The sequence below is a fragment of the Manduca sexta genome, chromosome 12, assembly GCF_014839805.1.
Source record: "Manduca sexta isolate Smith_Timp_Sample1 chromosome 12, JHU_Msex_v1.0, whole genome shotgun sequence".
Classification (NCBI taxonomy): domain Eukaryota; kingdom Metazoa; phylum Arthropoda; class Insecta; order Lepidoptera; family Sphingidae; genus Manduca; species Manduca sexta.
Window position 1 is genome coordinate 10,595,251 of NC_051126.1, and position 144,179 is coordinate 10,739,429.

Genomic DNA, 144,179 nt, shown 5'->3' on the forward strand with positions numbered 1-144,179 from the left:
ACTGATATTTTTGCTGCCCGAAAGTTACGGCATAAGGTTTACATGCTCTAGATTTTACTGTATCCAAGAATGACTTTGTAATACATTTCTTTGTTAATTAAACGTTTCTGAATTATCAAGCACAAGACGCAGTTTATAATAGTTTTTGTAAATGCAAAGAAATGTAGAAATAAAAGTGACCTGGAAGAAAATATACGACAACATAAAATCTACAAATACTACATACGGTACTAGAAAAATAATACATTTTCCAATATAACAAAGCAAAATGTCTTCATAAATCTTTGTATTTTTTGAATACGCTAATATAAAAGATAGGAAAATGGAATTCGAATAGCACTAACTCTTTGATAAAACTTAAACTATTCAGACAATAAAAAACAATAAGGTCGCAGCGAATAAATCTGAACACATTTTTTCCTTTGCCCAGTGTTCTGACATTTGGGCGCCATTAATCAAGATAACATTTTTTACTAATTCATGACGGTAAACCGTGCTTTAAATTTTGAAATGTTTTATTTCACTCAGTTTCCTCTTAGTAGCCAGGACAGAGACTTGGTACCATTTTATTTTTATTTCTTTGTCACAGTTTGTTTCCTTAATTGTTTTACTGTTGCGCAATTTGTCTTTTCGCCTCCACTGCTCTTTGTCGTACAAGAATTTAAAAATCTCTTGTAATTTGAAGACCTTTATTTATGTTCTTGACCGTGTCTGTATCAATTTCCTCTTTACTATCAACTATGTCGTGTTTCAATGATACCTATTTTATGTAACACCGTATATAAAACATCATGCTCAGTGCATCTTTAAGAGGTGTTTGTTACACGATTGGATATAAGGGAAATCCTTAGTTTTTTCATATTCTATTTAAATAGATCTTGAACATAGCTTTACAATAAAAAATAATAATATTATGATGTATTTTAGTTTTTGTTTAGGACAATAATATTATGTGTGGCTTTGGTGTATAGTGCATTCATAAATGAACTTGCAAATCATAATATTTTTTAACCAAAGAACTGATATTTTACTATAAATTGAGTCGTTATTATACACTGTAGGTCTAGTCGAAGTTATATATATACCATATTGAATTGATGTTTATTTAGTAAAAGTAATTCCTACATGATTAATATTTCATAAAGAACACCGATAAATTAATTTGGCTATGGAAATCTCAAGCGTCTATAAATTTCATAATTATATGAATAAATAATTTTCTTAGAACTTTTGGTAATATGCTAAAAGTGAATGTAAGCCCGAATATTTTTTTTTATATTTATTCTATTTTAGTCCATTAAGTGTTTTTTTTTAAATTAATGCATTAATAGACTTCTAATCATTATTGGATTATAATTATTCTTAATTGTAGAAATTGTTTATACCACTTATAAGGTTTTGAGTGTTTTAAGAATACATACGTAATTGAATCTTTAGTTGATAATCAATTAATCAGCATATCGCCGTCCACTGCTGAGCACCATCCCAGTCTTGAGCAGCCCGCATCCATCCGTTAGCCGCCATCTTTTTCAAGTTATCGGTACATGGTGCAGAAGGTTTAAATGACCTCTAAAACTTCAAAGTAGACATTTTTCCAGGCTCCCAACAATAGTAGACCGTAGACAAACTTGTACAAGGATTTAAATTCTATACTTTAAAATATTTTTTGTTTATAGAGATACAAAAATATACCAACAGGATATCGTATGGCAAATCATCATCGTTTTTTTACCTATCCCCTAAAGTTATCTCCTTGAGCAAAGAGTTAGTTTCTATCAAGTCTAGCTTTAGATGCCATGTTATTAAGCATCAAGATATTATTTAACTCAATATGTTTTCTGTTACTTCATTAGTACTTTGTCGAAGTGACTTGACTTACAAGTGGCTTTAAAGATTTATTACTGTTCTTTAAAGTTTTATCTACCTTCGAAAATATCAATATGGCAACATTTGCCGCCCCCAGAATTACACAATCCTTGTATTGCAAATATTTAATTGTAAGCACACACACACTTGCGCAGCTATTTAAGTGCACGTGCGTAGTTGTGCGGGAATGCTGTGTCACACCATGCCTCCCATATGAAACCGACGTGCGTTTGTTAATTCAGGGCCCTTATTCTGTATGATAGTGTAAACGCGCAACGCGGGCGTGTCATGTCATCTTCGAGAAATGTGCGTGGAATGGTATTCTGTAAGCCAAATTTCTATAGTCCTAAACATGATGCGTTGTGTTACGTGCTTGTTACGCACTGTTAAAATAACGTGCGGGATAGAGAATAAGGCCCCAGTACGTCCAGTAAATTGTTACTATTACCACCTAAGTACTCATACACATGAACACGATACGATGTCGTATCGTGGCAATCTACGACGAGCAACGTAAAAAATTCAGAACGACATCGCAACGCGCCCTGATGCACAGCGCGACATCGTAGAAACTCACGGTGCACTTCTTCGCCGGTGCCGCGTTTATTTGTTATCACCGTATCGACGTCGCCAAGCCGTTTTTTACGTTGCTCGTCATAGATTTCCACGATACGTCGATCGTTGTCCTACGATGCGACGTCGTATCGTGTTTATGTGTATGAGCCTTAAGTACGTTGTGTATTATCGTATTATGGAATTTTGGAAATACATACTTACTCAGTGCCATCCTTGAGTTTAATTTACATACGCTAGGGTTGTGACTCCCACTACAAAACCAAACCTACATTAATGTTGATTGAAATTGGGTAAATAAAATTCATTGAACTGTGCATTTACTTTAATACTAAATCGATGTACCACATAAAAAGTTATCTGTACATAGACGTCCTTAATTAATTATAAAATACCATACAAACGAACATTATATCGGATAGACTTATAGTCAGTCATCTTGACTTTGAATTACTCGATTACATGCAAATCGTATGCTACTATAAAAATAAACACGCCTTTACCCCGAAGTGGTAGGCAGAGGTACAAGGGCACCCACTTCTTGCCAAGTGTGTTCCATTCCATAATGTGATTGGGGGGAGCCTATCGCCATATTAGGTACAAATTTTGGGCTCCGGGCTGATATTGAGCAGAAAAACGCAAAAATATTTTTTATTTGATCCGGGATTCCAACTAGGGACTTCAGGGCAGTGGTTGCACCGCGCGCGCATTACAACTACACCACCGAGGTAATCTATAAAAATTAATCTTTGGCTAAATCTTTGGGATATTTCCTGCGAAATCACATAAAAGAGCAGCATAAACTTGTTAAAAATAAATATTGGTTATAATCTAATCATTTTTCTATTTTCTTTTAAACAAAAAAAATTATAGTCTGTTTTATGTTTATTTTATGTAAATCGAGTAATTTCACAATCGTTATTAAAATCAAATCTATAACATTGAGATTCAACCCATTTATAAAATCATTTACTATACAATTGTATAAATATTTCATGACTGATAGACACAGCTTGATTGCAGTTTCATTATTTGTTCAAATAAAATGATATGAAATATTATGGTAGGTGTAATTTCGGATCAGGGGAAGATCGTTAGTTTAAAATTATTGCTAAACCCGAAAAATAATATGGCCCGAAGTGGCATTTCGTATTGTTTGCACAATCTAGCAGGCACATAGTTTTAGTTCGTCTTTAGCTGTTTTTAAAGAGTTTTCGCCCTGATTCGACCTTACCCAAAAATCTAAATGCTTCGGAATACTCTGTATACATAACAAATGCTTCCTACAGAAATTAAATTGATTTGTAATGCTCGTCAAACAATTTCTATTTACTGTATTTGGTCAAAATATTTCCACATACATCAATTTCAAACATTATTTCCTCAAAGTTATGATAATGTGCGGGTTGAATGCTTATTATTCAGTTAAATAAGACCCAAGCTCACCAAATAGTATTCGAACCGGCACTAATAAGTGTAAAATAAATATCTGCAATACATTTTAGCGAATACATCACGTAACAATGAGGCATTACTGCCAATGTGTCTATCATCACAAAACCAGTTTTCAGTAGAATAGGAAAGTTTCCAATTAATATCACAGTTTCCGTATTTTAAAAGTAGGACAATACAAACCTTCGCTAACTATATTGAACTATGTACACTTTTCTACACTTTAATTAGAAACAGTAGGTCCTAGACACGTCCGAGCATTGGCCCTTCTCTTGCTGTCACCCAAAATAATACTGCGCGTTGGAGTAGCGATACAAACTCCTCGAGTTGGGGTCGGTGTCCACCGGCATTTGAACTCTGGGCAGGGTTTTGACCGCAACGCCTCGACCTAGCGTGCCGTGCGGCATAGTTCGAAGAGGCATTTCTATTGGGAATTCAGCGACCTGACCATACATGTTGGCACTGACGTGTGGGTACGTATTTGGCACAGGACGACCGACGTATCTGTTGATTTTTGGACTTACTGCTACATTTGTGAATTGAACTTCTTGTTTGAGGCTGGAGTCGACCGAGTCGACGGGGCCAGAGAGGCTGGTTATGTTGATGTCGTTGTCGACTTCTGATATGCTGTCGTTGAAACCGTTGGGGATCTCTGTGGTGGCGGACACGTCTGGACCTTTGGGCTGATCTGTGTTCTGCTTCGTCATGACGCATCTTATTATGCCGAGAATACCGGAGAGGAGCACCACCACAGCAACACCAGCGATTATGTACACGTAGGTGATGTCAAATGGATCTGTGGAAAATAATAATCATTAATACAAGGCCAAGGTGATATAAGGCTATTCAACTGGTAAGGTTCAATATCAGGATCCCCATGGGAATAACAGAGTTATTGGCATAAGCTTTGAAGGATGTTAGTGTCTAATTGAATTTGATCCTTGTAAAGCTATTGCCCATAATTACCTAGTTATCGTATAATTTTAGTATAATCTAGTGCCTTTTATTATCAAGGTTATAAGTTAAGTAGATTAGAAAACACGTTAGTTCTTTTACAGAATATAATAATATAATATAATATTATCAGCCCTGTATTATATACTGTCCCACTGTTGGACACGAACCTCCTCTACTACTGAGAGACCTTAGGCCTTAGTCCACCACGCTGGCCTAGTGCGGATTGGTAGACTTCACACACACTCGAAATTCCCATAGAAAACTTCTCAGGTATGGAGTTTTCCTCACGATGTTTTCCTTCACCGTTAAAACAAGCGATAATTTACAAAAAAAAAACACACATAATTTTTAAAAAAAATCAGAAGTGTGTGCCCTTGGGATTTGAACCTGCAGACATTCGTCTCGGCAGTCCGGTCCACACTCAACTAGGCTGTCGCCGCCTGTATAGAATAACAAATGCAAATATGAAGCCACCACACTATATACCTAAGAGATTGCAATATTCAATTCTGAATTTGTTATAGATATTTATAATAGTGTGCAGTAAAAATATTGGGTTCGCCATATTGCGTTCTAACGTAGTATAAAATAGCTTATACGTTTTTTTTCCGATCTGGATTTTATCGTAGAGGAAGATATCTTGTTGTCAAAGATTAAAAAGTGGCATAAAATTTGGTGAAAAGAGTTAGATACGAAAATAACTGAACAATTTTTAAATAATTTTCTATGTTTTTTTCTACACTGAAATAAACTACAATGGTTCGATTTATTTTAAATAATTTCTGGAAAAGTTTTTATCTAAACTAAACATGCAGGTATGGTTGACTTAAAAATCTGAATATGTTTTTAGGTATTTTGTTTATAACCGTACAATGAGTCACAAAGTAGCTCAACAAATTCAAAAGTATAAATCGCCTTTAAAATTTTGTGTCCGTATCCACAATAGATTTTTCTTTTATATTTTAGATAAAGAAAGAATAATATTTCGATTGTAATTGTTCCGAAAGTATTCGGTGCAGTGCGTACCTAAGTAATTTATACACTATTTCAGGTCTGAAGGAAACTCAATTGTTAAACAAACATTAATATCAGCCCTAAGGCCTCACTAGTCACTCAATATCTGTTATAACCAGATGGACGGCCTAGCTATTGCATTTCCTGAAGCTTCAATCAATTCTTGACAGATTCGCTTTGCTTGAAGTCAAGGTATACATATAACTATAGGTAAATAGGCACTATTAAAATTATTACATACAAAAAAAATATTTATAAAATTTCCAAGTTATTTTCGAAACCCTAATAAGATAATATTTAATATAACTCAATATTTCATACCATAAAACTTCTTTTAAAATTGGTTACAACGCAATACACATACTCTTTCAGTATAGCCTGTCGATTAAATGTGTTTACATGACATTTTTAGTAAATTTTTGAAATCGGATACTGGCAACACTCTTATCTGTAGAATGTGTCGTCGTTATGACTGGTTTGTAGTTTAACTAAAAGATTTTGATACTTACACTTTTTTATACTAGTATAATACTGTATATTTAATATAAATATATCTTTTAGGTCTATCTCGTGTAACCACAACAAAGAACAAAAAGGAAGGTGAGAAAAAAATGAGTCATTCACAGTTTGTGGCATGATTTCCAAATATTAAATATAAATAATCTCCAGATCAAGTACTAAGATTTCTCACTGGTACTATACACTTTTGACGGTGTTGCCAAGAGGGTTTTTAAAAGTCCTTATTATTCTCTCATTTAAACAAATTTAATCGACAAACTATAACAAAATTACCACAGTTTCAATAAAGGTCTTCGAAATAACTTATTGTATACAAGAGCTATAAATTAGACTGCTCTCAGTACTAACAGATATTATAAATTAGGCTACCGGCCTTAAACTTCTTGAATGATATATGGCACATACCTAAAATTCTCGCTAGTAACTGGTGTGCAACCGTGCCAATTTGAATTCGCTATTACATACATTGTAAATTAGGTGGTTTCATGGGAAGGTACACAAGCAAATTTTGACTATGATACTTGCCAAGTAATAGGGGGCGAGGCTATTGCTATTTCTATCTCTCTCCTTAATAATTATCCACGCGCCATGGTGGTGGGATCTGCTATCTAAACCTTTTCTTCCACTTTGCTATATCTATGACGTCTTCAAAAACATTACATTTTAACATATCACGTGGAACACAATTATCCATGTATTTTTGGTTCCTGATAGTGTTTCTCCAGGTATGGATAGTTCTAGGACCTGGTTAGTAACGTAAGTTGTCATCTTTTTCTGTGTCCTTACCAGCCTATTGCTATTTACGGAGCACAATTACAAGACTCCAGAATGAGTCCTAAATTATCTACTGAACAGAATATTAGACCAACCATCATGTACCGCGTACTTACGCAATACAAATATGATGCACAGGCACTTTAATAATTCTAAGAAACTAGTTAAATTAAATAACTTCTCAAATGTTGGTCATTTAATAAAAGTTCTCGTTTGTTTGGTTGACTTAAAACTTCAACATTCACTTATAGAAATAACCAGCGAAACTTTCTTAATGTCCGTTCCTACACGTAATAACTACTTTAAAGAATTTAATTATATTTTCATAGTTTCACTTGTAACAGTTTCAATACGATACTTATGTCGGAGTTATTTAATACAATATTACATTTTTATCAAAAGGTTGGTCACATCTTTGGTGAATGATTATTTTCGTTTATAAACACCCACGCAGTTAGGGGCATGTGGGTGTTCAGATTTTAAGAAGAAAAAAGGAAATGGAATGCATATTTATAGCCCCTGAAAATTTTACCCTGTGTTCCTACACAGAGTGAAATCAGTTTCAGCATCTTACACTGCTGGATCCATGTGAGAATGATATATCAAAATGCACAGACGCTTAAAAGTACACCACGTCAAACAATAAGGTCATAAACCTCTTGAGTGACCTCCTCTAGTCATAAGCATAAACAATTCCAATATAATCATGTATGCGCTGCTGGTTTTAAGAAAAGGAATAGAGATTAAGGAAGGGTAGGAAGTTATTTGGGTTTTTGAATATCCCACATGGTAAAAAACGTAACAACACGCTGCAATCCCACTTTGCATCTATTCTTATTTCAGCTGGGAATCGTCCACTGCTGGAAATAGGCCTCCCCCATTGAGCGCCATAAGGACTGGTTTTGGGCCGCCCTCATCCATCGGGCTCCGGCGACCCACAACAGGTCGTCCTATCTCGTGGGGGGCCTGCCTGTGCTACGTCATTGGCTAGTTCGCTGGTTCTCTATGTAACAGTAGTATTGCCGCTGTCGGACCCCATTGTTCTTGCAGACGAATGTTTTTAGTGTGGTTTTACTTCGTGCCAAGTTTCATCACAGAAAGTTAACCTTACCTTCTTTAGGCAGATGATGTCTCGGCGGTGATGGTGCATGGTCATCTCTGTTGATGGTGGACACGTTGAGGCTTGTGGATACTGATGGTCTTTGCGGGGGGACTGCAGCTACCGCCGGCGCGGGGGGCACGGCCGATTCGCCCCACCACCGGTCGTTGGACTCATCTGTAATAGTAAATACTTGTAGACATATTCACACCTTTTATCCTTGAAGGGGTAGGCAGTGGCGCAACTAGTGCACCCACTATTCAATAGGCTAGTCCCCACTTACACTAAATTGTATTTTTTTTTTTGTGAAATGTGTAAAATAAGGTAAAGGATAGTTTGAAACGCTGGACGATTCTTAATATTATCTGGGAAAATTGAGCATTTTATTGTTTACGTATTATTAAAATAAAATTAAATACGATAATTAAGCTTTGTCGTTTAATCATTGTCAATATCCTTGATAAAGTACTTTCATTCCATACGGGCTAAGTGCGGGAGAAGGAACCTACAACAAACCAATCAATGATACGTTCCAGTCCCATTAATAATAACGTTATTCAATTTTTTAAACAGGATCCAATAATTCCACTCACTATAACGTGCTAACTGCTAAGATATTCTTAATTCCGTCCGTCAGAGAATACTTATTTTAAATAATCAAGCGAGGCGTTAAAGCAGACTTTGCAGATCCTTTATCTAATTATCTAAAGAAAAAAATATCTCGTAACAAATTGCTACTTTCGCAAATTTATCCTAAGAGGTCTCTGTGGAATTTTCGTTTCTTTTCTCCACTATCTGACTAAGATGAATCTTGTGCTATGATAGTACATTTCGCGAATATAAAAGACGTACTACCCTTGAAAGGTTTTTATTATGACATTGAATCCTTTAGAACGGGAGAGGAAATCTGCGATATTGGGAAACAGTGGATCGAGTTGGGTCGTGAAAAATGAATAGTGTAAAAGCACGTTTCATACATTTCCTGTACGTGCCCGCGCGCGTTCCGATAGCGATAAAGATATGCGTGGCGTGACGCCCAGAATATGTTTGGTCAAAAATAACAACCAAAACTCAAAAGGATTTTTAACAATAAAACTTTTTGGCGATACTAATTGAAAAACCTTTCAAGGTTTCGCTCGTAGGTACATGAGTGTACTAGAATGGCCTCTAACAGACAGAAACGGCGACCTCTTAAGGCGCTCTGCATCTACCCCGGTAAAGACTACGGTACGACCACGACCATTTTGTCAAGAGTTTAACGACCAAGAAGAACTCTTAGTGGAAAATTGTAAACAGTTTAATATTAATCTGCTGTGTATCTGTGATTAAGTCTTCATAGAAGTCTAGTGAAGGGTGTAGACGTGTCAATTTAATTATGGCAATCATCCAGAAATGCAACCTCTTTATTGATACTATAACATAGAACTACATAGTATTTACACTCCTTCTCCTTGCAGAATATGCGCATTGACATGTGAAGCAACAGCTCGACAACTAAATCCATCACGGCCCGAATCAATAGCTTCACCAACTATTTTCTTTGCCGCACCATCGGCAGGCCGTGTCCCTCCTTCCTATAGTCCTGGGTCATCCCACCGTGAACAAGCATCTCAGTAGGCCAGCCATGATTGTGTCGAATGGTATGAGATAGCCATCTGTTTCCATTCGATACTCTATCTGGACGGCATCACACATACCATCAAGTTCAGTGCAATCACTTTGTTGTGCTTGAATAGAAAAGAAACTTGCCCATGACAAAGTGAACATGAAAAAGCCATTGGAAATTAACATCAATTACAACTTTCATAGAAACTGTAAAGCCGACATACCCACAAAAGTAATTATTACGTAGACTTTAATATCTGTATACATAACACCTATATATACATTTTTATATCGATCACCTTATTTTGCATATTACATGACCCATTATACATATACGTAATCCAATCACGGATCGCTTAATGCGTTAGCCCTATAATCAAATACATGCGCATACGATACAAATCGTTCAATTAAATGTAACACCTACGTGCGTCGGTCAATTAATTGCACCCGATTGGAATTTAAAGCAGTTCGGTTATGTGAACTTTCTGACATATAGCAGAATATATAAATTGAATGTTATTTTCGTTTGAGTGACGTTGAATAATTCGCTTTTGATTGTAGTGGCCTCATTCGGCTCAAGAATTATTTTTTCATTTTGATTAAATTTTTATTCCGTACTGGAAGAACATCATGGCGCTGTTAAATTGAAGTGATTTTTATTAGGGTAGGACTATTATTTTTATATGGGCACAGGAAAGGGAACTGATGGTAAGCGGAGTGGGGTTCATATAGAATGTTAACTGACGAGAGATGATTACCTTGTAGTGTGTGTACAGTCGGCAGTCGGCATAATTACGCCGGCCCGTTCGAACCGGATATACACAGACTGATCCCGGAACGCAACACCTTAGTAAGCCATTATGGTAGGTTTGAACACCTTGTGTTCGGTGATCGCTCTCGGAGTGAAAACCCAATATATTCTATCACCAGCATAAATATTCGTGAAGTCGATGCTTTTACTACTTTAATAACTATGTTGTATAGTAAAAAAAATGTGCAAAGGGAATAATGATTGTGCTCTGTGCTATGCTTGTTGTAAATAAAAAAGAATAATAATAATCCAATAATTGTATTAATGAGGACTCATAGCCATTGGATACTAATAGAATCAAAAATCATCGGTTTCTGCAGATGAGTAAAATTCAGATCATATTTTTGAGTTTTTTTTAGATATTAAAATGTATAAAAAAGGTATCCGAAATGTCCAAAATGTCCGAATGCCCATATCAAAAACTAAAACAGTATCAAGCGGATACAACCCGTATTTATATTGCCACATAAAAGCATTCGGAATGGATGTAGATGCATAAACAGATTGATGTCTATTCGCTAACAAAAAAAAAAGTTTTAACGTATATACTAGTGAAATACAGCTCTCTTTCGGCCGTTTTGGGAAGATATAAAAACCCTAGAGAACTATTCATTCTAAATATAGAACAGGGGTAACTACAACGGCTCTAAACATAATGGACATTATATTAGGAAATAAGTAATTTAATATATAAATGTTTATATTTAACAATTCATAATACAGATTACCAACGTAGCCTATAATGAAATACTTTACCCTCCAAACTTGAAAATAAACACTAGACAAAGACGTAAAGCTAATTATTATATTGTGTCTAATTGCCGAATAATCCGCTTAGGATCTAATATCTCCCTAGGCATTAAAGAAATAAGATTAAATAAATTACTTCTCTACATCTAAAATAAATATCAAATATTCATAAACTGTATATTGAAAATTTATTGGACTGGCAATAATATTTACGTTCGAAAAGTTGAAAACAAATATAAAATGACTTAAGTTAAACGTTACAAAACAAATATTCACTAAGAATACTGAAGGTCCTTTGTTAGTGCACGAATTGCATACTTGCATATTTATTTGAGTTCAAGGAATCGGATGAAAGGGGTTTTAGCGAACAACTATGTTCACTCCACGCCTCGTGTTTTAGAATCAATACACTGCAATGAGGCTTGATTGTTTTATGTTTAAAATATTTTTGAGTAGTTGTTATGTTTGATTCATTATTGGCTTTGAAGATTAATCATTTAAGAAAATAATCATAATACTCCACAATTTATTATAAATAATTTGGATTATTTCACTATTTAAATACAAAGTAAGCATGGGATTCTATTTTTAGTAATTCCTTATTTTTATTTAATTTTTCTTATTTCAGATAGTTACGTGAATAAAATTCAGGCAACGTTACTTAACTTTCCTTATGAATAATAATTGAGTAGAACTTCCGCGCACTTTATTTTATCTTAGTGTAATAAAATAAGGCTTCTAAAGTAGTAACCCGATCCTCTCCCACCTATATAATAAACAGAGTATCCAAGTTCCGCCTTTATACTTAATTTTCTTCACTCCATCCATTCAATATTCCGAGGGTGGATCATGGACTCTTCTTATAAACTCAATATTAACAAGCAAGCATAAAATATAAGAATAAACAAGTTGAAAGCTAATTTAAATAAAACAGACAACACATAAAATATCAAGACACAGAAATTATAACTTGTAGAAGTTAAATTAATGTATGCAAAACAAATTACGCTACAAAATATTTGGCACCTCGATATTACAAAATTAAACAGAGAAGCGACTGACGGTTCGTTTTCATCAAGATTCTGCTATGGCAATAGGGAAACGTGTTTCAAACATGAAAATACAGATACTCATAACTACAGTAATAGAGTTAGGATATTATGAGTAGTCATGAATTCCTTCAAAGAGATCTTTTATCCTATAATCCTTTTTTACACTGACAACGCAAAGAACCGTACTGACACGGAGCCAAACAAATCCTCGCAGATTGCAGAGACCAAATTAAGAGAGGATTAAGCAAATTTCTTCGCTTGTGTCTACAGGACTCTTTGATACAGACACGAAATAATTTTAATTTTGGGATTACTTGATATTTTTATGAGAGGTGAAATTAGCGAATGTTTATCAAATTTAAATTGCGCTCGCCGGGTTTCTAATATTTTTTTATGGATTTTTTTCTACAGATTTTCTTTTTAATCAGTCAGGAAACATCTGCCAGGAATTAAATGTTTTTATCCCTTACAGGTGGAATAGCAATGGAATTTCTTAAGACCGTCCACTTATTTAACATTAAATCTGTCTGGGGATCTTACAACTAGGCAAATTAAATTAGAAAAATCAACACAAATGGTAATCCGACTGCGGAATCGAACCCAGAATCTCCTAGTCCACGGACATTATGCGCTTCATCATACACCGTATCATATGACTTTCATAAGTCTGCAAATTCGTTGCGTTAATGTTTATTTTACCGTGGGTGAAGGCGTCAGATCTTTTTAACACTACACTTGTTCTACAAGTCTAGGAATGAAATAAGACACCTGAAACTAAAGCCGTGTCGTACTAAAAACTACATACAGTACGTAACAAAGTTTAAAACACATTTTTCATTTTAACGCCGAGTTTTGGCTCCGGTCCGAGTATTGTACAAGAAGTGCTCCCATTGTGGCGAACAATTTGTCATGTCCCGAGCAGGGCACTCTTGAAATAGGACAATATTAAACAGAACAGAGCTGTTTGGATGGATGTCTTCTTGGTATTTTTTATTAAATATTTGAATGAGACTTTCGATAATGGTATAATAAAGTTAGTTTCTTATTACTTAAGTTAACGATGTTTAAACATTATGATTACTAAAAAATACTGCAACCCTAACAATTCGAATTATCTTGGTCTATCTGACTGGATGCCTACTTGACTGCGGTACGTTCCTCGTCGAACGAAACTGTTGTTGCGATATTTTGACTACGTGATTGGTATCCAATCGAGTACGCAATGTATTCACTAACCTGATGAAATATTTTGGATTGCTTCGTTATATCAAAGCTTAAGGATGGATTTATAAGGTTTTGTAAGATTATGAATTATTTTCATATTATGTACTTCATGGTTGTTTAATTGATATTTTATTTTATTTATTTACACTTTTTAAACATGGTATATAGGCGGCCAAAAGCCATGGGCATTCTCTCCTAGTCAACCTTGGCGTGATGTAGAGAGGACGGAGGTAGGTGCATAATAAAAAAAAAGTGAAAAACATAATAAGAGTAATAATAAACAAATGTATGACATATTTTTGGTACTGCGCAATCACTAGCAATTGTTAAACCAGTTTCCCCTAAATTGATAAAATAACCAATCACTATAGAATTTCGTTCTGATAAATCACGTATTATTGTAATTCAGTGTATAAAATAAACCAGAATGACTATTGAGGGATGTAAGCACGCTAGTCCACATAAAACTTCCACTAACATGGCACTAGGTTCAGTGTAATTAAATTGAATTTAAAAAACATTCCAACACACCCATATATTAAACAAAATGCATCTGATAATTGCTCCCTGAAGTGCTAAAGATTTCCGCGGATACGTGACAGATGACCTGAGTTTTTGCGATGCGGGTCGCGCGATCAGTACGAGCGAAATTCTCGCCTTCTGAATGAAAAAGACGTGTTTATCTTATTTCCCTCAGGAACCTCGCACTTCACGGGAATGAAAGATGATTCGAGCGTCTTGCTGCTGAATAAAAAGTGAACAAGTTATGATCACGGTTACTTTACACTGGAGTTGTTGGGCGACTGTGAATTTTGAGAGGCACGTCAACTTTTTTTTCTTTTGTGATTATTTCTATGTTTACAAGTACAACTAAATTATAAGAGCTGATTATACGGAGTATAACACTGCATAGTAATGCACTAACCTATTATGTCATGTTTATAATAGCGATTGATTAGACTGACTACAATTTCTCTCAATACTTGTCATGACTGCCAATCCAAATTTCATAAACATGGTGGACACAGGCCTAAACTCAATTGATTAAAGTGATAAAACATATAACAATAGACCAATAACAATTTAATAAATCAATCAAAAACCTACAATAACTATCAGTCTTACGTATGACACAATAAAATTCTTTTTTATTAACACGTTTCAATTTACAATTCAATTTACACCATTCATTCTCACCCGCGTGATCCACACTCCTCGGATTAAAGTACTGTCAAAAATTAACAATCAAAATGGAAAGGTTAGAACAATGCATCGCGATCAATTATGCATGGTGATTGCTGTCAACCCGCTCCCGTGTTTCCTGAAAGCCATGCCAATATATTTGGCGTTTAAAAATGCCGAGGAGAGCACTCCAGTAAAAACAAACTGCGTTATCTTTTCATTCCCTAATTGTCGTCGAGCTGCGGTAGTGCAATGAATAAGGCATTGTCTTGTTCAAGTACTAATGGCTTTCTTGAAACTTAGTATACAATGCGCATGTACGCCAAGAAAGCAATATATAAATGGCTTATAAATTCTGTATGATATTGCAGTTGTTTAGATGCAATGTTTTCGTCTGGTTGTTATGAATGATTCGTTTATGTATGATTTTTTTTTATATTCATGACGACGTAATTGATAACAGCATTCTACTTAGCACCTCAAGATTCTATTGCTGTTGAGTATGTTCTGTTATGATTTATAGTGTTTTATAATTTATAATATTATCTTTGGGGTTTACTAAAGTATTTTATTCGTTTTTATAGCAACGAGTGCTTGTGCATACAAAAATCGCTGGCTAATTAGTTTATTTTTATTTATGTTGCCAAAATGAGATTTAAAAAGTAGAAAAGACAATTATAATTAACAGTACCCTCTTTCTTTATCTTCCGCTATTATTGGAAATTGACACTGAAAAACACCTAAATTCATGCATATATATAATACAATTTGCATATCCAAACATATAACCTTGTCATAGTGAGCCAATGAAATATTGCAAACTTGGAATTTTAGTAAATTACATGTTCCTATTAGCATCTACGAGGAAATGTATTCTGGAGGCAGTTAATCCAAAATAATAACTGTCGGACCAAGCTTAACATTTGCCAACACGACCAAATACTGAGATTACAGTTATATTCCTCTGTAATGGTAACACGAGAACTGAACATAATTTATTTTATATCGCAGCACAATACACCGAAACCATTTACAGCAAAACATTTATTTCACGCTCATTCTGACTTCTACGATATTCGCCGAATACACAGTGTACACAAGTTTCCTGTCTCAAATGTGAAGTGTCGCTTAGCACCTGAGCAAATGTGTCGAGGATTGCTCCGAAATGTTATTCCGAGAGTAATGTTTTGGGAGATGCATGTTTCAGGTTACTGGACCCCAGATGTGGAAATGGCGGGACAAACTCGCGTCAGAACAATGGGGAATGTGTCTCGCTGCTCTAATTGTCGCGTTGTGTGAAGCGAAATGTCGCCGGGGATGCGGACTCGGAAATAAGACCGGGGACTGGAGGACGTTGAAAATGCATGCATATTTTTGGCACCGACATCCTCGAACAGCTGTTAATTTGTTGCCAAGATAGTGTTTTACATGGCCGTGGAGATGGAATGTATTATTATTTTATGTTTTGCTTTAAATGAAGTAATTAAACTGCTTCGGTAGAGGTCTCGGGTTTAATTTCAAAGCAAAGTGATATTGTGTTTTTCTACTCAGTATCAGCCCGGAGTGCGAAATTTGTACCCGATATGGCAATAGGCTCGCCTCCTATCACATCATGGGACGGAAAGCACATGCCGGCGTGTGCATGTCTCTCTCTCTGTATTAGTATGTATGTTCTTGTTGTACGTACCTATTACACATTTTGCTAGAGTGGGATGGAAGATCAATAAAATACTTAGAGCATTTACCACTCGATACTAATATTCAGACCATATTTCATAACGTAGATCAAATCGAAACAAGAGCCCGAGACAACAATCGATATTCGATTTAAAATTTAATTACAAAATTCTGCATATTTCACAACGAATGTCGAGTATATTCGTTGAGTCAATATTTTGAAAATTCGTTCAGAGGCGTCAAGAGCTCCGACCATCAGCGGATTGAGAGTTCGTTTCCAGTGTCACTTAAAACGGATTCACCGAAACTGTTTTATTTCTGCTGATTGGCAGCGAACGGAAAACAATTAACAGAGAAGTGGCTCTTCTGGTTAAGCAACAACCACGATTTTATTCGAAATTGTCCATCTACCGCACACTAACGTTTTAACGTTTCTTTAACTACCCGAACCGTTTCGTGTGTATTAAAAATATTTTTCATCAAGCTAAAATTTTAAACTAATTCAACTCTATTTCCAATATTGTTACGCGTGAAAATGGCCAGTAATGAATAGGGCGCGGCTTAATTTTAGTCTCACGTACCCTGGCGAAGCATACCTAGCTTTAGCCGTCGAACGATATTATCGGTAGAATCATAGAATGCGATACATAAATCATTTCTGGACATATTATGGACTATAAAATCACAGCAGAATTTGTCAGTGGCTCTCAAAAAGAGATGTGAATGTAATAACTGCTAAAGAGTGTAATATAAGGGTTTATAATAGAACGTCGACAAATGAGCAACTCCGCAAAAGCAATAAAAATATTGAGTCGCGACTTACATACATACCTATACTGTAACGTTGTGATTATTTATTAAAAGGTTTATTTGAAAAATCAGTAAGCGGTATTTAGTATTCGAGATTCGAATGAACATGCAAACATAAATTCATAAACCTAATGCAACTTAGCGCATACATACACACCAGTTCAGATAATCATAAACCCTAGTATGATCTTCAATTTCATCGTACTAAAACAATCACTTAACGAAGTAAAAACACAAGTGTATTTACAAGAAATGTTGACATCACCAAACGGATTTGCTTTATAAACTTTATTGCGAGCAGAATACCTTTATAGCATAGCCATAAAACTGTTCGACCCGAGGCAATTCATGAGATTGCAAACACTGGTTTTATACCTCCGCTGGGTTGTTCCTAACTTATACTTTCTTCCTGAAAGCTTGTTTCCAAGTAATCACCATTGCTACTTGACTTCAGATGTTTAGTTTAAGCTAGTTGGGGCTATACTCCGGGAACACTTTTACACACTTTGTGAAGTTTGAAAATGTCTACGGTTTTGCCAACATTTGATTTTTGGAGTTGTGTTTTATATTTAAGAGTAGATGATCTGGGTAAGAGTTATTAATTGTTACAATGAAAATCATAAAAATGTTAATGTATACTTATAAATAATAATAATTAAAAGCTATAGTTTATGTAGGGATTTATTTCATTTTGGTTGTTTTTTCTCGGACTCGGGTTTTTAATTGCATAACTTTTAAGGTTCATTTAGATGCCGTTAATCAAGTTTCTTGTACTTAATTACAAAACCGGATTTCCAGGAAAACTATAGACAACATTAGTTTATAATAAAAATACAAGTATAGGTCCAATTACTGTAGACATGTACGAAAACCAATTTAACTGAAAATGAAACGGTAATTTTTTGTAGACAATGACACCTTGAAGAACTATAAAAAAAAACACAAATGAATTTTTACATCATCATCATCATCTCAGCCACAGGAAGTCCACTGCTGAACATAGACCTCCCCCAAGGATCTCCACGTCGACCTGTTGGAAGCGGCCTGCATTCAGCATTTTTACATACCAAGTCTAAAACAATCGCTTGAAGATGCCAATTGTATTTCCATCAGTAAGCGTTTTATCTCTAAATTTTTTGTAACATCCTTACACTCGGCATTTGTTTAAAAAAATTAAGTTCTACTTACCGACATCATCGTGCTCAAGATCGGATACATCATGGGCCACCTCATCCTCTTCAGGGGCACTTTCGTATCGCTCCTTCAGAACTGTCCGCGGCACTGCAAACAAACATGCACTTTAAATATACCACAGTAAAGCTCATTCCACAATGATGTCATCTCAAGTGGTTTCATTAAGGGGATGTTAATTTTAGATTTTTTAGGGTGCATCGCGTTTTAAGTGTATTTTTGTGTTTTGAAGTGAGGCAGACGCTCTCTTTATGTGAATTTGGAGTGGTTGAAATGAGCGAAGCGTGTTTTTATTTTTTTAAATCCAAATTTATTCCGGACTTTGTTTATACATTCCCATAAATATCTTGATGAGAGTTGACAATCCCGGTATTTATTTTAACGATGTTAGTGCTAATCATTTCTATGTGTGGAATTCCTTCAATTTACTTAATTTTAGTTTTAGATATTTCAAAAATCTTTTCGCCTTTGACATACATTTCCACACTTTATTAGAATTTTCAGATTCTTTGAATGTAAAAATTTCTACGTGATATACGCCGCAGACTGTATTTGCCTGCCCTAGATTCTAGTTCCTCAAGCTTATCAATTCGATAATCTTAGGTTTTATGGGACGATGATGATTACTCAGAATTTGAGTTGACCAGCTATAAATTATATTTAAGTTGATTTCAGGACTGCATGTCTAAAAAAGGAATTTCATTCAATTCCCATCTTTTCTCTTATAAAACTGACAACAAGGCATGCGGGAGATCGCCTATAAAAATACCTCATCTACTCTCCAATGCAGGAACGATGGAATTGTGTGTGCTATGGCATCTCTTAACTTTATAGCGGTACTAAATGAAACACAATAATATACCTATTATATTTATATAGTGTGGGCAAACAAATAATGTTTTAATTTCACCATGATATATTATGTGGTAAGGACTAAAATGGGATGTTATTTCCATCACATGTGATTCATTGAATTCAAGTTCACTGTTATTCGAATAAAGACTAGCTACAGATTTTTTACCATCTGCTGCGCGAAATCAAACTGTAGGATCTTTAGTATAAAGTGCAAGATGCATTTCCACTGCATTATGTAGATCTGATTGTGATCAATCAACTTCGTTATTGTGAATAGTGTATTGGTCAATTTGCAAAACTTGTCCCATAGATAGGACCGCTAACGAAGCAATTACTGTTTGAAAATAATTGGATCTGATGTTACAAAGTGATATCCACGCTGCGAGCGCATGGAGTTCAACTATATTTGGTTATTTTATGAGGAATATTGGGTTTTGGTAGTTCTTTTTAAATATAACATAAAGATCATTTCTAAAACAGTGACGTGATATGGATAACAATCACTAAAGCGACAACAAGCAAAACAAAATAAGACACATAATATAGGCATTCAATGGATTTTCAAATTAATTGAATATAACAAAGAATAATAGTTTAAAATACTGTAAAACTTTACTGGTGCATTTTAACACCGGGATAGCAATAGACAATCACAGTTCTATTGTTGGAATCCCAACAAATATCCAAATCCAAAAGCGTGGAAGAGTTTTAGAGATATTTTCCGTTATTGACGGTCGAAGAAGCAGTCTGAATCGTAACTTAAATGGGCAATATTGGACTATTGAATGCAAATTATTTCAACACAAAGCCGAGTCCAAATTGCGAGAAAATAGGCTTCATTGCGTTCACAACCGGTCCAAACTAGCAACTATAAATTGAGAGAACTAACAAATTCAACAAAATTGTCAAATGAAATGATAGTGATGAAACTAAAATGGAGTAGCCTTTCCCGAAATATGAGTTCTATTTTAAAAGAAATTCTAATATCAACGATACTTTAGAAGTTTGGAGAGAAAACAATGAAAATATAAACATTTTTAAATTATTTGATAACGGTTATAAAAATTAAGTTCTAAACATTAAGAAAGACTTTAATATAAGGTAAATAGATTAATTAACCAAAAAAAAAATGCGTACGTTTAAATTTCGAATTTAAAAACAAAATAATCTTGCGTAACCAGTTCTTAAAAAGTTTTATCATAATTCGAAAATAGAATAAATAGCGAGCATCAAACAATGCTAACAAATAAATTTCAATCTGAACGTATTGCGATGAATAAAACATCACAGTATACTGCAGCAACTTATCTTGAAAAGACAAATACGGAAGCATAACAAAACACTCACATCTCATTATACGACAAAGAAACATCAAAGGCCGATTACAGTACCTTGCCTAATGGAAAAAAAACTTTGGCGTTATAGAAACGAGATTTTTTCTCGAGTAAAGCATCGCTCGGAGGCATCCACTATTTTGCTAGATAATAAAATAAAGATGGAAGGAGTTTCGACTGTCCGTAGCTAGTCCCGCATTTTTATATCTCGGATTTATTACGGACGCCAGTCAGACTGGAAATTATGGAAGTTTAGCTAGATGTGCCATATCGAAAATATTCTGTTTTATGCGTAGGCGTATTGTGTCGTCTCTTTTCTAGTCGAGAAACTATAAATAAAACAGTATGCTAACGCAAACTGAATTTGATACCTTCGTAGAATATGTTATTACGTCCTGCCCTATGTTGCTTATATTTTTATTTATATTTCTTCCATATGATTATAAAATTAATTAATTCGAAGACAGTCATGAAACTTCTGATGTTTATAAAAGTTATGCAGTTTCGTGTAACATAACCAGTTCCAAATTTAAATGTTCTTCAACTACACTAGTCTCTACAGTGTAATAAAATTAGATTTAAATTGCTGTTTTAAAGTACCAAGAGTTAAAGAAGAACACTCATGAAATCCACAAATGTGACATGTTTTATTAAAATGAGTCAAGCACTTGCATTTTAACATAATTTGCAAGACAGAAACGTAACAGCTTTACGACAAATAAAACACTTTAGTGACACTTTTGTGAATTTATGTCTCACTGTACTAGATCTTTGAATACATAATGAGAAACTGCGTAAACTGGAACGTAAACAGGGGTAAGTATGGTCGTCATACGCGCGTTGTAAATCACAAATGGCCACACCAAAAGAAATAAAGTAAATTAGTTAAAATAAGTTAAACTACTGAAGTCAAATATGTTTATTTAAATTTAGAGGTTTATGTAAGTGTAGTGAATAACAATTTAAATTCTGATTACATGGTAATTTTGACATTGCGTTAATAAGTTAAACCGTATACTCGTCTTTACCTCTACTAACATTATACCAAAATTCCTCGATTAATAACGAATATTTTCATCAAAAATCTCTTAATTTTCTGTTTTTTTTTTTTTGTAAATTTTTAGTTTATGTTGCAGCGAATGTGGCCTATGCTTGAATGTATTTCTGAGTCGAAATGTGATGTTTCCTGCAACGAATTCTTTTAGAATAGTACGAGTGATATTTGGGCGTATAAAATCAAAATAACTTTTTATTGATATTTATTTTATTCGAAACACATATTATTATTTCTCATTTTCGGTTCGAGTAACTTATTTCAATAGGTTATTTTTAAGAAGATAATATGGTTTTATTTAGTAGCGCAATGTCAAAATTATCCTGTATACATACAGTCATTTTTTACTTATTATAACCATGATTTTATGCAATAACCATATAGGATAAAAAAGGCTAAAATAGACGTCCTGAATAGCTTCAATGTATTTTATTGCGTTCAAACAATTAATTAGACGAAGTTACCAGGCTAACCACTACAGTTCTGCTAAAGTGTGTCGGCAAACACGAGAGCAACACTACAGCACTTCAGTAGAAGCGTTAAGAGCTAGTTAAACAATATTACCTATAGGCGATGCACTTGTAATGTCGTGAGTATCGAAATAAGAGTATAAATTCTGAACAAATTGCGGACATTTGCTTCTATGAATTAAAACTGTTGGGAATTTTACATTATGTATAGTAAATTAAGGGTATGCTAAGGTGGTTTGGGCATTTGGAGAGGATGGATGATAAGAGACTAACAAAGAGGGTTTATTAGGCGAATGTGGATGGAAGAGCCGGTAGGGGTCGACCGCACCGAACCTTCGAATGTCGGATATCTGACATTCTGAGTAAAGGCCAGGTCAAAAGTACCCGGAACCGGAGGGAATGCATGAAAAGATTAGTGAAGGTGGAGGAAGCGCGAGAAGTATGTCAGGATCGTATAAAGTGGCAATCCATATTCTGCCTACTATGGGATAAAGGCGTGATACTATGTATGTATGTATGTCAACCCAGTCACCATTATTTTCAAATCAATATTACAATAAAATCTTCATCGCAGATGTGAAAAAATCTTTTATACATTTCCGATTAATACAAGCGATTTTTGTTCAATAAAGCGATATACCGTTTTTATCCATCGAACGTTAGTTCAGTCTTACAGCCAGTCTCCCGAGCGGGAGAGGTCTTATTAAACAGCGAAAATGGGAGCATCACAGCTAAAATTGTGTTATTTCGTCGTTACTTTCAACTTTTAATAGAACATACTTTATAAAACATTTTAAACAATTACATTGTGTGGGTGGTTTTAAATAATTTCAAGAATGAATGCGGTACCTATGTTTAACAATTAATATGACATTACATAAATACGCCATAATAAATTTAACGGCTCATTGATTCGTAATAGTACAGATAATAAATATTGTTTCAAATTTGTACTTCTAATATTATAATTGGATCCGTCCGCCTGCCCGCAACAGGATTAAGCTAGGTTACGGTCCAATGCACCTGCTTTAAAAATCTAGCCTAGAAATAGAGTCGAGAGGAGCGCAACGTTTCAAATATAAAAGTAAAAATGTAAGATGTTTAACTCATGTATTTATTTTTTTTGATAGAACCACATTGTTGGCGTGTTTGTTTAGATTACGAATAGTTTTCGAACATCATAATATTAATATTCAAAGAAAATCGATCCGGAATTATGGATGTCCCTTTGTGTCGTATGATTTTGATATTTCTAGCCTTCATATATTCCCTCTTTCGTTTATATTTCTTTCGTTTATAGCCCCTGCCTTTTTTCCTTCTTGTACTGGTGGTAGGTCTTTCGTATGAATTGAGCCGTCTGGGTAGATATTACTCCAATGCCCATTTCTACTGTTAAGTAGCAGTGCACACGTACTCTTGTATTTCCGTCTACCGGACATAGTAGCCAGAATAATTACTTACATTATGAGACTTAACATCTTATGTCTCAGAATTTTGTTATTCTAAATTCTGTATGGTATTGACTCTGTTTATGGGCAGCCGTATCGCTTACTATTAGGCGAGCGGCATGCTCGTCTCTTCATTCAATTTTAATAAAAATGTCATGTTTGTACTTGACAGCGAATTGTCAGAGTTTTTAGAAACAAAGGAGATAACCTCTCGTGCACCAGCTCGTCTCTTGTTTCATGCATTAAAAAAAAACTTACGGAATCAAAAATTTTCCGTTACAAGTTATTTTTTTTGTTTGGCATTTACAAATCTTTGACGAAACATTACGAAATTTTGCAATAAACTGTAAACAAGATTCCTGTAAAATACTGTGACCAACTTTTTAACAGCAAACAAAACATCTTAACGATCGCTCAATAAATTTCCAACAAGGAAAAATTGCGTAAAAAACAAAATAATTGCTAAAACAAACAAATAAAAGTTTCCGAACGATCGGTGAAAAAAAAAACAAGTTATTCAAAAGTAGAAAAAAATATTTCTTATAAAGTTCACACGAAATTCGATTGTTGCTTAATGAAATTCGAAATCGTAAGCTTATTTACTTAACAAACTATTTAATAAGTAGCGAACGCTACACCAATTTATTAGATGGGGCTTTTCAAATGAAATAATGCCGGCAGACGCTCATAAATATGAAAAGGTAGCTCTCGCTTGCGGCGTGGTCTATAAATGATGCCTATTTCATTTCTGTATAGCTACGTTTAATATCTTCAGTCGTATCTTACTTTATCATCGAAAGGGGCTACACGAGGATTTTACCAAGATCATGAGAAAATTGAAATACATTTTAAACTTAAACGCTTACGTTGTGTTTATAATTCCTTAAGTAAATAGTACCAAGTCAATGGTTTCCTTTGTAAATTAGCTGGTCTTTGTGTTTTGAATGATTCAAATTTTCCACATATGCGTCTTTGTACTAAACGATGTTTGTTTTAATCACACACTGCTTAGGAATGATTGCTATGATTTACATTTCCTATTAAAGCCACGCATGCACAATGAAATGGAGATAGCTACAGAAGATAATCTATATCTATACTATTATATAAACCTGGAGAATTTGTTTATTGGAACGCACTAATTTAAGGCACTATGATTTAAATTGAAAAAATCTTTTAGTGATGGATAGCCCATTTATTGACGTATGGCTATATAACATCATGCTACGATCAATAGGAACGGAATCAATGGAAAATGATGCAAAACGGGGATCTTTTTTCCTTTTGAGAGCTTCGGTTGCGTAAACGATTAAAGTTTAAACGAATAAAGGGACATTTATTCCGGGTAACTCTTTCACACGAAACCGCGAGCAAAAGCTTGTATAACTAAAAAAACGTATGAATAACATTTCTAACGTCAAGTGTTTGAACCACAGAATGGCACAATGAAAGTTTATATCACCTTTTATTAATTATAAATACTTACTAACTGCCTCGGTTTCATAGTTGTATTACAGTCCGATTACAGTCCTAAGGTCTCGGTTTCGATCCCCCGGACGGGCAAAGTGATATTCAGTTTTTCTATTAGCATTAGACTGGAGTTTAGAATTTGTGTCCGATATTCTCCTCCTACGCAACAGGCTCGCCTCTTCATAAGACGGAACACACAGACGAAAAGTGGCTACACTTGTAGCACCTCTGCCTACCCCTTCGGGGATAAAAGAAGCGAAAGTGTGTATAAATACTTAATATAGATTTTACCAAATATTTGGTGTTCATAAATAAATTATATACTTACTTGAATGTAACGTCGTGAATACGTAAAATACTTTGAATAGAAAATTATTTCCAACATTAGAAGCATTTAAAACATCACGAATGGCAACTAGTTATCCCTAACGTTTCCATATATGAACTACATAAAATATATGTCAGTAACTTCAGACTTTATCGAGTTAAACCTGTTCGTGAATATAGACAAAAGAACTTTATAAAGGATTCGACCTGGAAATCTAGCTCCGAGCCTTGCCAATTGCAGACTCTTGGTGGCATGATGACATGCAGAGATAAAACGCTTTGTAAAATTACATTAAATATGAACACACTGAAAACTCCGAACCTTTTTTACATACGTCGTACTGTATTGAATTAATAGTGGCTTATAAAATAGGTTTTATTGTGGTATTTTTAACGACTCGCTTAAGTATTTACCGATTCATTTAAATATTTATATAAATTGGTAGGTAGGTAGGTTGTTGATCGCAAATTATTGGTGGCACGTTGAAGGTGCACAGATAAAACCCTTTGTATAATAACGTAAATAGGGTACCGGACTCATTTTTTTCTTAACAATTATCAAATATTTACACAATATAAATTATAACACAGAAGAAATTATTAAAATACGGTGAAAAATCAACAAGTTATGTCTTTGAATTTCGGTGGAAGGGGTAATTAACAAGAAACAGAAAAGAGACAAAATACCCACATGTGACGTCATCGGTAATTACGACGCGTGCAAAAGAAAGAGATGAAGCGATATCCCCACATCGCGCCCACTTCTGTACATTACAATATTTTAAATATGAATTACTCGCTCATTTTGTAACCTATTTTTATGCTATTTTCAGAAGTGCTTCTTTTTCGTATTAAAAGCCATTACATATAGAATAATGTACAAAATCAAGCATAGGCCGGTCCCCTATTATGTCTATACCGGGTGGTCGAATTTCCATCAATCTGATGAATGATAAAGCCACAATAGTTAGTCAGAGGTGCAACTAACACTTTGGCAGTTAATATCACTTTTGGGTACACATGCCAAACTTGAGCAGCTCGGGGGCCGTTCAAGTATTACGTAACGCAATTTGGAGGGGAGCAATAACAAAGGTATTTTGGTGATTTTCCGGTACCTTGTGAAAAAAAAGGAATTTCACGGCGAACGTTACGGCGCTTTACATTGGGGGGGTGAGGAGGTCAAAAATCTTCAAAAATTGCGTTAAGTAATACTTGAACGGCCTCTCAGATAAATTTCCTTATCTCCTTTACTTTAAAATAAACATTCAAAGTGCCTGTATAAACGTAGTGTACATCAAAGCCAGTACTCACCGCAAGTGTAAACGACTTTGAGGTAAGTCCTGCTGCCAGGCCGACAAGGCTTCCCGAACATGTTGCTGTCTGCAGATAGCACGCAGCGCCGCTTGCCGTGACACTCTCGCATCGCAGTCTCTGTGGCGTACGGCTCCAAGCACGCTAAAAACGATGTTATTTTTAGACTATTATGGTATTGTTTTACGATCAATGTGGCTTTCAATTATTTAGAAAGAGAAGGATTTATTTCGTTTATATTGGTGATTTTTTTAGCTTTCAAAAACTGTGTTGTTATAAGTTACTATGGCATATATTTCAAATTAATCATAGTTTTGTATCGCTGTAACTATCATCATCATCAGTCGCAGGATGTCCAATGCTGAACAAGGGCCTAGCCTAAAAATTTCCATTCAGCGATCTTCTGCGACTTTTATTAGACCCTCTGTCCACCTCGTGGGTAACTATATTCGACTCTAAATTAATTTATACTTTGGTTTTGCGTGTGTCTAAATAGACTGTTGCTACTATTTATGGGCGGTCGTATCGCTTACCATCGCGAGCATCTGCTCTTCTCGTCCTTCAACTGCCGTAAAACATATAAGAATTCAAAAACATCACAGCAAACAAAATTCCAAAAAAGATACAACATGTACGCTTACTCTCTTCCTTCATTCCTCGCGGCTGGGGACACTGTATCGAGTCGTATTCAGTGCGGCCGTACTGCGCGGAGTAAATGGCGACCCTTGAGTGCGGGTTGCAACTTAAATGCAGCACGTCGTTCTCACAACCAACTTTGCTTCGGAACTCATCTGTTGAATAATTAATGTTATTTAATGCCGCATTGGAGAATGGACTTATGGTTTGGCAATGGTTACCAGATTGTTAGGAGTTTGTGATGGATAAATTAAAGAAACTTGTATTTTCGGGTAAGGTAAACCCTTTTCCGTCTACGAGGGCAAATCCGTCTTTTTGCAACTAAGGGCATTCAAATAGACGAACAACTTTCATAGATGGTTTAGGTTTGTAGGGGATCTTTCGTCATTTTTATCTATACGGCTATCAAAGTTGTCCTTTGATTAGAACTCCCGTAATTGCAAAAAGAAGGATTTCTCCCCATAGACGGGGAGAAATCTTTGAGCTTACATACAGAACTTTAATCTTCAAAGATTATATTAATTCGCCCATTATTTTATTAACTAGATTTTTTAAAGACAAAAAGTTAATTTGTTGATTTGAGCGTTCTTTTTACGGCTCGGAATCATTCATTTTAATGTACCATAACCTGTTTTAGATCTAAATATTTCAAAGAAGCAAAATGTTCGATGTTACAAACATATTTGGTAGCCATTTTACCAATTCCGTAGAACAAAGCCAGAAAGTTAAATACGCGAGGGCAAATGAAACAGTAAAGAGTAACTTAATGTTATTGTAGACGTGAAACTAAGGATAAAAATTGTTCAGCACAAAAACTATTTTGAATTGTGAAATTGTCTGAGAATTTAAAAATTGAACAAACTTTGTCATATTTCGACTTAACTTGGCTGGGTAACCTCATTATTGTCGTTATTTCATACTTGGCAATGATCTCGACATTATTTATTATACAATTCGCTGCACATTTAAATTTTCTTTAGCAGTAAAAGGAAATTTTATTACGTCTTATTATAACTTTATAGAAATGTAAGATATTGTTTTGAATTTAAAAAAAATAAAACAGCAAAATGATGTCATCAATAATCTACATTTATGGGTACAAAGATAATATGTAATATACTGAAATATATTCATCCGATTTCAGTAATTTTTTATCATGTAGACAGACATTTATCTAAAAGGACTTCTCATAACATACATCCTAATATAATTATTTATTAATTAAAACTTCAAATCAACTTGTTAAAAACATTCGTAAAGTTAAGTGAGTTTGTGTTATTACCTAAAACTTTAATTAAACACACAAAACCTCTTTGAAATTACTTTGGGTAGTAAGTAAATAGAAACTCAGCATAAAGGAGGCTCAAGGACATAAGCTACCTCCGCATCATTTACATCCTTATGTGTTATATCAAACGTTAGTGAAGCTTGTGTTGAGGATTGTGTTTGTGATATTGAAAAGCAGTTTAATTTAGGAAACGAAAATATTACGATAGTAAAGCCATCTAGTTGATCATAATAGTTTATCATAACAAACTTAAATTAAATTTAAAAATAAACAAGATCTTCGATACTAACATATAACTTTTTAATGAATATCAGATATAAATCGTAAAAAATCCAATGGTATAAACAAAAGTTAGACCAACAGAAAATATCAACAAAAGACGGAGCTACGCAAATGGCCGTAAGATGTTTAAAACTTACAGGGACGGCACTTATACGCGACTTCGACGAAACGCCTCGACCCAGGACAGGGGTCGACCCCAAACGCCTTGGGGTTCGTGTGGAATTTGCACTGCCTCTTCTTCTGGCACGCCTCGACGACTGTCTGTAACAACGAATACTATCCAAATTAATTAGCATGCCTGCTCTTTAACTGTTCCTTTGTGTTTGATATTCACAACGAACGGAATAATTGAGCGAGGCGAGAATATTCCTTAATAATATCAGCCCTCTATTATATACTGTCCTAATACTAAGTTTGGACCTCTACTAATGGGATGGTTTTGGCGTTATTCCACTACGTTGTGTCACTTACGCCTAGCGCGGTTTGGAAAAAAACTACTTACTACTTCTACTACTACTTTACTACTACTACTACTTTAGTTTAAAATAGCCAGTGGTTTTTTTTACCATAGACCGGCATAGGATCAAATATGACTCTTAAAGTGACTTCAGATGAACTATAATTTAGCCATAAGTTTAATGATATGTGCGGAAACAATACGAAAACGAATATAAATGCGCTGCCAGCCTTCATGATGAATTCACTTTAGGATGGGAACGACGTCTTTGAAAACTTTAATATTCAACAAACGAAACGCAATACCAAGACCTTTTCGGCCCAACAGTGTTATTACCGAGTCTATTATATGTACACCGATCTACAGCTTAATGCTACCAGTTTTACCTTCCATGTTAATATAATTGCCTAAACCTTGTGTTTTTGTATAAAAAATGTAAAAAAGATTTTCTTTTTATACATTCATCGATATATATGTACTACGTACTAGATTTGGCCTTCCGAACATTCACTGTGTTCAACTGAATTGAACTGCAATCCATTCAAACTGACATAAGTGTGGTCAATATTGACAGCTTGTGGTTGTGGACGGAGTATCGTTCATAATATAAAAACGCGAGTCTAAGTGTAAATCTGGATTTGAATTAAAAATATTAGTCAAATAAGTAAAATTATTTGTTGTTCAAGTGAATAAATAGGTTATAACAGTGACGTTTTGGTTGCCATTTTAGTTCAGATTTTGAACAAATAATTTATATGGACGTTCGCGTCTATAGAATATACGTCAATGTATATAGCGTATTTTTTACATAATATGAAGTCATTAGTGACGTAAGTACTTCATATGGCAATGATGCGCCTTTGAATCTCAGATGAAGTGAAACCACCTTTTGTAAGTAAGATCTCAAGTTGGACGGACACACATTTCAGTTCCATTTCATTTCACAGTCAAAGTATTTTACTTAGGACTAATACCTAGACTGTTCGATAAGCTAGTTGGGAATGAAACGCTCTGCTGACTTGGATATTCGCAAGTTCAACACCTAAGGAACACACCCTTGAATTTTTCAAGTTATGTGTGTAAATTCTCAATTATAGTGATGGAAAATATTGTGAGTAAGCATACATATCTAAAAATTCTCATAAATGTATAGGAATGTATATGTAGTCTACCGTCGTAATGGACTAAGGCCTAAACTAACTAAATAGCAGAGATCCGTTCTCAGAAGTAAAGGAATAAACCATATTAATAGAAGAATAAATCTTTTATTAACAGTAGGTAGTATATAATACAGGGCTAGTATTATTAGTACCTTAGTAGATTTTGACAGAATTTTACGCTGTAGAAGTCCATCTTCGGGTAGACCGTACGAAACCCTGTTAATTCTTACCTTGATTTACGAATAAGGACATGAATTCTATAACGTAAAGAGGCTAGCCAGAATAAGAAGAAAGAAAAAAAGAAAAAATACTCCTTTTTACTCGTAGTATTTTAGAACTTTCACCCCCTTATTCATAGACGTTATATATCAAGGACGGATTATCGCTATGATAACAAGTCTGTTTCTCAGTGCTGACGGCATGGCAGCCTTCGCAGTGCGTAGACATAGGGCCGTTGTGATTGACTAATATTGAGATACAACTTGAATCTAGTTGGCTGTCAGATAAACAAACCTGAACAAACAGCAAGCTGTCAGATAAACAAAGCTGAGAAACAGGCTTGTTATCACAGCAATACTCCGTCCTTAGATAAATAACTTCTATGAATAAGGGGGTAAGTTTTGAACGGATAAAAAGGCGATTAATTATTTTGCTTTCTAAAAGAGACGCCTTATCGGCTTTGCCTCGTCGTACTATACACGGTTTCCAGAAGTTCCTAGAGCCAGGTTAAGTAAAACTTTGATGGATGTAAGTGGAAAGGAAGCCTAAAAAATTGTAATGGATCGCATACTTCATTCTACATCAACACATTACTTAGTTAAGCATTATATCACGATAAGGAAAAATGTTCCCAAAAACTTTCTTAATCCTAAATTAATTTAATAAAGTTAACTTCCAGTTTCCGAAAATACGGCTTATAAAAGGTATTTTCCGCAGTTTGTCTTCGCTTAATAAGCTTTTAATGAATACAAATATTTGATCAGGTGTTTTAAATTTCTTAAATAAGTTAATGATGTTTAAGTTCGTTTATACCGATTTATGTCATTTGGGACATTTCATAATTAATGATTCTCTTATAAAAACCTGATATAATTAATAGAATAAATAATTCGTCGATAAATAAACAAAAACACGAATTACTTTTCTTATAACTATGCGATATTATTTGTTTTAATTTTCGATTATTAAATCAGTAAATAACATGCTATTTACAGTGAACACACAAACAACACGCGGGCGATCGCGCGCACACACACGATCATCTTTTAGCGCAACTTTTCGTCGTGTGTATTCCGTCCTATTAAAGGATTTGCGTTGAACCTACTGCCACATTGAGTACAAATTCATCAAACCCCAGACCTCAACACTGCAGTCGTGCCGCAATGCTACGCTACTGAGCCATGTCGATATAATATTGTTCAGTAACTAGGTACTCGTTAACAACAATCGTAAAAGCCTAGAATTGAATTATTAAGCCGTCATAAAATATAATGCTACAGTCGTAAATGTAACAAGTTGTTGAAACTTTTAACAAATCATAATCCAATTTAAGAACTTTGCACAATCAATTACAGTTGTTGATTGGTGTAAAATTATTTAATTAGAACCTATTTATAATCCTTTGTGCTATGAAAATATTTGTAATATTCCATTCCGAAAATTACTTTTCGTTGTTAGGTAATTATTTGCCAATTTTATCGAGTCCATTTTCAAAGGGTTAATTAACGTTCCGAACAAATAAGGAAGAATAGTTTAAATAACTCTGGAGGGTCGTTTTTAATATTTTTGTACACACAATCACGGAAACTTTGAGTTTAATTAAGAACTGCTTACACATTTATAATGTAGACGTTGGATTAGTTAATATAATATTTATCTATAAAAACCAACAGACGTAATATATACAAATATTTCTATAGAAATAGATTTAAATCGGGTGACAAAGCTTGATGAAATAATAAATATTTTACTACTATTTCAAAATCATTCACGCATACCGGAATCACCCCTGGAAGGAAGACTAGGAAGGTGATCCCACGACTAGTTAATTAAATACTCCTTTGACATCTGCGTTCACATGTTCCTCTATTTTGGTATGCTTTGTATGTCCTGATCAGGACGCATTAATCATTTAATTAGTCAGAATTCTTTTCATGCTTTTATTCTCTACCTTAATAACATTGAAATAAAACCTTTTTTCGGATTTTATCAATTATACAAATTTGTCATGCCTTAACTTTCCGGACGACCAACACCTCACCCTGTGACCATGAATGCTGCAAAGTCTTCGAAAACATCGAGAGAAAATCTTAATATAAGAAACCGCGATAAAATCCCAAATTTAGTTTTATTTCGCTGTCCAACATTCGTGTAAACTTAACAAATTATTCTTTCTTAATAATTAAACAAAATAGAGCTAATATAAATTATATTTATATTTCACAGAATAGCATAATATATTACTGATCATTTTACTCTATAAACCGAAGCTTTACTACAAATTAATATTATCAATATTGTTAATTTATCTGCAACAACAGACCATAAACATTAGTAAATGAAAATAAAAACCACGAAAACCATAAACTTACTTTTAATGCCAATCCCAATGTCTCTGAATAGTTAAATAGGAAAAAACTAAACGGTATAATAATAGTTCGAAGAAATCGTCGATCTTTATTGGGTCACAACCGCACTATCGGCATCTGGCCATAAAACCTCCATATTGCGTAAACATTTCACAAAATGAGTCGTAAAAGGCGATGCTTCGAACAACGATAGACAGAAACATGTTACAGGGGAATTACTCAATCGGCATTCTACATCCCGTGACTGAGGATGCAAGTAGATATTGTGAATATTTTAATGTTAGCAAACAAACAGATAATGCACAATATGCTTGAATAATATATTTTAATGCACTCATTTATAAACATCCCTGAGTGAGTATGTATAGGTACCAAGGTAACCACTTATCGCCAAGTGCATTCCGTCCCATGATGTGATAGGGGGCAAGCCTATCGGGCGACAAATTCTTGACTCCAGACTAATACTTACTGAATAAACCCACTATGACTTACGCATATGCTTTATTTTTAATGTTGTAGATTAAAATTTTGATGTATTTGATTTGTCGGAATATTGAAAAGTGTCGAAAGAGCAATTTCGAAGCCTTTTTTTTTAATTGTAACTTTTCGAATGATCAATTCTTCTTCATACATAAAATATCCTAGGGTAAGAACTATACCATATTCTAGAGTATAGGAGATAAATATATCTATAAAAGGACAGCAGATATGTGGTATAATAAATTATTCACACCTACATAACAGTTGTTGTCGAAACTACTTAGTAAACAGATGTTATAATCATTAATGTATTATGTAACTAGCAAATAACTAAGAGGAGATAACTAAACCATCAAGGACGGAGCTCTTGAAGAAGTGATATACTATAGATAACAAAAAAAGATACCACATAAATTCAAAGACGCTCTTTTAAGACTGTTACAAAATAAATGAGTTGCAATCTTTAAAAAAAAATGTATTGTAATTGAAAATATATTTTTTTTTAAATATGACTTGTTATAATCCATTATCCCCATTTAGTTGCAACTTAAAGGATTAAAACACATACAAACACACACATCGCGCATTTACCCCCCAAAGGGTAGGCAGAGGTGCAACCAGGGCACCCACTTCTCATCTATGTGTTCCGCCCCATGATTCAATACGTGAACGCTTATTGCCATATTGATCACAATATCCAGATTCCAGGCTGATATTGAATAGGAAAATCCGATAATACTGCCCGACCCGAGATTCGCACCTAGGAGTTCAGAGCGGTATCGTACCGCGGACGCAGTACATCTACGCCACCGAGGTAGTCGGCACTAAAGTTAATATATACCTTTCGGTCAACAAGTTATTTTTGTAGAGAATAAGTACTAAGATTTCAAGTATTCCTACATGAAAGCCAGAAGGAATATAACTCTTTAAGGGAATGCATTTCCAAAAAATCCTATATCAAAGCCCAGTGCTCATTATTTAATGAACTGGTTTGCAAATTTTCACGCTTTTAATATACAGACACCGATTTAAGCTGCCTTTTGTCTGTCATTCAGTCAGTTGTGAGAATTTTATTAAGTACATATTTACATTGATCTTCAAACGGTTTCCGAAAACTCCAAACGTTCAAGCACAACAAAAGTAAGACTCGACAAGATGCCGGCCAAATCAATCTTATAAGATAAATATTTGCACGACAATGTGTTTCTCTTGGAACAATAATAGTTCATGTTTTCACAATTCCACATTTGAAATTTAAATCTGCTCTGAAATATTACAATCTATGCAAAGTGATTGGTCTACAATATCTTCGGATATTGTTTCAATATTGCATCTTTGTTAACAAAGTTGTTGTAATTTATATAAATGGACTATGAATGAGGGTGAATCGTGAGGGTCACCGGAGTCCGATGGATGAGGGCGGCCCAGAACCGGTCCCTGTGGCGCTCAATGTGGGAGGCCTATGTCCAGTAGTGGACGATTCCCGGCTGAAATGATGATGATGATGATGATGGTGGTGGACTATAAATTTTGTTAAAACTTCAACGATTTCATATTGCATTATTTTAGCAGTTGTATATTCGATATAAATTATTCAAAGGCGAGTTATTTTATAATAATTGAATCTACTTACCGTATCACCTCGCGCCAGTACGCAACTACGTGATCAATGACTGGAACGTTCATTTCATACATATGTTAAACAGTATGGATAATGTGGTTACTGATTTGAACAATCGTCATTTGTATAAAATGATCGTAGATATTGTATTTACTTACTGTTTCAAAATAATGCATCAAACTGAGACGAAAACAATTCATATTAGAACACAATAAATAAGAGCTATCAGTGGCGAAAAGTCTATATTACCCGATTCCTGTTCGTAACTTATGTAAAAGTTAATTATTTTTCATTGGAACGTTTTGCAAACCGCATTTATGCATATTAATAGTATATATATGTTGTGTCGGGTTTCCATTAAGAAAATGTCACCCTATTTGTCAAATATGTGTTGAATATCACTGATGGCGTATACAGTACTATATATTCCTTAGTTCATGGTCGTATATTAGAAAAATTAGTGTTGAAATTGATGGCACCGATGATGTAGCAACTAAAATTTGCTCAAAAATAGCAACAAGCCATAAATAGTAAGAAACATTTATCACCTGCAAAGCACTAGGCCATACACACGATGTGTCTCCAACAACTTCAACTGCTACAGGCTGGTACTCAGCAAGTTCTGGGGCACACGAGTTCTGTGTGGTGGACGCGCCATACTGCGCCACTTGGATGCTGATGGTGGTCCCTCGTGGACAAACAAGGGTCACCATCTCTTCGTCACACGCCGCCTTTTGATGTGTTCTTAGTGTTCCGAGAAGAAGTTCTGGGGAAGAAATAATATATTTAATTTGTTATTTATAGTATATTTATTTTAATTAGTGTCCAATTAATAGGTGTCCAATCAGCAGATCGAGAAGAAATAAGTATATTTCTGTTGAAATTTCAACCATTCTCCATTCTGTTTAGCCACTGGCTTATTCTCTTGGTTACTCTAATGTGTATAAAAAGAACATAGCAAGTTTATATCATAATATATTAAGTTTTTTTACATAGATTTAGATTACCTACCTCCTAAACTAAAACCAAAACACTTAAACGAAATAAATAGGAAATTCTGTAAATATGTTAAATAAAAAGGTCGAAGTACTTAAAATACCCATAAATCTCGAAGGTAAAAATAATTCTAAATACTTCTAAAGTTTCGCTGAAAAAATTAGTTATGCAAAAATATACCGTTGTGTTAACCTGAGTTTTTGGAGAAAATTACAAGATTCAAAAAGTTGTTTTATCACTTCTACAGGAAAAATACCCTTAAAGCCACCAAATACATGCAAAATGTGTTTCTTTGTTAATTCGTCTTTCATATATTACTATAGAGATCATTTTTATACATGTGTCGAAGTTAAATATATGTACGTAACTTTAAATTTCGGAAAAATGCACGCTTAGTCAGAATATGGCCACAGAGATGTCCAACATAAAATTCATATCACATTCAACAAAAATGTTCTAACAAGGTCAAAGGAATTTAACTCTTTGTTCTCATTTGGGAGTTTTTACTGTAAACTTATTACAATAAACGTTTTTAATAGGGCCGGACTTAAAAAACGTTGTGCAATGTTGCTGCTAGTGCTCTGGCCACGTAATATCGCGCTCCAAACATTGCCTGCATCCAATATGTACCAGCAATGCATGCCCATGCACGGGGGATATCTGTGGCGACCCTAGGCACACAGTTAACTGTATACTTCATGATAGCTAATTCACACAGAGATCTATAAGGAATCGCGAACATTTTCTGGCCTTCTTCCCTCCTCCCCCTAAGAGATTCCTCTGTGCTTTCCCCACACTTCCTAGCTATCTCCTTCCAACTTTCCTCCAGGTCCCTGCAATCAAAAGCGATGGGATTCCAGTATTCCACGGGTTTTCCATGGTATTGAATGCTAGGTCCCATACTCCAAAATATGTACCAGCATAATATTGATTGGAAGGGCACATCATCTCAGTCAATATTATTAATCTGAACTGAACAACATAGCACTTTGTCGTGTGAGGTTAAAACTTCGTGACTTGAGTTCAGCAAACCGACTTACGGAATTCCATATGGAACAGAAAGTGTTGTTTAATTTTAAGAAATTGTAAAACATCGCGCTTCTAAGTGTTATAGCGATATAACAGAAACCATTAGTGGCAATTACACTGTGAGCGCACATTCAAGGCATTATGATATTATTCCTAATGGCGAGTATATTGTTAGTGTACAATTTGAGTCTGTTTAATGGAATAAGGGGGTAATAGCTTTGTAAAATATCAAATACTAAGTTTCCTCGCGGGTCCTCTCGCGTGATAATTCTTTCCCGCTCCAAAAGACTTTAAAGCGCTGTACGATGCTAGCGCCATCTATTTTTGAGACAATATTAATCAGTCCATTATTTTCGATTATAGCAAATTACCGTGATAAAAACTATTCCATGTGTTAATCCAGGGCATAGTCTACCCGTGTGCCAAGTTTCATCAAAATTCGTTTAGTTGTTTCAGTGTTTACTTCTAACAAACATTTTCATAAGCTTTCGTATTTGTAACATTAGTGAGATAAGATAAGATGTCTTAGGGACAATGTTATCTGTTAATGAAATATATTAGACACCCAGTGTAGGTCTAATAATTAATTATTTCGGATCATAGTTAACAGCGTGACTTTCAATTCAGTATAATAATACGAGCGATATACGTATTATCAGCGATAGCCTACTTGGGTTTGAAACCGACTGCCGCCCGAGACGAATGTCCGCCGGTTCCAAGGGCACATACCTCTGACTTTTCTTAAATTATGTGTTTATTTTTTGAGAATTATCGCTTGCTTTCACGGTAAAGGGAAACATCGTAAGGAACTTTTTAGCCTGAGATGTTCTCTATAGGAATTTTGAGGGTGTGTGAAGTCTACCAATTCGCACTAAGCCAGCATTGTAGAGTAAAGCCTAAACCATTCCAGTAGTAGAGAAGGTCTGAGCCCAGCAGTGCGAAAGTAATATAATATAAGACTGATATTACTATTATACGTATTACAAACAATCGGAATACATGAACACTTTAAATGAATTACATAAACATGAATTTCCCACCGCGGATCCAATAAAACCGATTTGTTCCACCATTACGCAATAAAACGTTATGAATCATAACACCGACACTGTATTATCCACTTATCCCTATTACGATTTATAATGGTCTATAAATCTCAAGTGCAGTTTGTTTACATTATAAAATTTAACTCGCGTTATCGGGCCACACACTCGCACGTGGGTAAAAGCGTTCAAATAAAAATATTTATAACGGACGACTTAAGTACTATGACTAAAACAAGGGGTCATTAAGGGTATGTCCTATATATAGCAAGATCGTATTTCATAGCTGACGAGAGGCGTAATAGGGAACACGTGGGGAACATTGTGTTTATTGGCTCGTGATGGATAGGCTATACTGGGGGCGGGTGGTTTTTGGTAGCCGCGAGTTCATTCACGTGTATAGTTAGTTCAATTTTGTAAAAAAAATGGCGTTCTAGTACGGTGTGTGATGCGAAGGTGATATATTTTTATCGTTTTTTATTTTTACGTTAAACAACTTAAAGTGTTTTATTTATTACTAGCGACCCGTACCGGCTTCGCACGGGTGCAATATTTCTCCACTATTTAATGGATGTTATTATACATATAAACCTTCCTCTTGAATCACTATTTAAAAAAACGCATCAAAATCCGTTGCGTAGTTTCAAAGATTTAAGCATACAAAGGTAGGGACAGAGAAAGCGACTTTGTTTTATACTATGTAGTGATTTTTTTATAATAGTTTATTTAGAAAAAAAACATTATATTCACTAGAGGTAGGATATATTTTAGATCCACCCGGATAGCGGCCACCATACACGAGGAGTTTCAACCCGCCATAGTGGTCCACGTAAGTGTGTCGTGTTTCGGGACCACCCTGTGTATATCCAGTTCTAACAGGCCGGCATAATTGTTTCGACTGTCGAGGAGTAATCATCTCTCGTCAGTCGACATTCTGTTGGACCTCACTCCACTTACCATCAGGTGCAGTGAGGTCACATTACCGTAGTCGTATGGAAAATACCAAATACGTAACATTCAGAACTTTAAAAATACCAATCCACCTAAAAACAATACATTTTAACACAATACGTTTCCACATCTAAAAATATATTGTACCAAACGGCGAGCATCTGTTCTTAGGTGGTTAACATGCAACGTACTTAGGGGAAGTTCACAATATAATGAGTGTTGAACTTGATGAACACACGCTTAACGGCTCATCTGTCTCTGTCACATAAATGGAGCATTCTGGTGTCGCTATCGGTGTCGGTAATTTCGTACAGAAACTTCTGTAATTAAGAAATACATTTACGGGGTACTTTTGACCTGGCTTTTATTAAGAATATATCTGACATTCGAAGGTTCGATGCGGTCGAACACTACTGGCTCTTCCATCCACATTTGGCTTATATATCCTCTTTGTTAGGCCCCTATCAACCATCCTCTCCAATGCCCGAACCACCTTAGAACCGCTTCTACCGGCGTAATTCATAAAAAAATTGATGAGGGTGGAGGAAGCGAGAGAATTATGCGAGAATCGTGCAAAGTGGCAATCCATAGTCTGAGCCTACCCCTATGAGATAGAGTCGTGATACACTATATATATGTACATTTACCGGTAAGTTTGGTATTATTAAGTTTGTATTTGAAATTAATTTGGTTTTGCTCGGCATTGTTATTGTATCTTAACATCAAGTGCTGTGAAGCTAGTTTCCTGTGCCAAATATATTCGAATACACTAAAAGCTTATACGCAATTAAATATGAAGGAAGTCATATTTCGCACAACTAGGATATTTAAAAAAAAGGAATTCAAAAAAAGAATTTTCAACGGATAAAGTTTCATAAATGCAACGGTCTTTAGTACTAAACCACAGAGCAAAGCCGTCGACGACGCTAAGTATTACGGCTCTCAATTGTTTTTGCTAAAACCCCGCAATGAAAGACGAAGCCCTACGCTATATAGTAAGAATAAAAATTACGTACTGGAAAAAATGGTCGTGACGAGATGAAAGGTGGTTTTGCATAAAAGGCATAAACTTCGCTGGAGAACATAAAGTCAAAGGATAAAACGAGAGAAAAGAAAAAGCAGCAACAGAATTAATTAAGGGACACCTTAACGTTATTGTTACTTTGCCCGAATTTATTGGGAGACCTTTAGGGGTAGCCACCGGTCATATTTAACGATTAAACGCACTTTGCCAGATTTGCTAGTAAACATTTTTTGCGCTCCGAGAACTCCGGGACAGATTTTGTAATTGATTTTCTTGGTCTGTTTTCTGTATAATGTCTTGTTATTCTATTTCCGTTGACTATGTAGCATGAAGTGAATGTCGGTGTATTTTCAAGGTAACAGCTTGTTTTCTTTTCATTAGACCAAATTATGGTCTACATTTACAACGCAAAATTTGGTGTAACCTCTGCCTAAAGTTTCTTACTTGAATGCTTGTTCTATAATTTTCTAATGGTCTGCCTTTGATGCTACAGATTTCCAATCAAATATACATAGCATGGCTATTGAGCAAAACCATACAGGACGTATCAATTAACTCGGAATGTAATATTCCTATATTGGACTGATTAATTCCAAGCTTCCATCTATAAGTATAATAGAGAAGCGCATACGCCACTTGAAAAATGATGGTTTATTTTTGTGTTTCGAACGATAAATCTTTATTCGAAAGCGCAATGAAGGGGACGTTCCATACATTTCTGATTTCCAGCTTTGAATGTCATAAGGTTTATTACTATTTCGTCGATATTAAATCGGTTTCGATATTAAATGGATATTTGCATTTAAATAAAGTGAATGTGTAGAATTTCAATCATGACTATATTGATGATTGACAGGAGAAATATGTTTCGATGAAATAATGAGGACCAAAATAATTTCACTGATTAAATCTATATTGAATTGTTCATGGACTTTAAAGTCTGATCCTATTGAATTATAGTAGTCAGGGTTAACGACCTAAAAATAACCTAGCGTTGTATACGTATCTTATACTTGGATGATCAAAGCAAAATATTTAATTCATAACTTTGTCACTGTATAAAAATTGTACTTTACATTTTATAAAGTACGAGCCATTGTGTGCTTTATTTACACCAACACTATATGTGGTATTATATTTTGGTACATAGCGTACTGAAAGTGATTGAATGGTCCCCTTTGTGAGTCTTGAGTACTCCCTTTAAATTCTTTTTTTCATTCAGAGTCTCAACCCTATCATGTTACAATATCAAAGCGGGTACTTGTGGTGTTGTTGTTAAGATCGCTTTTAAAACGCCGCAGAAGTTTCCCGGCAATAGATACGAGACTTCCAGTTTCAAGTCATTGACCGTCGATGCCGAATTTTCGGGCAAACTTCTTGGATACTTCAGTATGATGTTTTGAATTAAAGATTTTGCAAAGTAGTTAGATGCTGCACAGTTCTGCTCTCATTCAAATAAGTAACTCAATAGTTACTTATTGGAATGATATATTTCAGATATGATATTATTAATAAAAAGATTTGATATAATGTTTTTTAGATAGCTAGTAATCTTGTATCTACTTACCAGATTCTATTTTCATATATAGTTAAAAGAAGATACAGCGCAAGTAAAGATAGTGTTTTAAAACACTTGATCAAAAACAAGGGGAGATTATTCCAATTTTATATTACGGCAGTACGCATGTGATATGAATAGATTATATTTTTAAGAAACAGCAATACCCATAAACTCTATTCCATTTTTGATTGGCTGAAATGGAATCTGATATACTCAATATTGAATGAAAAAACATTCAAAGAAACTGGATCGTTTCTTTTACAACGTTTACAGGCAAATGAAATGAAACCACCGTTTAATTTGTTTTTTAATTTACTTTGTTTCTATGTTTATGAATGAAAGAAAACATTCCTCAACGGATCGTTATTGCTTCGTGAACAGCTCGTGAAAGTTTTGGTACAATTTAACTAAAATTTGGTACAAATTGGGTATATTTGGATTCTAGTGTATATTTATTTTAAGTTGCATGAATAGTTTGTTATGGGGTCATGATTTATGATTGTATTATGTCGTAACTCCTTTATAGAGTAGTAACTGGATTCTTGCTGTTGGTAATGAGATCGCATCCTCTGACTCCAAGACAATATGTCTTTGTATGTTTCTTTCTTGCAGAAACAATGATTTATTGTTTATCTTTAGACCGAACATTGCTATATAATAAGCTTATAAAGATCATAAAATGAAAGAATCTCAAGAATAATTAATAAAACGCTTTTTTAAAATTATAATTTTAATTATTTTTATTTATTTAAACTTATAATTATAAGTATTATCCATTTTAATAACGCAAAGGAAAAGGGCGTTGCTACATACATTTTGATATGGAAAGAAACATGTTAGAATTGTCTTTCTTTAATGATTACGAATATTTACTTAATTTAGCTTTGAATTAATTCTTCGAAGGTCGGACCTTCAACCGTTAAAAGAAATATTTTGTATAATTGTAAAATGTAGGTAGATATTGAAACTTGGACTTGCAGTCGACCAACACCTCACATCCACCTTTTGACCATGAAGGCCGCAAAGTCTTCGAAACGTCGGTATAAAATTATAATAATAGTAATAACTAATAATAGTTTTATTTCAATATCTAAAATTCGCGTAAGTATAAGAAATCATTACTAAATAACCTATCGCACTCTTACTAAAATAATGACTTATTTCAAACTTGTTAATTTTTGGCAGTCGTCGGAAAACTAATTTTTGTTTGCTACCTTTTTTTTGAAGTTGCTATAAAATTAAGCTTATTAAAGATAGGTAAAAAATGAAACCTATAGCATGAAAAAAAGGGAAAAAACTGAAAGGTCGCAAACAGAAATTGATTGTTTGACGATTCCCACGAATCGACAATTTTGGAATGGGTCATTATTTTATTAAGAGTGCACTATGTGTAAAATGCATACACCCATTTTTATACATTCGAAAGGTGCTTTGTCTGTTAGGTTCGAAGTCGAACGAGTTTGTACACTATGAGGTTCTTGAAATGAAACGTGAAGAAGCAATTAAGCAGAGCGTCTGTAGAGTTCCTGACGCCTCTTGACGGCGGACATTTTCTTAAGTTTTCGCTGCTTTTATTATCGGTGGTGCAGCATTTACTTGTTTTAAAAGCTATTCATGGAACATATGAGTAAGGTTTCTGTATGCAGTGTAATTCTTGATTATTAATTCGTGTTGAACATAGCTACGAGATGACAACTATTCTCAATAATAGTACCTTAACGCTTATTGTACAGATGATGTACCTCACTTCAGACCAAATATATTAAGGCTAACATCAATTTAAAATATTCTTAATTTTCATAGCGCAACTGGAGGGTTATACCAATAATTTGGTATCGCATTCTTCGAGATAGTAGCATATTAAAAAGGGAATTTTAAAATATATTGGGTATAAAATTCGACACACAAAACTATAAGTAATAATAGATTCATATATATGTACGCAATCGTGAAATCAATAGAACACTATCATGAACCTATAGTATATTTTGTTTAGTAAATTGTAAATGAATGTGCTTGTTATGTATCATTTAAATTCTTGCTGGGAATTATTCACTAGAATTTCGTCAAGCAACAATAACTGTATGAATTAATACACAACAAAAAAATTTAATTAAAACCCCATACGGGATATTTGTAACATTTTATGCTACTTCCCAGGTATGGTGCGCACTACGAAATTTTAATTAAATTTTTCGCAGTGGTTATGACGGTTTTTTACAGCCATGAATGGAGTTTCCAGCTACTAAATATTCGCAACTCGCTGTATTCAATCATTTCAAATCCCTTAAACGTTTTAACAATATAACACAAAATCTCAGACACTCTTGTTTTTGTAATAAATAAAACATTAAAAAGAATTTAAGCATATTCGAATATTATAAAGATTCGTGATTTTATTTTCCGTCATCTATTTAATATCATTTTATCATTAACATGTTTGACTCAGCTGATTGGCCTCTAAGATGGAACAAAAATATGACAGCGTGCATGCTGTCCCTTTTTTATTCGTTTTATGAGCGTTTGGTGCTTGTCATGAACGAAGAAAAATAACAGGGGCGTAGGCAAGACATCTTACTACAATCGTTATCGCTAATAGAATACAAAAAACAATGGGTAGGTATGTTATTCCTGTGGCGATAGCTAAGATGGGTGTGGAACGGACTGCCGAGACAAATAACTGCAGGTTCAAATCCCAAGGGCACACATCTCTGGCTTTTTTAAAATTATTCTTTGTGAATTAACGCTTGTTTTAACGGTAAAGGAAAACATCGTGAGGAAATCTATATACCTGAGAAGTTCTTTATAGGAATTTTGAGGGTATGTGAAGTCTATTAATCCTCACAAGGCTTGCGTGATGGACTAAGGTCTAACCACTCTCAGTAGTAGAGGAGGCCCGTGCCCAACAGTGAGACAGTATATAATACAGGGCTGATATTATTATTATATTATTATGTCAATCCCATACATTGTTTGTTTTCTATTTGCGTTAACAATTGTAAAAAAACTACGATCGTAGATATCATATCCGTAGCACTTTCGATTTTGAACAAACTATTTTCAGATTTTACTTTATTTTATTGACACATATATTGATATACTTGGTAATCAAAATACCAACTGCATAATTAGTCTGCGTGACTTTCAACCCTTATTGATAAAAACAACGGTTTCTACTTTTTTGGCTATCCTTCAATGTTTAGCCACGTATCCAATCAATTAATTACACAAACTTGAGGAATTACTTTAGGTTTAGTTCGATTCTACGTGCTCTGTGCCTAATTCAACACATATCAAAAAGTTACTGCGTGAATATAATAAATTACTGTTACTCTTGTTAGTAAGATTTCTTTTAAATAATAAAACAAAAACAAAATCCTGGGTGTGTTTTAGAAAACATCCTACTATTATTATTAATGCGAAAGTTTGTGAGGATAAATGTATGTTTGTTCCTTTTTCACGAAAAAGCTACTGAACGGATTTGGATGAAACTTTACTGAATAATTGGTTATATATCAGAATAACACATAGGCTGCAATTTATAATGACGTTGTGTTATTTTGTCATATTAACAAACAATACATATCAAGTAAGTCGGAAAAAAGAATTATCCTGGAATACTTCTAAGCCAGTATTGTTATAATTTTAAAAAATATTATGTGCTCAACATTGCAAAATGTTATGTAGTGTATTCCCTAAGGATAAGAGCTTGTTTTAAAATGTTAGAATATTTTTTTGAGATTGTGAATCGCACTAGTAGAATAAAGCTTAGTAGACAACAAAGTTTTTTGACATATCACCATGTTTATCAAAAATCTTCAGAAATAAGTACCAATTTCAACTCAAATACTATAACTATTTAACAGTAAATTGAACCTGCAATTTACCAAGTTCTCTGAGAGCGATATAGATACTAACCATGATCACTTTAAACACGATATCTGAACACGTCTCAAGACACTGTCGCTTGCTTCAAATACTGAACTATGTATCTCTCCACTAGTGTTGCTAACTATAAACTATTTCCGTTAATTAAATTTGAACTAAAAGAGAGTATTCAATTTTCATAGATTCTTTCCTAGATAGTAAAGCAGATATTATATGGAAACTGACGGTGTATAGACTGTCGCCCGTATTCATAAACGTTATTTATCTAAGGACAGAGCATTGCTGTGGTAATAAGTCTGTTTCTCAGCTTTGTTTATATGACAGCTTGCTGTTTGTTCAGCTTTGTTTATCTGACAATCAACTAGGTTTAAGTTGTATCTTAATATTAGCTAATTGCAACGGCCCTATGTCTACGTACTGCGAAGGCTGCCATGCCGTCATCACTGAGAAATAGTCTTGTTATCACAGCAATGCTCCGTCCTTAGATAAATAAAATTTATGAATACGGGCGTGTAGGTGTATTTAAGTCGCAATGTAATGTCGACTTATTAGAGAAATTACGACTTAACAGACGCCATCATGAAAGGAAACCCTATTTGGATGATATAGATCTATTTAGATCCTAGTTCTTATTTTTGTTTCGTAAATGTAAACGACTGCAATAGAGGTAAAATAAAGTTTATTTATAATGAAATTGTCTAAATGATTAAATGGCAAGGACAATGAAGTTACATGAATTGGTTGATCATCAAAGGTGAAATGATTGGTTAAATTAATACACCAAATACGTGTGGCTAAAAGCCCTGATTGCCTATATCGTATAAATAAAAAAAAATCTGCGCCTTACTTAAATAAGGACCCAATCCCAAAGTAAAGATTGATGTTTATTGTAAATAATACTAATAACAACATAAACAAATACTTCACAACATCAAAGTCCCAAACGCGAAACAATTACAGTCTTTTGAAGTCAAGTGTACGCTTGTATAATTTATATTCTGAGAAATCACTCAAAGAGATCGTTTTATGTGAAAAAAACTGACACTGCTAAGGGATGGCAAGACATAAATGTGTCTGGAATGTATTGCCCATACGTTTCGTTTTACGATTGCGAGGGTTGCCAGTTTAAATACACGAATTCCGGGATATCCCGAATTTATCGCGTGGCTGAGTTTTATTTGTAATTTTGGGACTGTTTTAAAGCTGCAATGTAGTACAATATACTATTACAAATACTTCTGGAATACTCTAGTTTATAAACGTATAAATTGACGTCGCAATGTTTTACAAATACCTGGAAAGGTAACTTCTAATCGATCACATACCTAAACTTAATTAACATAAAGGACAATATTCTAAAATATATATTAATATGGAAACAATATTTGCATTCTACTTCAGCATAATGCTATGTAGCCTTTGTCAGTTATTATGTTAATGCGTTAAACATTTGTATTTTAGCTACTTGTCCGAAAATGCACCATTATAATACATTAATTTTATCCGAACAATACGTGTGTCAAGTCAGCATGTTTGACAAACCGCATATAACAATATCAAAAACATACAGTATAACCCAGAATAATGTAGTAAATCAATATAAATTATTTATGTCCAAAAGTCACAAGATATAGTCGCTTAATTCTAGAACATTTTTTTGTTGAATTTTGTATAATTATGAATGACATCTTTATGATAACATACTTGTGTTCCTTTGCCATTGCTGTGAAATATTTTTTTATAAGTTTTATGAAACAATAAACAATAAACAGTGCATATTGATAAAGTTTGCTTAAGTTTTGAAGTTGTACACCTCCAGATTAGAATGGATATCAATGCAGCAAACTGCGGGTTCTCAAAATAAGAATAATATCCTTTTCCTAACCTGTCAGCGATAATGGGTTGAATTTATATGTAATGTTAATATAAATCTATGCTGAATTTCAGTACCAAAACTAATACTTTATGGTTCTGAAATTCATTTCAGTTATCTCGACTCAAATAATACATCAATTTGTATAATCCTCAAATAACTTCGTGCATTTATTACTTACTTATAGTCCATTTTAATGGCGCGGATAGGTCATCTCGCTGTAATAAAGGACGAAACAAAAATAAAACTACATATTATATTTTATTTGCAACTCGGACCATAACTCTGCTTAATTTCAACATATTTCGTTAACTGTTTCCCGCAGCTTTGCCCGTGTAAAATACTTCACAATAAACAAACACTGTGTACTTTTCAAACTAAATATAACTCTCTGTATTAATACCCGTTGTCTACCAAACTAAATATTACTTGTATTATATTAGATAGCATGATGTAGGGGTGTATAAAATTCCATGCAAATCTAACCAGCAGTTACAGCTTTCATTTCTAACAAACAGTCAAACCTTGAAACATCTTTAAAAACTTTCTTATTTTTTTAATAAAAAGTAAGGTTTTCATTTTAGAATTTATTGGCAACCCTAAATTGTAAGTGGTCAAATAGAATGAGTCCAAACGACTGATTTACGTCCATTCCGGTGAAAAACATAAAGTATACAGCTGCAGACGTATTTACCGGTTAATGGGACATTTGACTTTTATAATGTTGGCTAAACATGTTTTAATGTCCCTAGGGTGTGTTGGATTTTCGGATTATCGTTGTGGTTTAAAAATGCAACGGCTAATTGTCTGTAGGTTAACTATTGGGGGAAATGAGGCGATTTGTTGCAACAGCGGAATTTTAGTAACTGCTGGTTGGACAAGTAAAACTGGGAGTTAAAAAGTGTTGCTATACTTCAGGTCTTTAGTTAGAAAGAAAGATTATTAGATATTATTGGGACAATAACATTTTAAACATATAATTTAACAAAAAGATATAAGTATTTATATAATTATTTAGCTCCGTTCGGTAGTACGGGTTAACTAATACTGCAGCGATGATTGTCAATCAAAGACATAGAGGTGTGTACGTAGTACATATTAACTCCATGCATAGACCACACACCTTTATTATAATGATGATGTAATTAATTAACTTTATAAAAATATGCAGACATTAAAAAAAATAAGTTGCAGACAATAATGTTACCTAGTTTTTAAATTATTGCAAATTAAAACGAAGAAATGCGCTGTATAATACAATTAACGTAAATTAAAATCTGAAAATAAAGGCTCGCACATACTATACCCGCGACAAACCGCAACGCGTCGCATTCCAAAATTACGCCACTCCGCACCGCAAGGCAATAATTGAATCAGTCAACCGTTGGCAGACCAAAGCAATGGACAATTTTGATGAACAAATATATTTTAACTAAAGTAGGCTGGGGCAGGCCGCATCGCATAATAGCGCCACAAAAATACGCCTAGATAGCAATCTGCATGTCGCGATTCGGCCCGATGCCCCCTGTAGTGTGCAATATTTCATATACTTAAAATGTAAGAAAGTGATTTATCAAGATATATATGCGTATGAAACACTTGTTTTCGTAGCATTTGTTTGGATATGCCATGGCGTGTACCGTTACGCTGAAATGTGTACATTAATAGCGAAATGTGACTTCGCATTGTATAATCTCTAGCTAATGACTTTAGGCTACATAAAATGCATTTGCGTTAAGCCAAAAATACATCCTGAGAACAATACGCTGGGTTAATTTCAACACTTGGTAAGTATGTTTCCCAACATCGTATACAAGTAATGCTGCAATAAATTTTATCATTAACAAACTAAATGGGTACTTGTGGCGGTTAACCGCGGAGCCTTTGTGGCATCTTGTCGTTTAAGTAAACCACGTACATAACCGCTATACAGTACGGTTATGACACGATATAATTGCTATCGTCATTAAACAAATGCTTTTTGATTATATTTACCGAGTAATACGATTTCAAAGTGAAATTTATAATAAAACAAGCCCTGGATTATAAAGATAAGTACTAAGATAGTTCAGGGGATTAATATAAATACTTGAACAAGTATGAAATATAAATTGGTTTGAAAAAGTTATATCTATTAATGATGAAAATTTGTTTATTAGTAAATATATAGGAATCCGAATCCCTCCTAGCCGAATTTCGGCCACGGCGGCCAATCTCAACGGAGATCAGCCAGGTACGCAGGAGATATTATAGTGCACAAGTGTGTGCGCAATACACAGGTGCACTCTCTGTTCCTTCACTCTCATAGTTCGGTGAGACGGCAATCCGACATGACCGGAGAGAGATCAGGCGCAGGACCAACGGCTTTACGTGCTTTCCGAGGCACGGGGGTATCACACCGCCAACTTCCTGACTCCGAGCTGCGACTGAGTAATTTTTAAGATGGAAAAACCCAGTCACAATTATTTTGGCCCGACCCGGGATTCGAACCCAGGACCTCAGCGCGGCAGTCGTACTTGTACCGTGTACACTTACAACTACTTCACCGAGGCAGTCAAAAATCTGAATCTGAAATATATAGGAACCAGTAGCCAAAGGTGAAATTTTCCGAAAGAGAAACCGACGCAACATATTTTATGTATCTGCAAATAGTTCTATTGATAATTAGTTTCTACATAAATACTACATACAGGGAAGCCGGTAGAAATCGGATTATATGGACCTTTGGCCACTGCTCCGCGAGGATAGATGCCCAATCACTAGAACAACGACAAGTCCGACCCCACGTTAGGGTAGTATGCACCCCTGCATCAGAGCATGCTAACTAGCAGACGGGATGAGATGGCCTCAGAGGCATTCATGAAAAAAAATCGTGAATGTCAATGTCAAACTGTATATCGTCTGTTATGGTCTGTGTCAACCCACACACACGCGTGCGCACATACATACAAGAATGCGAGCGCGACCACACACACACCCACACTCACACCTCTTAGGGCCTGCTTTATTTATTCAGTGTATATGCTACTCGTTTAAGCCAAACAAATTCAAAAGTCACACTCCAATTTATGCGCACAAAAATAATAAAATTAAATGAGTACTATCTACTGATTACTAACACGATAACTGTAAATCTCTAATCCATCTATTATAAATTAGTTTTATTAGTTTGATCCCTATATAAGTTATAATAAAGGCGACTGGTACTTTGATCTTCCCTTTGTTGCATTAACGACGGCCAAGCCTCAGATCTAGGGCCCGATAGATCAAATAAGATCAAATAGAGCATCACCCGTCTAGACCTTTGAAATTTAATAGGTATTTATTCGTGCCAATACATCGTTAGTAAGGTGTAGGAGTTGATTAAAATCAGTTATCTCAGCTGTTTATGAAGGGCTCTTAAAAACTACGATAGAAATAGCGGATTATGTTTTACTCATGAAATGTATTAAGCCGTTGTTTAATAGTCGTGCTTGAGCTTCTTTTGTTTGTGAAGTGCAAGAAAACATCATTATAACTACGATATTTAATTTGTATCGTTGATAAGATACAAAAAACAAGAAAGTTACCACGATATTTTTCGAGACTTATCAATTAACATTACATAGTATTACTATTTAATACTAACTATGACAGATTTGAATGAATGAATGCTGCCGTTATCAATAAACGATCCCAATCTCAATCTTCAATCCTATTTCGAGAATGAACCAATCAAATTACCTCGTTTGTAAGCACGTCAAAAAACTTTGGCCTGATTGGTCCTTTTTTTCGATATGTCAAAAAAGCAACCGTTTATTGAAAATGGCGGTTATTAACTAAATATGTCATGGAACAATTCTATAGTTAACTGAATCGAAGTTTAAAAATCTATCATAAATAAATCATTAATAGCGTATTAAAGCTTCTATAAACAATCATTATAATGCAAAAGTCGTAACAAAAAGCCGACTAACTTAAAACAACGTACGACTTCTGTTTGCTAAGAAGGCGAACGTATTGTTTTCAAATGAAATCAAGTTGGGAAGTTGGTCTCAATCACACGTTACGAAAGGTTCATTAAAAGCCCGCGCAGTACTCTCTGTGCAAATTGAGTTCGCCGGTCGATCATTAAGCTCTAAAAATCAATGTTACGTTGTGAATGTAGGAGAGTTAGATCAATTTGGTTTGCGATTTTAGTACATTTTTATCTTGTGTGTTTGTTTATTTAAGATCTTTTGGAGTTTGTTTAATATTAGACACCTTATTTTGTGAAGTTACTTTTAAATTACCTTATAATAAAAACGTTAGTAAATATAATTACGCATAATTGGAATACATCTCTGACTTACTATGATAAGGTTCTGTTATATTTGATGAGTAAATTGGAAAAAAATACATGATTCTAAACTTTTATCCGTTAATATTTCCTAAAAGTTAAATAAAGGAGTATTATTGTCTACCCTAATTTTAGCAAGCTGAAAATTCTTAATTCTTTTTTTAACATAAGTAAAAATTAACATAAGGCCTTGTAATATTGGGCCAGCGATATAATGAAAAAAAATCTGTGTAATCTTTGCCCCATAATATCTCTCAAGCAAGACTTGGCACACGGCGACGACGTTTACGAATATATATGTATATAAATAAAATTTATTCGGATTTAAAGCATTGTCAAGTAACTTCATCCAGAGTTGGTTTTAAGACGCTACGTACGACCATTTTACATAAGACAATTTACGCAAAGTTGTTTAATCCAATAACATAAATGAATACAAAAAGACTTCGTGCGCAGAATACACGATAACATTTGGTATTCAAAACCGTATCGCATTAAACAAGTCGTCCAGTTTATTGTAAACGTCGGCATATTGGACTAAGATTTTTTTACGTTGGACTAGAGTTGCCATCCGTCCGGAATTCCCCGGATTTGTCCTAGTTCGAAGGGTTTTTAAAAAGTGGATGAGTATAACCCGGACACTTTTATTGTTAGGGAAAATCCACTTTTTTATAGATAAGCGATAAATTGAAATAAGTCTTAGTTGAAAATTCATTCATAATTACTCGCGTGTATAAATAAATAAAAATTAAAAAATATAACAATGTTTCTATTTTTGTTCCAATAAATATTTTTTTCAGAGGTGTCCGGGGGAAAGCTCATATTTCGCCCAAATGTTTGATTTTTGCCGCGTTTATCCGACGTCGGCAATTTAGCTGATGGCAGCCCTACGTTGGACGACCGCCACGAATCCCGGGTGACCATATGGCAGGCCGGAATTCGCATGCATTTTACACCACTCTAACCATCCGGGCTGAGCACTTTTTTGCATAAGCGCTGATGGCCACATAAAAAATATTTATAACTGCAATTTCCGAGCTGGTGGTGAGTTTAACAGTTGGACTGACAAACGCAAAGCCCTAAAGGGTTTCGAAACGTTTTTGCGAAGTTATTTTTATTTTTTCCGAGAGGAACAATGGTCCGGTCGCCGGTACTGCGTTACACTACAGAGATATCTTTTTATGTATGAGTAAGTTAGAATGCAGCGAGGATTTTGCATTTGGATTTTGGATGCTGCTACTTTAAATTCTTTATTGTGTGTACTATCAAATATTTTCGATAGCTTTGCACGTTATATTTTTTGGAATATACTTTCTTCTAGGTTTGTGCCTTATTTTTTATTGCAGTAGGTACCTAATTGAAGAATTGAATGAGTAATAAGTAAGTTATTACCACCAACTGATATTATGTTGCCGAACTTTTACAAAGTGTTAGGATCGAATTTATCGGGCCTATGACAATGTAACTAACCATATGAAATTCAAATGCAAATCCGCTACTTCATCGCCTATTATTTGTTATTTATTTTTTATTTTTTTTTATTACTCCAATACGGACTGCATTAGCATGCTCCAGACCAATCTATCAGCATAAGTTTATTTTAATGTTCATTATTGCATTAAATATAATTATGTGTCCGCCTAAATTCATTTCTAATTTTATAACCTTACGATTCAATTTTCAAACTCGCCACGAATAGAACACGGTTTAATCATCGATCCGCAACATATTACGCTACGTGGTTACCCTATACGACCCAGTTATCCATTACGCTAGTCCGCATTTCCTATGACCTGTGGGTTTTAGAGTGTAACTAGAGACCACTGATAAATTCTGTATTACTTAATATCGTGGCCACGCAATTTTGAGTCGTAACTCTACGAAAAAGAGCAATAAAAATGTAAAAAGGTCGAGTAACATTCATGGAGTGTGAATTGGAAAAAGAGCTTTATTTGATAATAAGGTGTTAAGCTTAACTGAAACAATAGTTTTGATGAATGACGCAATTTTATCTTTAGTAAGTAAGATCCAAGATTGTATTCATTGATCGCACATAAAATTAGGTATCACTACTTTTTGTCAGAGTAAACATAAGTTTTATAGTTAAAAAAATACAGCTAAAGTACAAAATATTTCTGCAGTATTTAATGAAGGAATAAAGTCAATATAGATGTTTTATATGTATAGTACCAAGCAACTTAATATTATATTTAACAATATGTAGTGGCAGCCTGTATATAAGACAGCACTGCAGTAGATAGATATTGATTCGTATATTAATAAAATTATTTCATTGAAGTGTATGTGTCGTTGGTAGTCCTATTAAAAATAAAAACATGATAACAGAAATTGACAAAAACATACGATTCAAATACAAGCTTAATATAAATTCGTCTTTGACAGTACTAACAATGACGTGATCTTTTCAACAGCACACTTTTAATTTGACGTGAACTTCGCGGTTTTTAAGGCATAAACCGGCGTACAATTCTACCCCAACCAGTAGCAAAACGTCATACACATGACGCCACACCGCTGTGTGTTCAGAACAGCTCTTTATACAAAAGCCATTCGATCAGTAAAGACTGACAATATCTATTCATATATGTAATGCCTCGCGGTTGCGAATTGCGGCTTAATCTAGTTTCGGAAAATGGCGTACGCTTGCCGTTAACTTTCAACACTGCAGTAATTCCGACTTAAACTTTTTGCACCACGTTTCTGATTTACTGAGTTAAAAGATTAAACTTTCCCGTGTCAATTGCCGGTCTCGCGTTCAAAGATGACAAAATAGGGATATCTTTTTAAATTTAATTATAAAATGATAATAAAATCAAATGAAATTTGTTTGTTTATCTTTTAATCCCAATAATCATTGATTATTATGTACTTGCTAATTTCAGCGGTTTTTATATAAATCTGCTAACACTTCTATATCCATTGTTTGTTTAATCTGGAACCGGAAAGTCGAATCAAATTCCCAAGTGATTCAATCTATCTATCAGCTGTTATCCTGTGATGTATTTAAGTTTGGCATTCGGAAATCTATCAATTATGACGGAAAGCCACAGTAGCCTCCTCAACGTGATTTAATATACTTTTTTTCTGTTTGAGATGTTTGATTACATCGGACTTTAAATTACCTTCGCAAATAGCCCCATAATTCTTATACACACACACACATCACGCATTTATCCCCGGAGGGGTAGGCAGAGGCGCAACCAGGGTACCCACTTTTCGCCAAGTGTGTTCCGTCCTATGTTACGATAGAGGGCGAACCTATCGCTATATCGAACATAAATTCCAGACTCCGGGCTGATACTGAGAGGAAAAACCCAAATATCACTGCCCGACCCGGGACTTGAACCCCGAACCTCAGAGCGTATCGTACCGCGCATGCAGTACAACTACAATTTTATAATTCCTAATTTATTCCTTAAAGTACGATGATGGTTCTTACGGAGAGAAAAAATTAAAAAAATGCCTAAAAAAGTCTAAAAACATCACTTTTCTATATTTCCATACAAAAGATTCGTAATAATACTTAAAAGTCAATTTGAACTTTAATGCCATACCATAAAGTTTAAGTGTTAGTGGAGGAGTTCCGGCAAAATAATTGAGTGACGTTAGTATCGTATAAATATTAATGTCAATCCGTCGACTGTTAGGCGGTACGAAGTTCGCAGGGTCAGCTAGTATTCTTATATAAATTTCTTCTTTCAGTAATAAAACGTGCCCAAGTAGACAACGAAGGACTTCTCCCGACACCTGCAAACGACGCGACGTTAATGCGGACAAGGATAGAAAGTATAACTAGAATGCCTTCTCTAATCTGACAATTCAATAATTTCTTTTCAACGTAACTGACAATTTCATCCGACGAGCGGTGATAGGAAAATAAAGGCTCCGTTCAGTTTATTACTTTAGTATTGTTTTGTCTAGAAGATTGCTCTTGGTAATAGTTTATTTATAACGGCGATAGCCTAGTTGGGAGTGGAACGTGCTGTCAAAACGAATGTCTGCAGGTTCAAACCCCTTTGGGTTTTGAACCTGCAGACATTCGTTTCGCGCCTCTGGGTTTTTTAAAGTTATGTGTATTCTTTGTGAATTGGTGATTGCTTTAACGATGAAGAAAAACATCGTAAGGTGACCCGCGTGCTTGAGAAATTCTCCAAGAATTTTGAGGGTATGTGAAATCTGCCGATCCGCACTAGGGCAGTGTGATGGAACTAACGCCTAATCCCTCTTGATACTAGAGAAGGCCCGTGCCCAGCAGTAGGACAGTATATACTATAGAGCTGATGTTAATAGTTTATAAATAGTTCTAAAAGATTGTAAATTAATATTATTGTGTTATGTGACAGCATAATTAGACTTTCTCACATAGAAATTCCAGAAACGGTAATATAACGCGACCACAGTATCGCTTTAAGACATTTTGTCAAGATAAAACTACGCCTATCTAGGCTTAATTAAGGTTCTAAGGTAAGATTTTACAGCATTAAATTAATAGTTAAGTCTATAAATTAAGGCGTTCGAGCAACCAAACAGAAACTTTAGCTTTATACATAGTCATTTTGACATTGCGTTAATAACATTAAAATAACTTATTATACGTATACCTGATTCTTGCCGGCTTCCCTTTGTGTAGAATTTATGTAGAATATAATTAGCTTTAGATCGATTTGTAGACCGCATTCATTCATATTATTCCCTCTCAGTAGTAGAGGAGGCCCGAGCCCAACTGTGGGACAGTATATAATACATGGCTGATATTATTCATGCATATTAGTACCTATATATGTTGTGTCGAGTTCCTCTACAAAAAATTTCACCTTTCGCCACTGATGCGTATTTATTTTATTCCAAACACTTACTTTTTATTTTACATCGACGGTTTGAGAAACTTATTGTAATGTTATTTTCCAGAAAACAAGTATGTAGTTTCTTTTAGTAGAGCGAAATCAAAATGACCCATATAAACTCACTTAAACACAAAAATGCTTACAGTTTATGACAATGTTAAACTGTTAATCAGTTTACCCTTATTCCCTTTTATCCGGTACCTACTAACCAGTCAGATTTAGACCCGTATAGTAATGAAAATGACAGTATCAGAGTTATAATTTTAAATGAAACCTCTTTTCGACTTTTGCTGTGACGAAAACGTCTTTAAAACTCAGGAGACATGTAAATCAAATTTAATTTTGATTATATCTATATTGCAGTAAATATTGAAATTGAGTATAAAATATGATAGAATATATTATTATGATATTGCAGTACTTAATATCTCATCTATATCGATAACTATAAATATTATTATGTCCTTCAAACGGCATATATTAATTAATTATGATACGTTTAATTTAGCACTGTACTTTTCACTATTAATAAAAATATAGCATATTTTAAAAATTATTTATTTATATATACGCACATGAAAAAATAGAAGGTAAGTATAATTTCTAGTAGAGAGCAAATTTTATTATAAAATGGATTTTATTTTGCTACAATACCAACGGCACTGTCGATATTAACTCAGTTAATGATACTGTTGAAATAACCACTAATTATCTTACCATGTATTACCAGTTTTTGGGGAAACTTTCAGCATTCCAGAGCGTCAGGCGTCATGCATATTTCCGCAATCCAAAATAAAACAAGAATAAACACATCACGCCTTTATCCACGAAGGAGTGGAGAGAGATGTAACTAGAACACCCACTTATCGCCATGTGCGTTCCGTCTCATGATTTGATAGGGGGCGAGCACATCGCTAGACTAGGCACAAACTCCACACTTCTAATACTGAGCGAAAAAACCTATGAAATAATTTCTAAAATCCATAGACAGACATGACGTGTTAGACAGCACGAGGCAAAATTTTAAATGTGTTACCTTATTGTAACATTTTATACTAAATCAATTAAAAATATAAGCCAGGCCAGCGTGGTGGACTAAGGCCTAATCCCTCTCAGTAGTAGAGGAGGCCCGTGCTCAGCAGTGGGCAAGTGTATAATACAGGGCATATACTATTATTATAATTAAAACTATGAAACCCATGCCTACACACATATCCTAATGATTATGTCTCGCCTTTATTGAAATAGATACTTGTAGACTACAGATTATTTGATTCTAAGTATAATTTTGGTACCATTAAGAGATTATATGGACGCAAATAGAATTATAATATATGGAAAATATGGACGTCTTTCTTGCATTTAAATCACAAGTCACTATCGTGCCATGATGAACAAAAGTAAACGAATATATGTATAAAATAAGTATGTGCTTCGCCTAATTTTCATAGTAATAACAATAGCTAATAATATTGCCTACAGGATTCGAGTAATTTAAAAAAGATAGTACCTGGATACTCAAATTACACACTGGACAGAGACTGGTTTGATTTTAGTAGAAAAAAGCCAATATTCGTTACCACAGAAATGTTAAATTAACAAGTTTTCCACGGAATGGAGATATCGAATGAATTACAAAATTAAGTATTTTATCATTCAAATTTATTTTTTGAAATACTATATCGGACAAAACCCGCCTATAGAATAACTTTGTACTATGGACGGAATTTATAAAATCTGCATTTGATATTAATATTCAGAAATGTTTCCATTTTATGCGATAAACGTATGACAAAATGATTTTAGTATTAATTACCCTACCGCATAATGAATTATGCTGTACTAATCTAACATAATTTGTGCTAAAGTATTAATTTGTGTATGACACAATCCATTATTATTTAAACTGTTAATTAATTGTTGCTTTGTAATTATCTATTTAGTAGTTCATTTATCAACCCAACAATTATATATACGGCAAATTTTAGAGTACCTAATAGGCACATATTTTACAATGTTGTGTACTATTGTATAATGACTAATACATAATTTACAACGCTACTAGTTTTATTACCATTAGGATATTTTTAAGTTTATATTTGAAAGAAAATTGTAAACAATCTTTATCAAACTAAACAATGTACATATACCTAGAAATTTAATGTAAGAAAGAGTACATTTATGTCAAAAATAAAACCATCAAGCTAAAATACAATCCAAATAGTCCTACTCTCTAGGAAATTCATATTTTATTAATGACCATTATCAGTATATTACGTTAATTACATGCATACAGACTTGATGCAGGCAGTTCAAGACCGTTTGGGATGGAGAATCACTGTGGATGCCCACTGCTTCATTTAGGGGATAGGACCTGAATGAATGAATGATGAAATACACTTATCTTTATAGTAGTAAATAGAGCTGTGACCTACATTTCGCCAGACATGCTATAATATGGGTCTGATATTCTAACACAGAGTTGCTCTGTCGCTATTTATCGGGAGCAATTGAAAATCAAATTTTATTATTCAACTCTCACAACTCGATAAATAAAACGTAACATTTTACTTCTTATCTTATCTTACTTATATAAATGGGAAAGATTTCAAAAATGTTTAGATGTTTGTTAGAAGTAAACAGGAAACAACTGAACGGATTTGGATGAAATTTGGCATACGGGTAGAGAATCATTTTTTTTTTTATACGGGCAATGAAATTCACCTGATGGTAATTGAAGTGGGGTCCAATAGAATGTCAACTGACGAGCGATGATTACCCCACGGCAGTTGACACAATCATGCCGGCCTGTTGGAACCGCATAAGCACAGGCTGATCCCGGAACGCGATACACTTACGTGGGCCACTATGCCGGGTATTAACACCTTGTGTACGGTGGTCGCTATCCGGGCGGATATAAGATATATCCTATCATGAGCAAAACGCATAGGTTACTTTTTATTCCAGAATTTACTCTCATGGGAAATATTTTTTTAATCTGATCTTTAAATAGGGTACCGGACTCGTTTTTGTTCTTTACTATTATCAAATATTTACGTTATATAAATTATAACACCAAAGGAATTATTAAAATCCGGTAAAATATCAAGTTATAAATCTTTGAATGTCAGTGCTTCTTTTTCATGTTATTAACCATTACATATAGAATAATAAACAAAATCAAACATAGACCGATTACCTATTGATCGCGATGGCGTCGTGCAGTGTTTTACGGACTTTTGTAGCGCGAAAGAGTTTTCACGTAAGCGAAGCGGCTAGTAACACCTAGTTTGATATTTCAACATAGAAAAAATAAGAATCTGAATTGACGGCTTAGCTAAAAGGGTTTAATCACGCTACGAGCATGGCGTGTGGAAAATCGTTTGATCAGGCGATTCTTGCTTAACTCTGCAGTACGAATAGGCAATAAACTACATCGTAATCCTTGAATTGAACATGAAAATATATTTTTTATACTGACAAACTGATAATCGTGTTGTAGTTGCTTTATCGGTACTAACTACCTATTTAAACTAACAGTTCGATTTCTTTTCAACGACTTTTTTTTTCTAATATTTTGGACTAGGTTAAAAATACCGAGAAAAATGTGCTGATTCTAAGTACACATTATAAAACTCAGTGTTGCAATTAAATGTCGCTAAGTCAATTAGTCCTTTTTTTTTTTGAACAAAATCCTCTTGAATCCCCTTCGCCTGAACATCGATATACATACCTTTTTATTATTAAGATTTAAGAGTGGTGACATTAAATATACATTATATAAAGTAAATTATATAATGTGTACTACCTCGGTGCTGTAGTTGTACTGTATTTGCAGTACGGCAACGCTCTGAGGTCCTGGGTTCGAATCTCGGGTCAGGCAAAGTGATATTTGGGTTTTTCTGCTCAGTCAGCCCGGAGTCTGGAATTTGTGCTTGATATGGCGATAGGCTCGCCCCCTATCATATCATGCGATGGAACATACTCAGCGAAAAGTGGGTAGGTACCCTGGTTGCGCCAGTGCATACCCAGAGATAAATGCGTGACGCGTATGTATAAAATAATTAATACCTTCAAGGTAGTAAGGTTTAACACTATGAATACGTAGATACATTATGTTGATTATGAAGCCAATGCTTATTCCTAGATCGATATTTGTATGGCCCGCACCATCACCTCTCACACATTTCCGACCGCATTCTCTATAGGTACAACTAGATTTGTAACTCACAAAAAAAGTGTTCTAGATTTCTTTCATTTATTCTCTTCTCGAACAAAATTTCCTCTTTCGTTCTTATTTATTTCCATGTTTTTCTTACACTGTACCGTTATTCGTTTTCATTTCTTTTAGAGTGTGTTTACTCTTCATGCCGTTTTTCTTACTTTGGGGAAATCTTTAGGTAAAAGTTCTTTTATAATTTCAATATTGTATAATTAGCTAAGGCAAAATAAGTGTTAATAAAACAGTTTAAGTTCTGCTTTCCAATCGCTTTAAGGAACCAAGTTTAAAGGCCTTTTGACAGTACATTTAAAAAAAATTACTCATACGATGAGAGAATAATATATTTATTTTAGTTTATATTTATTGAAGTGATTTAAAAAAATATATCTTATTTACTGAGACCACTTATTTCTTACTCTCGAAAATATCAGACTTATTGAATTGTACCTAGGCAGTTGATGCTGTAACAAGATTAGTATCAACTACTTATTTGTCCACGCAGTTAGGTCTAAATATAAAAGGACTAGGGTAAAATTGTAAAGAAATACCTAATACATCTACGCGTTTTTACACTGTATTTGGCTAAAATTAATTACAAGCCTTTTTTCTTTTAAGATATTACATAAAACAATTAAGAGTAAAAAAAAGATTGGAAATTTTTTTTCTTCTTTATGTGTAAAATCAAACTCTGTATAATTAGAAACAATTCACATTATATAAAAGTCCTCTCCCAAGCAAATGCTCTTGAACACTCGTTCCATACTTTTACTACGCTGAGTTACAAAAGGGAAATTGCAAAGATTTTCGAATATTTAAAAAACATATTTTTTTTCTAAATTTCAAACTATACAAAATTCTCTAATTGAAATAGTAAATTTGCATTTTATAAAATAACTACAATTTATATTAGTTTCAACTCAAATGGCAGCAGTCTATGATAAATTACGAGATGATGCAAAATTTGTTACTTATTAGTAAACTTTTAGTCAATATAGCGTCATTCTTTTCCCTAACATAGTTTCTACCTATACACATAACTGCTACAAATACCAATTGATGAAAAATTCAACTACCCTCATGTGAAATTGCTCAATGTAAATTTTGTAAGCCAATATCGTACATTCCAGACGTACGCAACTTTTTAAAAATTTTAGCCTCAAATGTAATTCACAAAAGCATGTTCAAACGAAGTTAATTCGAAATGAATTCTAATGAAAATATTTCTATTTTTAACAGAGGTTCAACCATAAGGTTATATTTTTTTTAACTTCTATATACTCAATTCGTAACACCTTTGACTCTAGAGTAGAGATTGTACTTTTGATCAAGAAAATTCCTAAAATATAACAAAGTCACAATCTTTGCAAGCCAATGACGAACGAATACGCACGTCACGATAATAAATGATGCAATTAAAAAGTTAGCCTTATCGTGAATGCTACAAAGCATAAAATAAAACGTGACGTTAATTTAATACTTTTATAGCTTGGTCTATTTAAATTCTTTGTTCATTCGAAATTGCTCGAACACATAAACGCGTGCACGAAAATATGTTTAATTAGAAAACATAATAAAAAATTACGAAAAACTGTTCGAGTATTTTGATTTACTACGGCCGCTTAAAACTTATGAAACACTAACATTTTTTCTTCACAATAGACTTTTATCGAATTTGTATTATGGCCAAAATCCAACAAATTTTGATGTAATGATTTTGTCTCAGCGCTGAGACATATGCAATAAACATGAATCAATTTCTATTTAACCACAACTACACTCATCAGAGCGTAAAAATGCAAAAAAGAACTCCATTCCTAAATAAATTATAAAATAAGATGACACACAAATGTTTCTTGTATGATTGCGGTCACCTCTATCTTCGATATTTAACATTCAGAACATTGCAAGGGCGTCACTCTATCATATTATCTTGATCATAAGTTTTTACCCTTTATGGATGTGTGGCGCAGGTGTATTTGGCTCGCAATCACCACAATATATCTGAACTTTAACAAAATTAATTACATAAAAACAATTTTTCATCGCAATCATGCGTGACTCGTGTTTTAATCAAATATTATTTTTAATTAAATAAGATTAGTGCAATTTAGTTTATAATTGGCAGCCTCTGTGGTGCAGCGAGCGATGGAATAACTGTGAAAGTTTGAGTTTAAATCTTGCACTTAGAAAATGTTTGCGTGGTCACAAATATTGTAGGATCTATGTTTTGTTGGACCATTCCTTTACATTTTTGAATCAAACACACTACTGAAAGGTAAGCATATTTATTTCTAAACAAGAAAATTCTTTTAGCCAAATTTTTCGAGATAAAAGTGGTACAATATGGTGATATTTTCAATTGTAAGCGGCTTATTTTATACTAGCCTTTGCTTACGATTCCGCCAGCGTGAAAGAGTTTTTCCGGGATGAAAGTCCCGCTGTATATAGGTAATAATTACTTTATGTCCTTTCCAGGGTCTCTAACTACCCATGTCAAAGTTCATTTAAATCTGCCCAGTGGTTCAGCCAAGCGTAACATACAAACAGATAGACAGTTATTTTCGGATTTATACATATAGATAGATTTAATATAATAGACATCAGAAAATCACGCTAATTGACAAATCTTCAAATCCAAACAATTTCAAGTACTGTCGACATTACTGTACAAATCCTATTTTTCTCTTAAAGTTTAAAGTCTTGGTGTTCAGTGCCCCGTGTTGAAGGTAAGAGTGCTCGAAGGCGGGTGTGTCGGGCTCGTTACGGCGCCGTCTCCGTCACGGATCAGTGAGCAGTTCTTTGTCACTTCATTCGATGCAGGTGTACTAAGGAGTCTATTTATAAGAACGAGAGAAGAACCTATTATTCAGACTTTGCGAACTTTCCGTTCTATCGGGATTAACGATACTTTTTTGCCCCTAAAAGTGAGATACCGTTTGTAGTTTATTTTAGGAAATTAAAGATACTTTCCATTGAAATGCTTCTATAAAAACTATTCTAATAGTATAATAAATATTCTATGAAAAATAACTTTTTCGATTATTCATTTGGGAGGTCGACATTTGCAGCGATGCAGTATGCCGCTACAAACAGCATCAAAATGTATAAAGTATGGTTGAACGAATACTTTAGCTTTTAATTTTATAACTGACGCGGCTGGACCTTTCGTGAGAAAATAAAAAAAAATCCTAAAATAGGTTATTGAACATCGAAACAAAACTATCTGATTATAATATATCAGATTTATTTTCCATTCCGCTTCCGTAAATTTGATAAATCGAATGTACAAATCATTGAGAAAAGCGATAAAAATACGTACTGTAATTCTAAAAAAAAACATTCTCATAACTTACTAAAATACTTCTAATAAATAAGCACGAAGTTTTTTCTTAAGAATTTATTTTAGAGCGTCTAGACGTGAAATAAACAAAATAATAAACGCCTATAAATTTTCTTAAAGTTCTAAACAAAAATCCATTGTGTCAGATTTGCAAATTGAAATATTATGCAAACATTATTGGGTTTATAAATTTTAAGAAAGTCATTCCTCATACACAGCATAATGTTCAAATAATGCATCTACGTACTTATAATTTTAATATGTTAAGAAATTGGAACAATTGTTAAATAAATTAAAAGCATACTTTATTATTCACGATGAAATAACTGTCGCAGATTGAATCCAGGCAACACTATGGATTTATTTGAAGTATTCCTATGACTACAACTGTATTTTTATAGTAAAAGACTGACACATTCACAATCTTTGGCGTTTTTTATGGATTAAAATAAATATAGAAATGAACAGCTAAGTCAGACATAAAACTACATTTCAATAATAAAAGTTGAGTTCATCCCGTAATCACGAAAGCTGTAAAGTCTTCAAAACGTCGGAAAATAATAACGTAAAAAACCGCGATAAAAATCGGAAAATTGTTTTATTTTAATAGAAGTTAAGTTTGTAACTTACGTTAATGTCTTTATATTGGTTTATAAGCATTGGCTTCGGCAGTACATATATACTAAAATTGGAATGGTATAGAGAAGATTAGGATAACCCCGTATGTAATGATACCACGCAAAATCGTGAAGCGTTCCACATTTTATTTTTCTACTTGACATGCACAAAATCATCGTCTGACAACGATGGAGCCAGTCTCAAAATTGAAATTACATCATAAATCGAAAATTCAAAAATAGAATTAAAATAAAATCATAATAAAACAGTACGTGCCTCTAGTGAAAATATGAGGCCTTTGAAATATGTTCGAGCATTAAAAAAACAATTTCCGGTGGCAAAAGCCGCTTACACGTACAAAATCACATTTATCTTAGACCAAGAATGAATCCGAACTACCTGATTGCCCATAAAAAATAAATAATGGGCTGTATGATAGCCCTGTCGACTCCTTACTACAAAATTCCATGTAAAAATTGATTCATATTAGATATTATGGGGAGATTCTGAAGAAATTTTCCTGGGCCTAAAAGTACTTATAATCAATTTGGAATTTCAATAGGCTTTGGTAATTCATATTCAGTACTTACAACAAATTAATTTACATAAATATTCCCAATGTTTCTAACAAGATTTATAAAAACCGATAATTTTATAATACTTTTTGATAATGTAATAAAATGTTGCAATATTTATAAACGGATTTGTCTTTTCTTGCATGTGTTAAAATACGCTTCCGATAGTGTAACTTGTGAATTTTGAATGGGTACATCACCGACCTTTTACGCTTTTACTAACATACGTATAATACACATATTACTGAATTGCGAATATCTTAATAAAATAAGAGTCCTTTAATATCCACGCCGTTCCGCCTCTATACAGTTTCGCCTTCCTACGGTTTCGCGTTCGCACTGCTCAATATATAAGACCTCGGTTGTGTGTGAGACTATGAAGGCAGCGCAGTAGTGCTTCATTCTATACTTTAATTTTTTATAGGGTTAATCTAGGCAGCAGATCCGAAGCATACTTCCATGTTCCAAAGTTATTACTAATGGAAAGACTTGTCGTTAACCATCAGGCGAGCAGCTTGCTTCGTTTCCCACTAATTAGTATAAAAATTAGGTTACAATATAATTTCCGTAGTTGTATTCGACTTTTCTGTACTAATCAAAAACAGACCCTCACATACCAGTAATATGATTGATAATATAGTTGTATCTTAATCTATTACCCTTTCACGGATTCCGCTCAATCATATCAAATAGTAACACAAACTCACTTAAGCCATATAAGCCATCAAGCCATATAGTTCATCTCGTCTCAAAGCGATCTCAATGAGTTAATATGACACCAAGGATAGTTTGCTCTCCTTATTCCCAATATTGAATTCCAATCTCCATATTTGAGTTATAGGATATACCATCCAAATATAGATTTAACGTCTAATGGCTTTTATACGATGTAATAATATAAGATGTTTTTTCTCAAAAGTTTGAAAATTTTTCTTTACGGTAATGAGGGATATGCAAAACTTCCTCATTCTAATTCTTCCGATTTGATCAGTAAAGCCCATATTTATGGAGGTAAGATATTTTATACATATTCAAAATAAATAATTTTAAATATATCATTAAAAATGATTCTAAACATTACAAAAAAATACTTTTCTCAAAAAAAATTGTTGTTTAACCTATGAACTAAATCGTCATAATTCCCGCCAAATGGCAAGCTCACGTAATTTGTGATGAAGCAATTATGCCGGTCGGCATTTCTTTAGGCTTCGTTTCGCTTAGCATCAGGTGCAGCGACATCATTCTACCGAGCCCCGGTAAAAGTAAAAAATAAGTAATCAAATGAACCTAATCTAATAAAGCAAATTTTTCTTTTATATGTATGACTATTAAAAAAATGATTACCTAATGATTATTAATAAACTAGTAAATTTCTGTGAAATGGTTATTTGTTCTATTAATATAAAGAAGGGAAAGCATTGTATCAACATTATGTTGCAATTCATAGTTACCCATATTACTTTGTTAGCTTGGCGTAATTTGGATTTCTATATAGAATCTCTTATGTAAACCGAAAAAAGATGCTTCACCTCTGGTTAAGAGTATTTAGGTTTCTGCTATTTTATGCCCATTGTTCGCCAACTTAGGTGGTTATTGTGGAAACTTTCCATGGGAATCGTTATTGCCACTGAAAACTATTTTTATAATAATTAAAATTAATGACTTTGTATAACACAATGCCTTGCAAAATATTTAACTTATACTTTTAAAACAAACTTGTGTATAAAGGAAGCTCGGGATGTACAGCCACATTCAGACATGTATGTAATTATTACACATATGTTTTCAATTATTTAAAAATAGAATGGTTTATCGGTAGCGTATTATTGATACATTGCAAAATTAATTTCGAAAAACATTTTCTACGTTAAACAAAATCAACAAGGCGTACATTTATTAACTACGAACGTATTTTAATTAAATAATTTACATATTATAAATATTAAACTAACACATTTGATGGAACGATGTAAAATGTTGTTTTTCCTTTTTGTGAATTATGAACATTTTAATTAGGTTTCAGTAACAGCAATCCGTAATGTATTATCTATTGAAATGTCACTCTCGCATAATCAGCAGTACTAAAACCATTGTTTACCAGTTTAATGTTAGTTTGTCGGTTAGCCAATAATGAGCCACTGGTAGTTGTTAACAAACCAACAATTTTGTTTATTAATCCTATAAATCGGCTTTAACAGTGAGCAAAATACAATACCACAGCTTATCAAAGAACACGACTAGATAAAACCGAACAAGTCCGAGTATTGTTCGCGTATACATACAAACTAGCGTTTTTTAAATAAAAATTCAAGTTCTCCTTTACATACGCTCTAAGACATGATTTATTTGCCAAATGTCATGACTCTAGGCGAACGGGCACTACCCAATAGGTTTTGATTCTTAACAATTCGCAAAATATGCGACATAATACTAAGGTCGCGTTGACTTCACAAGTTTGATTTTTCACAGCTGAAAGCGATCGGAGACCCAAGTATTTCATATAAATTCAACTTGATACCGTTGTACGTTCCTAAAAAAAGGGTTTTGACAGATCTAGTTCGACAGATTGACGCCTTTATAGGCGGACAACTTTGTAATCCTATAAGGGTTCCTTTTGAGGTATGGAACCCTAAAAAGTTAAAAAAATATATTTTATTTTACGTTATATACAATTCGAAAGTCTGAAACCATTAATTTAGTTCCATTAAAAGGTTGATAATTACGATGGGTAAACGCACCCTTAAAGCGTTTAGAACATAATATTAATATCCCTGCGAGCGAACATAAGGACTGCAATTATTGCAATTATGGGAAGTTTGGAAAGCGTCTGCCGGTAAGGACGCCATTAATAACTCACTGCGTTTTTAATGGAGCATAGTTTTATTAAAAGGCTACTTATTACCACACACTATTATTACACTGATTGAATTGTATAGGTATAGGCCACAAAATTAGCCGAACGCGTTGAGTTTAATACCTTTTTCTTTAAAGTAAAGATAATGGTATTTAACTAAAAAGGTAGTAAAGTAAACAAACATCTTTTATTTTTTAAAGAAAATAAATTTTGTATGAATACAAAGTGTATGCAGTTTGAAGTTTTTGAATAACGTTTTTTATGTTTACGCAAATGTTAGACAGTGACATTGATTATCGCGGTTTGTAAGATGATCATTCTTTCCCAACATTTCGAAGACTTGACTTGACTTTTCAGGACCAACACATCAGTCCGCTCCGTGATCACAAAGGCTATAAAGTCTTAAACGTCAGGAGAAAATGATATATAAAACCGCGATAAAATTCGTAAAAAAAGTTTTGAATTTGACTCATGACTATATTGCTCCCGTTTATTAGCGGAAATATACGAAGTCCCATAATATTCTTTGTTCACAGGTATTTCCGAAACATCACTCCTGTTATATACTAATATCAGCACCACTACCGTTCCTGGTTTCCAGCAATAACAAGGATAGTCCCTTAATCCTCTATGACAAAGGATGTTAATCTAACACAACAGTAAAGCTTGGTTCACTCAAGTGCGGATTAGAATAGTTATTACCTAACAGAGTCATAAACTAAGGCTTCTGCGTAGTTTAAAAAAAAATGAATACGTTTATACAATACATACATTATATACACTTCAATACGTGTACCGTCATTCAAGTACCCGTATTATACACCCACACACTCGCAGACTAAAATTAATAAAATCTTGCATTGATGTTTCGCACTTTATTTTATTATGATATGTAACGCTGTATGTAAATCGGTCGTCTATGATACAGGCCGCGCCTACTATGAAACTGAGGTATAGTTTTTGTCCTATGATTTCAATTTAATTTTATTAATATGTTACCTAAGACTTATTTGTCTTAATTCATAAGGAAAATTGTATTTTTGGTAAATTTGATAAATAAATAAATAAAGTATATTTTGCACAAGTTCAGCGTTCAATCGCAAATCGATTAAACCTATATAAGTGTAAATTAAACTTACGTTCACTCTTATTTTAATTTAGACCTATTCAACATGTATTTGAAACGATGTGTATACGCCCTTACAATACTAAGGGCAAGTACACAACGTAATAAGAAAGCAATGTGTTAGAAACATTCCATGGTGCACTAATCTCCGCTTCATATCTTCACTGCAATATTTATAGCAGCTTTTTAAACCGGTTCACTCATCTAGCGCAGTCAGCCGGGATAACGGTTCGCTTCGCAGCTGAAAGTCTAGCACACGACCCCATAAGTTGAAATACTTGGTTACTGACACCGAAAGATAGCGACTGTAGTCTCTAAAGAACTGGACATGGTCCAATTTAACGTTTGATGTACTTTAGGTCACGTGATACAAAATATTACTTTAGTAATGTAGGATCGTGGGAAGTGCAAAACATCAAATACTTGAACTGCTTTTATTTTCTTCACAAACACACACAAATGCAACATTATCGTCTTATTAAATGTTGTTACATCGAAATACGTAACATTCGTGCGTCTTTTTTTACTTACTTCGCCATCTTAGATTACTTTCACTCTATCTCTTTCACTCCACAGTTAACATTCCGTTTAACTCAAAATCTTTCCTTACTCTCTGACAGTAATATGCTTTTCAAATATATTATTGGATCACTTCACTTAATTTATAAATACTCGTCTCGAAATACGAAAACTATTATGTCGTTTGAAATCGACATGTCTAATTGTTGTCTATATATCAATATTGTCGAAAGCAAAAAATATTTCCACGAATACATTCAACAATATATCAAGTGATATTGCAAAAAATAATTTTATTTAATTGACAGCATCTGAAATTAAAAATGTTTGTTCAGAAATAAACTAAAATGTTTGATAACAATGTTTCAATAATAACATTCCCTCGTTAAAGCACGTTGAACATTCGACTCGGTTAAATTAAATAATTTCGCAACAGTTTGTTATATACGTGTCGTAGTTTTGGTGAAATATATTAAAATTTATTGGGAATGTTATATGCCTTCTGTAACTTTTAATAAAACGATCAGTCTGATTATGCCTACAATTCATAATCTGCATTATGTTTCCTACCTACTTATTCATAAAACTTTCATGGAAAATAGATATTTAAGAATACTAAACGAGATTTTTTCATTTAGGTCTAACAGCAATATCCACCGACCAGTAGACAGTACGTAAAACAAAAAGTATAATTTTACTAGAAACCGTTTTAGTCAACATTATTGTTTAAGTAACTAGGTTTTATATAAATTTTTCAACTATGTATTTCATTTATTCACAATTTCTTTTAAAACATAGGTAGTTGATGCTTTCAATATACTACTTTCTTGAAATATCTAAGTAACATAACAATGGCTCAGGTACATAGAAGCATATTGATATGTACAAAGATTCATAAAGTTCGTTTAAAAGAGAACAGTAATATAAAGCTACTGAGAAATATTCCATAATATTGTACATAATAAAATCATGCCTATAGCAAAAATATTTCCAACAATTGAATCGCGCGAACGGAGAAATCTACCAGTTGTTAGGTGGGCCTTTATCAAGCTATTATCATTTGACGTTTGTCGACGTCCATCTGTCTATTCAGCTCGCCGAAGACTACACAATACACCTTCTATTCATACAGGGAATATGTGAAAATCTCGCAATATCAGATACAAAAGTAGCGTTCGTAGAAAATATGACAACACGGTTTTTATTTCGCGGAAAAATATTTAAACTACAGAATACATTTTTTATAATCTAACACAAGTAATTTGGTACGCAAGATATTGAATGCTGTAATGAGCATATTTCATAACATATAATTTTTTTGTAATCATGGTCATCAGCCACAGGATGTCCACTGCTAAACATGGGCCACTCCGAAAGGATCTTTAAGGGAGGCCCATGTTCATATCCCCCAAAAAATCTTTTGTGGAATTTATGAATTAAGGTGGTTGGAAGTAAAAATACCATAAAATAATAAAGTATTGATACCCCTCTTAAACATGAGGAAAGGGGTACGAAATAACAAGAAGATACAACGCATTCAACACTCATTTGTATACAAAACATTCAGAAAGTTTCAACACAACTTTTCCTTGAATGTCTTGTGAACAAAAGCAAAGATCCGTCTTACTTTCCAAACGTACAGTTCGTACTTATTCTTTGAATTCGATACGTCTGTCGTAAATTCTTTACTCTATCTTCACGTCTTTAGCAGATAAAGGTGACTGGAATGAATGTCCTCTTTAGCTATGTTAAAGTATCGCCCACTTATCTTCCCGTTTATCATGATTGAGATTTGAACATATTCATCGAAGCTCGTAAAGGAATTCGATTACGTCATACGCTTCTGACGTATTTTACGGATGTCGTTACTCTACTTACAAAATAATGTCTTAATAATGGCTTCGTTTAGGACTTGTTTCGTGAAAATAATGTTTTGTTAAAATGAACAGCACAACAATTACAACCGCGGCTGGACGGAGTCTCACGTCAAGATCAACAAAAGACTCCACTCCTCAATGCCGATCTTTTATATGCCAGCAGTCTTTTCCATCGTATTTCTCAATCGTTTTGTCGTTTACCTCTCCGCCTATATACCCGTTCACTCAGTATTGTAATCGAAAATAGGTTGCTTATACATTTTTAATACCGCCATTACAAATCGAACATTAAAGAAATATACTCACGGCTACATGTCTGTACATCTGTAAATTTAGAGCTTAGATCATCTAACCCAAAGTCTAAATTTACAAAACAAGTAGTTTCTTTATTCCTACAATATATTTAAAGCATGATCCTTATCTTCTTCGACATTCAGCATGGATTTACTGAATTCGCCACGGTCAAGCAATATTATTTCAGAACATGGCTGGCCTGCGTAAACGTTTCCATTTAGGCGGTATTTGTAGAATACAAAGACGTAGGCAGGCGAATACATACGATCCATTATCCCTTGTGTGTAGAGGTGCCCGATGGATTATCAAACCTCCACGTCACGTACACTTCAAGGAACCCTTGATACTTGACTGTTTCGGCCATCGGAAGTGTGTTGAGGAGTTCTTTGGGCACTTTTTGATGTGTTTATAAACAACGGCGAAGCCACTTCGGAGGTTTAGAGTGAATGCTAACTTTCCAGAGTCGAGGAAAGATTTCGTAATTTTCGCTTCTAAATATAGGAAAGGAAAATTTTGTAAGAAACTTAGTTGTGTACGAATTTCTGTATTTTCGTTCAGTTTCATGATGTTGTAGGGAAAAGCTTGATTTAAATGTGCAGTTATATGGTTTCAGTTATAAACCATTCTACATTCTACGCAGTGGTGCCTATAATAATTCTCATGCGTATTAAAAATAATTACAATAAAATTAATTAGTAAATATAAAATGCTCATGACGAATAATATCCTGATTGAAATTGTTAGACAAATAAATAGCGTTTCGCAGTTACAAGAAATAAATGTGGGTATGTAAGACAATCTTCAATTTAGATTAATCCAATTCAAAGTAAAAAGGTCGACTTCACAAAGTAAAACTTAAGTGGAAGCAACGTTTATCTTGTACACTTGTTTTTGAATCCATTTTCTTAGACCTCCTATTTTTCTTCTGATTAGGTTTGGCCCTGAGTCTACCTTTTTCGAGTCGGGTTAATTTTGAGGTCGAGTGGGATATTTTTCTCATAAAACGTTTTGGTTACTCTTACATTTATCACTTAGTGGGAGGATGAGATTCGGCTAGACATTGAGTCGACTGGTGAGGTAATCTACATGTTTGAGATGAGTTAGGAACGATCGTTTGTGGCCTTCATAATACGAGATTTTGTAAATTAGTTTGTAACAGATCCGAGGTTAAACCTCGAACGAGGTCTAGAAACCAACATGTAATGGAACTTAAAGGAGACTATGAAGGAAATTATGTTTATATCTCATACTTAATAGGATTATTGAAAGTGGTTTAAATTATAATGTGCAATGAGTTTTTATGTATTGAGTTTAAATTTGGAACGTGCTTCAAAATATGTTTTGAGTAATGGAACGACATTATTATAGCGGGAAATAGTATGAAGTTTTGACATGTGACAGTTCACTAGAAGTTCCGGTAATAACGATTGTATTAAGCAATTTTAATGGATTGTAATAACGATAGCAACATTTACCCGCTGAACTCCTTGTCCTGTTATATAAAATACCATCGACACAGTAATTATGATGTCAAACATAATTTCTATTAGAGCAAGAGCCCGTGAACCCCAGACTTTCGTTATTTTATAAAAGCTGAAAGTTTGTCAGGGCATGCTCCCAACACAAAACAATAATAAAGTGAGGTATTTATTACCTTCAGAAAATTATTAAAAATCACGTTATTCGTTGACAGACACTTAACATAGTGGCAATCCCTTGCCAGACACCCTTTATGTTCATGTAATTATAATTTTATTTACGTTATAGTATAAAAGCTGATTTTTATACCTAGTCTTGCCATAAATATTGTAATAAAGAAAAAAGAAAATTGTTAACTGCAAATAACATTTATTACTTTTACAGTGTGTCAGTTTAATACATAAATATAAAACAATTAAAAATATAAAAAGCTTATTCGAAGTGGTCTCCATTGGCTGCAATACAGTCCTTTAAACGATGAGGCCAGTTATCAATAGAAGCACGCACTCTTTCCATGGGAAAATTCTTCACTGCCAATCGTATAGATTGTTTTAGGGACTCCAAATTATCATGGCGTTTAGAGCAAGCTGTACTCTCTAAAACTGACCACAAATCATAATCCAGCGGATTAAGATCGGGACTAGACGACGGCCAGTCTTCAGCTCTGATGAAGTCCGAAACGTTCGATTCCAACCAAGACTGCGTGGACCGAGCTTTATGACCCGGCGCCGAGTCTTGCTGGAAGGACCATACTTGGTTATTGAACATGGTGATGTTAAGGGGCTTAACTACCTTCTCAAGAATGGTATCTTGATACACTTGTGCCGATGTTTTGATACCTTTTTCACAAAAATATGGCTCAGTCACTCCTTCATAGCTAACACCCCACCAAACCATCACTGAAGTCGGATAATGTCCACGTTGCACTCTGTCGACTAATTGGGAAGCTTCCTTAGAGCTTTGAGCATAAATACGGTCATTTTGTTTGTTAAAATGTTGCTCAATTGTAAAAATTTTCTCATCCGTAAACAAAATTTTTCTGTGACCTCCCTTTGCGTACCGCTTCAGTAGTTGTTTCGATTTTACCACCCTATTCTTCTTTAAATTATCAGTTAAGAAATGGCCAGTGCGTCTCTTATAGGCTGCAAGTCCTAAGTCATCTTTTAAAATACGCGACATGGTTCTAGGTGCTATCTTCATTTCCCGAGATAAAATCTTTTGCTTTCGGACAGGATTTCTTCGAATTCTTTCCCTTACTGCTTTGACCACCTTTTTCGTACGAACACTACGTGGACGGCCAGATCTTTTTCTGTCACAAACAGAGGAGGTCTCATTGTACCTATTAATAGCCCGGTACACAAACATTTTACTAATACCAAGTGTATGGAGAGTTTTAAAAATTGCATTTGGCTCCATACCTACTTTGTGTAATGCTATCACAGCGATTCGGTTCTCTTTATCACCCCACACCATTTTAATATCGCAAAATATTTTACAATGTATTGGCGCCAAAATGAGAAAACACAATGAACAATCGTATAAAAATGACAGATTCGAAATTCAAATGTAATATTTTTTTATAATTAAGTGTAACAGTATTTATGGCCAGACTAAGTATATAGTACTTGGATAATAAGTAAATAATGTTTCTTCGTTAGCTAGACGTTTTTGATACACACACACCTTTTACACACCTTTAGTACCGTGTACCTGCCAAAGCCACTGTAGCCCAAACTTCATAATGGCCCATCGTTGTTACCTGTGTTGGGAGCATGCGCTGACAAACTTTCAGCTTTTACAAAATAACGAAGGTCTTGGGTTCACGGGCTCTTAGACTATATGGCTATGTTCACGTTCGTTCTATTGTTTTCCTCTTCTGATTCGACATACATAAGTGGACAATCGCAAATTTCTTACTCTTAACGTTATGATTTAACTATGCATTCGCTGTCAATTTGTTCTACATTTTATCTATCTATACTTATAATAAATCTGTAGAGAGGTCAATTCTGTACATGAAATATATTTCCAAAATAACTATTAGGGGGTGATTAGGGATCGATACTGATGCCAAAAATGCAATTAGTAAAATTTTTGTCTGTCTGTCTGTCTGTCTGTATAACCGTTATAGAAACAAAAACTACTCGACGGATTTTAACGAAACTTGGTACAATTATTTGTCATACTCCTGTGCTGGTTATAGTATACTTTTCATCACGCTACAATTAATAGGAATAGAGCAGTGAAGGGAAATGTTGGGAAAACGGGAGAAGTTACTCCATTTTTTAAGCTTCCATCGCGTGTGCAACCTTAATGGTTAAAGCTACACAGAAATCATGTATGACGGAAATGTTCTCCTTAAAATTATGTAAAAAATATCCCACGACAGCATATGTCTATCTTTTATGGGTGACTCACAATAACACGTATAACTCCCGATAGCTTAGCAGTTCGAAGCTTTCTCATTATATTTGTCTACTCTTACGTTTATAACACTCTCAGTCATCCCTAATTAAAAAAGTAAACATTATTAAATATTCCATAAAAAAGAATCGTAGAAATCGGTATAGAAACACCAAAGTTATACATGAAATACGCTAATAATAAGCCATCATGCGTGAATACTGAATCATGCTATAAGGATTATTTTTGTATATATATAAGGTCGCGAACGCACAGGCAGGCGGCTTGCTTGGCACCTAGAGGCTAGCGAATCACCTAGCGAGTAGCTTCGTAAAACGAACATTCTCGAACGTTCGCGACCGGCTCCATTTTTGAAGTCCGAAATCCACGCGGGCGAAGCTGCGAGCGGAAGCTAGTAAGTAATATAATCGTATCGGTTAAAAATTCGTTATCCTGAGAGTACCGTTCCTGGTTAGAAGTTTATTGATCCATAATAGCTTGGTCAGCTTGGTCATGGCAAAATGGAGACTTTCTACGAAACAATAATTTATGTTAAGGCGATACCTCAAGGTCCATTTTCATACATTTTCTTTCACCTTTAATCTGGGTAACTAAACAAGTATTGGCAAGTAAAGAATTTAAATTCACGTCTAGTTAGTGATTAGTTCTCGCAGTTGAAAGAAAAACGTAAAAATAATTAATAATCATGAATATTTCGGCCTTTAAAATTTAATATGACGAAATTTTGTTATATGGACAGTGTTATATGGACTCATCGCCACTATTATAATATAACCATTGCGCATAAATTCATGCGAAAGCCGGCTAGCTTAGAAGCTACCAAACAGTAAATCGGGAAGAACTCACCATTTTGTTACGTAGATAAAAAAACAACTTGAGCAAAATGTCATGATTTTAAAGCAGCATAGTCTATCAGTCAGTACTAAGAATTGTATTAATTAGAAACTGTTGTAAGTAATTGGTATATGTGTTCTGACTTATTTATAAAATTAAGTAAAAAGATGTGTTATTGACACGAGTGTTTATTTCAGAGTAAAATACGTAACTAGGCAAACAACGACATTCAAATATTTACAAAAAATAGAACACATTAAAAAGAATATTGGTCACAATAAAGGTTACATTCTACAACAGAAACATAAGTTCAATTCAACTTAGATTCATATCAAATATGCAAGTAAGTAGCGACCCCGTTTAACAAAACATTCCCATTACCTAACGCAATGTAAGCGCGAAACCGCAAGCCATGTTGACGTTCTGCTGTCGGCTTTTACAGCCCCGAACAATATGACCCGATATTATGCTTCATAATATTTGTCTGAGAATGCAATTAAAACAGCCAATAGTTATGAATATTACATATATTTTATCGTGGTTCTTAGTGCATAGTAAAAATGTATGAGGTACTGTTACTAGTAATTACGTGCGAATTCCATAATATTTCATATTTTTGTTATATTCAAATAAAATAAAGAACAAAGTAAGCTTCTCTAGTGATCATTAAGTTCGACATCCTAAATTATGGTTTGTCATAATTAGATCCAGTTGTGCCAGAATGTACCAACCTACAAATTATCCAAAAATATTGAACACGCAATTAATTCAAATGCGACACTTTACTGTTCAGCAAAACACGCCGAGATACAGCGAAATATAGTGCAATGCCGAGATATATTTATATCTGACACAAAAAATATGTGTGAGCCAAGACACACATTTTTTATGAATAATCCTACTAAACAAATAACAATTCACAAATATTTAAAATTGGTACATTTTTACATAACTCGTTCCTTAATTAATGCTAAATCAAGAAATGAGCACCACATATAAAGTCAAAATCACAAATTGTATTTATATTAATTAAACAAACTGTTAGTTTTGTAGATATAAATTCAACTTAACTCCATATGGGCTGATGGACGGTATACAACCTTAATCGGGCCTAAACCAACAAGCGCTTACATTACAAACTCAGTGTGTGAATACGCGTGTTGTTTTAGGGTCAAAAATAAACACAATCGGTTATTATATCCGACTGGCTCAAAAATAACAATTTGAATATGTTTGACTGCGTCGGTTGCGTAGTTGATTATGGTACGACTATAGTGCTGAGGTCTCCGGTTCGAGGTTGGGCCAGTGATATTAGGTTTTTCTACTCAGTATCTGCCCGGTGTTTGGATTTTGTGCTCTCCATGGCTATAGGCTCACCCCATCATGTCATGAGACGGAATACGCCCGACGGAAAGTGGAGCACCAGTATAGCGCCTCTGACTACCCCTTCGGAGATTAAAGGATTGAGTGTGTGTGTGTTTTAAGTGTAATTCTATTACCTTTCACATCATGGGACGATACGAAACAGATATTACGAAAAGTAAGTGCTCTAGATGCACCACTGCCTGGTCCTTCAAGACAAAGCGCGTGAAGTGTCTGTATAGAAATATTCTTTACACGTCTATTTACTCATAGACACAATTTGGGGCTTTTGAAGTCGCGAGGGAAGTGGTTTCTTCTGAGAAGCGTGCTTTACCTTAGGCTGCATCATCGCTTAACATCAGGCGGACAGCGGTTAAAGGCATTTCACATAAAAAAAATCTGCTCAAAATAACATTATTCTACATGTCGACTGCCTCGGTGGCAAAGTTATAATTGTATATGGTACAAGAACGACTACAACGCTGAGGTCCTGGGTTCAAATCCCGGGTCGGGCCAAAATAATTGTGACTGTATTTTTCCATCTTAAAAATTACGCAGTCGCAGCTCGGAATCAGGAAGTTGGAGGTGTGATACCCCCGTGCCTCGGAAAGCAAGTAAAGCCGTTGGTCCTGCGCCTGATCTCTCTCCGGTGATGTCGGATTGCCATCTCACCGAACTAGGAGAGTGAAGGAACAGAGAGTGCACTTGTGTATTGCGCACACACTTGTGCACTATAATATATCCTGCGTACCTGGCTGATCTCCGTTGAGATTGGCCGCTGTGGTCGAAATTCGGCTAGGAGGACATTATTCTACATGTACAGATATACCGTTGCCGAATATCCTGTCGTATTAAATAATACTACGATTAGCATCAACCTGTATAAACATACCAAAATGGCGACAGACCTCCGTAACTACAAATTTTCATTCAAATTTTACAACAAGCGCGAATAAAAATAATCAAAATGAGACAAAGTTGGATTAGAAGCCTAAATATGTTTGTCATAAGATAATGAGCCGGCTTATAATGATGAGGGGTTATCGCTCTGAATGGCAACGGGATGGTAATATTATGGTAAATAACGGATAAGGAAAATTTGTATTTCTGAATACTTTTTGTACAATTCCTTATTTGACCGAAGTTATTTAGATTATCGTGATGCAAGAATATTACGAAAATGGACGCTTAAGTAAGGAAGTAGTCGAAATAATTTAAAATTCAGTTTTCTTAAAAATAGGTGGTGCTTATAAAATGTAATAATTCATTTGAAATTATAATACGATAAAAATAATTTAGATTCCTTAAAGTTTTTTACTATACCGCCATTTCGGAAAACAGTTTCCACCACAGCAGTGCAGAGAAAAATATTTGTTATATTATGTACAAATATATTAATTTCAACTGTCTAATTTCGATCTCTGCACGGCCACTAATACTAATTTAGTAACAATCACAGCATGAACTAAATAACTGTGCCACTGAATCATTCAACACGTCATCTTGAGTCATTAGTATCTCAGTACCCAGTGATTAAACCGACCAGTGTATTTTAGAATGAAATAGAGTAGCGCTTTAACCCAGTTCATCATCATCATCATCATCATCACCACACACACAATGTCCACTGCTGAACATGAGCCTCCCCTAAAGATTTCCAGATCGTCCTATTGGAAGCGACTCTGCTACTAGCAAATATAAATATGGCATTGTACCTACCACGATGGTTTTTCGCATACAAGATTTATCGTCATCCAAAAATAACTATCAACAAACTATAATAGTCTTTTAATACGGCTGTTTGGAGGGAAATATTAGATTGCTGTAATATCTTAATGGCTTCAAATACACGATAGTTAATAAAATCAGGGGCATTAAACGATGGCGACTCCATCGTTTTGCAATTACGGAAGTTCTAATTGAAGGATAACTTTGATAGCCGTATATTCTTTTCCCTATACAGCTATAAAAGCTGTCCTTCGATGAGAATGAGCTGAACTGCAAAAAGACGGACATGTCTTCGTCGACAGAATAGCACCCCCCTGTTACGGATGCATTTTTTATCTATAGTAATATGCATATATATAGCAATATATACAGCATTACATCTTTCCTCTTTCAGGGGTAAGCATGTATGAAACACATTTCGCCAACTAGATATATTGAGTATATTATAATTTCCGGTCGACTTAATACCGACAAAATAATTACTCACCAAGATTATCAGCCCGGTACAAAGGGAAGGTGGCGATCCACAACACGACTAACAGGCCAGTCCTCCGCCCCATGTTGCTACACTGTCAGTAGAACACGCACAGTTCGCTTAACACTTCCATGTGGACGCACATGACAAAGTTCCACTGGGCAGGCGGCGTTCACGCGAAAGAGCAAAGATTCACTTGTATTGCCGTTTTATCTTGTATATCTGAAAAGAGAGTATTGTGTTAGTATAAATGTGTATTCGAATGTATTTTTAAAATATTGTGCACTGATTTCTTATGTTAACGCAATGTTAGACATCGAAATAAAACTCTTTCGTATATAATCGGAGCTTTTTCTATTGAAATTTTCTCTCGATGTATCGAAGGCTGTTTCGTAACCCTGAAAGGACGTAGTCTTCGAAACGCCGGAAGAAAAATTAAATACAAAAAACCCCGAAAAAATTCGATAAGTAATTTCGTTACAAAATATTTTGGACCTACTAAATCGTTTCCAAAAACTCCATGAAATACAAAGCTAGATTGTAACTATGTGTCCCCGATTAGCATAGGTTATATTTTACTACCCAAGACTTTCCCCCTCCGTCTCATGAGGAGATGAGCATAGTATTGCAACGTCATATTTGTTAAAGAAATATTGTATCAATGGTTTATGCATATTTACGAAACAAATGATTCCATTTGGTGTTAGCCAAAATTTATTCTATTAATACAGTGTTTATTAATCTGATTTCAATAAATTGTACAGTCTTATAATTGCTTATATATTATATCTGCATCATAATTCCATTCATGCCATTCCTCTCAACATTCCTTCCAAATCACTGCATCTGGAAATAAATTTCACTTCATTACTCAATCTTCCTAAATAGGAACAAATACCTCTGCCGCAGCTACGACCGACTTTATTGTTGCGTTTTGCATCTAATTTAGAGATTGCTGAAGAATTTCCACTCTTACGGATACCGCAATAAATTTCAATTTGGTGTACACTGATGTTTTGTAATATATTGCAAGCGAAGACACTAGAAGCTCTCATGTGCTCGCCACTTTAGTAGGTAAATTAAGTTTAACGTTCTAAACAAAGAATTCTTGTGCTACTATAAACGGTTTTATTACTAAAAAGTAATTAACAATATAGACTATAAAATTATCTAAACAAGTTTTTACCAGTCAGTAATAGTTAAGCGTCTGTTGAGGAGTTATTGGGATCTTTGTTTAATGGCTTTTTAACTCACGATAAACACTCGTTGCTTTGAAAACTATAAAATATTTGTGATGCCGATGAGTAATATTGAATGATCACGAGTAAAACTATAAGCAAGTGTATTAGTTATTAACATCGATGGCTTGTAATTCGTATCTTAGGATTAAGTAATACTGATTATTTTGTGAAATAAGAACGCCCTTAATCGGATATTAATAACAAGTGATGCCATCAGAAACTGTTTGCGCATAAGTTGAGAATCAAAAGTGAACTGCCTAAAAGATTCCATTAACTATTCAACTGCAAAATTTCTCGAATAAATAAAAGAACATACAACACATAAAATAGAAACATTTCAACTCCACAAAGCACTTAAACGTTTCCCAAACACGGAAAATCTCCAAGACATCCCTTCTTCCGCACTACTTGTTTGCTTTTCTGTTTTGTAAGCAACTCATACAAAATCTCGAAAACAATAGACGATAACAACGAATATATTCAGAGGGTGAAACCTACATTTTTCCTCAACCCACACCATTGTTAGAAGTCGGGTTTCGTGGCCCGGGAGCACGAGATAAGCGCCCGACAAATTACCTACAGCTTAAGTACTATGAGACATAATGATTGATATTATTAGATACTTTAAGAAGCATTATGTTAAATGATAAAGCTTTGTTGGCAATTTTTGGGCTTTGTACGAACATTTTCGAAAACAATCATTAATATTATGTGTACAGAATTTGATATTATACTAAAAGGCGATCTCAATATCTTACTGACAGATTAAAAACAGTTGATATGCTTACTTTTGGTGGTTATCCGTCTTTCTATAAATTAAGATAAATAAGAATACCTTATCCGTGAAGTTTAGCCACATATCAGAGGGTCAAATATGATTACTGTTATTGGTGCGTTTGGTTTTAGCCAAAGATGGACATACAGTTATAAATCATTGGTATGATAATCCGCAGTACGTTGTTTAAATTGCTTTATATAAAATTGTGTAATAATATTGAAAAGAATGATACTTAGTTAAATTCATAAAAAGTACTCAATGATATTTCTTTAAACATAATCTTACTAGCACTCAGTGCAAAATTAAAACATTTCGGCGTGTGCACTCGCTAGTCTTTTACTGTCGAGTGAGACAGCAATCTCTAGTTAAACGTTTTAAGTAATTGAAACCAGCTGTTAGTTATCAGGTGGTGGAGTAGCTTTGCCGTAAAATAAAAAACAAAAACATCACGTATTTGTCCCCGAAGCGGTATACAAAGGCGCAACCAGGGCACCCACTTTTCGCCTAGAGTCTTCCGTCCCATGATGCGATAGAGAGCGAGCCTACCGCCATGTCGGGCACAGATTCAAGTCTTCGGGCTGATACTGAGCAAAAAGACCCAAATATTATTTGTCCGACCCGGGATTCGAACCCAGGACCTCAGAACGCTGCCGTACCGCACATGCGGTACAACTACGCCACCGAGGCAGTCAAAAATTCAAATGAGCAATATCTATTTATCTAAGTTCTGTTTCAACATACTATTAAGTATAAATCTTTACTTTCTATGTGGTTCAGATAGCTACTGTCGGTAACCTATATATTTAGCGTAAATATTAAAAACAAAATTATTATTTTCTACGCAGAATTCGTATTTATCGAGGCGTGTATTGAACTAGGGTTAATCTAGTGTCAGAATTTTCAATTCATACAATATGTGTTATAGGTTAACGTATGCTGCCACCAGAATTATTGACATGCTCTCTGAGGTCAAATGGTTGCTTCGAATATTTGATGTAAAACAACGACATAGAAAATTTTATATTTCTGCAAAACCAAACAAAATTTATTTCTCACGTTAGAGGTTATAGCCTAGTTTGTTGTAAAATGGACTGCCGAGGCGAATGTCCGCAAGTTCAAAACTTAAGCGCACACACCTCTAACTTTTTTTAAATGATGTGTGTATTCCTTGTGAATTATTGCTTGCTTTAACGGTGAAGGAAAACATCGTGAGGAAATCTGCATACCTGAGAAGTTCTCTATAGGAATTTTGAAGGTGTGTGAAGTCTAACAATCCGCACTAGGCCAGCATGATGGACTAAGGCCTAATCCCTCTCGATAGTAGAGCAGGCCCGTGCCCAACAGTGGGACAGCGTATAATTTATAATTATTATAAAAAGTATCAATGCGTTTACACTTCAAAGAAATATATCGTAGTTAATTAGTACTCTCTTCTACTTTTAATTAAAGATGAATAGATAAAAATCAATGTACAATAATTATAAGTATATTAAATGTTTATATATTTATATAAAAGCAATTTAAGAACATAAGTTTCCATTTTGCGCAAACAGGTTTATATTAACAAATATTTTCTATTAAAAACCTTTTTGATTTTCAAATAGTGAACAAGCTATATAAGGTTTTATATAACATAATTAAGTATTTACTGGCTATGTTTTGAAAAAGGAATTAGAGAGAGCATTGGTCGAATCACAAAGCGTCTGTAAAAGTGATTTGACTTCAATGAAAAGGAAATATCTTTTACAACTTGATAAATATGGAACGGCGGGTATTAAACATCTCGAGTTTTTATTACATGAAAAATATTTATAAAAGGCTATTTACATTTTTATATAAGAGGGAAGAGACACCGGTCATTCACCTTATATTAAGTGGCGTATGAGTAATTTCAATGTTATCTTAAACTTCGATCAACGAAGTAGGCGATTGCTTTAGTTGAAGCAACTGTCGACATATCACCTACAAGACTTTCCCGCCCTCACACCCACCACAACAATTCCTGTAAGCCAGGATCAGCAGTGGCATGCTTTTTATGACACCGAGCAGTGAAGCTCGGCGAGTCTCAGGGACAACTAATATGTCACTATCCCGCAATGAAATTAATCAAATAGAAAGATAGGGAGGAGTTGGAAATATCAATTGTCCACTTCCCTCCAGAGCAATGCGGGTGACAAAATCATGATCTAAGGAGGAGTTTTAACCTCAAGGATAGGGACGTTTACAACTAGATAAGCTAGTTATAAAGCACCACGGATAAAATTAAAAGAAAGGGTACTATCACATGAGCTGTTAGATTTGATTACAATAGGCATGGCAAAAACGCCGGTAAACACGGAAATTCCGTCTGGTCTCAACAAGTTCCATGTAGTACTATATACTACATGGAACTATATATCACCTGTAGGCGAGCGTTGCATCGACAACGCAGTCGTCAGAACGATGTTTTGCTATAGATATACATATATGTACTACGTACTAGATTTGGCGTTCCGAACATTCACTGTGTTCAACTGAATTGAACTGCAATCTATTCAAACTGACTTAAGTATGGTCAATATTGACAGATTGTGGTTGTGTACATAGTGGCGCTCATGATATAAAACTTGAGTCTAAGTGTAAACCTGGGTTTGAATAACAAATATTAGTCAAATAAGCAAAATTATTTGTTGTTCAAGTGAATAAATAGGTTACAACAGTGACGTTTTGTTGCCATTTTAGTTCCGATTTTGAACAAATAGTTTATATGCACGTTCGTGTCTATAGAATATACGTCAATGTGTTTTGCGATTTTGGCAGACTAGAAAGCCCTAAGAATGTAACCTAAGCCTGTAACCTGCATGGCACAATGATTCCTTGATATTCTAGATGACTGAATAATGAATAGCACAAAATACAAAATAGTACTTCTTACATAAAAGTATAATTCTTACTTACTGAAAGGTGACCCAACAGTATTTCTTACACATAGTGGCTTATTGAAACTTGACCTAATGTTAAAAACCATACTAAACATTACACGACGCGCCTACCTCGGTGGCTTAGTTGTATGGCGTGCGCGGTACGACTATCGCGCTGAGGTCTTGGGTTCGAACCCCGGGTCGGGCAAAGTAATATTGGGTTTTACTACTCAAATCCGCACTGAAATGGCCTGGGAAATGGCAATTAGTCAATTTATAAACATAAAACCTAATATAGCTGGCGAAATATGAGTGTTATACATGTGCTTACCTCTGAAAGAAAAAGCGTGACCCTATCTATGTACTATAATATCAGCCCTATAATATTTACTGTCCTACTGTTGGGCACGGGCTTCCTCTACTACTGAGAGGAACTTGTATGTACTAAATATTAAAAATAACTACGATACCAAATTAGTCGTAATATAATTTTTTTTTTTTTGTTTTAAAGTACAAAAATATAACATTTTTATTGTTCTAACCATTAAAACCTTCAAGTTTCTTAACCTGTTTTGTATTTGGCTGCAAGGGTTCTGAGCTTAATAGGAAAAAAAAACTTTTAAAATAAAAAAGGATTGTTCAGAAACTGACGTTCCGGTCACTGCTCACTTATTCAATTTTAAAAACTGTAAAATGTATAAATAAATTATGTTTATTATGCAAAAGTGAAGTGAGTTTACGCAAAATATAGTCTAACATTTTTCACAAACCTTTCAATATGTAACTCGATATTCATGATATAGGTTATCGTGAAAAACAGTGCCTGTGTTTTGTTCTTACTCTATTACAAATTTGGTTCTAAAAAAACCTATTTCACACATAGAGATGCGTGGAAATGTGTCCATTAATCCATTTGTCCTAATAATTTGTATTACAGTACGTCACAACATACTCGTTATTCCTACTATTGTTACTAAAGTTCGTTTCAATCTATTAGTTAGTATGATATGTAGTTCAATGAGTATTAAGGACGCCTAATTTCGGAGATGCTTCGTAAGTAGAAATTAATTTAAATTGCAATAGTATGAATTCATACTGTTAATTATTGGCCAGGAGTCAACAACCTTTCAGCTCAAAGCCATATACCACACATTGAGGTCCAAGCCACGAAGAGGCCGCCCGCCTACAGCAGTTTTGTATCAGCAGCGACGAGTGAGCGAGACAGATATACGAGAGAATTGGTAGTGCCGCTTAGCACGTTTTCGTGGCTTGGCCTCACTGTCCTGTGACGGTACGTAAGCTATATAAAACTCGGGTCCTAGGTTGCCACAGAAAGACTACAGGAAAATTGTTAGTACATAAATTGTACTATGCCGTCTACGTGTTACGTAGCACATTTGTTTGGTGTCAACTTGTCGAATACGAACACCCGAAGGTTTATACAGCTAGCTACACGTATAACGTCTTACCCTTTAAAAACGTCATAAAACACTGAGCGACGCCAGTGCCATCTATTTAAAAAACCAGAATAAAAACATCCATTATTTCCGATGGCAGTAAATTGCGGTAATTGCGTAGCCTTTGTGTTAATCCAAGACGATGTATACCCATGTACTAAAATTCATCCAAATCCGTTCCGTTTTTTTGTGTTAACTTTTAATAAACATACAAATATGCAAACATTTTCACACACTTTCGTCTGCATTATATTAGTTAATTAAGTAATAAATAAGATTAAGTATAATTATAATGATCCATCATGTCCTGAATTCTGGGTTAAATTTTACTGTGGCTACCTCGTCCTAAATATAGTCACGATAATATTATATAATACCGCCCTATGGACTTAGAAATAAGGTTTCGTTTGCAATCTCTGACCACCCTAGTCTTATACGAATATATTATTAGTTTATACAGCCACTATTACTTATAAAAAATCTATTAACATTTAAATATCAAAACTTCACACTTTATACCGGCACATAAGAACACTAAAATCTGTACGAACTTTGAACATCATAAAAATGTGTCCAGTAAAAACTTAGGATCTTGTATATGAAAACTTTACCACTATTATACACGGTTTATATCTTAAGCTACACGGTTACTGGGTGCCAAGTACCTATTCAAAACTTTCTTTGTTATGTTTTCTAAATTACTGTACTGATATAACCGAAGACAGTGGTTAGCAAGTTTGCATCATTATAATCTAATGGATTGTTATTAAAAACTATTGAAATATAAATCGTGATTATCTAGTCTATATATTATCACGCTTTTTTCCCTTCTCAAGGGTAGGCAGAGATGATATCACACGCACATCTCGCCAGACCTCGGTTTAATTCTATGTGATAATGTGCTTTACATAGTAACACGTTTTTTCTCTTTTCAAGGGAGACAGAGAGATTATCATACGCATATTTCGCCAGAGCTCGCTTTGTTTCTCCTTGATCTACATAGTATCACGTTTTTTTCTCTTTTGAAGGGTAGGCGGAAATGATATCATTCTCGATCTCGCCAGATCTCGATTTTTTGCTTTGTGATTATGTGCTCTACATAGTAACACGTTTTTTTTCTCTTTTCAGGGATAGGCAGAGATGATATCATACGCATATTTCGCCAGACCTCGCTTCGTTGATTACAATCAATATTGATAATTCTTTGTATGATTTTTGTACGCAAAACGAAGCGAGGTCTGGCGAAATATGCGTATGATATCATCTCTCACTAGCTACAATCAGGCACAGCCTCTCGAGACATGTTCTGGTAGAGGACGTAGATCGACATACTCGATTAGGTTATTGTGCCTCTAATCAATCTCGAAGGCACCTGAGACACCTACCGTAAATTCGCTAGGGATGGTGCAATTTTAAAGTGGTAGACTTGGGGTTATTTTTTTATACTTGAATGACAATGTGACCCGATTGCACCTGATGGTAAGTGGAGTAACAGTCGACAGTCGACATAATTATGCCGGCGTGTTGGAACCAGATATACACAAGCTGATCGTATTTAGTACGGCTTTTTGTGTACGTTGCTCGCTATCCAGGCAAATCAAAAATATACTATCATCATCAGCCGCAGGATGTCTACTGCTGAATATGGGCTTCCTCTAAAGATTTCCAAATCGACTTATTATACTATAACCAAAAAAAAAATCTTGATATTTGAAAATAGCATCAAAGGGCTAGATTAACAATAGTTACTCGGCATCATGAGACTTTATGTCTCAGGATGACAACAGTACAATGCCATGCAGCGATTTACAATTCACCGTTATGCACGGCGTTGCTTTTGTCTTGGGGCAGTCGTGTTAAAGTTGAGCGGCTTGCTTGTTGTTTAGCTGTAAGAATAAAAAAAAAAAAAAACCTTCATTGATTATCCTTTAATGTGTATAATTTTATAAAGTAGTCCGAACTATATCTTTGAAGGAGCTTTCCCGCATATTTCTAAAAGTATTGTATCTTTTAAAGCCTCCTAAACGATTGTTACTTATCTTTTAAGACATTAAAAATATACATCGTGCAGGATATTCAATATAGTTAAAGGAAAGTTAATAATTATTTATAATTTCTACAGAATTCCGATAAAAAAAAATTGCAAAGACAATTTAACACCTTATAAATTCTACAATATATGTATATACATGTACGTGTATACACTATACATTGTTATATAGAATCAAGAACAAAGCTTCTAACCCTTCATCTTATCAGCATTGTATACGGAATTCTAAATGAAACAAATCATTTAAATTAAATCCGACATCCCTCGATGTAAGAGCTCATTCATCGTGCCTTACATTAAAACGTCTCGTCGAATATAAAACGGAGCTGCGGCCACGATTGGCCTCATTTATTCTAAGGAGTTTTACAAAAAAAAACATGTCTTGTTCTTTATTCACCCTGGAGAGAAATTAACGGCGGCTTACTAAGGAAACAGTGATTTTTGTGTGCACAATGAGACCAAGAAATGTGCAGATACAAAAGGCTACTTCACCGTCTTATTTCGTATTAAAGTGAAATTCTTATTTGAACAATGCGGCATCGGTGTCAGAATGAATTTAGAAATGTGCAACCACAGTAATACGGTGTTTGTGTAAACTAAGCACCAAATGTAGATGAAGAAATTCATAGTTACAATTTATGCACTTTAGGTAGGTAGACAAAAAAAAAATATTGACAAAAATAAAATAAATGTTGTTTGGTTTATTTCAGTGCAGGAAAAAAAGCATTTGTAGATTCTTTAAAAATTGCAGACGCTTTGAAGTTGTAAATACATATTAGGTTCATCTATTTTATGTTCACTGTATGTTGTGTGAAGTAAAGTTAATGGCTTTAATTTTATTTTCATGAAGAAAAAATAATGTTGAAGACAAAACTGTTTAGGCAATTTGAAGCTTTGAATTTGTTTAGCGACTTATGTGGCCGACTGTACATAGTATTGCTGGAAACCCTAGGGCATGCGGCTCTATTCCCACTTCGCGCGATGCTTTGTACACGTTATTAGATTCGACAAACATGAGTTACCCAGGATTGGATTTATGCTTAATGTGATGCTTAGAATGGATTGCGGTTGGAGTAAATATAAGTCTATCTATAGATTTATTTATTAAATTTATATAAGTGTAATAAAAGTAAAGTGTAATAGTGTTTCTGTTTTAGTGTATAAAAAAATGATCGTCCTGTTTCTGTATCCAAATCCATAAAAAAAATAATTGTTTATTTATCGACTTTCAAAAAGGAGAAGGCTCTCAATTCGACAATATTTTTTGTAACAATCCTTCATGCCCTTTACCCTATTAACATGTTCACTGCGGAACAGGCCTATATCGGCCTGCCGCGGTACTTCAGCTGGTGCGGACGAAGAAAACTATGTCTCTCTCACTAGTGCAGAACGATTCCCCCTTCAAAACATTACGTAGGCCCTTTTCGGCCTACCACGCACCGACTGGTAAATACATCCGCTCAGTGCGGCAGTAGGCATATTTCGGCCCGCCCTTCCCAACAGGCCTCCGGCGACCCGATGCCTGTTAGTGTTAAATATTGTAAACACAAGGTATATGTATCCCTTAATCGACGTCAAAGCGTCATTTATCATTCTCTTTCCGTTAATTACGGGTTTTGGTAACTCCTGTGAAAATTACATAATATGACACCATTGTAATCAGACTAACACTAAGCAGTAGGGAAGCGGTCCCGGCACTCGGACAGTATCTACATAAAACAGAGCTGGTATTACTTCGCGCACCACCAAGTACCTTAATACATGTACCATCGTATGCAACGTGTTCCCAGTGCCAATAAAAAGCGGACGCTAACTTATCATGAATTGCATGAAATTTGCCGTGTAAATTCACCGTACTAATTCAAAACACTAATTTATACTGTTACTAGTTTCTACCAGCAAACGTTTCATTCGTATAACATTGAATAATTTTGCACGCAAGTTAGTTTTAGATTTTCCTTATAGTTAATTCTAAATAGAAAGCTCGGAGTTGGTTGGAATGTACGAAGTTTATTAGGTATATATTTATTGTTGTGTAGGAAATAGGAATGATGTGGACTCGACTCAAGACTGGTCGGGTTTGCTATTTTCCACGACGATTGCTATTACGTGGACTTTGAGGTCTTATTCTCTATGTTAATATAAACTCGTAACTCTGGGGTGTTACGTTATCTTTGTGAAATTTATGTGGAATAGTATTCTTTATGGCAATGCGGAGTTTTTGGCCGCGCCCGCCGCGGTAAAGAACCGGCTGTTTTCGCTAAGAACCCACGAAGCGGTATTTACCACCGGTTGCGAGCCCGCAATTCCTATAGAATGCAAATATAAATATCAAAAATAAATGCACATTTTACAACGCGTTTTACGCCCGCGGCGGACGCGGTTGTACGCGATACCGCACCTGTGGCGGACGCGAGTAAATACCGCTTCATAAGTTCTTAGCGTTACGCGCTTCGTACCCACTGTCAAAATAATAAGAGTCAGAGATAGTAAGAGCAGGTTTGTGAAAAGGAGCTATACTTAGCATGTTATTTAAACTAAAATATGATAATATAATTAAAATTCTGATACTCAACTAATCATTAATATAATGTCTTACGCACGTCATATTATTATAAACAAAAATAATACACCATATACTTAAATGATTACAGAGTTATCATTATACCTACAGCGCGATTCCAAACCGCTTTTATGAACGACTATGTCATTAAAATTCAGCGTTGTAGAGCCCTATTACTTTACACAAAGATTCTAGGTACATTCACAATTAACAAAACTAAAAGTGTGTTATATTATTCCTTCATAATTTAATTTCGTCTGTTTCATTTCATATTAAACTTCAGACGGTTATTAATATAATCACTGCTAGCAAAATACTCGCTTAATGCTACATAATGAAACGGAAAATCCGCTGCACACGATTATATCATGCGACTAGACTGCAACCGCGGTTTCGCCTACGTGAAAAGCCTGTCCCACTACAACAGTCGCTAAATCAATATAATGGTACATGGCGCCATATATACGACGCCAGCCCTATCTATCAAAAAAAATAATCAAATATGTCCCATGGTAACAAATAACAAGAATAAACAGTAGCCTATATCTTAGACTATGACATGATCCATTCGAGTGCCAAATTTCATTCGAATCCGTTCAGCGCTTACTGCATTTACTTCTTACTGATAAGTATTTATTTCTACTGGTTCTGGCCAGGGTTACTGCCACTACTGGGAGATACCGAAAAAAAACTCGATTATGCAGTGACTCAACGTTAAATGGAGATAGAGCGTAAAAAGATGTATTATTGACAACGCTAAAACGGTGTTGCCAGTTATGGCACATATATATCACACTAAAGATATCTAAAAATACTCAAAAACATTCGCACGTATAATATTAAGTCAGATATGAAGTAAAGAAGATTCCGATTCCCCAAAAACCTTTCGGGGATACAGTCGAAATCTGATATACAACGAAAATACACGCCATATAAACACCCACTGATATAAGAATGCGTTTACCCGAATTTCGCAAACATTTTTTCCCTACGTTGACTTGACAGGGGGCGACCGTGCCATATCGGACACAAATCCAATACCGGAAAAAACTTACTTTCCTATACGAAAAACTCAACCTTATTTACATAATAATACCGGATAGTGTTGTGATTTCCACGTCGAAACTTCTGACAGAAAATGAAAGATAATTCAGACCACCCAGTGTGACCATAAATAGCAGTGGAAAATAAAAGATTACGTGCATCTGTCAAATGTGTCACTTCTAATTACAAGTGGTGTTAGAAATGACTCAAGTCGTTGCAAGCAAATAACGGTATTCGTACTAAAAATATAGAAGTGGGCGCGCACGGACGATTAAAATGACGCGCTGTCAAATAGCTGCCTCCTACTGCAGTTTGCATATAAAATTGGAGGCGGCTATCCACATACCGCTGTTTAAATCGTCCTTATGCGCTTACTCTTAGATATAATGTTAAATCTCTTTAAATTACTAGGCCTGTCAATATTTCGCTGTACATCCATACCACGAATTATGCAATGACTAAGGGCTGTAGATGGTTGTCCTGTCATATAACTGTCAAATTCGAAAGCCTATGCATATTTAATTTCTTTCTAATGTTAGGAAGCGATTACCGTCTTAGGAGTCGCAGGGAGCGAAAAAAACTTTAAAATAACTCAAAACTGGCACGCAGAGTTACTAACGCAATGAAACTCTATAATGAAAGTAACTATTAGCGAATAATGCTCCTAGGCAGTAAAAAAAGTGGAAGTAACTACCCAGACGGGCTCACATACGTACCAAGTTAATTGAAGTTGTAATAAATATTTTTCCTATTTTCTGAATGAGTAAAATATGTCGAAGATAAAATTATATTTATGCCACTCTTGTATGTAAGTCTCTTACATATTATACTGTCCTTGTTTCTGTGTTCATTCACACTCATTAGTGAGTCGTCAAATATTACGACGGTTGGTAGAATTTTGTTTAATATTCATGATCTACTCGATATATCCTATACGTTTTATACTTTGAACTAGCGTATAGGTCCGCTAAGGAATGTGTATTTAGAAATTACAGTAACTTAATAAATGCACCACCACACATTTTCAGAAAATAAATTATAATATTATACTGTCCCTTTTCCCTATCCAAAGAAGCTCTCGTTTAAAAAGGTGTACCTTGAAAGTGTGTACCTTGAAAGTATCCTGCCCAGAAATGATACATATATGGCCACCTTCTTAGATTCTTATACTAGGGGACAAAGTTATTATTATTTACTGGGGACATCATGCTTATACTGAATGGAAGAAACCAATGTCACATTACTACCCGAGAATCAAACCTGGAGCTCAGCACGGCAGTCATACCATGTAAGCAAAACGCCACCAAACCAACCTCATGTGTAGGTTTCCGAAAATATTTTCCTTTCCATAAATATTCTATCGTTGTTTACATTAAGCCGTCAATCCTATCTAAGCCTATTTAAAGGTTTAACCCTTTTATTCAATCACTCACGTAACCTAAAACGCTCGGTTTGCGACGAGTTTCGCTTTAACAACAATAGCGCATGTAGGCTATTACTGTATAATTATATCGCTTTAAATATAACTAATATATTAATATGTTGTTTTTAACTTCTAATATGTGCTTTACCTGATAATAAACAACATCAAAGCAAACTAGAATTATTAATTACAGAGTACATTAAATTGCATAGAAATAAAATTATTTATCGGATTTTATCACGATTTTTATGTTAATATCATTTTCTTAAATTTTAGAAATGTTGTATAACTGACAAAAGGTAGATAGATATTAAAATTATTAATTATATTACTATTTTCACATTTAATCGCGGTTTTTATATTTTAAAATAGTTTAATTATAATGTCTAACATTAGCGTAAAGAAATGAAATCATTATAGGTAGGTTTTATAATAATTTTTCGAATGACCTACACTTCAATCTGGCCTTTGACCATGAATGCTGCAGTCTTCAAAACGTCGGTAGAAATATATATTTAAAAAAAGCGATAAAATCCGCAAAACTAGTAGTATACATCTAAGATTTGTGTAAATATATGTATAAGAAACCATTATGCTGCAAATTGCATTTTTTCTATCCTGTGACATTAGGTGACAGACTCTATTCAAATAATTAGCGCGGATTTAATTTCCTTCAAACCGGAATACAATGATGTTCATACTGAAAGATGTGAGCAGACAAAGCGATTGAACTTACATCAACGTATTCTTGTTCACGACTTCTTTTAAACCGACTTCAAAAAAAGGAGGAGGTTATCAATTCGAAGTGATTTTTTTTTTTGTATGTTTGTTACCTCAGAACTCGCTCATTTATGAACCGATTTGGAAAATTCTTTTTTTAATCGAAAGAATTTCTCTCCATATTGGTCCCATAAAAATTTTTTCGACATCGCTTCGGTAGTTTGGTTTTAAAATTAAAAAAACTAGAATAATTATGTCGTCCAAGAAAACGAAATCGCGAATTTAGCTTTCCTGTGACGTATTTAGTTATGTTTTTGCATTGAGTTTGGTTGACTGTACTTCTCACATACTTATACATATAGCATAACACCTTTTCCCCGTGTCAGGAGTACGCAGAGGCGTAACATTTCATCGCGATAGTCGTACTGTGTGTGAAACATATCAGTTGTGTTTTTGGGTTGGGTTTAATTGACTCTACTTCTTACATACATATATATATGTATATAGCATCACACCTTTTCCCCTTTTTAGGGGTAGGCAGAGATGTAACACCACAGCGCGATAGTTGTAGTATGATCGAAATATATCAGTTGTGTTTTTTTCGTTAGGTTTGCTTGAATCTACTTCTTACATATATATAGCATCACACCTTTTCCCCTTTTCAGGGGTAGGCAGAGGTGTAACACCACAGCGCGATAGTCGTATCGTGAGCGAAACACAACTATGCCATTGAGACGGTCTATTTTTTACTAACACAAAAAGCAAAAATAAAAATAATTTTAACAAAAAATTAAACGCCTTCAAAAACCAATCAAAACCAAAAAATAATTTCACATAACAGTTATATATTGGATACCAATTTTGGAGTCGGTGCCTAATTAAAATTGCTAGTTAAGCTACATAAATACATTAAGAAATATACGAAAACAATGTGCTGCTAGCGTACAAAGTCAGCAAGTCAGATCGTCACTGGAAATGAACGCACCGCCGCAGCACAGCAAATAGAAGCTATTAAGGAAATATTTAAATTTGTGAACTGTACACTACCCAAATTCTTCCCCTGTTACATATAGCTGGTCAAATGTGGGTATATTACACTCCCTGCCCCGAAAAAAGAGGAAAGAAAAAGATGAAACACCATACATGTGCTTGGTATTACACCTTTCACTGTGTATGTTTGTTAGTAGAAACGCGAATCTACTCCTTTTAATTCATTTGAAAGAAATGTAGCTCATAGATGGACTATGCAACAAATATAGCTATATTTAGTTATATTTAGTTAGCTAACTAGCAATTTTAATTAGGCACCGACTCCAAAATTGGTATCCAATATATAACTGTTATGTGAAATTATTTTTTTGGTTTTGAGTGGTTTTCGAAGGCGGTTTAATTTTTTGTTAAAATTATTTTTATCTATGTTAAATTCAGTCTCAATAGCTAGAACGACATTATATTAATAGAACGTCCATGAAGGTTTTTTTATCTAAGTTATGTAATCAAATGGGCGGGAAACGTTTTAAAATATCACCGCCCTCGTATTTTCATGACGACAAAGGAATTGTTGGGATATGGCAAGACTTTAGTGGTACAGAATTGCGAAGGATATCATCATCATCAGCCGTAGGACGTTCACTGTTGAACATGGGCGTACCCTGAAAGATTTCCAGATCGAACTATTGGGAGCGACCCGCATCTAGCGACCTCCTTCGACTTTTATTAGGTCGTCTAAAGAAGGATTAAATAGGATAGGTTGCGAAGGATATACAATATACAGATTGTGTATATATTTGTACTGACACAATATGTACAGACAGCAACAAAAGAAGCTGAACAAATTCAAAATTTCAAATAGACTTTGAACTTTTGTGCCCCTATCCATAATAGTTTTTTCTTCACTGAAATAATTTTCACAAGGTTTACTTTATTTTAGATAAATAAAAACGAATATTTCGATTGTAGTTAATCTGTAAAAGCGTTTTAAAGTTTTTAATTTATTTAGCTACTTATGTGACTGACTGACTATACATAGCATCGCGTCTTTTCCCCTTTTCAATTGTAATCAAAATACAATATATCTATGTGTAACAAATTTCCACACTCTAGGCTGATACCAAGAAATCCCAATACTTATCATGTCGGTCAATATCTGACGGATCCTGCCGATGTTAGGTTATTTGTATCCCCCCGGATAACGACCATCTTACTCAATGTACGAAACCAACCATAGTAGCCCGCGTACGTGTATTGCGGGTCGGGTTCTATGTATATCCGGTTTCAATCAGGCCGGCATAATTGTGCCCACGGTGAGGGATAATCAACTTTCAACAATCGAAACTCTATATGGATGCAGTGAGGCCACTTCGCAGTAACCGTATAAGAAATAAATGCAGTGTGCAAAGCTTTATCAATAAAACATACGGTATCAGCCTCTTTCCTTTTCAGAGGTAAGCAAAGAAAATAGTGTCGGGGGTGTAGTTATTTTGACTGCCTCGGTGGCGTAGTTGTATTGCATGTCCGGTACAATAGCGCTCTGAGGTCCTGGGTTCGAATCCCGGGTCGGGCAAAGTGATATTTGGGTTTTTCTGCTCAGTATCAGCCCGGAGACTGGAATTTGTGCCCGATATGGCGATAGGCTCGCCCCCTATAACATCATGGGACGGAACATACTTGGCGAAAAGTGGGTGCACTAGTTGCGCCTCTGCATACCCCTTCGGGGATAAATGCGTGATGTTATGTATGTATGTATGTGTAGTTATTTTGCGGTACGACTGCCTTCCCGAAGTCTTGGGTTTGATTCCCTGATGGGGTATAAAATATTGGAATTTAGTGCTGTGCTAGTCCGAGTCTGGAATTGTGCCTCAAAATGGCAATAGACTCGACCCGCTATTACGTGCTTAGCTGACGAAATGTGAACGTGGTACACTACTGCCTACCTTTAGGAAAGGATTCGCGTGATGCTATTTATGCATTTAAGTTTCTTATCTTATTAGGGTTCATCATCATCATCCACAACCTGTAGAGTCCCACTGCTGGGTATAGGCCTCTCTCACATCATGCCATCTTTTTCGGTCCCGAGCCAATCGCAACTAGGTTCGACGCGCGATTCTTACAATGTCGTCTACCTATCTTGCCGCTGGATGGCCCACGCTACGCTTGCCTTGTTTTGGCCACCACTCAGCGCTTTACTCCACCTGTCATCGCTGCGTCTAACAATATGGCCTGCTCAACTCCATTTGAGTTCCATAACGAATTGTCCGATATCTCGAACTTTTGTTCGTCGTCGGATAAGGGTTCCGATAACCGCATATTATGAGAATAACTACGGGTAGTGGATTTATGTAATCTAAACAATTTATTAGTGTCGCGAGATAATTAAGTTACAACTCTCGATCGGGGAAGTTATGGCAGAGTTTTCGAACGCAAAATATAATTTGGGATTGGGTTTGTGGATATTGGTTTATAGTCTATTAATGAAGGTTGTCCCTCGTGATAATATAAAGATGTGTTTGTTTTATATCTTAATAATACGATAAAAGCGAAAAAAAAATGTTTGGCTATGTGTTAGAAATAAATGCTGAAATTACTGAACGGATTTGGATAAAATTTGGCACACGGGTAGAACATATTCTGGATTAACACCACCGTACACAAGCTGTTAAAACCCGCCATAGTGGCCCACATGTATCGCGTTCCGGGATCAGCCTGTGTATATCCGGTTCCAAAAGACATACTTGTATCGACTGCCGAGGAGTAATCATCTCTCGTAAGTCGACATGTTATTTGAACCAATTCCACTTACTAAGTGCAGTGAGGTCACTTCTTCGTGTAAGTATAAAAAAAAACACCTAATTTTTGAAAACTTAAAACTCTTTTCATTCTAACTACTAGTAATATGTCACATGCAAGGAGGTAAGTACTATCATTACGTCTATTTATGCCAAGCAGCACAATAAACCCTAACGTATTGTATAGTCTGTTCAGAAAGCGTACCCTCGTGGCGAAAAAGTGAACTAACTTTACAATTTTTACATGGCAACACTTCCCCGTCATCTGGTAAATGTTAAACTCATGTATCATATTGCTTTGTTATTCAATGATCTTACGTGATGTTTTGAGTGCTTTTTGTCTAGAAACATAGCGAAACTAAACAAAAAAGATAATTAAGCACAGTAGCGACCTCAAATCCCAGGACGGTTCTCTTTCTGAACAGACTATAATGTCTTGTATTCGGCATGGAGCGAAGTGGAACACCATAGAGTGCTTTGAATTGTGTCTTATTGTTCATAGACATCATATCGCTCACCAGGCGAGTTGTCGTCATCATTCAGTTTCATATTTAGTTAAAATAACTTGTTTAATTTTGATATTAAAAATTCTACACCCCCGCAATCTAGATTCTAGATAAGAATCGTCTGACAGTTTTATTCACGTCAGTCGTCGAACCTTTTTGGAATATTTTTATCTGGTACTAAACTGATAACGTAGGACATGTTACAACTCCTACCTACCCTTTTCATTACTTTGTATTCCTATTCACGTAAAATCCACTTGAGATGGAAAGTATTAAAACGTTCCGCATTACCTTTGTATTGTATCGTAAAAAAAATTAGGTAATATTTCGAAAGATAACCTCGAACATCTAAATTCGTGAAGTTCACTACTTATATATAATATTAGCATAGGAAGTTATTGATAGTTTAAATTAGTAGCACTATTAATCGCTGAGGACGTCTAAGTTTTCCTTTACGTCACGCAACTATTTTATAGAATGTACTAACTACGATGTCTTAAAGTTATAATTCTTTTTTTTTGTATTTTTATAATAATATATCTACAGAAATATGAGATATGAATTAAATATTTAGCATGTTCATTGTAATTTTCACTATTAACCTATCGCGGTCATGTTGTTTCAATAAATTGACGTTGCATCACTACATCGGCTAGCCCGGCACGCAATTACCATATTATTACAGCTTTATATTTTCATAAATTGTCTTAACATAACAATATTTAAAAAAAAATATGACTTATTGACTGTCTACTCCATTTTTATAGTCGGTTTTAATAACGTTAGTGATGACAGATGTAAATAGTCTTCCAATACTGTAAAAGGCTGATGTAAATTGGCCGTAAGACTAAACGTAGTCTACCGCGGGACGTGAATTCCTGCCGGGCCATTAGTATTTGTCACTTGGAACTGTCTCGTAAATAAATTAACCAAAGATAAATGCGATTCGCCTTTCAACCAAATTGATATTACGTAGACACTCAAAATTCGAAAAAGCTAAAGTTCCACGCATACGCATGAGTTTAATTAACATACAGAAATCTTTGAAGTTCGACCCTCCGGTTAAAAATAAGTAAATTTTATACAAATAATTATAATTTTATTAATTCATTAATATAATTGAATTTGAATTCGGAATTATGCGTAACTGCTATTATTTCCGAAATTAATGCACTATTCATAATAAAACGCTTAAAAAAGATGTATATTCTTATAAATAATGCGTATTTTATTCATTTTTAGTTTCAGTATCCGAATAATTATAATTGCATATCTAATATGCAATTATAATTTAGGTTCCTAAGAACCTAAATTCCAAATATTATAATTAAAATAAGATGTATATAATCGTATATATCTAGTGTTTTTTATTAGGCGATTTTAAACAGCACGACAATTTACATAGTTTCAATATATTCAATGAAGATAACATATTAAATTAGCTCTATCAATTTGTGTTCAATAAAAATGATTTTAATTAAGTCTATGTAGTTAATATCATACATCCAATGCACGTAAAAGTAGCGTTGGTACTTACTCGTTATAAAATTATTGCAAAATAATTAAATAAAAATGTAAATATAACAAACCAATAATTTATTAAATATTTATATTTGTAATAATTATTGTCAAGAAAATGTAAGATTAAATAAAACACTTAGTGCTATAATTAATGGTACCGTAATAAATATAATTTTAATAGTATTGCTATTACCCGCGTATAATTCACCTTAACGTCTAAATTATAAGGAAAATAATAAACGCACCTGCTAAATCCGACGCGAAACGAAAGTTTCACGAAGAAAATCCAGCCACATCCGTTTCAATTAACCGGTGGGGAAATGCGAAAATTCACGTCACTCAAAGACACCTTAACAAATCGTCAACACAATTGAAATCGCTCGGATGGGAGCACGAACGTCACAAAGTTTCAGTACACATGTCGTATTCGCGCGAACACGAAAGCTCGCGACACACTGCTGTCTCGTGCGGCGGCGCTCGGTCGACTGGCCTGTTCGGAGATGTCGAGACGCCCGCCCAAACTGCGCAGCGGCGCTCCAGAGTTTTATGACGTTTTAATATCGGTTCCCTTCTGTATCGATAAGCTATTTATGTTTACCATTAAGTATTAGATGTGATTTGTTTTAGCGCGCATTTTAATGATCAAAGTCGTTATGTAAGATATAAAGTAATATCTTAAGAATAAAGGTTCACGTTTTGTAAAATAAATTTAAAAATGATTGCATTAAATTCACTTTAATGTAGAAATTGTAGAGCCATTTTAAAGCCAGTGTTGTCTATCTATATAACAATGTATAACGCGAATGCGCTGGCTCAACGTTATCATAATGAACTGAATGAACTCACCGTTATTGAGTTTCCTACAGTCAGTTGAGATATGCTGAAATACAAATTATTCCCTCTACAATCTTCTATCTTTTCTTGAAGTTGACAATGATTCTACTGGCTTTGTGTTCGTTTATAAGCGACGATAATCACTTCCTATCAGTTTACCCAATATGACAATAGTCTTGTTCCATATTACATAACTTAAAAGACAAAGCATGATTAAAAACTGGTTGTAACAAAGTGAGGCCTCTTAATCCTTTCGGGGAAAAGTGTGTTCATTATGCTCGTTTGATGAATTCCTGAAAAATTATATTAATCCATATTAACCTTATTCAACAGCTTATTTTTTAATATATATATGTACGGATATGGCAAAGTGATACTGCACCTGTCGGTTAGTGGAGTGGGGTCCAATAGAATGTCGACTGACGAGAGATGATTACCCCTCGGCAGTCGACACAATTATGCCGGCCTGTTGGAACCGAATATACACAGGCTAATCCCGGAACGCGATACACTTACGTGGGCCACTATGGCGGGTTTTAACACCTTGTGTACGGTGGTTGCTATCCGAGCCGATATAAAATATATCTTACCATACAAGTTAATGTAGAATACAATTTTTTTTTCAGAATAATATCAAAATTCGTGCCCGCGTAAAGTCAACTGTAATCGATCTTTAAACTTAGTAAAGTATCGCAGTCAATCATCAACCAAAAAGCCTCCAAGTGATATATTTAAATAACTATGCGTTTGCTATTATATTTGGTGTACTGTGATTTACTCATAGTGATTCCTTTTTTTTGTTGCCTTAGTAGACAAACGAGCGAGCGGTCCGCCCTATGTTAAGCAAACAGCCCCGGATCTAGTGGGGGGAGGGGGGTTGGTAAGCCAGAGCCCGTGTCCCGGACGGCGGACTTGGCTGACGCATAGACAACTCATCATTAACGCAACTATGACTACTGAGACGTTCAGTACATGAAACACATACATTATTTCCCGCGGGGCGCGAAATGACGATGATGATGATGAGAAACGTAAAAATATAAGTGGTCGGGGGCGGCAATATCCAGATTTTGCCCCGCCTAAAAAAATTCAAGATCCGGGACTGTAAGCAGCATCCGCCGCCCATGGACTAAAGCAATGCCAGAGGCACAGTCAAGCCGTTGTCTACCAAGAAAACCTATACTTATCCTACCTACTTATCCTTATGTTTACAGAAATGTTAGAGGTGGAAGTAATACTAGTTTTTGGATTTTATCGCGTAAGTCGTCTGAAAAGTCAAAGTTACATCTTACGTATTTCAATTACCTATACAAATGTTTTAAAAATTTGCTAACGACGGTTCGTTCTATGCTGTTTTCTATTAGGAATAAATAAATGTAAAGCTTAATTCAATAAACTTGTTGGCATCATAATATTAGTAAGTAAGTTGTGGTCGCTTTCCTTGATTTATGTATACATCCTTTCTTGGGGGGTGGAAAGGACATTAAATATATATTGATGATTTCTATGAACAAATTACGTTTTAAATTTACTGCCGACGATTTGTAATTAGCATAGGATTATTTTGTGTTTAACCTCTACTGATGTTATTTGTTTGTAAATCTTCCAAAAATAAATGAATAAATTTTAATACGTGTCCAAATATCAATATCGATGTACAAAATATGATATTTTGTATTACTAGGAAACATATTATTCTATTAAAACATATTATATCGAACTTGCCTTTCTTTGTTTCCGAGAGCCACTATAGCGAGCAATGTTTCAATTTGTTAATAAATATATACACAAAAACATAAATATGAATTCAACCCGTTGTAATAAATTATTAACATAAAAATATTTATAAAGATACCTTTCAGCGGATAAATCATTATTTAATGGGAATATCATTTTTGTTCGGTTAAGCAAGAAACATTTGTTGCGATGAACAAAAATAGATTCCAAAAGTGAGTGGTTGCGGGCTTCCCTCATTCACCCTCTCGTGAAAGAATATTCTGGTAAGCAGTTATTTAATAGAACACAAAAATAGAACATTGTCCTTGATGGAAAGAAATTTTGTGTAATTGGCGAGACGAAGGGGGCCTTCGATACCCACAGATAAACACCCACATATCTAAAGAAACCTGTGCTATTTCAGACATTTTTCTACGTTATCTATTTATAAGGAAAACTTTAAGAATATCGATAGTTCTATATGCCAAGAAAATCTTTATATCAATTCAGCGAAAAGATGTCTTCGATTAAAAAAATCCTAAGTTATAAATAAAGAAATGGATTCGTTGGTTTTCTTTATTTAGCGCTATAGACTTCCTGCAGATCTGTTTGTATCAAAGGTCTTGCAGAAGTGTATATTGTGAAACGTTTAAAACAAATCCAAAGATTCGAACCCAGGTTATCGTAATAGTTCGATAGACTTAGCCCTCCCGAACGAGCTAAAATTGATTCTTAGTTACTTAATTTTGTATCTACTCGCAGAGTAAAAGATTACTCCTCATCAGTGGCGAAGAGTGATTTTTTTCAAAAGGTTACCCGAGGAAAAAAAATCCTAGCCATTTTAACAGAAAGAAAACAAAGGCACACGTAAATAAACCTAAAAGGGAAGCTGGTAGGAATCGGGTTATAGACGCTTCGCCACTGCTCCCCATTAATTTAGTATATCAAAAAAGAAAATAATGTTGTATTTCTAGTAATTACAGTGCTTATTTTATTTCGAACAAAGACAAATTTTCGTAATTTTGGTATTTATAAAAATATAAATGCTTAATTAACTATACCAAAGCCACAACGGTGAAGCAACAATCACAAAGATTGATTTTAATTTTAAAACAACTACCTTAATATACCATGTACCTAACTATCCGTAACCAAGATTTTTTATTAAATAAACCCTCAGAATAACAAAGAACTCTCTCCCATACATCATTAAACGATAAATCATCCCATTTAGTGGTTTTTCGTGTGCTTCCGACAGCGCCGGCCCGTTGTCCGACGTCGGATCGGTTCGCCTGTCTCGCGCAAACCTGGTAAGGTGTGCAGGTAAATGGGAGTAAGGAGGTTAGGTAGTGGAAATCGTTTTATTAGTTATTAAGACTGTTTATTATTGTAGGAATTAATGAGACAAAAATAATAATTAACGATGACAATAAACGTAGAAGATGAAATAAACAATAGTTTTATTGTTAATTGTAATTTTTTGATAAGTCGATCGTGAATAAAAATAATTGACTCTATATTCAAAATAATTTATTTTACCTAAATTATATAACTTAATGAAATATAATCTTCCCGTGACTTTGTGTAAACCATTCAAAATTATTTCAGAGTTGGCTTTTTTAGTTATGTACATTACGCTTTCCTTTTTTAATTTTGCCTCTAGCAATGAATGTCTATAAATGTTCGTAGTTATAAAGTAGCTCCTAATTATTATTATCATTTATACCCATCATAAGTGCAACTATGTTCGCCTACGTGACTATTTTTTTTGTTAATCCTTACTTTTACTCCAAGAGCCATTGTAATCATACCTTATATTAAAACAGGTCACTATTTCATTATTTCAAACACATTAATCCATTCCAAACTCCACTATAACTATCGGCAAGCACTCTTGTATATATGAAGTGTTTATTTTTCCACTTGCACATGATTATTGGCTCATCCACACCGGCCGTATCAAGTGTTTGTGGAATTAAAAAGCATTTCTGTGTCTATCGGATATTAATTTTCGCAATCACGTAATTAGGACATTAAAATTACGTTCGATTCCATTGTTCGAGGGCGCGTTGTTTACATTGTATTTCGTTTCTAGTGGGATGTGTTATAAACACATTATGGTAATGTGTTGTATTTTTAACTCTGTTAGGGTTACGCTGAGCGTTGTTTCATATTTTTTGGAATTCATGTTAGTTCTGAGTAGTCTCTATACACTATTTATAATAGATAAATATATTATTATTATTTTCAATACATTTTCAAAGAAATGACATATTTCGGCACGTGATGAAATCCCACGGATATTTTGTTTTACGACATAAATTTATTTTTTCATGTTTTTCTATGTTAAAATAAGTTTTGTTTCACGCAAAGTTTAGTCAATCAAGTAGATTAAAAAACCCAGAAATCCGTACATTTTATAGCTTAGTAATAATGCAAAAAGGACTAACACGAACATTCACAATTAACTTGCAATTAGTTTAGTACACGCAGGATATGTGACATGAATCTAAGCTACATAGAACAACAGCATAAACAACAATATTGTGTACAGCTAAAAGAACATTCAAGAACAATATTGTATACCAATCTATAATACACATGTTAGTACACTAGTCACAAATAAATCTAAGGTACAAAGAGAGCAATGTATATTCTCGTACGTGATAGAAATAATTTGACGAATTAATAAGCGTATGAAAGCAATAATATTGGCGCTGGACAGACCTATAAAAAGATCGCGTCTTTAAGCCTAGATAGGTGGCCTATGTTCATCAGTGGGCTTCCACAGGCTGATGCCGATGGTGATGAAGCTAACGATTACGACGATGGTGATGATAATGATGGCGATGACGCTATGATGATGATGATGATGGTGATGACGACGACGTGATGTTGATGATGATGATGACGACGGCACGATGATGGTGATGACGACGGCATGATGGTGGTGATGATGATGAGGACGACGGCATGTCGATAGTGATGACGGCATGATGAGGATTTTGTTGGGAGTAATGGTGGTAGATAAAGCGCAACTAGTGCACACAAATTTTGCCGAAGCATCCATCCCACAATATAATGGGGTGAGTCAATTGAAGGTTAGAGAATTGAATTAAGGCCTATTTTCGAATCAAAATCCTAGCACAATTTTCATTGACCTGGGTATCGAAACGGGGATGCAGAATCTTACCTATTTAAGTAAACTCTTAGACTTATGTGGCGAATAAATAAATATAAAATAATTGTGAACGAAGGCAATTAGTTACGCTCGTAATATCTCGAAATAACACGAGGTTCGTTATAAGAATCGTTTGGATTACATTTTTCAGAGAAATTGAATTCCCCTAAATAACATTATTAGATAATAGCTTCTGACTTCAATAATAATTAGTTTACAAAAGCAAACATAATATCGACCATTAAATCAGGAAGCTATATCTTTTAAATTGTCTTCGACCTAGATTAACGTGGAATGATGCAATATATCTCGCTCGGTGAGTAATACATTTGAGTAATAAAGCTTTGGTGTTCTAATGGACAAACCATTGGCCGGCCACTGCAACCGACGCTGTAATCTTTAGTAATCAAGTGCCTTATAAATTTAAAGGTTTATGTGTGTGTGTTTTAAGGATAAAACGAGCAAATTGCTTACTTGACGACGAGGAATATGGCTGTCTATATCTTACAGTCACAATATCAAAACTTGAATAGTTTCCAAACGACAATGTTCCTTAAATATAAGAAAGGATAATTAAATGGAGCTATATTTCTCGTCTCCATAAGACATAATAGTACCTAAGAATCGTCGCAATAAGGCATAATAGTCTCTAGTAATTACGCTTGCTATAATATTCTTCAATCTCACATTCTATGGTATTCATTAGGGGCTCTAAGTAACAGAAACTTACAAGGAAGTTGACGCCTCGAACGTCTAGACACGAAATTTCAGTTTCAACGCCAGGATCAAATCCGTTATATTTTTTCAAATCACAAATTTATTCTGTATGGTTTTCATAGGTTTCTACTAAGTACGTATTTGTTACCATATTGTCTGATGAATTATTTCTTCAAAAGGTTAAGGTATAGATAACTTTTTATGATAAACATAATATTATTAAGTATATCATCTGTTCTTTCGATTTCAAGGTCATTATTGTTATTACTGGGACTTAACACTTGTTGTCAGATACCGCAATACCCCATAACTGTAAATTTTGTTAATGTAAATTAATAGAAATGTCAAATTGTTACTATACTAAAAAGTTTAGCATAGTTCGTTGATACTTACGTTTAAACATTTTTAGTATAGTATCGAATTTGAAATCGATTGGCATTGGATTAAAACTATCTTAGTCTTCAAAACGTCAAGAGAATATTATGATATAAAAAAACGATAAAATCCGAAAAATAGTTTTATTTCAATGTCTAACAATCGCGTAAACATAAGTAATTATTGAGTTAGACATTTAGTTACGAAGCACTGCACTATCGCCGTGACATTATAATTATTTGTTATCAGGCAGTTTGTCAGTCTGTATGTTGCAATTCTCGATCCCGGTTTTATTTTCTAGCAAAATATTTGTCAAGTTTGTTATTCATTAACATTGCTTTGTTATTTAAACCTGGTCTTGCTACTCTTGTTGAAACGATAGAATACTTATCATCAAGTGTGCAACTTGCAGGTCTCGATGTTTAATTTACAACATAAAAAATTATATACATTTACATAATATTGTAATTAATAGAGATCAAATTTATCTAATTTTGTTAACAGACTCTTATATTTTTATACACATCAAAATTTCATTACTTCAATAGCGTTAGATTATTTCTGGCGTCTGAAATATTAGATTAATTTGTAGCGAAGTTTGCTAATTGAATTTTTATATCTAGTACCTACTTTGTTAGCACGATTATAATATTGCCGTCTGGTTTTTAGCTTCCAAGATAATATTTTACTTAAAAGGAGACTTCATACCTTTAAGTGAAATGTAACCTACACTTGTTAACAAAATAAATATTTTTTGTTTTGTTTTTTGGATCAGGAAAAAATGACAGTCTATTCACTTTCGTACAAATTCATTCGACGCTTTAACGTTAACAGCAAACATACAGCATCTTTTCAAACTTTCACATTTATAATATTAGAAGGATTTAGGACACCAACCCGCATTGCGCCAGCGACGTGAGCAATAGAAGGAACATCTCCTCGCATTAGGAACATAGCTAGGAAGACAGATCGATAGGAATGGAACTTCCAAGAGCTGATTCCTATTTTAACGCTAGACACTTTGTGTACGTCTATGGTAAAGTAGATGATAAAGGCAGCAATGATCACATACCACCTAAAAACCCATTTGACCATCAATAAAAAAAACCTAACAACTACAAAGCAATAGACATGTGTTAAGATACGAAATCGTTATCGGCAATCCAAACATGTGTACATATCGACTCAGTCCAAATCAACGTAATTAACTCAGTTAAATTAAAGACATGCAATAAACAACCGTAATAGTCCGAACATTAAAGGGTACGTCCATCGATCTCCGTCGCGGTTGATATCACTACGCTTACAGAATTTGTTGCCCGCACCGATAAGGTCCTGGATCGTAATGAAGCCAGTTCAACCGGAATGCGATAAGCGACATTTGGGAAAGGTTTATGTGTGCAATTGTTTTGTAAACATCTTATTCTTGCATGTGCAGTTTAAGGGGCGCTTGTTCCAAGATACTGATTTTTGTAAATCAAATCTGCAGTTTTATAGTCATATTTCTTTTTATTTTTAATCTTAAGGCATTTTGCCGCAAGCAAACAAAAATATCATGGCTTCATCCCGAAAGAGTAGACAGAGGGGAAACAAAATCTTCGCCATGTGTGTTACGTTCCATGATATGATATAAGGCATCAAGTAGCATATTTCTCGAGTGTAAATCATCACAGTGAATTATTAATTTCATGGGTTCCACATTTTTGACGATTTTATTTTATTTCAAAATATAGTTCGTGCCACTTTCACCGAGCGGGAGCTCTTACTTATATTTTTTCTAGATATTTTCTCAGAAATGTGTATCGAGGTTCTCTCTGGATATTATGCTCAAAGGAGGCCATGTTTCTCTTCTATAACTTAAATGTTCAGATCGTTTAATAAATAGATTTTGATAATTAATAAGATCTCGAAAGAGATATACTATTATTAATTAATTATAAATTGTGCCTAGATTTTTAGATACAATTATAAGTAACTAGAAATATAATTTAGGGACGATAATATAAAATAATTTAATAGGAGCTGTTATTAAAATTATCTACAGATAGATATTTATTATAAAGAGATAAAACTAGGTTCAGCTCGCGGCTCCGCCTGCGCCTAAAACTTGTTCCTAGATAAAAGTCTAGCTTTATATTTAAGCGGGATAGAGAGTAGTCTATGTCCTTCTTAGGGTCTCATACTATCTCCATACCACATTTCATTGAAATCCGTTGGGTAGTTTTTGAGTTTATTGGATTCAAACAGGCCGACATATACGGTGCAGGACTTTTTTTGGACTTTTAATAGGAACAATTCCGTTCGTACCTGATTTTTAGGAGCTTACTATTTCAATTATTTTAAATAACGATTCTAACACAAAAAATGCAGTGAAATAAGAAAGAAATACAACTGGTGTGTTTTACTTCGCTAACGACCTGAAGACCTATAGGTGCAGTGATAAAACTGTAGGAACAATTAGTCTTTGTTACTTCTTGTGTAAACAGACATTTGTTAACCATTCCGGTTTTGAAAAGGCCGGCATAATTGTGTCGATTGTTAAGAAATAATAATATAATTCTCGTCAATTTATACTCTAGATACCAATTCACTAGTCATCAGGTGCGATGAAGTCACTTTAGCCAGTTTAAAATAATAATAATATTGTCTGTAACTGTCCCACTGTTGGGCACGAGCCCCCTCTACTAATGAGTGGGATTAGGTCTTAGTCCATCACGCTGGCCTACTGCGGATTGGGAGACTTAACCTCAAAATTCCTATATAGAACTTCTCAGATATGCAGGTTTCCTCACAATGTTACCCTTCACTGTTAAAGTAATTGATAATTTACAAAGAATACACATATCATTTTAGAAAAGTCAGCGGTGTGTGCCCTTGGGATTGAACCTGCAGACAATCATTTCGGCAGTCGATTCTACACCCAACTAGGCTATGGCCGGTTTGTATAAAAAAATCTTTGTATATATAATAATTATTCATTATCGCATAATTACGTATAGAAAATTGTAATTATAAGAACTTTATATATTCTGATTATGTCTTTAACAATTTTATTATTCGCTTATCGGGAATCAATTCACTTGCGAATAATTCTAGAATACTACCGATTGATGTTATGTGTCATACATCAATAATTATTAAGAATTTAAGCAGGTCTTGATAACTGTAGGTCTTAATAAATGTTTTCCAATTCAGTTCCAACAGTCAGTTGTTTGTATTGCAATAATATCACTGGAACAGGTCTCCTATCTAAAATTAATTTATCTTTCAAAGTTTAAACCAGTTTTATATAACATTTACTAAAACACTCTTATTTACATGGAAGAGTATGAAACTTACAATAATGCCGATTGCAGACTAAGAGCTAAGCTAAATTACTTAGCTTAAGTAACGTCGCTTAGCCCACATTTAACATACACCTAGTGCGTAGCTTTGTTTGAATTAATTCCGGTTTGCACACTACAAAAATGTCTCAGTCATGCGAGTTAAGGTAAACTAGCTCAGCTTAATTTTGGGTGTGCAACCCTTACCCAAAACCCAGCATTATAATCTTCTTGCTGATTTAAAACATGACATCTAGATATTTATTTGTAAAGCTTATATCGCTTTTTGTTTGTTTGTGATAAGAATTATTTATCATGATGTCAATTTAGGTCTTTTTTAATGATCGATGCAAATTCCAATGTTTCATCCATAATAAATCAACCGTAATATATCAATTGTAAGAATGTCAAGAAAATCTTTGTTCTGGTTGGTCCATTTTCGCGATAGATTGACTTGATTGAGACGAAATGTAAACCACCATTTTCAATAAACAATCCCAGATTTTTAAAAAAGGGCAGGTAATCAGTAATCATCTTTAGAACTAGCATACTATGTTTACATACATACATACATAGTATCACGCCTTTATCCCATAGGGGTAGGCAGAGACTATAGATTGCCACTTTGCACGGTCCTGGCATACTTCTCGCGCTACTATGTTTACGTATATTATTTTGTTCTTTAACTGACAATTTTATATACCATTACTTTTTGTTGACTTTTCCTCTGCACTTATGAATATTTATGTCTTATCCCCAAAAAATATTTGATTTCTAGAAACTTCATTTATTTTACAGGTTTGAAAATATTTCCGTATAAATCGTTTTATATTTTCTAGAAAAAAGCTGTTCTACTTAGTAAAGAGTACATAATTAAACCCATAAATTTGTCCAGTGTCACACGGCTAATACACTTTCATGTAGGTTCCCCAAAAATGTCCCAAAAAGGCGGCTTCCATTATGCCGTTTTGACGACACATATAAATTTCAACGGAGTCTAGAAATGTCGACCCTCGTCCGCAAGGTGTCCCGGTAAGGAAGAGAAGTTTTTGCCAAACTCCAGGATGTTGGGTTTTTTTCAACATCTTTATATAATGATATACAATAAATATTGTATTATGGATCTTCAGGATTTATCTTTAGTTTATATATTTTTATATTTTACTAAATAGCTAAAGAGTGTTGGCGACGCAAATAATTTTGGTGAATTTAGTTTTGTTTTTTAATTATTTAAATTCCGATCCTTCGATATAATGTTTTTATATATTTACTTGTCAGTTGAGAGTTCTTCGTCGTATGTGAATAAATATTTTTCTTATAACGCCTGTTTATAATGTTACTGGTTGAGTACTGGCTCATCGTCAACAAGATTTAAATCGTTCACTCGTACTACACCAGAATATATTTATGTACGTGACGTTGTTTTGTCTATTTCTCAAGTAGTATTGTAAGATCATATTATTTGCGGTTCATATCTCACTGTGGCCGTAGTCTATGGAGACTAATTGCTCCTCGTCTGTTCGTTATCAGACTGGAAGTAAGTTATTCGATAGTAAAGGTTAAATTAAACTAAGATTTAAAGAATCAGACTGATATTTGAGGCTACCGTATTCATAATCATTTCTTAAGTTTACGCGAATGTTAGACATTGAAATTAAACTATTTTACGGACTCTATCGTGGTTTTAATATTTTAGTTTTCTCCCGACGTTTCGAAGACTTTGCAGCCTTCAATTTGCTCTTACCTACTAAGCCTACTCCACTACAAAAAGCCATTTATCCTACCTAAGACATAACTCCTGAACATAAATTTAGTTCCACTTAGTCACAAACTTATTCTGAAGTTCCGTAATGCAAACTCACCGAAAACATTTTGTATGCTTTGTTTTTTCACATTCCGTAAACCAATTACGTTTAATCCTCTAATTCGTAGTATCGGGTTTTCTGGCATGGACCGCTCTTAAGCCAAGGGATTAACGATCACTATTTTTATCATTAAATTTATATGCTTCTTCAGAAGACTTGATGGAGTAAGCCGCTATATAATATAAATCAAGTATTTCTGGTCTATTTGCTTTCAATCTTTTACAGTTTTATCGTGTAATCAAGTTTTACGTTTAGTGGTTGAACCTTGAGTCCCTCAATGCTTCGGAGAGCACATTTAGCTATCTATGGCTATTGCTTAATGCGTATCTTTAGGAGTTGAAGCTCAGTGTGAACTGAAAATTTCGTTGTATTTATTATATCAAAGTAATTTTCATCAAAGATTTAAAAACCTACCAAAGATGGTTTAAGCATCAGAATATTTGTATCGTTAATGCAATCATACAAGAATTATCATAATAATATTTTCTCAATAATATTAATTTTATTACTAAGGCCATCTTATTAATGCAGTGTGGAGTTTGAAGTAGACAGAGCACTCGTGTGAAAAATCTAAGGACGGTCTGCTTAAAGCATACACTATAATGTATCGATTCGATTATATTTTTTTGTTTTTTTATTGCTTTGAATGACGAGACAAGCTTGCCGTTCGCCTTATGGTTAGCGATACGACCGCCCATAAATAATAGAAACACCATCCAACACATTAAATTAAAACGTATTGTTTGGTATTCCAATACGCTCGCGATCCTGAGACATGAGATGTTAAGTCTTATTATGCCCAAGTAGTAACACTGGCTACAATGTCTTTCAAACCGGAACACAATAATGACTACATACTGCTGCTTGTTGGCAGAAATAAACATTGCGCTGGTACCTACCCAGGTGGCCACTCACATATGAGAGTCCTATAGTGATACCACCAGTATCAAGTTTGATTTTTTTAAGTTACTTCTGACTAGTTCCTGAGGACCTTTCATTTGAAGAGACATTTTTTGCCAACTGTTAGAAATGGGCTGTTAATGGATTTAGTAAGTTTTTAATTTTCTACAATGTTGCTATTAATATTATTAAAACTTACGCGAGACATATTAAATTAGTCAAAAACAACACGGTTTTACTCACGTATACAAAAAGTAGTCGGAATCGCCGACCAGTTTCGACCTATTAAGTAGGTCATCCTCAGGGGCGAGTGCTAAGAGGACGTCGCGTCGCGGAGGCCTCTCGATCACTAAGGATGACCTACTTAATAGGTCGAAACTGGTCGGCGATTTCGACTACTTTTTGTATACGTGAGTAAAACCGTGTTGTTTTTGACTAATGTTGCTATTATTATTTACGTTATAGAATATTCGGTTTTTTATCAATATCGTATGTGAAAGAAAAATGAAACATCAGTTTAAATCAATTTTACATATAATTTACACGCGAAGTAATATTAATAATTCGTTATTATTTTATACCATTTCAAAATAACACGAAGACGTATATTCGGAGTACAAATTAAAATAACAATATCATCTTTACCTCAAATATTGTCTGAAAGTAACTGCGTGTCCTGGTAAAATTGTCTTGTTGCAGAAATGTTCAGTTTTAATTAAATAACATAATGTGCATATTTTCTTTTTTATTCACATACTTGTAATGCATACTTTTACTTTACTCTTTACTCTCAGACATTATACTATTAGTGCGACGTCGTATAATTGTAGTCTTCTTTAACTAAATCTGCCCCTCTCTCACCCACCATCATACTTGCAGCGTTTGTGTTAGCACTAATTTGTGTAGGCATAACACTAGCGTCTATCACTCGAAGGTTTTTACAACCGTGCACCCTCAGACGACTATCCACCACGGAAGTATTTATATCAAGACCCATCTTACAAGACCCAACAGGATGATATATCGTGGTCAACATATACTTAGAAATACATACTAAATAATCGTCGCTTTCCAAAGCAAAATTATCACATTCTTCAGATTTTATTCTACCTAAAAATCCACCAATGGATTTGAAATATGTACTATTTACTACACTGATCAACTTCTTCATGCCGATAAGGGTTTTTTTAATATCTTGAGGATGATCAAACGAATTTGCATAAATGAGTGGTTTATCCTTGGGATTATTCGAACTTAAAGATATGTTTCCTCGAGACTTCGGATGTAGAAGTACGAATGTGAATTGGAACAACGAGTGATCGACGTTAATTTCCGATATAGAATCTATAACACTTTGTTTAAACATACGTCTAGATAAACCTTCTTGGATCCCGGACGAATTTTTATCATAAATTACAAGAAAAGCCTGAAACTCTGGATAAGAAGCATTCTCAGATGAAGAATATAAGGCCGTTACATCAGCTGAACTTATATACGAAAGATATCCTTCTCGATTGTACAAATATCTTATGACGTCGAAGTTTTGTTCCTCAGTGGTCTGTAATTTGGGTATATCGCCGTATACAGTGACTGCAGGTACGCTATAATGATCTTGCAAATTTTGCCCTACCATAGGCGAGTTGACCTTGCAATTTATATTATTAGCCCTCAAATGATCACAAGGTCCTATACCTGACAACATTAGTAACGGAGGCGTACTTATAGTTCCGGCACTAACTATTACCTCTAGTTGAGCATAGAATACTTTCTTTTCACCATTAACTTCAACCATTACGCCATAAGCAGTTTTATCGTTGGAACTAACTAGAATTTCAGTCACAAATGCATTATACAATATTTTTAAATTTTTCCTTTTCTTGATTGTGTTGAGGTACGATTTCGCTGTGCTTTGTCTTCTGCCCTTATATGACGTAACCCTAAAAGTTCCACCTCCAAACGCATTAAGGGCACTCACATCACGACTACGCTTTAAACCAATTTCATCCCATGCATCAATAACATACTTGGTAACATTTCTGTATGGACTTTGTAAAGAATCTATTATAACTGGTCCATTGTGGCCGTAGTTGTTTCTAGTAGCCGGATCTCTTAAAAGATTTTTATCCTTTAGTTTTTCGACTTTTTCAAAATATTTCCTTGTGACGTTTGGATGCCATTCCTTGTTACCGGCGTTATACCAACGCAAAAAGTCATTGTCGTTTCCTTTTATGTAGATCATTCCGTTGAGGCTGGAGCCACCGCCAAGCAATTTACCACGAGGCCACGGTACTGACCCATTGATTAAAGCTTGACTTGTTTTATTATCATTCACCGTTCTAAAATCCCAGTCAAATTCACTACCCATAAGCTGTTGATCGAATGCTGTTATCTGAAACCAGTTGTTTTAGTATTGTTACATTTATATTTAAGATATTATTATCATCGTGTTAAAGAACAAATTAATTTGCTTTCATTTGCTGATTAGTATCTAGCAATGGTAAATTACTTCTGCACTCCAAACCAAACTGCAATTACATTTTATTTTATGTAAATTGTGAAATTTAGGTAATTGTAGTTTTTTGTAAATACGTTATAACGGCAATTATTTATTTGGAGTAGGCAATGATTCCACATGTGTATAAAAACACATTCTTACTAACAATAAATGGTATGTAGTCGCATTGTTAGGCTTGTATCTAAATACCGACCTTGATAATTATTATAATTTGCCCAGGAAATAAAACGCCTGCTTTCGGGGTGCCTCTTTTGCTTTTTCATTTTAAAGTTAATGTTGTCAGTACAAGAAATTACTTATATATTTTACAACAAGACAGTAAGGTATTTATTTTCCTGTTCAGTATTATGCTAATTAAATTTCCAAGAAACACTCACTATGCTCTCGACGGGCGGGATACCGCCAGCTTCTATCAATAATATTTTCCATTTTGGATTTTCGCTAAGTCGATTTGCCACTATGGATCCGCACGAACCAGAACCGACTATGATGAAATCAAAAGTCTCAAAGTCTGAAAAGATCACATTGACTATAAATGATATAGTATGTATCATAAAAATTATAGACTATAATATTTTTAGAGATAATAATTTCTTATGTTTACGCGAATGTTAGACATTGAAATAAAACTATTTAATCGTGGTTTTTATAATATTATAATTTTCTTCCGATGAAGATGACGACGATGATTTAAAAGCAACCCGAGATTTCCAGGTTTAATTTAGCGCAATAGGATTTGCCTTTTGGCATCTCCCGACTGGCACTTTGGCAACAATCTAGATGTCTTAAGGGCATAAATAACAGTTTACCTGCCGTTTATTCCGTGACAGGCTCTTAGAACAACGTAGCCTAACAATTTTCGGACTATACCGACGAGTTTATAGATTGCTACAAGTAAACTATTGATTGGCGGTATCCTTTATATTAATTCTTTGTATAGATAAGGATAAATAAACGTCTCTCCTAACTTGAGCACCATAACCATTATTTCAAAAAGGCACTTAATTGTAGTTTTATATCTAGTTTAAGCGAGATAGGCGACGATAGCCTAGTTGGGTGTGGAACGGATTGCCGAGACGAATGTGCGCAAGTTCAAATCCCAAGGGCACACACCTCTGACTTTCCTAAAAAAAATGTATATATATTCTTTGTGAACCGCTTGCTTTAACAGTGAAGGAAAACATCGTGAGGAAATGTGCATACGTAAGATGTTCTCTATAGGAATTTTGAGGGTGTGTGAAGTTTACAGATCTGCACTAGGCCAGCGTGGTGGACTAAGGCCTAATCCCTTAGTAATAGAGGAGGCCCATGCCCAGCAGTGGGACAGTATATAATACAGGGCCGATATTATATATATTATATTATTATCCAGTTTAAGACGACTAAGTAAGACGTTAGTGTCAATAAGGAGTGGAAATAAATAAATACTGACGGCAAAGTAGATAACGTACCACATACATCAGCGTTTGTAGGCCAATTTTCTGTAATCAGACATTGAGCAGCTGCAAAAAACTGAAATGCTGAATTGAACACCTGTGGCGCTGTCCCCACGGTTGGCATGAGGCACGAATCACTAAAAATATAATCATCATCATCATCATCGTCAGCCTATATAGATATTTGTCCGCTGCTGGTCATAGACAAAACATAATGAAATAATTAAATTACATATAGTATGTTGTTAAATTGTAAAATGTTGGTATTAAAAAAACTATTTCATTGATTTTATCGCGGTTTTTTATAATTTTCTTCCGATACTTCGAAAACTTTGCAGCCTTCATAGATAGGGGGGGGGGGCTGAGGCGTCGATTGATGTTGTAACTTTGACCTCTTACTCGTTTCTACAAGATATTTTTCCAAAAATATTTAATAAACACTGAAACCCTATGATTTTACTATTGTATGAATTTAATTAGTTCAGTATTACTGCTAGACATTCCTGGATCTCATTTGAAATACAATTAAATAGGGATTGCTAATCATAAATGTTTTCAATTCTACCTCTTGCTAGAAAACATAAATTTTCAAGGTTTTAAGACCATCATTATATAGTCATTTAAACGACTAATAATTTTGAAACAAAGGCAAGACAGTGATAACTGTAATCATTAATTAATATTCATTGAATTGAATTTAGGCCACGAATGTTTTAAAATTTCATTGCGTGTTGTATTTTACTATACGCTATAAATACTTTTTATATGATTCAGTCATCAGTCATTTTCGAAAGCCGAAATCGAAAACATAAATTGGATGCAACTTGATTGCAAAAAAACCAAATCTAATTTAGATCTCTGATAAAATTCGTTGACATGTGTACCAGATTGATGTAACTATTCTAAACCACGATTAAACTCTGGTGTTGGTACCATATATTTCATATCCGCCAGGATAGCGACCACCTTACCCCAGGTGTTAAAACCCGCTATAGTGGCCCACATAAGTGTGTCGCGTTCCGGGATCAGTCTGTATATCCGGTTCCAGAAGGCCGACATATTTTTGTCGACTGTCGAAGGGTAATCTCTCATCAGACGATATTCTAGACCCGATCACTTACCATCAGGTGCATTGGGATCTCTTTGCCGTGCTAGCATAAAAAAAATGTCACCAATCCTATTGTAGCATAGCGTTTAATAAATATTATATCATTAGAACCCTGTCTGGGTAAAAATGCTCATCGCTGAATATCACATAAGGCGATGAAATCCAAAAGTCAAACTCACAAATGAGGCGACTAGTTTCAAAACGGGTAATCTGACTTTTTAAAAAATGTTAGTAAATAAAAAAAATATCATATTTTATTTGTATTATCCTTGTCATTAAAAAAACAAATTTATATAGCATCTAGTAAACTGTATTTTAGCATAATTTATTCTGCAAGAATCACAAAATCAGTTTTAATTTTACAGATTGCCTACCTTGATATCAAATTTTACAGAATGCTGTTTTTGAAACCAGTCGACTCAAATATTAGTTAACAAAAAAGTATTATTATATACTGCAACTGTCTTATAAATGAACTGCCGAAAACATACCCAAAATTTAATTAATATTCATATTTACGATAAAAGAATATAACATATTTCACTTCAAATAAACTCTATTATTCTCTAATTTGCAAAATCATTTATTCCAAAAACTACTAACGTAATAATTTAATTTAAAATTAAAAATACTCACCATTTCATTTTCACAAACAATGTGCTTACTTAGACACCGTTAGCGAGTAACTGTAAATAAATAATTCGTTAAATGCATTGTTAAATGCGTCAATTTACTAAAATGCTAATTGAGTAGCTGTAAAAGCGAAAATAATTACCTATTTTTCGTAAATGCTGCTTATTATCGAAATAAAACTAGTTTACTGTGTCATGTTCTTTTTTATTTTATCGAATTATTATTCGCTTGTATTTATTTGGTTTTATTTAACTCTCTTCGTTTCGAAGGCTTTGCAGCATTCATGGTCACGGGAAGATCAACTTTTTATGTCATAGGCACACGAACATGTCTGACAATAAAAGTCGACAATACGAATACAATTATGGATGGGCTGCCAATCTTAAAAAATACGAATGGGGATTAGCAATGGGAAGGAATGTGTGTATTCGGAAGTCTTGCACGATATAAATTTAATTTCAAATGTCGAACTCAAAATTCAATAATAATGTGTCGCAATGTAATACACATTTTGTATTCCTATCTTTTATGGTACTTGTGGATTCAAGACGAATGATGTTCCACTAATAACTTTTCTGATTTAATCTCTCACGTCGTTTTGTATCACTAAAACGATTAATCGTTAGCTGAATCCAAATTCTTGCAGCGTTTTCAAAACATAATTTTAGTTCCTAAATTCCGGTTCGGCAGTATTCTTCAGAGTCGAGTGCTTCTGATAGGCAATTGTATGCTTTGTCATATATTTTCCATGGGGCATAGGCCAATGCACATTCACAGCCAACTGGTATGTGACATCAAATATCTCTAGGGTTGTCACACATGCCACGAGTATTATTGCGATTAAAATAATTTCTATGAACAATTTAATAGTTCCGCTTACATTTCTACTAAAGAATCTGTATAGTTGTAATATTTATATTGTAGTACAACTGCCGTGCTAAGGTTTCGGGTTCAATCCCCGCGTTAAATGAAGTGATAGAGTTATCTCGATTTCTTCTACATAAAAATACCAATAAAAAGAGCATTGTCATGTCAATTCGTTATGCCAGGGGTGTAACAAGTATCTAAATGTTTTTATTTTAATATTTTTATTTATTTAAAATGTTTCAGCCAAGTAAAATGTACGCTTTCATAAAAAGTGTAGTAAATTTTCAAGATACAACAACATTATTCTTCCGTAGATATAACATAAATAAAAACATATTTTCCGTTTGCTAACAACCCTATTACGTGTATGTAAAACATAAATGGTCTTCATAAAACGCAAGGCTGAATGTTGGATATAAAAATATTTATTTTTCAACCAATATGCACGGAATTGGTTGCACAAATAAAATATAGAATGTTTGATACATTCTATTTTAAAGCCTCATAAAAATGTTGCTATACTTTATAGGCAGCGATTCCTTTAAAATTAAAACATCACCAAAACCGTTGGCTTTTTCACGCATTTTATTACAAATTTTTTTTTTTTGCGTAATCAAAAATGCAAGTACATTGCCCCGGCTTATTTTTAAAGGAATGATTGTTTAAACTTTCTACTTTTCTAGTTCTGTCATTTTCAAAGAATTATACACTAGTAGCGAAGTGTCTATAAAACCCGATTCCCATCGGCTTCCCTTTCATAATTTATGTAAAATGTAATCATTATGTAATTATCATTAAAAAAAATTCAGACTGCATTTATGTATCGCTCCCTTAATAAAATAATGACCTATTCCAAAATTGTTAATTTGTGGGAATCATGAAAAAACGAATTCCTGATTGCGACCTGTTTTTAAGTTACTATAAAATTTAACTTATTGAAGATGGGTCAAAGATGAACCTTATAGCACGAAAAAAGGGAGAAAAAAGAAATGTCGCCAACAGAAATTAGTTTTTAGACGACTCCCATAAATTAACAATTTAGGAATAGATCATTATTTTATTAAGAGTGCGGCATATTCTTAGTACCTATAATTTGTGTTGTATTCCCTTTCATAAATTTTCACCCATCGCCACTGTTGTACACATTTCTATAATTGACAAATCTTGCTCTCCATTTGAATAAATCTAAACTTTTACCATCCACGGCATAGGAATGCATTCGTAAAAACTATACAAAAAGCAAACTTGACAATAGCTTGCGCAAAACATTCCAACTGACGCGTACAAACGGCGCGTCAATTTTTTATATATTCGTGCATTTATTTCATTTGGATTTATGTTTATTTGACATATTTTAATAACAACCTTTTGTGGTGACGTATAATATAGTTTTCACGTGCAGATCAACGTTCATCGATTAGAAATCGCCGTACCGACGTCATGAGAGTTGTGAGTGTTTCACAGAATTATTGGCATTTGGACATCTTTATATAGATTATTTGTGACCTAAGACAAAGTTTTATAAATGAACGCAAGAAAAAATCTATTTGGTGTCTTTTACACAAAAAACAACGACATATTATTTGCTCAAGGATACCGACTGGTTTTTATCTCCAAAAAATAAGGTTACGGTTAGAATAATTTTATTATAAAAAAATAGTATCACTCGAGCGCAACCGCGAGCAAATGCTAGTACTTAAAATAATAAATTTACTTTAATTAAACTTGTGTAACTAATTAATGTGAAACAAATTATATTAGTCTTAACGAAAAGCATACTTAATGTTAATTTAAATATTGATAAACAGTCACTTGTTTATTTTAGTTTAGTTATACTTTATAAGGCGAATGTGGATGGAAGAGCCAGTAAGGGTCGACCGCACTGACCCTTCGAATGTCAGATATCTGACATTCTCAGTAAAGGCCAGGTCAAAAGTACCCGGAACCGGCGGGAATGCATGAAAAGATTAATTAAGGCAGAGGAAGCGCGAGAAGTATGCCAGAATCGTGCATAGTGGCAATCCATAGTCTCTGCCTACACCTATGGGACAGAGGCGTGATACTATGTATGTATGTAATACTTTCCATTGCAGATACTAATTTTGATCGTACTCACAGTTGGGCTATTAAGAAAATTTGCTGCAGTCAGACTACACAAGCTGTTCCAATTCTTAGACGGGTTTAGATCGGAGCATAACCTGCGAGGCTTCCTGCATGTCGGCAACGACTATGCAGTGTTCCTTCAGAAGCCAAATCCTCACGATAAATTCCTATCGTACGAGCTTTATGAGTCTAAAAATGTTCCTGATATAAGCAAGTACCAACCACGCTTGTTAGCTATAACCAAAGTGCCCATAGAGTATATAAAAGATCAGCTAAAAACGTTCAGACAAGAGTTGTATAAAGCAAGACATGACGATAATGTGGTGCCGGGAACGCAAGTGCAAACGCTACGCGAATGGCAGATAGAAAGGGCTCTGAACTTTCACAATAATAAACGGATATTTGACGACAAACTGCCGGTTTTGAGAACTGTATTGTGATAATATAAACGATATTAAAACTACGTTTGAATTTATTTTGGTATAGCTATCTACTTCATTTGTTGCTATAGTTTGAGTTGTTATTGCGAACGAGAAGAGGAATATGTACATTACTAGGTATTCATTACTTAAATGTTTTTATACAATTTATTCCTGATAAACGTTTGAAATAAAATTTCACAATCCATATCGCCGCTCTTTTAGTCAATGTTTTTAACAAGACCATTTCATACGATATAGGATATATTATAGAATATAAAAACAATTTTGTTCGCCTGTAATGATTGTACAGTGTAAAGTCTAGTCTAAATATTTAATACCTAAGTGTAGATCGGGGCTTCGATTGCATTAAATGCCTTTGCCTGTATAAAAGTTGTTAAATTACTATAGCGATTCATAGCGCCCTCCAACAACGCTAGCGCCATCTATTTAAGCAATCATATTATAAAAAATAGTCTATATGTGAATGCAGGACATGGTCTCCTCGTATCCCAAATTTCATCGAAATCCGTTCAATTGTTTCTGCGTTTACTTCTAACAAACATCCAAAAATGCTAAATATTGTAGCAAATTTTCCCCATTGTAATATTCGTTAGATAAGTCGAAGATAGGATGAAGCTGTCTGATCTCACGATGTTATTTGACATTTAGCGTCTGCGGTTCATGACAGCGTATTTTCGCTTGAATTGTTTAAGATAAAACATTACTAAGTTTCCAAATAATTTTCATCCGAAACTCTCAGCACGTCCGTTTAAAGATGATAACGGTGGAGTCTGTTGTTTTGTGTAATATTTAATACTATCGACCCTTTATTTTACATCTGAATACGAAATAAAGCTCGAATTACTAAAGTTCTACGTGACGATTAATGGATAAAATGTATAGGAACATTATTGAGCTATAAGAATATACTCGTATGTATATAAAATTTTAATTACTTTTATTTTTGATATTCATAGCGTCATTTTTACGACACCAGCGCCATCTGTTTAGTGAATCTGAATAAAAAAACTCAAAATTTCGTTTGGGAATAAATTACCGGGATAAAAAAACCTATATGTTAATCAAGGACATCATCGATGCGTGTGCCAAATTTCATCCAAATTCGTTCAGTTTTTTCTGCGGTTACCTCTAACAAACATCCAAACATTTTCACAAAGTTACGCATTTGTGATATTTGTGACAATATGTTAAATGCGGTTTCTTTTAGTGTACACATAAAGAGGTGGTATATGTTATTCTGAAACCAACCTTACAATTTTTTTTTATCATAGAGTAGTGGGTGTCATCAATGCCGTCTTGGGAATGTACGAGATTTGGATTCCGATATACAATGAAATAGGAATTCTTGAATGATTGCATTTATCTCAAGAATGTAATGTTTAATCACTTTGCTGAAACAATGGATATGGCCGTACATGAATAGATATTAACGGATAAAACTACAGATACACTAACACGCTCTTAGTTTCAAATTTATTTGTTGATTTGTCCAATCTGACTTAACCTATTTGGGGCGGAATTTCATTCGGTAATAGATTTTTTTTTACTAAACCTAAACTAAAACACTCGAGATTTCATATTTATTTGTTGATTTTTCCGATCTGATTTATATCCCATTAATATGTACGGTTCCAACAGGTCGGCATAACTGCTCAACCAAAGAGTGTTCTATTAAAATCCTGAACTTACTTAAAAATCTAGATTACGAATGCACAGAAAATATTTTGAGCTCCACAGTCATAAAAATAGGTATTATTTAAGAACTGAATTTAAATTTAGTCTCAGTTTATAATTTGTTTTAATTATTATTTTATTATTATTATTATTTTTTTATTTTTATTAATATTGCTTTTTGATTTGTATCCACAATAAGTTCTTATATTGTTTTGGCATTCTGTTACCTACATGTATTTTTTGGCAAATAGTTTAATTGTTATGATTTTCTTCTTAAAACTTTGAACTGTAAATAGCTCTACTGACAAGTTTGCTAAATATCGCTTAGATATTGCCTTTCAAGCGTCACTTGTCATTCTTGTATCTGGTTATAAGTGCATCTGGAGGTGGGCGTTGCTAGCTGCGATTCAGTTATCTTTTTAACTACTGTAATTAGCAACATACAATTGTACTCCATGTTACTGAAAAGTTTAAAACAATTATTACTAATTATTTATTTTGATTGGTTTAGACTCGGAATCGGATCGAAGATTGAGATTGAGATCGTTTATTGATAATGCCTGTTAGTCATTATGAAATTAAATTGTTTTTGAGTTTGTTATTGTCAGGAGAAGATTCTTATGAAAGAAAAAATTCAAAACATTGCGCGGAAAATTAGAAAACTTAACGAAAATATTAATTTTATATAACTGTTAATTGTTTGAAATAACTGTCAGCGATTGACAGAATGCGCGCTGCAAATTCATAATTAAGACGGGACAACGTCTGCCGTGTCAACTAGTAATAAATAAAATAGATAATTATCATCAGTACATTTTTTGTTTGAAAATTACGTTACTTCCTAACTATTCTTCTATATTGAAACAGTTCCCATAAATAATTCTTTACGTTCACTACTTGAGGCTCATTGACGATCATCTATCATGAGAATGGTTTCTGGTGTGAGCGCTGTTAGGACTTTAGCCCCTACTACTGGATAATTGTATAAACGAATTCTTGTGACTTACTATTTTATATGAATAAAATGTATATCTCATATATTTTATTTACATCGAAACTAGAGCAAAACCTTGTAGAGGCGTCTTTTTTAATAAATTTAAAACTAAACACAGCTGTTTTTATTCATAATTAATGTTATTTATTTAATTAAATGTAATTCTAATTATTGCTTGTTTTATTTTTGAGCATTTTCTTTTCGTAATGAGTTAGAAAATTGTAGATTTCATTTAATTGCGTAATACAATATGATAATATGATGTGGTTATTATCCAAGATTCGAATTTCTCGAAGTTAGACCTTTATGTTTGTTGTATTACTAGTAAAAATGAACTCTAAATACACATTCCATTAACAATTAGCTTATGCTCTATGCTAAGTTTTCTGTGGTAAAAGTCCTGCTTTATTTTCTCCGCGATAGAATACTTTCTATAGCCTATGTCCTTCCCGGGGTCTCAAACTATCTCCATCTCAAATTTAATCGATATTTTTTAGTTTATCGCGTTCATACAGGCAGACAGATGTAACGAGTGAATTTGTTTTAAAATATATTTTTACATTTTAAGAGGAACAATTCCGTCACACATTATTGTTACACACTTTAACTATTTATGCAGCAACGGCAACGCAAGCAATGGAAGCTCTCAAAAGGAATAAATTTCCCGTTTTTGCAACAGTTTTTATTGATGCTCCGCTCCTATTGATCATAGTATGATATATAACCTATAGTCTTCCTCGATAAATGGACTATCCTACACTAAAAGATATTTCTATTTCGAACCATTACTTCCTGAAATTAGCTCGTTCAATCAATCAAACTATTCAGCATTATATAATAATATAGATAAACATCCGCCTATTAAAAATACACATTATTTTAATTTTGTGTTAAAAACAAAAATATTTTAATTTCAAAATATTTTATTTTTTCGGTGATTTTTATACACAATGCAAGCTCACAAAAACCTGTTGTATAATTTTCATAATTTATTTCTTGATACCGTAGTAAGGGTAGAGGCCTAAACATCGCTCTGTGCATTTTTAAATTCGTAAAATTAGAAAAAGTTCTTAAAAGCTCACAAAACTTTACCAATAGTCAGTTACAACCGCAAGGTACCTCATCAAGTGTTATCTAAACATGAAGTGAACAATTTCTCAAGTTTTTGGCAAAACAAGTGCGAACAATTTCAAATCGATGATTCCCGCTCCAACGGTTATATGAAACGCATAGTTCATAAATAGTGCATGTAAACTATATACAGTGAGAAGAATTACAGTGTGCAGGTGAAATACGGACGATCGTGATGGTGTATAGTGATTAAATAAATAACCATAATAATATTAAAAAGAAAACATATTCAAATAAAAGGGTAACCGTCATAAATCTAAACGTGTTAAGCGCCATCTATTATTCAATAGCTTAATTCAAATAAAGTGTTCTGAATTAAAGCTGAGTTTAACGCCATCTGCTGCTCAATAGCTTAACTACATTTCCAGGATAATATTGGAAAACACAATCTGTCAGTTCATAGAGGTCGCTGTCACAAGCTTTTTTTCCAATATAAATATGAATCCTTTATTACCTAAACAGACGAAGACCAGCAAAATAACACCTGCCCGCAATAATTCTGGTGACAGAGATTCCTTTAACGTGACATTGAGGAAAAAAGAAAACATGTCGCACCTTAAACCTACAGATGATCTTCGCCAATCCATCCGTGAAGAGATGTCTGCGCTATTCGATGATTTTAAATGTAGTATTATACGTGAGTTCGATATTAAAACTAGTGAAATATTAAACCGACTCATTAAAGTTGACGAGACCATCTATAATTTAGAGAGCAAATATGAGAAACTGAAAGTGGACTTTGAAGACAGCGTAAAAACTGTTAACCAACTAAAGACTGAAAACCAGGATCTCAAATCGACAGTTATGAGTCTTACTGATCGAGTGTCTCAGCTCGAGCAGCACTCTAGAGCGGCTAATGTGGAAATCCAATGCATTCCTGAGTTTAATAGGGAAAACCTGATCACTACAGTTAAACAAATTGCTTCTACCATCAAATACAATCTATGTGAGAATGATATTCATCTGTGCACTAGGATCTCGAAAATAAATAAAGAAAATAAACGGCCACGCTCTGTTGTCGTTAAATTCAGCTGTCCCAGAGTACGTGATGGATTCTTAGCCGCAGCGGTAATCTTCAACAAGAAGGCTACCACCAACGAAGACAAGCTTAACACCAGTCACCTTGGGATCGGAGGAGAAAGACGACCTGTGTACATTGGAGAGCATTTGTCACCGGCGATGAAGAGTCTACACGCGGCAGCTAGAGCACGGGCCAAAGAACTTCACTATAGATTTGTATGGGTAAAAAGCGGAAAGATATTCTTACGCAAAACGGAAACTTCTGAGTACATACTGATAAATTCGGCTACTTCACTAGCTGAGTTAAAGTAGACTTACCAAACATCCTGTATTTACACATCTGTAATGCCTATATTATTGATTGATTGTTTGAATTGACGATTGTTTTTTGTATTTTTAATTTATATTTCATTAAACCACATAAAGATTGCGTTGGTAGGATTGTTTGGAGAGTCTTTATTTTTGTTTTTACTTATGCAGTATTCATTTAATAATGTACCCGTTTGTTATATTCTGGTTGCGTATTACTGTAATTTCCTATAATATCTAATTACTTTATCACATGTTAAATACGGATAGTATATATGTGTTTGTTCGCACTTGTTAGCTAAATTAATTTAATTGTTTATCTGATTGTTTTTTAAGTGTCTTATATTTTTTTATATTTTTTTTTATGATCTCATGTAACTTACCTGTTAGTTGTTATTATCAGAATGTTAGGGGATTGAGGTTAAACACTTCGAATGTGTTTCAGCAAATATTAAAAAATAATTATGATGTTGTAATCTTTACTGAGACATGGTTGAACAGCAGCATATTTGACGCTGAAATATTTGACCATCGGTATGTAGTTTATAGACGTGACAGAGAAACTTCACCATTATTTAGTGTTAAAAAAGAGGCGGTGGAGTGTTAATTGCCATAAAAAAATCTTATATCTCGCGGCGAGTGTGTGATTGGGAGAGCGACTGTGAGGATATCTGGGTGACATTAAAGTTAAATAACTCTAACAATGATTGTCTTACAATAGGTGCAATTTATTTACCTCCGCCTGTCACTCAACATGTTTTTGAAATATATCTCGACAAGTGTAGCGAAGCCCTTCAATCTGCTGGTAGGAACATAGTCATATTTGGAGATTTCAATTTAAGCGGAATAACTTGGGATATTAGTCACGACAACACGCATACTATACCAAACAACTTTAGTAACTGTATATTAAAATGTAACTTAATTGATTTTATGTCACTTAATAATATTGTGCAATTTAATAACGTGACAAATTCTAAAGACAAAATATTAGATTTAGTATTGAGTAATGCAAACAATGTAATTAAAATAAGTAAATCCCCTAGTCCAGTCAGAGAAGTCGACATACTACACCCACCATTAGATATAACAATTACTTACACACAAATCATTGATAGAAAAGCAGTAACTTATTCGTGTTCTAAGCCAAATTTTCGAAAAGCAAACTATGAAACTATTAACCTAGAACTTATGGGAGTTAACTGGAATTATAATATGCTGCAATGCCAAAATGTAAATGAAATGGTTGATAAATTTTATGAAATCTTAAGAAAAATTATAACTAAATGTGTTCCTTTTGTCACAAAAAACCGAGATAAGGAGCATCCTATCTGGTTTACACCGTTACTTATACGAATGTTAAAACGCAAATATAAATATCATCAGAAATTTAAAAAATACAGAAATCCTCTGGATAAATTGGAATTTGAATATTTACGTGAGGACTGCGATAAACTACTTAAAGAAAATTATAATAGTTATATTACATGTATAGAAAGTGAAATTATAAAAAACCCTAAAGTTTTTTGGACGCACATTAAAAATTTGCGCAAAAATAGCTCGAACTATCCACCTACCATGTACTTGAATGAATTAAAATCTAATAATTTGAACGATGTGTGCGATTTGTTTGCAACGCACTTTTCCTCCGTTTACGAAGTCGACTCCCACACTGAACCCGCGGGTGTGACTGTAAGTGGTGAATGTGACCTTCACATAGATATGCAAACAATCAAACGTGTCGTTAAGCAGCTTAACTTAAATAAAGGTGTCGGTCCGGACAATATTCCTCCTATATTCATACGTAAAACTATAGATAATCTCCTAGTTCCATTACACGCAATTTTTAACACATCATTATCAACTGGGATTTTTCCTGATAAATGGAAAGAAGTTAGAATTGTTCCGGTTTTTAAAAATGGTAAAAAGACTCGATCTCTAATTATCGACCAATTTCTATTCTTTCTACTCTTGCAAAAATTTTTGAATCTTTAGTTTACCCGTATATTTATAATTTATCAAAAAGTCTCATATCACCACGCCAGCACGGATTTATGTTAAAACGATCCACTAATTCTAATTTGTTGGAATATATGGATGATGTAGCTCAGTCTGTAGATGGTGGCTATCAAGTAGATGCAATATATACTGATTTTACAAAGGCATTTGATAAAGTAAATCACACAATACTACTAAAAACTTAATAAATTTGGTGTAGAAGGCGCACTACTGCGTTGGTGTGAATCATACCTTAAGAATAGAACCGCCACCGTCGTAATAGATGGATGTGCGTCCAAGTGTTATGTAGCATCTTCTGGGGTACCGCAAGGTTCGAATCTCGGTCCTCTTTTTTAATGTATATATAAATGATATTACTAATTTATTTCAATATTCTCAATGTTACCTATTTGCTGACGATTTAAAGTTAATACGAGTGATAAAAATGTAAGGGATTCTGAACTATTACAATCAGATTTAAATAAACTTATGGAATGGTGTTGCATTAATAAAATGTACTTAAATCCATTAAAATGTTATCATATAAAATTTACCTTAAAACGAAATCTGATCTACACTAATTACAATATTGCTGGTAGTATATTAAAAGAAGTACCCTGTGTTCGCGACCTAGGAGTTTATATGGATACTAAATTAAATTTTTCTACTCATATTGACGAAATGCTTAGTGCAGCTTATAGATCACTTGGTTTTGTGCTTCGTAGTAGTAAAGAATTCAAACAGGTCTCTACTACAATTTTACTTTACAATTACTATGTTAGAAGTAAGCTGGAATATTGTTGTGCTGTCTGGTCGCCCAGTTATAAAATACATATCAATAGAATCGAAAGTGTCCAAAAAATTCCTAAAACATTTGGCTTACCGTAGATACATTCCCAGAAACTTAACATCGTATCAAGATAGGTTAATTTACTTGAATATGACTTCTCTTAAAGTTAGACGTGATACTTTGAACATGGTGCATTTACACAAACTATTAAATAACAAATATGACTGCCCCAACTTGTTGTCAAGATTTTGTTTAAGTGTACCCTCACGCCCTCCCCGGCGGGTTCGTCCTGTGCTACAAGTCCGTCGTTGTCGAACCAATGTAGGAAGACACTCACCCATCCCTCGTCTGTCAGCTCTCTATAACCGGCTGTCTATTAAAGTAAAAATTTAGACATTTACCATGATTCCTTGTGTACATTCAAACAAGCTATTTTGGCAAATATTGATGAGGTATAATATGCATTCTGATAATAATAAACTTTAATATTAGTTATTAGGTATATAGTATATAGATTTATATTATTAACTATTTCTCTTTTTTATTTTTATATTATGTTTAAATTATTTTTTCTAACCTTGCGCATGTTGTGGTTGCCTGTAATTAGAATTGCAATTAGTCCAGATGTTTTTTTTTGTATTAGTTACTTGTATGATATATTGTAAATTCTGTTGGTGATCCCTAATAAATAAAATAAAATAAAATAAAAATAAAATAAAATAATTTATTGCTCTTCCATTGTAGAAAGGGTTCATCAACCATGACAACTAAGATAGAAGGAAAAAAGCATAATTGTTGTCTCTCATTACGTATTCACTTATAATGAGTTTCGTATCGGAATTGGATTATTTATTTCCTAATCCCGAAATTACACTTCGAACGTCGCTGCGATTTAAATTCTGTTTAGTTGTTGAAGTTGTGAATTATAAATTAAAATATTGAAAAATTATTGTTTTATATTATTCTCCTTTATAAGAATTAAAAATGTGGGCTTGAGATTATCAATCCACTAATATTATTAATGTTCTTGCATATTTCACGTGTCTTATATTATTTATGCCAATTTATATAGTTTTATTGACACCATCTGTTTTTTTTTAATTTTCTTTTTTTTATTCGAATGGCAAAGGGTAACCACATTGATATACTGGAAGGATTTACGATGACAGTTTCATTTTAACGAATTTAATTATTATTACTTATAATCGTTCGCTTAGTGTGTGTCACATGAAAACATCGAAATTGGTCTTTCCATTTGCCTGAGATTGAAATTGTATAATCAAGCATTATAAAATCACTTTTTAGTATACTTAAGCATAATATATTCCAATAGGTCGATATAAATTTTGTACGAGGCCCACTCAGCAGTGCAGTCGATGATGGTTAAGTATACATTCGATTCATGTCATGTTGAGCTCAAAACCCGGATCCTCTAACGATTTAAGGGCGTTCCCGTACATCCAATAGGACTTTCCAAATCTGCAGGTTTACATTGCTTTGATAACTAGACGTGCTCTGTAGAGGCTATCGGCTAAGCAAATACACTGTAAGACAGCGTGCAAGGCGATAGCATAAGCCGAGCGTGCTTACGTAATTGGTTTGAGACGGGCTAAATTTACCAAGAAACTATCTTAGAGCCTATTGTGCTGTGGTATTTTCTTATATGTAAGTACATTGTAAAATATTTCTTGTGTTTCTAGTTGTGTGGACCGGACTGCCGAGACGACTGTCCACAGGTTCAAATCCCAAGGGCACACACCTCTGAGTTGTCTAAAAAAAAATATGTGTGTATTCTTTGTAAATTATCGCTTGCTTTAACGGTGAAGGAAAACATTGTGAGGAAACCTGCATACCTTAGAAGTTCTCTGTAGGAATTTTGAGGGTGTGTGAAGTCTACCAATCCGTATTAGGCCAGCGTGGTGGACTAAGGCCTAATCCCTCTCAGTAGTGGAGGAGGCCCGTGCCCAGCAGTTGGACAGTATATAATACAGGGATAATGATGATGATGATTTCTTTTGTTTAAACTTTTAAGTTATGTTTGTGATATTTTAGACCTGTATTCGTTTGTTTTGTCAAATAAATACCCATCAAACCTTTTGCCTTAATTATATTAAATAACATCAAAAAATAATTTCGTGTAACAAAAGATTCTTGATAGTAATTAAAACGAAATATCAAATGATTGCAACATATTTATATACTTTCCCATAACATTTTTGGATAAACAAAGACCGCACGGGATATCCTTCCTTAATTGTTGATGGGTTCGCTCCACTTATTTTGTTTCTCATTAACCCTTCGAATGATATCATTTTCAACATTAACTAAGTTACTTTCAATAACAACTGATCTCTTCTTTGCATTAAGAAGTATCGTAAAAGATAGGTACGGTGGAAATGTTGTTTACTGGAAATATTTTATATTCGTTTCTGGCCGCCATTTTTTTATAGTAATGGTAGTTTTTGTTTTACTGTTAGTTCATTATTAATAGGTATTATAATGCAAATTGGCGGTAAACTTCTTTACTTCTATGTTATGTAGTACTGTGAAATGAAAAATAAAATTAATAATCTATATTAAAATCGCGAGATACCACTTTTATCATTGGCCAACAATTTGGACTACCCTGCACGTTTAATCAAATACAGTGATATAACTTCAACAGGGTCAATTTGAAATTGTGTTAATAAATGAAACAACATATCCCTGAGCCTCTGCTAACATTGTGACAAAATCATCCATAAAAAAAATTGTTTGCTAATTTTGTAGTTTAGTGCGAATATGGCGTTTGCATAAGAATATTGTTTACTAAAATTGACAGGTCGTGGCGACTAATTCTCTTAGAGTAATAAGTAGTAGATAAGTATGTGATTTAATTTATTAATGCATAGTCAAAAGGACTCCGTAAATAAAATGTAAACTAAATTAACATAAAAATACTTCTCTTAAATGTAAATATGAACACACAAAATATTATAATTTTATTACTATAAATTGTAAATATTCATTGCAGTTCTTATATTAATTAAGAAACCTTATGAAAATGTATTTTTGACTTATGTATTATAAAGTAATTACATCAAAGACTAGGTATAGCTGAATACTTTTGTGATAAAAAATAGTTTAACTAAGATTTAAAGAGTTTCAAACTAATTGAAGTTAAATGTGTCTCTTTTATCTTAGATATTATTTTAGTTTAATCTTTTAATAATAGTTGATCCTAATATTCTAAATACTCTTAATGTTAAATGTACAGGCATTTAATTATATCTTAAAAACGAATATTCTATATATGTCAACGACCGGAGTAAAATTCGAGAATCATTTTAAAGAAAATATAGGCGGATTCATAATACCAATGGCTTATAACTAAAAATATACTACTTATAATACATTTAACATCTTCACAAATTAAATATTACAATAATCATTGGTATATATTGTAAGTAATTGGTATATATGTTCTGAGTTATTTATAAAATTAAGTAAAAAGATATGTTATTGACACGAGTGTTTATTTCAGAATCCGTAACTAAGAAAACAAAACAACATTCAAATATTTATAAAAATACAACATATAAAAAATAATAGTCAGAACAAAGGTTACATTCTACAACATATATTAAAGCATATTTAAATATGTCGACATAAACATAAATAGGTTTTCATCCTCGTTCGCGGAAACGACACAAAAGAGCAATTCAAAGTAAAATTTTGATGTGTGATAATAGCAAGTGAAAACTAGGTCAAACACTAGTGATTATTCCACGGTCAAACTTTACCCAATTAGCATGCGCATCAAACAAACATTACAATAAGAACCCTACATTTCAGTTGATGGTGTTTCAAAAGTGTCACACCGTAACGAACAAGTTAATTATTTCCTTATCGATGGAAGTGTTAGTAAATTTGTAACCTAAATACAACTTGTCAATCGGTGGTTCTAGAATGTTCTAATCAAGTTTCTAGTAATGAGCACGTAAAAAGGAATGTATAGCGCAATTATGAATTTCTTTTTGATTCGAATAATGTTATCAAACTTAAGGCAAATTAAATCAATAAGATAACTGACGGTAGATTTATTAAAATAATTATTATTCTATATACATTTATAAATTTATTTACTTTCTAAAGATTAATTCTCTAAGATACCGCCTAACTTTGCTAAATTAAAATCATTCATCTTTGGCATAATTTAAACATTAGTTTTAATTTTAAGAATTTGATATCGTAGTTCATTAATATTTATTAGGAAATTTAAACAATAAAACCTTGTTCTAGTACCAGAACAGTTAATAAACTTTTTAACAAAAAATATATTGCCTTCAAAGTGCACTCACTATAAACAAGAAAAAATCATAATAAATCTGTATAATGTATAAACTGGTTACAAACGATGTCGGTGACTAATTAAAATAGATCTTTGTATATTGATTCCGTATAATTCTTCATATACATATATATAGTACTTAGCTAGTAATTTTATTAGTCACCGTCTCCAAAATTCGTAACCAGTAATCTTTTATGTTAGTTTTTTTTTGTTCTTATTTTTTATAGTGATTATAAACCTTTACGCGACGGTGTGCAATGTGGTTAGTCCCCTCGGAATGTGTCTATGACGTTTTTCGCCGGGAAACGTAATCTCTGACCCCCGCAGCTCCATTAGCGGACTTTCTCCTTTCGCTAATAAGCAGATGGAATTATGAGAGCGACGTGAAAAGAGGATATTTGTCTTCAACCTGAATAAACATCCCGTGATTATGTTGTCTGGATTTGTGTACTTTCTGCTTTGTGACTTATTTATTTATTTATTTATTTATTTATTAGCACTGCCACATTGTACATATAATAACAGTTACATATAGTTACACTAGTTTTAAACAATAATTATAGTCACTGATATGTACAACAAGTACGGCGTACATAACATTCGCCACAGCACTCAGCGAGTAGCATATTTTTATAGGGCTTAGTTTTTTAGTTTCATTTACAGTCGATGTAAGGCCTTTATTTTTTTAATTTTAGTTTTTGTGGCATTATACAACAATAATTTTGACTAAAACACAAATCCTTAAACGGTAGCAAACTTTGAAAACGGTAATTCATAATCAATAACAAAACAAACGAGGATATATTACAGTTGTCTTGGCTTAATGAATAATGGAAGTAGTTGAAAGTATTTATTCATTATTCATACAGACGTAACTTTAAATCTGGCAAGACACTAACATGGACATCAAAACTTAACCCATGATTACATTATTTCTTCAATACAAAACACATGTTCCCATTGACATTGCGTTGTATTGCGAATTCTTCAATATTTGATTTCGTACATTCATGAATACAGACTCAATATGTTTCTCGATGAGGGAACGAAGAAAACTGCATCTTCATGCTTATTCTCTATATTGACATTCCATATGTAAATATCGTTCATCCATGGAACGTGGAATCAATTTAATCAATGAATGAATGGCACCGAATGATGTTAGAATCGAATGAATATGAAACGTTGGTTGGTATCTGTCCTTTTGAAATTGCGGTGACCTTTTGAGGCTGTTTGTGAAAATATTAAATAGATGGGGATTAATAATGGACATCGGTGTGTAGTTTCGAGAAACTCTATACAGGTGGTGTAATGATTCATTAATTTAATGGTATTGGCTAATATATTTACTGCTAACTTATAAATCAGTATCAGCGCGGAACCTGAAATTTGTGTCCGATATGGCGATAGGTTCGCCCTCTAACACATTATAGGACGCAACACAGGTGAAAAATGGGTACCCTGGTTGTGCCTCTGCTGCCGCTTCGGGGATAAAAGTATGATATCTATTTTCTTGTAAGTCAATTCGTATGAATTCTAACCTACACCTACCGAATAAACAAAAGTCAATCGAAAAAAAAATATTAACATCAATATCTCAACTTGTTAAGCACAACAAAAGCTCAGACATCAACGCGAGAACCCTCTATTATTTCAAATTAAAAAGCTCAGAATAAAGAAAGCAATTTTAATACAACGTAGGACAATGGGTACGTAATATGGCTGTTTAGAGAATAGTATCACCCGTTACACCGAGATAAAGAGACTAAAAACACAGTCATGACACAATCAGGTTTTATCAAATACAAAAATATATTGCGCTTGTTAATTGCTTTCAAATTTGGAATAGAGTAGGACGACGAATTATTCTTGATCTTATTAGGTTTCTCTGGGGCCTGTCATGACACAATCAGGTTTGTTATCAACTACAAAAATATATTGCGCTTGTTAATAATAGCATTGAAATTTGGAATAGATTAGGACGACTAATTATTCTTGATCCATTGAGTTTTTCTGGGGCCTGTCATGACACAATCAGGTGTGTTATCAACTACACAATTCTATTGGCCTTGTTAATAATTGCATTTAAATTTAGAATAGAATAGGACGACTAATTATTTTTGATCCATTGTGTTTTTCTGGGGCATTATTCCCTATGTCAGTGTAAACTAATCACTGCCGTCTTGAGTTATCTTCGTAAAATTAACGTGGAATGATATTCTTTATGTCAATTTCTATTGTCTTAAACACGACGTGATGCGTTGCGTACTGACAAAATAACGAGTAGCATAGAAAATAAGGGCTCAATATTAGCACGGAGTCTTGAATACATATGTATGGCGAAAAGTGGGTGCCCGCGTTCCATCTCTACCTACGCCTTGGGATAAAAGAGTAATGTGTATGAGGCACCATAGTCACGTAGAAGAAAAAAATAAAGATAAAAAGGACGCTAAAGAATATATTTCTATCTTATTTGAAATTAAATTTATCCTCATGTATGAACTAATGACCTTTATTTTATGAACTAACTATACCTATACAAATTAAGAGATGAAGAGTTTACACGCAGCAATCATGAACACCGAAGTTAAACTTAGGAACGGTATTGAAACTACACACGACCTCATAACACTCAAACTTGAGAACAATCTATATTGAAGAGGATCCATCTGGAAACACACTAGAATCTAATTCATGTAGTTATAAATAGATTCAAACATCGATGTAATTGTGCGTCCATTTAAAGTATAATATTTTAAAAAAAATATACTGCTTTCCTAAATTAATACATCATTATTATCGAAGGATACTATAAAGGTATGATTTTTTAAATTTAGTTTCAAAATTTATATATAGATTGGCAGAGAATGCTTATACCTCAACCCGTCTAAACATCGTGTGTAAAGTTTAAACACAATCCTACTAATATTATAAATTCTAAAGTTTGTGAGGTTGGATGTATATATGTATGTTTGTTCCTCTTTCACGAAAAAACTACTGAACGGATGTGGATGAATCTCTACAGTAATATTGATTATACATCAGAATAACACATAGGCTACAATTAATAATAATTTTGTGTAACTTGCTCATAATATAACGATACATATCAAGGAAGTCGGAAAAAATAATCCCAGATAACTCGAAAAAGCCGCGAGCAAAAGCTACTATATAAATAATTATGTGTCTTATAACTAAAAACATCTGCTCCATTTATAAACACCGTTTTCAAAAAACTAAGCATTTTAAATTAAACTATTTTACGGATATTATAATTTTTTATTAGCTAAACATTGTTTTTTATTTATGTAAATTCCTTCGACACCAATAACTGTCTTAAAAAGTAAGTGATACTAATACATTTGCCACCTACAACAATTTACTAGCGCAAGGCGTGAAACGGGGCTATTCGTCTTCTACTTAATACCGCGGCTGGACTTCCAAGCTAATTGAATTAGCCACGCGATCCTGGAAGAATGGGAATAAATATCCTTATTGTGGTAGTTCTGATCCCTGATAAATAGGATTTAGTTGGAATTATGGGATGGACTACGCCATTTGATTACGGGCTTTAACGTCGATTGGAATTTCTTTTTGTTCATGTTGTGGCAAATGATCTTTGTGTTGGTGTTTTTTTAATTCATTATGTAGACTTGCTGAGCACGCGATGTTTGGTGCATTATAAACTTACTAGCTGTTTCTCGTGGCTTTGCCTGTGTGTAAGAGTTGTTCCTGATATATATTTTTTCCGGGATAAAAGTAGCCTATATCCTTCTCAGGGTCATAAACTATCTCCATATAATTTTGTCGAAATCAGTTCAGTAGATTTTGAATTTATCGCGTTCAAACATACAGATATACGGGGAACATTCTTTCATAATATATAAGGATTTATTGATTTAAAAACGGTAACACATTTTTTTTATTTGCTACTTAATTCAAAGTTTAGTGTATCTATAAGATTTTATATGTTCAAAATGAGTTAGCATTTAATGGAATAGCATTTGCGAATTACTATTTGCATTGCAAATCATTATTTGACGACACCGGTTTCTAAGAGATAAGTCAACACTATTTGCGAACATTTACTTCGTAATTCAACTAAGGTAAACCAGATAGTCACACTTTCTAATCGCCTGGAAAACAGCTACAGTATTCATGATCAAACACCGCAGTAGCTTGTTTGTCCAATAGTCTATGTACGTTCAGATATTGTAGCCGAGCGGTGTATATGGCTAGCGTCAATGGATGCTCTTTTGTTAATCTTCATTATATTGGCAATGCAGCATATCGTCGGGTACAAAGGTGTGATTTTTTTATACGCGCACGGCAGAATGGTTCCTCTGCACATGATGGTAAGTGGAGTGGGGTCCAATAGAATGTCGACTGACGACAGTTGATTACCCCTTGGCAGTCGACACAATTATGCCGGCCTGTGGGAACTGGATATACACAGGCTGATTCCGGAACGCGACGCATTTACGTGGGCTACTATGACGGGTTTTAACACCTTGTGTACGGTGATCGTTATCCAGGCGAATATAAAATATATCTTAACACCAACAAATCAGCGATTTCCTGCCAAGACCAACAAAGGTAAGCACTAACCGCTAATACTAAAGCACGTTTTTAAAGCACCGTTTATGAATTATCGTGACAATTCAGTAACCCACGGTCTTATTTCATACTTTAACCCAATTGCAAAAAAAATAATAAGTCGATGCTGTGGCTAATGTAACAGTTATTTTGTTCTTTGATCAATGGCACATAAGATTCTCTGGCCGTTCCAGAGAGACGTGGAATTTAGACAAAAACAAAATAAAAACCCAATTGCAAAGCCGACTCTTGGTAACGCAAAATAATCCTTAAGAAAGGGTTCGCACATAATTTGTTAGTATTATTAAGCATTTTTTTGTTAAGAACCGTCAGCCGAAGCCAGCGACAGCGCTGTATCAGCTAACAGAGCTCGGGTGATGGATTATACCAATATTTTGTAGCGACGGACAAAATTTCTCGTTTGTACGCCATTACGGTCTGGTGATGTTTAAGAAATGATCAGATAAAAAAATGAAATTTATGGACTTCAAAAGTCACAATGAACTTGGATTTTGGCGATATTTTACGTGGTGTTGCATTAATTGGTATTATTTGTCATTTCTCATCGCTGATTCAAGTACAATTATTTTTAGGTTTCAACTAAAATTTAAATATTTTGAATACATTTCTCTGTGATAATTTAAAATAATTAATTAATACAAGATCAATGAATGTAATATTTATATTCATACAAAAAAACAAACACTGCGCTTCATATTATCCAAACTTATCTTATCTTACATGAAGATAGTCTCGAAGTTAATGATACCTTGGTTAAACCACAATATCTTGGTTCAACACAGACTTATTTTCTTTTTTCCAGCTTTGTCGATGGAGATACATAGGGCCACAAAATAATCTCTTCAGAATGCTTATTTAATTGCCATTTGATATTAAGCTGCATTATTACATAACATGTACCTATAGTAAATGAGTAAAACCTTAATCTTTTAAAATTAATACATAACAATTTCCAATTATGTATTTTAAAAAACATACTTGTTTTCTAATTATTAAAAAGATGCAGTGATCATTTTTGTACCAACTTTATAGTATGTTGCTTACAACTACGAAATAAAAAAAATAAATAGTAGTTTTGGATTACCAATATTATATTTATTTTTTATAATATACTCTAGAAAATCCTGTGCAAAGTTAGAAACTTACATTTTTTTTCCTTTAATTTGAAGCGCAGATACAACATAATGTAAGGCTTGTATAAAATAATTAAACAATAAACAAGTTGCATACAATATATTCAATAGCCAGAGCAGATAACTCGCAATGCACGACGACAATCGCGTTCATTATAACGAAGCCCAACTTAGTTTCACTGTGATACATTTGGAACTTTGCATCGTGTGGTCTTACACCCAAAACTTTGGACGAATATTTCGTAGAAGACGTCATGTAAGGATTTCGTATGCTTAACATTATGCAAGTGTAATATATATTTTAATAGGGAATGTACACAACTCAAAGCTTTGTGAGATAAAACAATGACTACATGACCAAGATCAAATCTTACTAATATAAATGCAATTATTTGTGAAGATCTTTGGATGATTGTGAGAACTAAATACAGAAATCGATAAACGAATTTTAGTAAAATAAACTACGCAGTAGACCGTGTTTGGGTTATTATAAAATTATCTTTTTATCCCGGAAAACATAATATAGGACTTATTCGAGCTAGGGTCTCGTATGCAAGCGATGTCTCGCGTAACACCAAGTAGAGAATAAATATGACAATTTAGGGGCCATAGTAGCACACGTAAGTGTGTCGCGTTCCGGGATCAGCCTGAAAATAACCAGTTTTAAACAGGCCGGCATTATTGTGTCAACTGTCGATGGGTAATCGTCAGTAGACGCTCAATTTGTACCCTACTCCATTTACCATCAGGTCCAGTGGAATCACATTACCATACCCATAAAAAAGGTAGGTTCTGTACACAAAATGTGTTGAAGAAACAAGCAAACAAATGTTTGTTGTGTTTTCCATAAAAATCTCGTTTCTGAAATTGATCGACTGAACTATTGTGGCCGAGGCTTTTGTTTTTTTAAGAGTCTGATGTATTGCTTGAATAGGATCAATAGCGGACACGGATATCCGATAGGACCTGGTAGTTAGAACAATAGAACAATAGTAGGTTAATACCTAGGTCGTAATCGACAGCTTAAGATCTACTGTAGTTGGATTATTTTAAATCTCTCTATTCACTAGCAGCCCATAAAATAATTTTATCGTAAGATAGAGCAATGTATAATGGTGCTTTTAATAAATGTTTATTTCTGCCAAGTAGCAGTGTGTAGTCAATTTTATGTTCCAGTTTAAAGAACATTGTACCCGTGTAACTACTGGACATAATAAGACTTAACATCTTATGTCAAAGGATGGCGAGCGCAATGGAATATCAAACAATTATTTGTAATTGAAGTTGTTAGATGGTGTTTCTACTGTTTATGGGTGATCGCATCGCTAACCATCAGGCGAATGACAAGCTCGTCTCGTCATCAGGCGAATGAAAGCATTAAAAAAAATCCGTGATATCGTGTTTAAATATAATTAAATGCAAGTTTTGTGCACACCAGACGCAGACTTTATTCAGGCTGCATAAACATTGTAGTCGCGAACACTACAGTGATCAAAGCAATACAAAATAAATAAAAAAAATACCCTCGTTAGGTACTTACTAATTAATTTAAAAGAGCGAAATATCACCAAGTCTTGAATGACAAAACTAAATACATTGTATCGAATAAATACAAATTTGAACCTTCTGTACCTAAGTTTAATGATATTTTGTGCGTGCGTACCGTGATGTCATTTTATTAGACAGCTGTGATCTCAGTGCGCTCATGAATTCAAATGTAAGCTTCCATTATTGCCTACGCTTTTACCTTTACGAAACACAATGTTGCCACAACCCGACCGGAGACGCTCTTCAAAATGGAGGACTAAATTAGTCTAGACCTTGATCTAGATTTGCTTCTACAAGACATCATCATTTGCGAATATTGAAGGGTACAGGATTATTTTGTAATTGAGATTTTTGTTTATATTGATGGTGTTATTGTAATGCGTACGCAATACTTGTACGACAACCGTGTTGAAATCCTGGGTTCGGATCCCAAGTCAGACCAAAAATAATAGACTTCAATACACTGTGACCTCAATTTGCGTAGATTGGACTAATAATTATAAAATGTAGGTAGATATTGTATGTTTAACTATGAGGATGTACTACACCTCAGTCCCCCCCCCCTTCCCCCCCCACCCCGCGACCGTGAAGGCTGCAAAGTCTTCGAAACGTCGGGAGAAAACTCAAAATAATTAAAACCGCGATAAAATCCGTAAAATAGTTTAATTTTAAAAATAATTGATTGAGATTTTCCTTTTTAAAAATTACTCAGTCCTAGCTTGGAGTTAGGAAATTGGCGGTGGAATACCTCCGTGCCTGGGAAAGCACATAAGGCCTGATGCTGCCGCTGATCTCTGTTTGTTCATGTCGGCTTGCCGTCTCACCGGACTATGAGTGAGGGAACAGTGACTGCACCTGTTTATTACGCATACATATTTTATGCACTCTAATATCTTCTCCATAGCGACTGATCTCCGTTGAAATGGCGGCCTTGGCCGAATCTCGGCTAGGAAGAATTCGTAATTGAAATCCCATTAGGGGAAATACTAGTAAATATATTTAGGGGTACTACAATTCATCAATATAATAATAATAATAATAATAATAATAATATCAGCCCTGTATTATATACTTGCCCACTGCTGAGCACGGGCCTCCTCTACTACTGAGAGGGATTAGGCCTTAGTCCACCACGCTGGCCTAGTGCGGATTGGTAGACTTCACACATCTTCGAAATTCCTATAGAGAACTTCTCAGATGTGCAGGTTTCCTCACGATGTTTTCCTTCACCGTTAAAGCGAACGATAAATTCACAAAGAATACACACATGATTTTTTAGAAAAGTCAGAGGTGTGTGCGCTTGGGATTTGAACCTGCGGACATTCGTCTCGGCAGTCCGTTCCACACCCAACTAGGCTATCGCCGCTCATCAATAAATAGAAAAAAATACGTAATTCATTTTACCGGTCAGGTTCTAAATAAGAATAACAAAAATATGAAATAATGTTCTCGTAAACATAACGTAAATGATAGTAATAATAAGGATTTTATTGGAAATAATGCTTTGTTTTATTCATGTAAATATTTTAAAGTTCCAATAACTGCTATAATATGTTGAACTTTATTAATATATTATGATTAATTTGTTTTGAACTGAAACTCAAATTGGATTGCTATTTATATCAAAACCTATTTCTATGAAACAGGGTTTTAATAATATATATATTGAGCACGATGCTATGTAATTTTCATTCCTTCGTAGATTTTTAGATAACATAATTTTATTACTTTCTATAAAGTGGAGAATCGCATTAATTTCGGAATTAAAAATAATGACTAATCTTAACAACTTCTCGATTTTTGGGAAAAAAAATCTACTTGATTGAGACTCAGGACAAAAGTCTTAGGCAATTAGACGACGAACTTTGACGAGCGAAACGAGTGGAGGAGTTTAAAAAAACGTGATCTTTTTTAAACGCTCTAATTTTAAACATTTTTTATCATAAACGTCACGTTTAAACCTTTACAATTATATCTACGGTTAAATGTAGCAAACCGAACCGAACTCTGTTTAAC

General features: G+C 34.1%; 4 protein-coding genes and 1 non-coding gene across 5 annotated transcripts; 3 read left to right on the forward strand and 2 right to left on the reverse strand.

Moving 5' to 3' along the window:
• Nucleotides 1–2,749: 2,749 nt before the first annotated feature.
• On the reverse strand, nt 2,750–101,081 carry LOC115440753 (protein eva-1). Its single transcript, XM_030165191.2, has 9 exons — nt 100,849–101,081; nt 80,628–80,837; nt 35,889–36,106; nt 29,172–29,310; nt 27,470–27,619; nt 26,829–26,972; nt 18,557–18,649; nt 8,267–8,431; nt 2,750–4,687 (listed from the first exon to the last, which is right to left on the reverse strand). The coding sequence occupies exons 2-9, from the start codon at nt 80,698–80,700 to the stop codon at nt 4,170–4,172; spliced, it is 1,500 nt and encodes a 499-aa protein (XP_030021051.1). The 5' UTR covers nt 80,701–80,837; nt 100,849–101,081; the 3' UTR covers nt 2,750–4,169.
• Nucleotides 65,109–65,216, forward strand: LOC115440759. Its single transcript, XR_003938395.1, has one exon. It is a non-coding gene; the product is annotated as a U6 spliceosomal RNA (small nuclear RNA).
• A 12,952-nt stretch (nt 101,082–114,033) lies between the features above and the next one.
• LOC115440735 (glucose dehydrogenase [FAD, quinone]) lies at nt 114,034–119,266 on the reverse strand. The gene is made up of 4 exons (XM_030165162.2): nt 119,210–119,266; nt 117,481–117,602; nt 116,407–116,540; nt 114,034–115,903 (listed from the first exon to the last, which is right to left on the reverse strand). Exons 1-4 carry the CDS (start codon nt 119,215–119,217, stop codon nt 114,320–114,322), a joined length of 1,848 nt encoding a protein of 615 aa, XP_030021022.1. The 5' UTR covers nt 119,218–119,266; the 3' UTR covers nt 114,034–114,319.
• A 2,168-nt stretch (nt 119,267–121,434) lies between these two features.
• Nucleotides 121,435–122,805, forward strand: LOC115440732. Its single transcript, XM_030165160.1, has 2 exons — nt 121,435–121,522; nt 122,167–122,805. The coding sequence occupies exons 1-2, from the start codon at nt 121,514–121,516 to the stop codon at nt 122,614–122,616; spliced, it is 459 nt and encodes a 152-aa protein (XP_030021020.1). The 5' UTR covers nt 121,435–121,513; the 3' UTR covers nt 122,617–122,805.
• Nucleotides 122,806–126,856: 4,051 nt separating this feature from the next.
• LOC115440720 lies at nt 126,857–127,750 on the forward strand. Its single transcript, XM_030165140.1, has one exon. The coding sequence runs from the start codon at nt 126,857–126,859 to the stop codon at nt 127,748–127,750; it is 894 nt and encodes a 297-aa protein (XP_030021000.1).
• Nucleotides 127,751–144,179: the final 16,429 nt, after the last annotated feature.

Excerpts from the sequence above, each read along its gene's own strand:
- LOC115440735 (XM_030165162.2), bottom strand. Across the intron at positions 116,541-117,480 it reads TACAAACGCTGATGTATGTG|ACTTTGAGACTTTTGATTTC; the intron begins GTACGTTATCTA and ends TGATCTTTTCAG. Across the intron at positions 115,904-116,406 it reads TCCCGCCCGTCGAGAGCATA|ATAACAGCATTCGATCAACA; the intron begins GTGAGTGTTTCT and ends AACTGGTTTCAG.
- LOC115440720 (XM_030165140.1), top strand. The coding sequence starts at position 126,857 with ATGAATCCTTTATTACCTAAACAGACGAAGACCAGCAAAATAACACCT.
- LOC115440753 (XM_030165191.2), bottom strand. The coding sequence starts at position 80,700 with ATGGGGCGGAGGACTGGCCTGTTAGTCGTGTTGTGGATCGCCACCTTC. Across the intron at positions 8,432-18,556 it reads TCTTGAGCACGATGATGTCG|ATGAGTCCAACGACCGGTGG; the intron begins GTAAGTAGAACT and ends TTACTATTACAG. Across the intron at positions 4,688-8,266 it reads ACATCATCTGCCTAAAGAAG|ATCCATTTGACATCACCTAC; the intron begins GTAAGGTTAACT and ends TATTTTCCACAG.